The sequence below is a fragment of the Pelecanus crispus genome, chromosome 4 (genome assembly GCF_030463565.1).
Source record: "Pelecanus crispus isolate bPelCri1 chromosome 4, bPelCri1.pri, whole genome shotgun sequence".
Lineage (NCBI taxonomy): Eukaryota > Metazoa > Chordata > Aves > Pelecaniformes > Pelecanidae > Pelecanus > Pelecanus crispus.
Window position 1 is genome coordinate 6,660,212 of NC_134646.1, and position 144,179 is coordinate 6,804,390.

At 38.5% G+C, this 144,179-nt stretch overlaps 2 protein-coding genes across 3 annotated transcripts; both read right to left on the reverse strand.

The window, feature by feature from the left end:
• Nucleotides 1-19,847: 19,847 nt before the first annotated feature.
• On the reverse strand, nucleotides 19,848-108,830 carry PRDM5 (PR/SET domain 5). 2 transcript variants are annotated; one of them, XM_075709500.1, is made up of 16 exons: nucleotides 108,738-108,830; nucleotides 103,547-103,630; nucleotides 92,130-92,252; nucleotides 81,681-81,849; nucleotides 80,867-81,041; nucleotides 79,607-79,699; nucleotides 79,194-79,315; nucleotides 76,705-76,784; nucleotides 70,181-70,265; nucleotides 68,705-68,862; nucleotides 63,427-63,520; nucleotides 57,417-57,577; nucleotides 54,034-54,127; nucleotides 39,790-39,875; nucleotides 25,406-25,510; nucleotides 19,848-20,012 (listed from the first exon to the last, which is right to left on the reverse strand). In XM_075709500.1, exons 1-16 carry the CDS (start codon nucleotides 108,828-108,830, stop codon nucleotides 19,848-19,850), a joined length of 1,887 nt encoding a protein of 628 aa, XP_075565615.1. The 2 variants fall into 2 exon arrangements, with proteins under 2 accessions (XP_075565615.1, XP_075565614.1); XM_075709499.1 differs by having other exon boundaries at nucleotides 81,666-81,849.
• Nucleotides 108,831-139,300: 30,470 nt separating this feature from the next.
• Nucleotides 139,301-142,973, reverse strand: NDNF (neuron derived neurotrophic factor). The gene is made up of 3 exons (XM_009487141.2): nucleotides 142,783-142,973; nucleotides 141,630-141,754; nucleotides 139,301-140,694 (listed from the first exon to the last, which is right to left on the reverse strand). The coding sequence occupies exons 1-3, from the start codon at nucleotides 142,971-142,973 to the stop codon at nucleotides 139,301-139,303; spliced, it is 1,710 nt and encodes a 569-aa protein (XP_009485416.2).
• Nucleotides 142,974-144,179: the final 1,206 nt, after the last annotated feature.

Below are 144,179 nucleotides of genomic sequence, written 5' to 3' on the forward strand. Positions count from 1 at the left end.
CATGCAGGAAATAGTGACAGCTACATTGCATCAAAGTTAAAAATACATTGTAAGGTGTGTCAAAGATACCAGAACTTAGTTTTCTAGGGACCTTGAACACTGTGTAATTACTTATAACAAACTCAGATGCAAAGGAAGTGTTAACTTTTCTCTACAGAACAACATTCCTGCTTTTACCACTTGCATTCACATTTTCCTGGGTCATGTCTTATCCTAGTAATCCACAGCAGTGCATAGCCACAGCAGTGAGAGTTTGAGCAGGGATCAAGATCTGGCAGGTGTCTCTGGAGGAAGGCTGCAAAAACACTGTGAAAAATATTGGTTCAAGTTGTGAAATCAGCAGGGAATACACCACTCATTTTGCACTTTTGTTCTTCTGGTTGGAAGGAAAATAGATGAGTGCATCTTTCCAGATTTCTTGGAGAAAGATCTAAACACAGAGAAAGACAGCCAGGAAAGAAAGGGTTGAGAAGCTGACATGTGTAACAGCAATAATAACCTGAAGGGAAAAGGCAAAGAGGGGAAAAAACTTAGAGGTAAACACATTTTCTATCATACTTAATCTACTCCAGGAATTCTACTAAAATCAGAGAAAATGTTCAGTGGAATTGAGAACACAATGGTAAAATCTTCCAGGGAAACACTCCTGGCATTTGCCAGGACTTTTGCAACAGCTAAAATTCCAGTTCCCTCTACTTCACATCCAAAACCACCTCAACTTAGATGAAGTTATGAGTTCCTCCTGCATCTCATTTACCCTATTCCTAGTCTCCGAGATATTCTCTCGTAAGTTTACATACAAAGCTATAGAAATCTACCTAAGGTTCTATAAACACTGCTTTTCTGTAGCCTTTCTGCTTGTAGTCTACGCTTACCTCAGAGTCCTTCACCATGTACGCACAAAGATGTACTTTTACTAAGAGTAAGCACACCAAATCCAAAATGCCCCATAGAAATTGTGAATTGCTGCCGTCCTCCCTGCAGGCACAACCACATACACACTTGAGGCCTCTTCGGTACCAGACAGCAAAAGCTGTTTCAATAAAATCAGCGATTTTTGGCAGGTAATGCAGTAACAATAGCAGATGGTGCAAATAACCTGAACTGCAAGGAGAAGAAAAGCCATTCTGTTACTGTACATCTTTACTTCTAACTCCAATGGAAAATGTGGGGTCAAAAGGATCTTGTCATTAGGTGGCAGACTGGATTAAACTTCATTACAATGGGCTGGAATAACACTGGCCTTTCACTTAAGACAGCTTTATAAAGCCATTAAAGCTGCTTTAGAGAGTCAAATAGATGAAACATTACATGTGCTTTCATGTGAAGCAAAACTGCACACAAGGCCACCTCAAAACTTGAGTTACACTGGTGGAGGTGTTTCACTGGATAATTTTTTGGCAGAACTGCATATCTGTACATCTGAAATGAGATGGCAAAGCAGTACAGATGAGAGAAAAGAAAACCAAAGCCAGTCAGGAAGTCAAAGCAAGAATCATGTGCATATACCTCGGGGGGTGGGGGAAGCTTTGATGGAAGGAGAGCATTTTATACTGACCACTACCAAGAAATTCTTGGAATTACATTCAAAGACTTTTAAGACTTTTTTTTTTTTTTTTTTAATTTTTCTGTATTCCAAAAATAAGACAGTTTTGTACCTTCCTTGTAAACAAGTAAGATTTCACTGCAGATTTTCTTTATATTGCCATCAGTTTCCTCTCTTACTGGAAATTCCCCGCAAAGACCTATATTTTGACTATTTCTGCTAGAGAAGAATAACATTCTTGCAGTCTGTTGCTAGCACATTCTCACTAGTTATTCTAGCAACAGCACTGCAATATCAGAGCAACAGGAACAATGTGAGGGAAAAATTCAGGCTTTGAAGAGGTAAATTTGTGTTCAGAAAGCAAATATGGCCAAATGGAAGTAAGAAAAAATCTGCTGCTCAGTCACCAGTGCCTACAGCACTTAGAAACTCAGGAGAGAAGCTTAAAGAAAAAGGAAAAAAAACCTCACAAGCTGGGGAAAAAAAAGCAAAAATCAGGAGTTGGAGATTTCACAAAAGGAAGTAAAGCATCATTTAGAGTGAAGAAAAGGCTGGACGATGAGTTGCATGGAAAAATAAAGCATGGTTCATTCAGTTTTGTGCTTAGATGATACGATGCATGCTAGAAGACCTGATGTCTTTAAAATACTCTCTGCCATTCTGAAGCTAAATCCAGAAAAGTCTGTAGTGTGTCCAAAAGAGATCATCTACCTTTCATACACTGTCAGCAAGAGGGAATTACCACTGGCCAACCCCTACAACGCAGCATTGAAGAAACCATTTCTGCAGGCCCTCCCAGACGTGCAATTCTGTACATCGCTGCTTTAACTACAGGTTTATTTGTGGGTACGCCAATACTGTAAGCCCACTATTCAGCAGAATGATTTAAGATTTTCAAGGCTGAAAAAGGCCCCTGTGACTGCTCCTTTCTTGGCATACCCATGCTTCAAAACCCTTCCGACTGGACACAGATGATAGTGCTTACGGATTGATGGCTGTGTCAGCACACAATCATGAAGTATTTTAACTAATGGACATTTATTACTGAAGTCCTTGTTCCACAAAAGGAGATTGGTACATCACCTGGAAAGAACTTGTGGGAGGGGCTGAATCTATAGGATACTTTCACTGATGTTGCCAGCTTGTCAAGTGTCCAGAAATACTGCTGTGCTGTGATTTCAGTAGCTCTGAGGCCTGGCCACAAACCTGGTGACAAGGATGCAAATGGTCAGGTTGGTATAGGCAACCTTTCAAGTGCACGCTCATTTATACCTGTGTGAAATATGCATTATCCTCTGACGTGTTGCAGGGCTCTGGAGAATTAGCCTGGAGGTAGGTGCAGCCCCTCTGGCAACGTAGGAGCTGCCTCTCTTCCCAGGTCACTTCACATGCAGGTGACTACATACACATTTCTCAGCTCCGTGCAGCATTTCCAGTTCTCTCCAGCTCTTCACACCAGTCTTTTGTGGCCACAGAAGAACTGCAGTGCTTAGCTACGAAGATCCAAATTGCCAGTGCCACTGCAAGGGATTTTAGTGCAAGGAAACACCCGATTCATTAGCAGCTTTCCTCTTTTCCCCTCCTTACATCTCTGCCTAGACTTCCATTCTATTCTGGTGCTGAATCACTCCAGAGGTTGGGCAAACCAGATGTAACCAACTTGGTTCACAGAGGTCATAAGTTTCTGCAGCTCTTGTTCCAGTCAATGGAAGACACAAGCGTTTGGATTACCAGCAAACAGGGCAATTAACCGCCTTGTGCCTCAGTTCCCACATCGATAAAATAGGAGCAATTATTCCTTCTTTCTAAAGCACCAGCAGAATCTTACATGAAAACTGCTGAAAACTTCCTCTTTCCTACAGACCACAGTGGTCTGTCATTATGCCAGTTCCTTTACCCTGTGTTACCACCCGACTAGCTGCCCACTGTTTAATGAAACAACCAGAGCGACGAGCTGGAAGTCCTCAACTCTTTCTTCCTACTCGCCCATCTTACCACACAGCTATTTAAGCCACCCCTGTCTGGCTAGCTCCGCCTTTTCTCAGAGCTGGGGACACCTGTTATGCTGCAGCAGAAAAGAGGTAAAGCAGCAAAAAAGGAAACCATCAGAGAGCCTATTCAGGAGTAACAGGGATTTGAATACTATCTTCCCTGGCTTGATAATTATAAGGGAATGGCAGCAGATCTAAATCACAATGGGTTAGGAGGTGGCCCTGCCAGCAAATATGATAGTCCTAGCAGGCCCCGTTCAGCAGCTCTTTTGCTGTAAAAATATTATTGCACTGAAATGAAATATTTTGGCCTCACTCCAGTAATAACGAGGCAGGCTATTGTTGCTCTGGAAGGAACTTTTGCCCAATGTGATGGAAGCAGCCACTGCCTACTGAACAGAAAATTCAGCAGAAATATCTCTTTGTTCTAGTATTCTAGACTGAGCCTTGATTTCTCTCCCTGCTGTCAAAAAAGGAATGCTCTGCAAAGGGGACCTTAGCAGCAGACAGTGGTTTGAATATATGTTGCCTTGGTCTGGCATACTGCCTGTTAAAACAGTTAGACATTTTCTTACAGCCCTGAGACCTTCTGGCTTTACTCCGAGTCAGACAAGTTCACCTAAAACAAAGCACAGAGTGCAAGTTAGATCTAGTCAGAGTGCACACATTTTATTGCTGGAATCTGCTGGGCATCTTAGAAATCTTGATACTACAGCCTAAGAGTATAAGATGAATAAAAATAATGAAAACATTTTTATAATTAGACTGTCAAGCAGAAAACCTAACAGAACACCTTTAGATATTCAAATGCACTTTAGATGCATGCGCATCAGCTCTTTCGTGGCCAATATACTGATAAGAAAACATCAATAGTTTGCAGAAACAGAATGCAGACAAGGCTTAGCCAGATAGTGCTGTAACCGCTGGACTCTCTTACTTCCTGGCTTGTCACTGACACTGTTACCTTATAAACCAACACTGAGCAGCAATTAAGTAGGGCTGTTATTCACCACTAACTTAGCAAAGGAAAAGAAATGAATGAGCTTTCCCAGGTTGCAGTAGTTCCAGATTGTCTCTCAAAGGGCTGCATCAATTACTGTCACTTATTTGTCAGCAGTATGCCATGATTAATTGGCGAGATCCACATTTTTGCGTGCCTTACGTCATGCACGGCTCTGCTCCCCCATCTGTTTTTATTGGTGTTATAGACCAAAACGTTCCACACCATGTACCTTGTCAAAGCTATATTAATGTCTCACAATGGACCCAAGCTAAAACAACTTAAAACCCTACAGATTACCTAAATGTGCTGAAAATAAAGATGTAAAGAGAAGTGACTGAAAGATTTAGTAGAACTGAAAGTTGAGATGCAAAAAAGAGCAACAGACTTCAAGCTTTCTTTAGCAAAATGAGAATGTATGTTGGCAGAATAAGGGAATTTGTTGTCAGTACTAAAATATGTGGAAAAGTTTTTATCACTAATTCAGAATAAGTAGCACTTTACAAAAACCCCCAAGACATTTACAAAGTAAATTGTTAGTTAGCAAGAACAAGTATGTCAAAAACAGCCTTAAGTTTCAGTTCCTCACACCCTTATGTTCCTATTTAGGAGGGTGTTTGAATGCGTCTTGCTTATTTTCTGAAAAACAACTGAGCCCTGTGGACTTTCACAGAAGTCCAACATGCACTTAAATGTTTTCTTGGATTCTTAGTGAACACATACACACATGTATGTGCTAGATAGTTAGTAAAAAAGCCCCATACATATACTAAGAGCAGCACAGCAGTACAGCATATGATAACACATGAACTTATGGTTATAACTATAATAAAGGCTTAATCATCAAAACACCATTCAAAACTTAGGTGGTCATTTTCATGTGTAGAGATGAACGTGCTTTAAAAAAAAAAAAAAAAAAAAAGAGTAAGTAAATGTTATTTCCACTGTAGTCTTTACAGCCATCAGGACTTCTTATAGGTCTTGTGATACCTGTCATCTTTCCGAGACCTTCTACTCAGAACTTGTGCCATTTTGAGAATCCAACTTTTGTCCTTTTAAAATACACTTCTCTCTCTCCTAGCTGGAGAAAAGATAAAATACCTGAAATTTTCATGTTCAGCCTCCAGACTCCATCCATTTTTAGAATCCATCTCCTTAGAGCCACGAAATCCATTTCAGAAGATGCTGTGAAGGACACCAACTGCACTTATATGGGAATTATGCTTGCCCTTCCACACTTCCTGCCTTTCTGATCATCTGAAGCACTCATCAAATATTTACACTACGATCCATCTTCTGGCTTTTTGGTTGCACCGTTTTCCCAGTTGATAATCACAAAAACAGCACAGTGGATAATCAGAAGTCTCTCATAATTACTGGACCAAACGTTAGTAATTCTGCAAGGGTGGCACTTGTCTGTAGTAAAATGGGGAAAGGAAGATGGTAAGTGACCCTAGATTTGCATATTTTTACTCTCAATATATACAACCTCAATTCAAAAGCATTATTTTTCTTCCAAAGGAACTACATTGTAACGCACTTTCTTTGCTTACCCTTTAGATAGCAGAAGTGATTGACAGTCCAGGCCAGACACTAAATCACCTGTATATCCTCCTTCAGTTTCCCCACAGCTCTGCAACATTCTCTCAGAGCTTGAATCAGAGTCCTTTTGAGAGAGCTAGATGTTCAATTACTCTTCTTCCCCTGAAAAGTCTTATTTTCTATTCCTGTGTCAATGGAATAATGCAGGGGAGAAGGAGGGAAAATGAAATGACCTTTTAGGAAACTGAATATTCCACATCATGCATTCCCCCTGACAACATTGTCAGGCGTTTAAAGTTTCCCACTGGGAGAGTCACTGCTCCATTATTAGCTGTGATAAATAAAATCCTCACGATAACAAGTTCCCCCTCAGCCTGCAAGTGCTTTTATAGAAACAGAGCCTTCTGATCAGCTTTGTGTTCCTTCACTGCAGAATTCTGGTGCTAAACAGAGAAGAAATGAAAGCACAGAAAAGACAACCACCAGCCTTACCAGTCAAAACTGAGTTTACAGTTTCAAGAGATGTAAATGGTCTGTAATGTCAAATACAAATAATTTCAAATACAGCTAAAGAAATTTTACTTCCATTTCCATACATGTCACAGCATAACAGCATCTTCTTGGGTCCAGGAGTTGCAGTCTACATGATCTCAGCCAAAGAAATAGCATAAGCTTACTCCAATGCCTCTGTCTGTCTCATTTTCTGTCTGTTGTTTCACTACTCAATGGCAAGCTACTACCTCCACCTTCACCAAAGTGACCTCTAAAGTCTCTGCTGTCATACTGCAGGCATGGAAATGACCACAGGTACTGTAAAAATAAAGAGCAAAGAAAAATCAAGAAAAGCGAGTTTTGACCTGAGAAATTACAGAGATTAGGAACCGGGTCTACATGAGGCAGCAACACTGCAAGATAAAAGCTTAGGTATCAACAAGAAATTGATCATCATACTTTGAATATTTTTGCTACTCTCTCAAAAATGAACAGAAGTAGTATTCTGCAACATCATGCAAATGATGCAAATGTAAGCACAGAGGAATAAGGTTAAGTTGATGGGACATTCAGGCCAAAATGCAGATAGCCATGCTTTTGTGATGGCTATATACCATGCCCGCATAGAGGTTATCACAACATCAGCACTGTCAGTAATATAGGCTCTGACAGTTACTCATTCCATGCCATTGTGCAGAACAGAACAAAGCCTGGCTCTGAGAGATCTGTCCTTTAACTGTGGGTTTACTGGTCCCGGAAGGCCAGTCCCCACTTCTGTGGTGCAGAGGTTGGCCGCGTCTCTCGGGTGCCATCAGCACCTTGGACAGTGTGAGCCTGGGCCTAACAAGTGGCCCACGCCGCTACCCACACGCAAAATGCAGACAAAACAACCCCCGTGGTCACCCACTCACATCCCACAACGGCTTAGGGAAGTCTCTGCTGTGGCTTTTTGCCCAAATTTTCATGGCTTCTACCAGAAATATGTTGAATTTTTCCAGTAGGCCAGTTTGTGTGCGTCCAGAAGAGAACAGGATTCCAACAAAATAGTGCAATTGATGCAAGCTCTTGCCAGGGACAGTTTTCTAGTATCATTGGCTACTGTGCTAGTCAAGCTGCTGGCAGCAGCAGTGGTAGAAAAATGAAGAGGAAAAAAGCAAGATTAGACTGTGCTTTTGTCTTTACCTCCATTCTGTTATAAGGCCTTTTAGACCGCTCCTCCAGAATGCTTTTTGATGTTAGAACACCTCCTTCTAGGAAACTAGCAACCGATTTCAAATTTCTCTCCAAGAATTAACTTTCTACACTTATTTTTTAATTCCCAACTTTGACCTCATGCTATTTATTTCTCTTTCTTGTCCTTTGACTGTTACATTTCACAAGATATAAGCCAAGAGGCTATCTAAATTATTTTGCGTTGACCATTATATTGCCACAATGGTAGTGTCTGATAGGTCATTTTACATTAGCCAAGTTTTTCTGTTCCCAGCTGCACACTATGAACATAAGACACATCTTTCTCTTAGTTCTGTAGCAAAATTCAAAACTGCATTGGCTTAAAAAACAGAAACACAATAAAAATGACAGATAATTTGAATGACTTAGAAAACCACAAAATGCATACGTAATGTTTTGAATATCTGGGCCTGGATTTCCATTTTTATGCATTATTTAATATATTCTACCTTGCAGGCTTACATACACTAATCTTCCTGGACGTATTCAGCACAGGGAGTGATCCCTGGCCTCCAGCTTTGAAGCAATTTACTACTTCTGCACACACAGCAGTATTTTAGATAGAAGTTATAGGAGCATTGGCAAAGTGTTGTGCTGTAGAAGGCTCTGATCTGTTCACCTTATGACCTTAAAAAAAGTTCCCAAAGCTTTGAATAAATCAGTGGTATTTCATATGCCTTATCATTATCTTTCAATTCATCGTTTCATGAGACAGTCAAATTGTGTGACAGTAGGGGGATAAAAAGTGAGAACAACTCGTAGAAGATCTGGCAGCCATGCCAGTTTGACAAATATGGTTTAAAAACAGAACAAAAGGACTTACCAAACCAGAGGGTAGGTAGAACAATTCTTTTAGTCAAACAACATACTCCGAAGAAATGCAGCAGATCCTAGAACATGCACTCCTTTTTTTTTCTAAATAATGCAAATTAGTCCTAAGGTCATTACAAAGACCTGTAGTCTTAAAACCTGGATAATATAAATGTACAGTATTTCACACATTTAAAATCCGCAAGAGGGCAGAAGCATAGGTAAACTGATGAATGTAAAAAAGACACACACATAGACACCAGATAAAAAGAAGCGCAAGACCCCAGTGTTCCAAAATAGATGTGGGTTTGGTGTTTTTTTTTTTTTTTAATAGGAGAATTTAACCATTTACTAGGGGAAAATTAGATTCATAATTGCATTTAGATTCTTGATTGCATTTACTTAAACATATAACCTTGTCATATGGTGAAAATATGAATCCTATTAACCAGGTTCAGACAATTCTTCATTTGTTCTGAAACTGGCCTGCTTTGGTTCCACAGATAATCAAAATGACCACAATTTAGTCATTCATATTTGTTCTCTGATTTCAGCTGGAAAGTCATTAATCGCTGCCAATGATATCATGACTTAAAAACACACAGAGGAAGCCTGCACCCTCAGCTTGGTGGTGATACGATCAGTTTGTACAACAGCTAGCCCAACTCAAATAGAGTTTGGTTTCCCACATACAGTATCTCATGCTGTTCGCTGACAGGACAGGACAAAATTGTCCTAACTGACTTGGAAGCCTAAAACCAACTTCAAAAGACATTCAAATATTCAGGGCTACAGCCATAAATAGACGTACTCCCAGACATTCTTTCACTCGCCAGAATGTACAGTCCCAAATTAGATGCCAAGATCCATCTTGTAAAACACATGGGAGAAACGTGCCTCCTGCAGCCTCTCTACTAACGTTATCATTATCTAGAAGACAAAAAATTTTTTGTCAGTTTTCACTCTTCTCCATTAGAGTAAGGACTCCAACGTAGCTATTTTGGGAATCCAAGCCACGGGGTCAATATAAATTAGATGTGTAAATCACATTATGCAGAAGTCTATTCATACACAGGGATGCTTCTGTCAGTCTGTGGACATGGAAGCCATATCCTGTGTTTCATTAACAGGTTGTTCAATAAACCTCATTAATGAAAGGCCTTCTTACTACTGTCAGTTTTTCCTCACAGATGCAAGGCAGAGACAGACTGTTTTCAGCCTAATATGCAGAGCAGGTTTTCATCCTTTCCAATATAAAGGTGGACCTGATTTGTCTTGTTTGGTCATTATGTAAAACTTAAGTCATATTCATAACATCCCTTTCCTACTGTGTGCACATTTTGATCTGCGTATGTGCATGCATGCATACATATGTAAACTTTTAAACTTAAATATATTGCTTGTGCCTATTGTAAACAGTGAATTCCATAACGATACGCTTGCATATGTACTGACTATAGTAATTTATTTTTCTTACACCAGTATAAATCAACTTCCCAAAGCAAAACTAAGGAAGTATGAGATGAGAACAAGAAAACATTTTCAGTTTTCTCAGACTATATATTGCTAAAATCTACAGCAGCTGTGGATTCACCTAAGGTAATGGTGAAATGGAATATAGATCAAAGGATTTATCTGTGATCTCTTTTGCTTGGTTTCTAGAAAATGTTGTTCTTTATGTCTGGATCTTCTCAAAATATGTCGCGTGGGATACAGAGCGGAAAAAAAAAGAGATGTTAAAAAAGGTCACTTTATCCAGCCAGGATCTGCTTTTAGAAAAAGCAAAGGCAAATGCCACAGCCATTTTGAGGCAAATATGCAGCTCTAAATTCCTTTAGAGTAAGTGCCTTCAGAAGTTGTTTTTACCTTTCTGAAAATATCTTTTGAAGCAAAACATTTAAGTATTTATTCTCTATTGATAGAGAGATGACCTATGGCTAAAATGAACAACATCCTTCTGGACATGACAGTAGCCCACATCCTGAGCAGACCTTGTTGGAATCTGATTTAGGAAACAGCACAATTAATCACAGGAAACTTGCAATTACAGAATTGACTACTGACTGGGCTTTCATATTCACAAGGGAATTTACCAGCAATTATGAAAGAAGTCTGCTAGGAAACACATACATGTTAAGCTTTCTTAGGTTTAGTAAATGTATTCACCTTACTAATAACTTGATACAACGATCAGTATTATGCTCAGGAGTAACAATTTATAATCATGACTAAGGACTCTGCAATCTGACTATTAATTTCCTGTTTCTGGAAAAATCTTGCCTTGTAACATTTAAGAGGGAAACTAGTTGTTTTACTGGCTAAGAGCTGTATTTCTGCTTACTGATGGCATTTTAATATTGATGAATGGGACATGGCTGAATGGGAAAATACTGTCTTCTACTGCTAGTCTTTTATAAAGAAACCATGGGCTAATCCTAAAAGATAAAGATCTACTAATATATATAATAAAGTTCTTATACTAATATGACTCAGAAAATAGAACTCTCTTCACTGTACATAGTGAGCAATCACATGGCCACATTCAAACCTTACTTATCTTACTATTATTGCTAAGCTGATGAAAAGTATCAAAGCAAGGAGAAGAAATCACTGCTTCCAGCCATCCTTGCTGCACTGTAAAGGAGTGGGCAGAAGAATTTACCGCAGCTTTGATTTGCAGGGCAGTACAGCTGGCCTCATTCATAGCTCTAACAGAGGGCTTGCTGATCTTACAGTGTTTTTCTACATAGAAGAGCTAAGCCTAGCCCTGTCATCCCACACAAATATTTTGGACCTAGGTGAGGAGATTAGAAAGGGATAACCTCACCTGCTTAGCTTACCAACAACTATCCTCAAGGCAGAAGACTTTCCATTGCACTCATTTCAGAAAGACTGTTAGGCCAGGTCACTAAAAACAACTGCAGGATTTTCTCTCAGACACACAGAATGAGTTTAGAAAACTAAAGTATAGAAAGAGATTTAACAGAAAGTCTTCTTACATGACTCAAGGCTGCTCAAATCGCAAGAAAGGATATGAAAGCTCAGGGCTTGGCACCCTTTGCCCAGAATAACTGAGTAATTCAACAACCTTTTCTTTCTGTAAAAGGAAAATAGTAGAAAATGTCCTCTGCATAAGCTGTCAGTGTCATCTGACAGGATTTACCTATCATAAACTAAACTCTGTGGTTTAAACCAGAATGAAAGGCAGCAAGCGCCAATAAACAAACACAAAAAACGCAAATCTTGTCTTTTTGCAAAGATTAGTGTAATTTAATAATTCATCCTCCTCTTGCATTTTCTAGATTTAATTTGATTAAATAGCTATTTTCAACCTTATTTTATTATTCAAAGTTTTTAATAATTTAGTTCTATGTGATAGAGCTAAAGGAAGAAAACAAAGCGAAAGTGAGATCTGTATTCACAAATTTTTTCTTCCGTGCCCAAAGGGCTTTTATTATTTCATCTCAGCAGATTCAGTCCCAGTCTATCTACTATGAAACGGAACAAACTGCATACAGATGTAGACAATAATGTAGAGATGAAACCTTCTGAGTTTTATCACAGTATAAATGCCCTATGTTAAAAAAGCCAGCATGTACCAGACAAATGGACTTCCATGTTTTAAAACATTTAGAAAAAAGTTGGCATTTTGTGAAACAACTTCGGTGCCTCTTGGCTTGCAAAGTGGATTTATGATCTATCTTGAATTTGGCAGATAAAGTTAGTGAAACAATATTTTAAACTCTGAGGCATGACACAGAAAATGACCACAATATTAGTACCAAAGAGTTAACCTGGATAATGCTGCAGTGAAGGTCTCTAATCCAGCAGCAACATTACCTGTTGTAGCACTTCCTCCCAGTTTTGTTTGAACAGCTGTTAAACTGGAAATGAACTTGTGGATTTAAAGGCTTACAGTCTTTTCCTTGTAGAAGGATAACAGAAAAAAAAAAAATATACCCCAACCCCCACAAACCCAAAACAACTTTTATTAGTGGTTCTTTTTTGCTGAATGCCCTTCTCAAAGTAAAACAGAAATGAAAACAACGTCTCTTCAATTATTGTTCAGCAAACACGTTGCTTTGCCACGCAACAAATGGAGTGAGAAAATTATGAACCAGTTATTCCCAGTTTACTACTTGCTAGACCTACCTGATGCTAGCTGTTGTACAAACATGCTGAGAGACACTTTCATTACTGTAGGGATTTTATAGCTAAAGGATATGAACACATGATCAATTATATTTGAAGTATAGCTGTTTTAAGTAAACTGTATTGCTCAACAGCTGAAACACCATAGCTAACCATGTATTCGCTTGTGATGCAAGATATGTATGTCTCCTGGGAAATTAATCTTACATAGAACTGACGTGACATATTAATAAAAGGCTACAGCTTCGTCTGATTGTTGTTGTAATTTTTTTTTTTAAACAAAAGAAATATCGAATTAAAACTGGGACATTTTCTTGTTATTTGTAGCCACATTAAATTTGCAGTCCTCAAATACTGGTTTCCCCATCAGGTCCTACTACCCTGTCAGTAATTATCAAGCAATGCTCCTATTATTACTACTACATTCAGGGCAGTAACTAAGCAAAGGCAAGTGCAAGTGGCTATATAAGCAGAAGAGAAGATATTTTGTCTTGAAGAGCTCAGAGGCTAATCAGGAAGACAACAGTGATGAGAAAGAAAGAGGACAACAGAGATATAGCAGTTTGTGCAAGTGGCAGTCAACAAGCAGATCCTGGAATAGAATACCCGCATGCTTCAGAGTTCCTCACACACCTTCTGTCCCGGGCCTCATGTTTGTTCATGTTTGTTAAATTGAAGAATAATGCCTAACTCCAGGTTTTCTTTGGGTTAGCTATTGGAAGGACCTCATGGTCTTACAGACTAACATCAGCAGGTTTCACTTTCTTCCTTCAGAAACATCCCATCTGAGATTTCAGTTGTATACAGTAGAAAGGTGGAAGGCATCTAAATTATTTACTTGAATAGTTTCTATTTGTATGCACAATGCATCTCATGTACGTTTCTGAGATACGCTGCTTAAGTAATTTATCAAAATCCTATTCCTGATGACACACAAAGACTGAGAGCAGTGAGAACTCTTCTCAGGACTCAGTTAACCGACTCCGGTTACAACCGATCATTGCATAGTCAGCACAGAATGACTGCGTTAACGAAAATTCCAAGAAAAGTGGTGAAAGTTCCACTTTAAAATGAACATACTTTTCAATAACACACTTCTTGCCCACTCCTGTCACACACTAAAATCAAAGGGGTTTTGTTTTTGTTTAAGCTACAAAGCACTTGCCAAGGCGGGCATCAAAACACATCACCGCACACATTTCTACCAGCAAGTGAAACACTAAGTAGCTTTGCTTTTGTTCCTCCATCTTACTATCTAGATTCTTCTGAGGTGATCAGGCCCAGGACACGTGCAGTGTTGGAGATCCAAGAATATTTTCTTGCCTACCTCAGCTGGAGTCCATGGAGACAAACGGACCATCAAATCTCTCCTCCACTTGTGACATGGGCGGGTGTTTCCCCCTGGTTTCTTTTGTCACTGGAGGGTGATGACAGTTTATATATCATGCACAGCCTCTGATCACACTCCTGTTGTAACATGAGAGGTAGCTGAGGTTAGCAACTCAAGGAGGCATGCTCCTTGAACATAACAAATAGGGCTCAGTGACAGTGACACAGCATAGCAGCAAATGCTTTGCAAACACTGAGTTTGCCAGTATACTGTCTGCCCTTGTTCACAGGATATTACAGATTCAGTACCGGCTTACAAGGGAACAGGGATGGGAGATAAAATAGACTAAAAAAATAGACAATAACTATTAAATAACATTAAGACTAGCAGTCCCAAGTTGAACAGTTCAATGAATAATTTTCCAGGTCAAAGAAACTGTTTATCAGTGACAGTTTTTCAGCTGTTACTGTGCATCTTTACATTACTCCATCTTCTTGATGTGCCACAGTTATGTACAAGAGACAAAAATAAGCTGTCAGAATTCAAACGTGTTCAAGTATTCTTTGAGCGTGTTCAAGTATAGCTTTACAGCTGTAACTGCTATCGTATTCTGAGCTCACACTGGCCTAAAAAACCAAATAGGCAGATTTCAAATCTCACTGCGAAGGGAATCCCTATACTTTTGTGCAATAAGTGTTTAACTGAACTTAAAACGTTTTAATATAACCTGATCATACACTGACAATAGCACACTGAACTCCTCCACCTCTCAAAGTGATGCTTTTATTATGCTATGTCTTTTAAACTGAAAAATTAAAATAAACTATAGTCAGAGGTCTTTGAAGAATAACGGTATTGGTACATATTGACACAAATGCAAAGCATAAAAGGTTGCAATTTAAAACACAGACCAGAAACATTCTTCTAACATCACCAATTAATTCACAGAACATACAAATTGCTTTGACTATGCTACGTCTGTACATTGAAATATAACAACCAGCATAATACCCAGCACCCGTTAACTTACTCTACTTCCTCCTTTGCCTGATTTCTAATTAGAACTTGCTAGTGTAAACTAAAGGATGCATCAAATCTTTCACAAAAAAACAGAATTATAAATATCGTTTGCACTTGCTAATGTTATCATATTAATGATTTGTATCAGTTTTTGGCCTTACATCTGATCAGAATGGAAAGCAAAAGGAACAACCGCGTTTGCTGCTCTTCCTAACACAGAGATGGAGCTCTCTCCAAGAGGGGTTAACTGTAATGGAAAAATAAAGAGAACAAATTGAATGTTACAATCTACAGAAAATTATAGAATGTGGGGAGTGGGGGGAGAAATCACAGCCTTCTAGAATTTCAGTGACTACGTATTAATTCAGGAATATCTCTAGCTTTTCATGTTATTCTGCATGGTACAACTTACCATGGAAAAGTCAGTATTTTAACTAAGGATGAAGTTTATCAGTTTGTCATAGTAGACAGAAAAATGAAACACACACACACACACACGCACAAATTAACAATTACCTTTAAACCAACAGGTTTCAATTTCTCATTTCTCAAAATCAGCTGAAGGGAGCATTTTCTATTTTTTCCAAAGGTAATACCAAGTGGGAGACTTTCAATGGAAATTTTTACTCAAAGGAGAAAGGTTTGTGGGTTTGGGTTTTTTCATTGTTTTTTCTGTTTGTTTGGGTTTTGTTTGTGTTCTTTTTGTTGGTTTTGGTTTGATTTTTAAAGAAAGCTATGACCAAAGAGACATATATTGCATAATGGTAAGTCTGAATTGCATATAAACTCAATTATACAGTTCACCACCATGAATTCAGTAATCTGAGTCATATTACCTCCAACTGTGAGAAAGTCAAGCACCTTATGGGAAGAACAGGGCAGTTCCTGCCATGGAAACACCTGCAGCTGCTGAGCCAGGTGCTGGCTCTGCTGGAGCTCAGGCAGGTCTGCAGCCACTTTAGCCCAGAAGGAAAGTTCCTGGAGGACACAATCGAAGACTCATCACCTGGAGCTGGGCTTCAACCTCCTGCACCTACTTCTCATGTTTCCCATGAAGGTCTTTCACTTGCACATTGATCCTGTCTATCCCTTGTTCTATTGAAGCCATTAACAAGATAAAAGCTTCAGTTAGTTAACTCCTGCTATGGATTACATACAGCACGATTAATCTTGATAAGTATGTGGTAATTTATCCAACAATAAATTAAAAAGTACATTCTCCTCTTCATGTACTGACTTTCAACAAATAGTTATTTTTCTCAAATGCAGTTATTAATCCTAAACATGTAACACAACTTTGCAAAGATCTCTGGCAAAAACTTTATGCCAAATATCTAAAATATATTAAATTGTGCTTTTTTTTCCCCTCCCAAAAAAGATTTTCATCTTTGTGTTTTAATAGCATTGTCCCTCAAAAACTGCTTAGAAAATTTTCACTTTTGAACTTTTTTGTTTATTTGTTGTTTTTTTTTCTTCTGGTGTTCTCTGTGCCTTAGTTTGCATTGACCAAACAGAAGAAGGAAAAATATAAAGGAAGAAAAATATAGAAAATTGTAATCTCAATTTTTCTATGACTAAATTATTGATTTTATTAATGTCAAAAAGGCAAACCAACAAAAAAAGTAAAGTCACCTTTGCAATGTTGTCCCACCCCAGACATGTCAAAAAAGTCACAAACCTAATTCTCATTGCAGATAATTAAGAACATATAGTTAAAACATCAGACATCTCAGTATATGGTACTGATTGATTTTGCAACCTGAACACTTAAATTATATTAATTTTTGTAATAACTGTAGCAATAAGTTAAAGTTCTCTGGACCTAGAAATACACTAGTCTGATAAACTCTCTAACAAAAGCTCTCCAAATAAGGAGAGGAAGTATTCTTTACTCAACTGTATAATGCTTATTTCTACTATATTTGTCTTACACACGTACAATATATTTCATTTATATGAACAAATGATTTGTATGGAACTGGCAAAGACTCCAAGTTTCACATACCTCTCAGGAAACACAAAGGGCATGAAGACGACTTAGTATGTTTTTACACATAGGTGGCTGTCAAAATAAGTGAAACATTCATAATTACACTTTTCCTTCAAAATCTGCAGGAATCCTAAACAATTTAGAAACAATTAGGATTTACGTATTTCAACAGGCAAACTGAATGCAAACTGAATGCAATAAAATACTCAAGTGTTACTGAGTAATTATAATTCATGAGACATCAACCATGCAGCTTGCCTGCAAAACGAATACTGCAAAAAAACCTACTGAAATTATAGGAAAATAACTTCTATATTTAATTAAAATTAAAAAGAGCATAAAGGTTATTACATAACACCATAGAGGTTACAACATAACGCAAAATTATGTAACACATGCATGTAGTGATATGCTTTTCTGTCACACACCAGTGTAACACCCAAGTCACTTGTTCCACGCTGAACCGATACATAACAGAACAACAGTACGTGAAATTGGGTTCTCCATATGCAGGTCTTCTCCAGGATCCTCTGCATATGAATCTACAGTGTTAACTGCTGTGGCCTATTTTATACAATTACATTATGGTCCAGACCATATGTCTGTTGCTTTATTATGCTTTATTCTTTTTTCAATTCAGATCAGCCTAGGGGACACTCGATTCCAATTTCAAATCTGCAGATAGAGCTGAAGGTTACCCCTTTGCCTGCAGAAACCTTGCAGGAGGCTCATTCAAGCCTAACTAGTCATATGTAACTTGAGCCAAGGACCTTTGAAATAAATGGGAAGATATCACTTTGAAGTTTTCTATAACGCTGAAAACAGTGACAGCTCCTGCATGTCCCTGATCAACTTTGTTAGAATTGCTAAGTGAGCCGGTTTCATTAAAAGAGGGAACCTGTAAACTTGAGTGTACAACTTCCTTGTAAATGGGAAGGAAACCTGTTGTCATGAAGCATTATAGGCTTCCAAAAGGGAAAAAAAGGAGGTTGAAGACAAACAGTCTCATAACAAAACAGGAGGCTTCCTAGAAAAAACTAAGACTCTCCAATATAGACCCTGTAATTATAATTACTCCTATGAGTGGCATGCCTTCTTCAGCTTCTGAGAAAAACAAAAAGTGTCTTCTGCTTGTTTTCTGGAGAAAAGTAATGCCTTTGGAAAGGATTACTACAGGGATTGAGTGCTGGGTCTCAACACTGAACCTGTAACATACAGATGTCCATGCAGAAGAATGGGATCCAACCTATTAGCAGAGAAGGAAGGAAGCATTAATCACTAAATATATCAACATCTTCTATTGCTAGCTATTTCCATCACTAGCAATACTACTATTGCTATTTCTTTTTTGCTCAAGTGGAAAATCTACCATGTGATAAACAGACATGAGCAGAGAGTCCACTGTGAGATAAAGAAGTATGCTGTTCATTTCAGCATAATAGTCCCCGCTGCAGTTCAGAAAGGAGCTGAATTCTTTTCCCATGAAAACTAGAAACAAGATGTCCCAATACAAGTTCATTTTACAGAACAGACAGGTCCAAAATGAATATGAACCGTTTGCTAATGACAAAGCCTTAATATTAACTGCTGATAACTCAGGAATTTCACATGCAATCACACTCAGAAGTTACAGTTTTACTGTCCTTGCAGATAAAAATTTCTCAGTTATCTAGCTGTGGTACAAGAGGGCCTGTGGGAACTCTTTCCAAGAGTTTTACTGCAATAAACAACTCAATCTGATAACATGAAGAATTTGATTGTTACTTAGTTGTAAAGCAGTATTTTTCCCAGCACTCATTAACAGAATTAAGAAAACAAAAGGTAGTTAAGTGGGATGAAGAAATCCAGGGCATCTCATTCAGCAGGAAGAAACACTCTGGGAACCAGCTGTTCACCAGGAAATCAAATACATGTGAACTAGGCAACTGTAGCTGCTCAAGCCACTCTGTTAAGATGTCTTTCCACTTGCCTTGCCAGCCACAATGATGAGTACGAATATAGTACTTAAACTAAATTGCTCAAAGTTTTCACTTCAGTCTTGTTTCATGTAACCAGAAGAAATACATCCTCCTCGATGCTCATACAGAAATACTTAACATGACAGGTTTCCACAGTTTCTGTACCCATACATTTTGGCATCTCAAGAACCAATTCAAGTTAATGAGTTTCATCTAGTAATGAGAAAGCTGTAAATAAAATGAGACAAAAATCATGTTACAACAAAATGCAGAATTAAGATCTGAATAAAACATGCCTGGATGCAATCAGCAGTCAATTAGAATGACAAATTCTGCATGGTTTCAAATTAAAGAATTTTAATGGAGTCTTGAGGCTTAGATACAGAAATACAGTTGCAGACAGCCAAGGGTTCAGTTCCGAATGTCCAGGATTTCCAGGTATCGCTACCAATAGCTAAGTTTCTAAGGCCACAATTGAGAAGGTGAAGTTTGCTTAAAGCTTTTCTTTTCTTTTTTTTTTTTTTTTAAATGAGGCTAAAATTTTCCCAGAGTTCTTTTATCTTCAACTTTTTACTTTCAAGCTATGTTTTACTTCAGGTGAATGTCTGTCTTTGGTTTTGATCCTACTAGTGTATTAAAAAAAAGTGGGAAAAATAACACGTGAACACATTACAGTTGTTTCTCCTGACTATGCTTCCTAGTCAGGTGAGAAGTCTGGAGTTCGTACACATATAAATGGAGCACTTTGGAACATGAGATCCATTCCTCTCACACACGCCGTAATTAGCTGTCAGTTTCACCATGAACATTTTCCATGTGCACTTTGAGGTAGTCATTTCTTGTAAACTTCTTGTGGCAAAGCTGGCATTCTGCCATCGGTCGATTGGGATTGTGAGTCAGCTTGTGTCGGATCAGCATTTTCTTCAGGCTGAAGGACAGATCACAAACCTAAGGCAGTGAAGACAAGACAAAGACAAAAGTCTTAAAACTTCAAGCATGTATAACGCTCCTTATGTTACATCACTGAGGCCACAGCCACACATACCTGCAATACTTAATACATGAGCTGGTCTTTGGAAGAATAACTCCTTCAGAGAGCACCTTAAAGATTATTACTCTGCCTGGTATCTTTCAATGTCGTACATTAACAGTGGCACCGCAGGCATGGGGGGGCAGGAGGAGAAGGGAAAAAAGACCCAATCTTCAAAATAGCAACACACTGTGGTATCCCAGTTACATTGTGGGTTTGTTTTTTTTTTTTTTTAACCTATTATTCTATCTGGGATGCAGCAAAAATTATGGCAAAACATCACAAGTCTCTGTCAATTCGACCTCCAATGAAGTATTTCCTTCCTGACCTCCAGAATGACATCTGCAGGTTCCTAAAAAATCCGTTCAAATTGCTCAGTTACAAGGAGGGTGGAGTGAGAAGAAAAGAGGCTCTGAAGACTGCAAGAAAGGTTAGTAGTTATTATAGAGGAAACCTCATTGTTCCAGTCTTCCTCTGCCTGGCCAAGGAAACAGCAGACATCTGGCAAATGAAGGTGCAATTCTTTTGCTACAGTATCTGGTGTGTTGCTTCCCTTCCTTCACTGTACTCCAAGCAGTCCAGTTCATTCTGCCATTTAAATAAATGGCTAGAGGGATGAGGGACTCTGCCATGCTAAAACCATCACTTTTTATAAAAAAATCCTGTACTGGATTAAAAATGAAAGGTTAAGAACAAGTTCAGCCAAGAGAAGTTAGAATGAAAAGTTAAGAATCTGTAGGCAAGACATCAAGTCAATTGAAATCATGGAGTTCCACTATCACATTCACCTTCCATCCAGGTATATACTCTATGCATGAATTTCCCGGGGAGGGGGGGTGGGGGAAGTGATAAAAAAGCAAGCATGCTCCTGATTTGACAAATGAAATCGGCAAGAATCATATAATTAAATAAGAATGAACATCCATAGGCCTGCAATCTTAGAATTCCAGGTTCATTCCAGACAAAAACACCTTCCATGCAGAGGAAACTCAAGGGAACCCAGAAAAATCCCTCTTTAGGAAAACAAAGTTTTAAATTCATATTGGTATCAAACTAGTAATGAAGATGCTGAATGATTACTGACTCCTTTTGAAACCAAGACAGCCAAATAGACCTGACTATCCAAGTAGATAATCTTGACCTACAGTATATGTATTTTATGCCAATTAAGGCAAAACCATATAATGACCATAAAAAGGGCAACTGCCAGAGGCAAGTTTTGTACCCAAAATAATTTTTCCCCAGACAAGAACACTGTATGTACTGTTGCAATGGAACATTTTTGAATTTATGACATGACGTAATAGCGAGGACTTTTATATAGCAACTGTAACTCTCCAACTTTTTTCCCCTAAATGTATAATTACCTCTTTCAGACCCAAGCAACAGTCACCCTTTTGTTATGCAACAGTGAATGTCATTTACAGCATCCACTGGTCAGGTCTTAATATTGCTTTTGCCAAGTACCATTTTCTATTCCTCTTCCACAGAGCACACAAAGTGAGCTCATAACATTTATCTAATCATAACCATCATGCTTGCTCACAAGTCTCAGCATGTTAAAAGTATCATATATTTGTAACCACAACATGTTTCTTGGAAGCCAGAAAGCCAGTCAAGGATATACACACATACAAGATACGTATGTGTTCTGTGTATCTTACAAACGCCTCTTCATTTTTAAAGTAAACAGCTTATAACACAGTCTTAAAGTACATTTTTTTCCATTTATAATGTTTATATAACAACTAGTATAATGTGTCCTGCTGTTTCTTCAAGGCTCTAGCACGTTCTACTACCTAACTCCTTCAAAAACAACACGAAATGCACAGGATCATTACTTAAAGATATGATACATCTCGTGCTGTGCTTATGCGTAAAAGTTTTTGTGGTTTTTTAAGAGTTTGCTTCATATTTCAATTTTATAAGTAAGACTGACTTTTTATAGATATACAAGCATGCTTGCTGATGTGCACTTGAACTCTAATCAATCTCTTCAAAATGATCAAAGTTCTGATCAAGTAGGGAGGATGGAAAAGACTGACATTTGAAAGTATGTGTAGGGTCAACTAAAGGCAGAGTGGAGGGAAATACTGTACTGGAAAGAAACCAGGACAGGCAGTACCTGACCTTGCTGCCCCGAAATAATAATCTGTTGTCTCTGAGGCAGCTGAAGTTCAATTGGCCTTCCAGTAAAAAACAGGCTGGTCTTCAGAGGACAGAAATCTAATATACTAGGAAAAAAAACAGGTTTTGTATTTCTGTATTTCAGTTATTTCACTTTCTTATGTGATATATACTAGAATTTTCACCTTAAAATGGGAATATTCAATTTCCACTATCAGTGGGATGCGAGAGCTTTGAGTCATTAACAGTAAGTTCTGAAAGTCTTTTGTTGACTGATAAGACACAGAAATAGCTACATAAATAAACTGTAGCACCTTCATCAAACAGGGTACAAGGATTACTTTTACATGTAGCACAATCCTGTACCGTAATGTCTGTTCCATATGCCTGAGAGAGAGTGAGGAAGAGAAGACATGGCTTTATTTCTGATTCTGGAAGAAAATTCTATTTAAAGCAAAAGTGCAGCCTAAAAAAATTGGTATGTAATAGTTTATATTGGGTAGGGACAGGTGCATTGCCAAGTGAAGCCTATTCTTGAGACCATAAAATACACTTTTTTTTTTCAATACCCCGAAGTTTTCTTTCTTCAGTTCTTTGGCACTGAAGGCAATTCCTGTTTGTAAATGGTAATGGTACTAAGAAACAAAGAAAATTCTGACAGCAAATGTTAATATATTATTTAGAAGAAAGAGCTGGATAGTTTCTATGACTGCTTCTAATGCCAGGTAAGAAACAAGACGAAAACTCTCAATCCTCTTAAGGTTTTGTCTTTCAGTGTGGCTTCATGTATGATTCCGTTTATGACTACTGAAAAAATAGTCTGGTTTTCACCTTTAAGGGTTCTTAGTAGGTCTGTGCATTGGACTTATGACTTTTCCAATTACTTTAATGAGTAAGGGCATGCCAATAGTATGCCTTCACCCCTTAAAACACACAAAGGAAATGGGGGGGGATAACAAAAACTATTATGAAGATGGGAAGTCATCACGCAAAGTGTTGGAAAGAGAAACTACTTCCGAGAAGTTGACTAAGTAGGAACATGACACATGTACAGAAAGCAATGAAATGAAATGAAAGAACTAAAAGACAGTTACTGAAATTCCATTGCAGTAACATGACACACTCTCCCCTCCCCAAAATCTCTTTCCACAGTTAAAAATTTTAAGAATTTGTGGAAGTTGTTGCCATAAATTACCACTCAAGTCATTATAAGAAAAATAATGAGAGCGTCTACAGCTATCTTTAGCAGGATAAAAAAATGTCGGTGAGAATATTTGAGTGTAAAAAGCAGTCTTTAGTAATGGGGAGCCAACAATAAATGTCTCCCATAGGTACATTTTTCTGTAACTGTCCACTACTGGTTTTCCTATAACTTCTGCTGAAACATCTGGTAACATGCAATGTGTGAGACAGCTCTGGAGGAATGGTCTGCTCTGGGTGACATTTACTACACCCCCAGCATCTGCAGAAGTGAAGTCTAGATTAAATAAGGAGTCACTATCAAAAACAAAACTTTCAACACTCTCCAAGTGTGCATTAAGCAGCAGACCATGGTAGGCACCTGGGCAACTGAAGAGTTTAATGAATGAATAGTAGAGGCAACCGCTGTTTATGTCCAAACCCTGAAAAGTCAGCAATCTCTGCAATGCACACCTGGCAAAAACTAACACTGAAGAATAATTTTGATGAAACATGGTGGTAATTTAAAGTATAAAAAAAAATCTCCAGTAAATGAAAGTACATAAAAATTCTCAGAGAAGGACTGGGACTAGACACAGATTATAGCTGTTTCTAGAAATACTATGATAAACAGTTCTATCTAATTAATGAGAAAAACTGAAGGAATAGTTGAAGCAGGAAATTGTGTTTTCATATAGCTCCTATTTTCAATTAAAGAAAGAAAAAAGAATAAAATATAACCGCCACCCCAAATTGGTCTAAAGCAGCACACTGTGAATCCAACACCAGTGAATCTTGGATCCACAGTGTGGGAAGAATTGCATTTACACTGCAAGCTAGCCAACAGCTGATAAACAGTATAGCAATCTGAAAGCTGAAAAAGTTATTGACAATGATTTGGAATTAGAGAAATCATCAAGGTACTATCTAGAGCCAGGCTGAGATTATCCCAAAAGAATACCGCAAATCTCCTGACTTGTAGATATCAGCAAAATAGTGTAGCTGATTTTTTTCATTAAATTAATACATTTTATTCTCAATTAAATGTCACCACATTATTTATGAAAGATCAGATCAATTAGCAGACCCTTGTGACTTTCAGGCCAAGTGGTTACTCTAATTTTGCATCTAATTTTAGAAATTTGTGAACCAATTTACAAGTGTTCAGACTGAGACATCTAGGATATAACTGAAAGCTAGTGGTTCCCTTGTGACTAGTTCATTAAGAGCTAGTATCACAAAACAAAACACCTATACTAATGCTATACCCTATTCTGATGCCCTTCTCTAAATCTTCTAGCAACAACTTAAATTCTGGCATTTGATAATTCTGAAAGACATTCTTTTCCAACAGTTTCTGTACCTTCAGCCTCCTCAGCTACCTTCCAAAAGCCGTGAGACACATTGTGTACAGGATGGGTATGCTGAATGAAAGGTATTTGTCAGTGATCTATGAACTGTGATATGATATGCTGCATTTCAGCACTGCAAGCATACACAGCATCCACGATTTCTTCATTGAACAATAAAAAAAACCAGCTATGAGCAGATGTTGAAAACATCAGATCAGATTTCACCAAACAGAAATTGGAAATTCTAAATTCATATTTCTGTCATTCAACAACATCAGAAGCATTCAGGTTCCATGTAATTAATTAAATGCCTTTTCCTGTATAAACTAATCTCCAGCTATTAAACTGTCATACAATTTATACGGGAACCCAATCAGCATGAATTTGTAACTTGCAACATCCAAATTGCATTAATAATGGTGAAAATAACTCTTAAGGGATCCAAAACCATAAAATAAAAGGGTGTGCAATGCTCTTGGCAACTGAAGAGGGTACATAAAGTTCCCTGAATGGTCTTTCATTAGTTAGGCAAGCAAAGACCATACGAAGTGTAACTTTATGCCACAGCCAATAGGTGCATGGCCGTAGTCTCCCTGCAATTAAGTCCTGCTGCTGCACTGAAGTCAAGAAGACAAAAGGATAGATCAACTCACATCACACTGAAACGGCTTCTCTCCGGTGTGGGTTCTCATGTGCTCATCTAGGCCTCGCTTTTGACTGAAAGCCTTGTTACACTCTGAACATTGGTACGGCTTTTCCTGTACGAAATGACAACAGTGAGTGAAAGTGAGTGAAAGTGAGTCAACACAGAGCCCAAGTCATTAAAGGAGTGGAATTCCATGCAGAATGGTGCAAGTTTTATATTCTCTCTAAGGGATTACAGTCAGTGAAAACAACAGAAAACGACTTTCAAATGATTAAGTGAAAGCTGGGAAAGCTGTGGCCTGACAGTTTCCACTTCAACACCCACTTACGAATTCATTATCTGTTCCAGTCTTTCAAACCCAGCCATTTTGGGAGTCTGGTTTTTGTAAGGTGAAAGGTACAGAAACATAAAATTCCAATGCATTTTCCTTTATCCTCTACAAAAGCTTAAAGCATGAAGACAACTAAGATGTCTCTAAAAACCTCAGGTTTGTTAGCACGTTTCCAAGCAGGGGAAGAGGTGAGGGGAGGAAGTGGGGGTACAAGGAAAGCTTGTGGTAGAGAAAAAACTTATTTTGAAAAGTGGTGACAGAAGGTTAATCACATATTCATTGCAGAATCTCAAAAGAAGTGCAGATGGCAACCAAGCCATCTGTATTTTTATTAGAACTATTGGTTAGCAGCTACTATAACACATGATGTTATAAAAGTTGCAAGCTCACTGACATCAAATAAATAATTAGATAACTGTATGGAAAACCACTTATATAAAGATTTTCTTTCAAGCTCTTTCTTAATATAGAAACTTTTATATAAGGTGTAATTCCTCCTTAATTCCACTAAAGTTACAAAAGAACTGTATGGAAAACAACATTTAAATAAGTTTAATTAAATGTAAAACTTAGTATTATGGCACCGCACTTTGCCTTGCTAAAATTTTGATGCTCTGGCAGCACCTTTATTTTGAATCAAACAACTATACTTACTTTACTCTCATCCTGCTTTTTGCTGTGGTGTCTGATTCTGTATTGCTTAAGTTCTAAAGATGGGTATTTTAGGCAACAAAGTAAACATTTTTTACTAAATTAAACTGAAAACAAAGGCTGAAAATCAATAGGCAATAAAAATGCTAAGTCCATGAATTAACAACTAATAGGCAGTAATCTTAACCGTCTTTTGGGAAATAATGTGGGATCCAAAGATAAGTGAGAAGGAACAACTCGGCTTAGGTGTTGAAGCTACAAAGTGAAGAAATTCTCTGGTTATTGAATTCCTACTCTGAGTATGCAGGGGACAATCAGGTCTCCACGTATTGCTGAATCCTGCCAGGTACTCAGCATAAACCGTACAAGTAATACAATCAGTCTTGTTCTGGGTAAGTCCCAAGCTCTCTCTTTAGGGCACCTCTTTGCAGGTACAGAGATCTCAGCGGGGGCAAAGACTGAGTTCTTTGTTTTGCTCTAGTTGTGATGGACTACCCTCCCATAAGGGTTCCTAGAAAAGGCAGTGCCATAGACAGAAACATCTCAACTTTTAGCAGCAGGCATCCCCTAGCTCACCAAAACCAGTTCATAAGCTGTGTACACAGGCGAAAGCATTTCTCCAGAAATTTCAATTTCAGATATGAGCAAATCACAAGATAAATAAAGTACATTTTAGTATGATGCAAGACAAATCTTTCTACTGACACAGGCTGAGTACACAGTGCACAGCTGCATATAATCAAACTGGCCTAAAGGGAAGACACTAATGAGTTTTTCTGTGCAAGATTCTCCTTACACATGTTTATCATCTTTGTGTTTTTTCATCATTATCTTAATTTTGTAATTCCATGATTCTTCAGGATAGAATAAAACACAACAAATTACCTAAAAAAGATCTGAACTGATCTAAGGGGGAAAAAAAAAAAATCATCATCATCTAGACCAAAAACTTCATGTCATGGGGAGTTTTGCTAGACTAAGGACTTAGTGCCTCTCATGGAGCAGGCCTCTAATTTTTAAGGAAATGTACGAATAAGCCATATGAAAAGCAGGTTTCTGCAACACCCCCTTAATTGGTTTTGCATTGTGGTTAACATAAACCACATTTTCTGTGAGTTCTCTGAAAAAAGCTTTTCTCTGTGTAGGTTGGTCCACAGAAAGTGCAAAGTAAAGTGATGTGATGTACACATCTTAAACATCTATGAAAACGTTCATTATTGCAAACTGTACCAGGTGTACTTCCTCGCTTTTTATCGTCTCGTTCTTCAGGTATCTGAAGAGTTAACTCGATTATGATTATCATATTCAGAGTTAACTGGACTTCAGGATGCCATTTGGGAGAAAGAGCCATTAAAAACTCGGGGAAGCTGAAGTCACAAACCTGGGCTGTAATATCTTCCCCAAGATTATGTTTGGCTATTTGTATTACTCTGTACAGCAAAAAAGGGTATATCTAACCATCCCCTTGGCATTTGTATTCAAATTCACATATGTAGCGCATGAAACACATCCAAAGCTGTCTTTGATCTAATTTTAGATTCCTTACATCTGCATGTTCCAGTGACTTCAGCAGCCCCAACTCTGATTCACACCAGCCCCCTCTCCCCTAAGCTAAGCTGCCCTTCATTCACATTTGTGCCTGTTTCAGTAAAATCGATAGTGTTGTCCAGAGCAAAACTTGGCCCTAAGTTTCTCTCCAGAGAAAAAGACTCTTTTGTCGGTTTTGAAGACAGCATCATTCTCACAGAGTAATTTCTTCAAAACAAAGCATTCCGTGCTTTTCCTTTTCTCTCTCCCCGTTCTTCCCCTCATATCAAATTTCAGTTGCACAATACTTGGAGAAGGCAAGATTTGTAACACGGAAAAGATGATGTTGGCTTGGCATAACCACCACTGCTCTAAACATGAACAGGGGAAAAAAAAAGTAGATAAAACCCACAGCAATAAGTCTGGAAGAAAGTTAATGGCACCACAAAAGGACAATAGGGACCAACAATGATATTAGAATAAAGCTGGACAAATTTAAAACATCAAGGAAAGGGTAAAACCTGCTAACTGTCAACAAAACAGGAGGTCACTGGGAAGATCATATAAGTCTGACTTCAGAGGAGTTAGCAACTGCTAGTACTATAAATCTACCCTCTGTTCAAAAAGCATCTGCCAGGCCATGACTACAGTGGCAGCAAAGCCAAATTATTACATGTGTTTTCTTTTATTGATGATATAAATGAGGAAGGGAGCAGGGAGAGTGAGAGACAGGATGTAGCTGATAGTGCAGTGATTTAATATTCCATTTTTAAGTACACCAGGTATAAATAGAAATATGTAGATCAGGATTTATAACCTTCCTGACTCTAAAGAAAGAAAAGCCAAGAAGAGCCCAAATGGGACTTTGTATTCTGGAAGGTGCTTTGCTGTAAGACTGGTGTACTAACTTAGAAGTTCCCATCTCTGATGATTTTCACTTCACTACGTTAAAACTGAGAGGAATTCAACATTTTAACAACTATGACAAATAAAACAGTGCCTGCAATACGCACTTCATCTGTCTGTGGATAGCTGAATCATAAATGACTACCTTGGATTCTATGCAAATTGTGCATTGCATTAGAAAGACAGAACACGACAAATTCTCAAGGCCATTTGACACCACCTTTAACAGATTGATAGAACATGTGTACAGAGTATCCTGCAACCACAGCAGATGGAAATACTTAAATGCAGAATATTTGAACTGCTAACTGCTGCTGTAGTTGACTGTACCTCCCTTAAGAAATATAAATACATTATGTACATTAGCTTAGCACTAGCGCACGTGGTTGTTTCTGTAAACCTGGTAAAATTGATTACACAGGTAAAACATGACTGACTTTGGTAGGAGTATCTCCAAATAACTTCCTAAATCTGAATTTAGAACTATTACATGAGCTCAATAGGAACAGCAAGAAAAAGATAATCTAGACACTAGTATATCCAAATAAATCATAGCTCAAGATTCAAAAAAAATGAGAGTTAAGAACAGTTCTAGTAACTCTTTCCAAGGTGGCAGGAGCAAGTTAAAACTGGGCTGAACCCATACTCAGGTGAACTTATTCTTTACCTTTTTGGTTAATTTACTACAGTGATTGCAGATTTATACTACTCAGAAAGTGAACTTGTTGACTACAGAAATGTTACTCAATAATCCTTTTTAACACTTAGGTTTTAATTGACATACAGAGTATACTTAAAATTCCAGAGCTATCTAGGATCTAATCTCTCTTATGCTCTTTTTTTTATATCCTACTGAATTCAGCAGATTTACTTCTGATTTACTTAGAATTTCACATTTTCTTGTAGATCATGTTCATACATCTTAGCACACATCAGAATTACTAGCATCTCGGGGTAAGACATACTGACCATGTTAAGTTTCACATGACTATCAACTTGCTGGATCTGCAGTTTCTACATGCTGAAAACTGAGCATTCAGAGAAGTTCAGAGAAACAAGGAAAAGGGTATCACATCTTCTATTACTTGTAAACATTTAAACATAATCTTATATTACATGTAAACATTTACATTTGTGACATGAGTGTGAAAAAATTGCCAGACATGAATAATGGCAATGATACAGCACCAAAAAAAACCCACCACACCTCTTTTTTTTTCTGGAGACATACAAAAATGAGATCTGTATAACAGACAAATCTGGAGACAAACAGGATGTATTTTTGAAAAATGAACAGTAAGGCCCAGTACATACATGAAGATTCTTGGTAAAACCTGAATAAGCCTGAAAATGTCTCAACCTAAACTCCTTGGGAAGCGGTAGGTATGGAACTTTTTTTGTTGAGATTTATTCTCACAACAGGAAACACAGAGCTAAAGAAAAATACCAGCTTGTATTTTCAATAGCAAAATATTTTAAAATACGTAGATCATCCTTTAGTTCACCTCATTTTTTTCCTTCTTGTTTTTAATTGCTTTCATTATTCTAAAACAAACAGCTTTCCTTTACTCCCAAAGAGAAAGTCTTATAATGCCTACACATGAGATGTAAATACAGTAAGACTATCTGCTTTCAAACCTTATGTGGAGAATTTGAAAAGAATTGTATTACTCAATAAATATCATTTGCTGCTACATGTATTTGCATTATCACATGAACACAGGGTTAGTAAAAAAATTGTTTTGACAAAATCAGCAAGAATGGAAAAATGTGACCTAGAATGAACAAACATGACCAGCCAGACAACATTAAAACATACTAGTCAGGCTTGCAGCTACCAAGAGGTGACCTCTCAAACAGAATCCTGGAAATCCTATAGCTTTGCCAACTTGAAAATGCAGAAAAGACAGTGGTGTTATCTGCTTACAAGCCAGGAGGACTGTGACAAATACAGACTTCAGGAAGCATTATCTAAAGGGTACCTTAGGCATTGAGGGAATGAGGTTAAGTTTAAGACACCTGTGTATTTCACTCAAACTCTTTGCTTTATGTGTTTTAAACCTTCTCCTCATACCAGCAGCACTTTGTTTCAATTATTACTAAATATTAATGTTGATGTGTCCCTAAAGCCACACTCAGGAGCTCTTCAGCCAGTTGTACATGGCGTGTATCAAAGATGGTGACCAGAACAGGTACCATCCTGCCAAAAAACCCACCTGAATGTGAACTGAAGGTTCAGGGCTACAATGGTCTGAAAAGCAGGATCTCAGGGGCCTGGAAAAGAGTCCAACCAGAGGCAGCCTAACACAGGGGCCATGACGCATACTCATAAGCAACCTGCAACCTACCTTGCAGCCTTGCTAACAGCGAAATTCTACCAAAGGTTAAGCAGAACAGCGATGAACGAGTAATAGAAGTCCTAGAAAATTGGACAGATCTTCCTGCTTGGTCTAGAAACCCCCACCCCAGACAGCGTCAGACCATGCTGAGGGCCAGGCCAAGCAAGTCGTTCTTTACAAGAAAGCCTGTTAGACAGCAGCTGTGGTAATAGACCTTTGAGCCTCAGCAAATTCCAGTGTCAATGCACACGGGTTTCTTCTACATTTAGGAAGAGTGATGGGTAGTTTCACTATCAATGAAGTGGTGACATGCAATGTATTGCTCAATTCTTTTAAAAGACCAGCTTTCATCTTAATCGAAGGGCTGGGAATTGAAGTATAGTGCAGTAAGAAAGACAGTAAAGTGCCTACTGAAACAAGGGTGGCTTACATAGCTGATGTTGAGTTACATTTCAGCCCTAAAAAAAAGACTAAGCTGATCAACGTCAGGAAAAAAACCATCAGTGATACTTTCTGCTAGGTCATCGCCACTAGCAACACATCCCCTGTTGAGAAGAGAGGCTAAGTCACTTAAGATGAGAGATGGTGTGAGTTAATGGGGTCCAGTTTTGTATTTAAGTGTGAAAAATGTGCAAGAACTAACAAGATGCTCTCTTAGTAATTGCAAGTTTTTTGGAAGTTCTAACAAGTGGCTCACCCACAGACAGAAGCCTACTTAAACTACCAGGCTTGCATTAAATTACTAAAGTAATGTTGACACAGGAAGACAAAGGCTGATGAGAATTTACAACTCTACAGAAGTAGTAGGGATTTGAATCTTATAATGAATAAAACTCAATAAATGATCACTTTACAAATACACATTTCCTCAGTTGAGAAGTAAAAACCTTTAAAAAAATATTTCCAATAACCAGAGCACGCACAAAAACGTTCCTGCTGAAACAATTGTGAAAGGATTTTGGCAAATTTAAACAAAAAGGTCTTTTTTACTAGAAATGACTGTTGCTTCTATTAGAAAAGTTCTCCATTAATTCAGTTTTGAGGGTTTTGGGGAAAAAAAAAAAAGAATCTGAAATTCTTGCAATAAAATTTGTAATGAAACTAAAAACATGCATCTTCACTAAAATGCCTGCCAGAAGAAAAAAAGGTATATTTCTTCAAAAGCTCTAGCATATGCAATTAGTTGCCTATACAAATTACAAATACAAAACAATTACTATACCATTAGCCTTCCATTTCCCACAGTAGTTCTGCCTATTTGCTACCTACAATCTGTAAAGTTTTTGCTTCTTTGTTTTGGTTTTTTTTTTTTTTTCCAACCACTGAAGTAATTTCTGCCCCTAAGATTTAGTGAAGGAGGGTTTATTTAATCAGCCATGATGAAAATTCAATAGATGTTGATCAGCTCTTGGAAAAAGAACAGTATCAATATAAAAAAAAAAAAAAAAAACCAACAAACCACATTTTCACTCTATGAAGAAAAGATGATCTTTTTTTTTTTTTTCATGCCAATTCTGGCACGACCCAGAACTACGTAAAAAGAGAGTGTGAAAATATAGGTGCAGTGGGATTCAAATCTTCAATATTCTGTATACAAACACAGATTCCACAGGCAAGGAAACCACAGCACTGGCAAAGTCATCATCCTCAGACAGATGTTTGGGAACTCTCTCATGTCTCACCAATAGGGAAATATAGAGAAAATCTAATATTGAAAAAAATTCAAAATTCAATCAACACCTCATATTCTTTCATTACACACTGTCATGTGCATAGAAGACTGTATTTAGTACCCAATGTCTTTTTTTTTTTTTTTTTTGGCAATAGCATGGTATGCTGTTTCTAGAACGCATGACCTTTTTTAAAACTTTAAGCCCAAATATTTCCTGGGAAATACAGTACAAGTTAAATTATGTCACATTTGTCAATATTGTTCTTGCATTTTTTTAGAATTATTTTATTTTAATATTCTTCTGGGTTAAAAAAAAAAAAAAAATAGATGGGGTTGTGTAAAGTTCCAAATGAGTGCCTTGGAAATACTGTTTAACTCAGGACCTGGATGAGGACAATTTTGTTCTTGTACTGTCCCAGCAGCAAGCTGAAACACTGACTTGAAGAGAAAACCTCCACATGAGACTGCTTAGCTTCCATACTTATCATGACTTATAGCTATTCCCATGAAATTCATAAATAAAACTCAAAATTAACTCAAGGTTGGCTAAGTCTCGCACATACTGTGTCAAGCCTTGAGTCCTTAGCTTCTAAGGATATCTTTACACTGAAGTCACTTAGGTGACTGCAGCCCATGCAGACGTATTTATAAAAGCTTCAGACTAATACTCTTAGCCACCACTAACAAATTAACTGTGAGATTAAGGATTCACGAGTTGACTTCAAAACATATCCAATACTCAGGCCACTAGATCACACCAATTCCTTGCAATTTTGAGGCTATGCTGCTAACCATGTCCAAGCTGCCCAGCTTCAAATGAACAAGAAAGAATAGGAGACAAGGGTCCTTAAACACTATTGTGAGTACTGACAGCTCAAGTGTCCAGAAACTACATAAAGTCAACTGCAATTTATTGACCAGTTCCATGCAACATATATATAAGTGTATGTGTATACATACTATATATATATATAAAAAAAATATACACACCGGCCAAGCATTTCAAGTGTGGACAAGTAAAGTTAGTTGAGTTACAAAAATACGCTTATCACTTAATTTGTTCTATTTCTTACAGACTAATCTCTGAACATTAGGTGTTTTTTAAACATACTTAAAGATTAATGCATTTTTAAATAGTAGGCACTTATGCATGAAACAAAGAAAGGTACCTACTAATACATTGTAATTTTTAAATATTACCTCAGAAACACACAATTTGAGCATTACAGCCAGCAGCCTTCCAACCACCAGAAATCAGATTTTTAAAGTAGTTATAAAAGTTACATGTATCTGTTACACCTTCAAAGTATAAATATGAGATATTCAAACCAAGTGATGAAAAAGAATTTGCAAATGGCTTCTGTTCTTTCTGTTTTCCATCACTGCCATGTATTTAACTGAAAAAAACTGTAATAAAACTACCATTTTCAGAAGTAATGAAAACATCAATTTGACATGACAATTACTCTGGGCACCTATCAATGATCACATTTCCAAACATTAACAATTATATTGCAGTAACATACAATAATTTCTCTACATGTTTAAGCTCAAACTATGTAATATTATGTCAGGCAACGAATAAAGCCTTAGGAAAGAGCTGAAGTTTACTGCACTGTGAAGGTTGGAAGTATGCATCTATTTCCTCAAAGCTGATATAGTCTGTAAATTCATTTCACCCAGAACTTCAGTGAGTTCCTCATTTAGGTTTTCTTAGGCTGTTATATTTCTTCTTCTTAAGGGGAAAGAAAAAAAAAAAAACCCACCCAAAAAAACCCAAACCATAAACCAAACACATCTACTTTCACAGAAACAAATCAGTACTCAGGTGACATTTTAATATTAGGTGGTTGGTATTTTCTTCTCCTCACATTGTCAGTAGGGGTTTTGGCTTACCTTCTCTGTTTACTCCAGAGTTTGAGCTGACACCTGTGGCCACCCAGGCTGTACTCAGTTTAGCAGCTGCCAGACCTTAATCAACTTTCTCCAATGGTTTTTCCAGCAGCCTTCCCTGATGCACAGGATCAGGTTTGGCATTTAATCCGACTGGTAAAATATATCTAGATTTAATGTCTACAATGACATTTTCCTTGTTGAATGTCGTATTATTACTTCTAAGCTACTTCACAATTTTGCTGGCCAAAAGACCAGGCTTTTTTTTTTTTTTTCCCCCCAAGATATTTACAAGAATAGCCCTTCAGGAAGGGTGCTATGATTATGTTTACTTCCACATTGCTAGGCTTAGCTGATACAAAAATACCTTCTGGATTTATACACCATTTATTCTTTGAATAATTATTTTGCATGCAAGAATAAATTTAAAAATAAAATCTATGTGTCAGAAAGGGTAAGAAAAGGAATAGCCAACATCCTTACAATCTTTTGTCTTGAAAAGTCAACACATCAGATGCCTGAAGAGAGAAATTTCAAGTGTGTCATCCTGGTTTTTCTTGTTCTTAGAACTGACAGAAATAAATACTGGCAAACACACTACATTTTTTATTTCCTAATCTTCAGTTTTGCCTTTAAATGACCTAGGATCACAGAACAAGTTATAGTGAATTAGTATCATGCTGACGAGTTTCCAGCTATTTCTGCACAGGTATAATCTTTCTTCACTGGAAAAGTTCTTACATAGTACAGTGAAAATACACCTCCTTTAGTGTTTATATTCAGATCAGGTATGTGCTTTTGAAGCACAATTCCCAAATGTCCCCTGTTACTGTGCTTTGGTGCACACTTCCAAAACGTTTTGGACTGCATGACCTGGATTCCTTTTGGAAAAAAATTAAATCAGAAGGTTTAATGCATTCCAGGAAGTGTTATTGTGCATTCAGTCCACCGGAACAGACTTCTCATAATCTGCAGTAAAATCCTTGAGACATGTACAAGATAAACATCAGGTCCTCAGCACCAACGGCTTCACTTTACATACCTACTCCTGCATTGTACTACTTGTTAACATACACATAGTCTCTGATTTCCAGAATGAAGAATTAGACCACGACTACCCTGAGCGCCAGAGAGGTGCTACAGTGTGACTGTGTGCATTCCCTTCAAAAAAGACTTACACATGAATAGCTCAGGATTTTCAGTTCAGCTTACATTGCTCTTGATTAAAGATCAGAAAGGCTCAAAGCTGGAAATTCAACTATCAGTACTACATACAAATATGTTAGGCTATCAACCTTGTAAAGTAAACCATCTTAATATCCATAACCCTTAATCACCTCTACAAAACAGAGTAAAGAGAGAATCTGACTCATTTGAGCAAAAGTACTGGAGAATTCCCACCTTTTTCTCCTGCAAGTAGCATGTACCTGCTTGAGAATGAAATGGTAGGAAAGAGGAAAAGAGAGAACACCTCAGGCAGTAACGACAGACCTGCCTGGTCTTCAAGTACATGGCAGAAACTGTCACGAGTTCTGCATCTCAGTGCACAGATTTCAGCTTTACTAGCATCCCTGTGTTCAGAGAAACCACAAGGCAGGTGATCTTGATGTTACAAAACTACTACATAACCTACATACCAAACAGCTGTTTTCTCTACTAAAACAGAGGGGAGGGTGGTGTTTGTTTCCGGGATAGTATTTTTCTAGATTTTTCTTTTTTCCTCCCAACACACTACTAAGTTAAAAATCATGCATAAACACCACCAAACACACAAGGATCAATTATTTAAGTTCTTCAATGTCTCTTAATGAGTTCCTGAATGTCAACCACTACATTCCTGACAAGCATCAACCTACTACAAACATTAAATAAATCTTCATATTCTTGTCAAGCACACCGGTGCTCTTGTAAATAATGACCTCTTTTCAATTTACCTCTCAGTATTTTCTCTCTCCCTCTTCCTTCTTATTCCTTCCAAATACCCAAACTTCCTTTACCACTCTGCCCTCTTTCACTTATGTCTGAATCACACCACCTAAAATACGTATTTATTGCCCCATACCTGTACTAATATTTACTCATCTGAACAATATAACCACAGTTTATTAGCCTACAGTACTGCATGGATAATGTTCTGCAGAAGAACAGACTCAGCATAAACACTCCTCTGACTTTAGAATCCGTGAAAGTTCATAAAAAGCCTTGCTTTCTGCTCTATTGTTTTTATTAATACTACTAGTCAACTTATTTTTCCTCCTAGAGACACTAAAATTTTTAGCTCTCCAGTTCTATTTCGATATTGAATAAGGTGTTGAAGTGTGAGGAAGAGGGAAACTTGGGAGAAGCAAGGTTATAGTAACAGACTTCAGTTTTCAAAATGAGCTAGTAACGTTAACGTTATCAATACTGATTCCTCTCACCCCAAAGTAAAAAATATTTATTTGGGGATAAATTAATATATAATGTCATTCATATACAAATGACCTTCACTGTGAAGCTTCAGAATAGGAGTAGGAAATAAATGGCATGACAGCAAAAAGAATCTAAACCCCTGTCCTCGTTTTGGCTGGGATAGAGTTAATTTTCTTCCTAGCAGCTGGCATAGTGCTGTGTTTTGGATTTAGGATGAGAAGAATGCTGATAAAACACTGATGGTTTAGTTGTTGCTGAGTACTGCTTATGCCAGTCAAGGACTTTTCAGCTTCCCATGCTCTGCCAGGTGCACAAGAAACTGGGAGGGGGCACAGCCAGGCCAGCTGACCCAACCTGCCCAAAGGGCTATTCCATACCATATGGCATCATGCTCAGTATATAAGCTGCGGGGACTTGGCCGGGGAGCAGCGATCGCTGCTCGGGGACTGGCTGGGTATCGGTCAGCGGGTGGTGAGCAATTGCATTGTGCATCACTTGCTTTGTATATTATTATTACTATTATATTGTTATTACCACGACTACTATTTTATTTTGTTTCAATTATTAAACTGTTCTTGTCCCAACCCAGGAGTTTTTCTCACTCTCACTCTTCCAATTCTCTTCCCCATCCCACCAGGGCAGGGGGAGTGAGTAAGCAGCTGCGTGGTGCTTAGTTGCTGGCTGGGGTTAAACCATGACAACCCCAAACCAAGGTCTAAAAAAACTCACGCTGTGCCTGCATATTTTAATCCTCTAGTATAACTGTAAAGATTTCCAGTAGTCTGCTTAGCACACTCACACACAAAAAAGAAAAACTGAAGTATGACCTGTTCAGATCTAGATGATCATGACATCTCAGACAAGAAAGTACACTCGGCTAAGGAGCAACTGTAAGTTTTCCATTCAGTGCAATTAAAAATCTCTACTTTGAAATCACTTTTTTTTTTCAGTTGGTAACCTAATATAATCAGAGTGCTTTATTATCTGCACTGTGCAGGGAATCAGGACTGATGTATACAACTATCAAAAAATATACAATTATCCAGAAAAAATGCACAGCTTTCCTCCACTGAAGTACCTGCATTTTCTAAGACTGTAGAATATGCAATCCTGCTGTAAATAACTGCTATCAGTTAATTTACAGCTTTTAAGCAGTGAAGACAATGTTTGTAAAGTTCTCTAACCTCACAAGCATGCATTTTGGAAGAAAACATCACTTGGTGTAACTCACTACAGTCAATGCAGATATATCATTACAGGCTCTAAAGGCCTATTCTTTCCCCCCCCCCCCCTCTTTTTTTTTTTCCTACAAGTCGGGGGGGGGGGGGTGTTGTTTTTACTCAAACTGTATGACAAATCAGGAAAAAATTAAAATTGGCACTATTTCAGAGCTGGTCTTGTTTAGCGCTCCTCCCACTCACAGCCATGTAGAACATATATGGTAATGAAATTTCTCCTGGTGCAAAAACAGTAATATGGGACAGTAACAACAGAAAAAGATTTTATAGCACTTCTGAAACTGATTTAACAGCTGCAAAGAAGGAGAAACAACAAACAAGATGGGACTATCCTGTTCCCAGTGAACCACCAGGAAGCACTGCACAAACCACCAATAACTTCTAAAGTTTGGGTACACGAGCTAAAACTTTATCTAGGACCTCCAGTTAATACCTTCAAGACTTAAGCAGAATGGTAGAAAACTAAACAAACAGTTTTGATCTTATCTTTACTTATTTAGAAAGCTAGTCTGTGCAGAGATTTGCATATGGAGACTACTAACTTAACTATCACCCTCTCTATTTCCTAGAGATAAATTTCTCAGTTTGGCCTCAAGGCTGCCTTGACTTCTGTAAGCAGTAACAGCTCCCAAGGGATTACTAGTAAAAGCTACAGTTTACTTCTAACTTTTTGGGTTTTTATGGTGGATGGGGAGGCCAGAGGCAGGTAGTATACGGAATGCTAGACCAGCTTAACTTCACCTGGAAATCTCACTTTACTAAGGGAATTCACATCTGGCTGTTTGAAGACAGCTCACCAACTCTTTGGTGACTGAGTGGGGCCAAGATCTCGCCTTCGTCCGCCAGTAAATATACATACATGACAAGACCTTTCCCTAAAACAGGAAACCTTTGTGCTAACTCAGACTCAAGGTTCAAAAATAATCTTGGAGACATCTGCAATTTGCCCTTTATTTTGCCTTCAGTTAAATAAAAGTTAAATAAAGTCATTTTGCAGCTTAATATTTGTCATCAGTTAGTAAAGTACAGTCTCCACAAAAGCTCACAGTGACTGGATTTTAGGAGACAGTAAGAATCAAAGCATTGGATATTGAAGTTGCAAGAATAGCGAAGCTTTTACAGTTTACTCAGTAAACAATCATGAACGTTAATTTATACCTATAAATTACCACAGGTTAAAGGAAGAAGTTAGTACTGCTATTATTTCAATATATAATAAATCAAACACAGAAAAAAATAGGTCAGTGAGCCATACTTAGAATTTAACAGTTAATGAGTTAAATCTTTGCATCTTATTTTGATAAATATTAAATATCTTGGTTGGATTAGCCTAATCTCTAAACAAACAGTAATTATTTACTTCTTGCCACATGTGACTCATAGCCAATCCTCAAGTAACCTTAAAAACTAAGCTACACTTACCCTTGTGTGGGTGCGAATATGCATCTTCAATCCATCGTTCTTGCTGAAAGCTTTGTCACAGTAAGGACACTGGTAAGGACGCTCACCTGAAAACAAGAAAAGCATTAGAATCCATAAATATGGCCTCAGTAGATGAAGGCCTTGCAGCACAGTTATTTGTCAAATGAAAGTACTTTTTTTCTGGCCTTTTCTTCACACTCAGTTGAAACAAGAGGAGATCTAAGAATTAGGAAAGTTACAAATAAAGGTCCATCTGAGCAGGATGCAGGGCTAGATCAAAATACTACTCTTTGCTGCTTGATTTTGTTCTAGCAATATATCACATAGAGAGCCTTGGGGAAAAAAAAGATGAAATGAAAAAGGCAAAAAAAAAAAAGAAAACACCTACTACCCTTTCCCAAACCACATTCTATAGTGACACATACATATGGTCACTTTTACAGTTAGGCATTAACTGCTCCCAAATATTTCTTATATTTCACATCTGGTCATTTTTAGAGCCCTCTGGGTGTCAGAATCCCAATGAAATATAAAATCTACTCTTTTTTTAATGCTGTCTCTGAACTAACTGTTAGAAGTTAGTTAATCAAAAGTTTCTGCAACTTTTGTGTTGCAATTTATGACTGAAATGGAAGCAGAAGGATCTTAGCATCTCCTTTGCAGCATCCCATATCTTAAAGGTATTTAGTTTAATGCTCCATTAAACTGGTGTCATTTAGCATCGATTTTCCCAAGCTCACATTAATGTAATGTGGATACTGAGCTATTCAGAATCTGAGTGAAGAGTTTCTAAGCTAGCTCCATAATTTGGAAGAAGTGATAAAGCTTTATAATTCCCCAAGGGCATTTTAATTTTTGCCTCCTCTTTCTGTACACAATGCTTTAAGAGGAGATATCAGCTTGTTTCTAGTACAAAACCACAGTTCAACAATTAAGATACAGTAACTGTTTTTCTATTAACAAGGTGGAATTGTTTCTACACAATCATAATGCCGAAGTTGTAACAAACCTTTACTGAATACAAGTTAAGCAAAGCCTATTCTAAGTCAATGCACAGCTTTCCACTCATGAAAGAATCTTTGCATGTATAGAGAGATTTAACATAGTCCAAATGTCAAACACTTATTAACAGTCATACTCAATCCTGGAAAACAGGTAAGTAAGATTAACCACATCTTACAGTTTAAAAAAAAAAAAAGAAAAAAACAAACAAAGAAAGCAGACATATTTCACTGATATGCCAAAGATCAGAGTATAAGAGAGTGGCAATAAAAGAGATAAGCATTTAAAGTTCCGGGGTCCCTAGTAATAGGGATATTCATCTTGATTTGGAGAAAGGAAGCCTCATCCCTCTTCTCATCTTTTCTCCACATGAGGTGTTCCTCCATGATGGCTCAGAGGGAACATACTGTATGTTTTCTTTCTTGGGAACAAGATGTCAAAGGATCACAAAAAGTATGTAATGGAGACAGCTTACAGAAACGGCTCTCCAGAAGGACTGACTGTGAATACAGTACAGCTGATCAACTGATAGTCACTGTTGTACATAAAATCTCCATAGAGTCACAGGGTGTATAGAGATTTGAGGGCATCTGAGATTAGATGATTTAAGTAAGGGCATTAAAAAAAAAAAACTATTTAGTAGATAGGCTATTCTGTCCTTTTCTGTCTTTTATTACTGTTTAGATAACTGTTAATGACAGCAGCAAAAAACTGTGTAGCAAAGTACTTGTGAAATACAAGTATTTTTCTCTCTTGTACTCTGCCATCTCTCAGAAAGCACAATTGTGTGAACTTGGCTTTTTTTTTTTTTTAGGATGATGACAACAATCACTGTGTTATAGCTGTGTTTTCATTGAGCAGTTTGAAATACGATACTCTCTCTCATGACCCTCAGTGTCTTTAATCCATGCCTCTGAAATTCAAACACTCCAACAGTTGTCAGTACTCAAATATTTAATTAATTCAACCGACATTTTTATGTTTTAGGGCATTTGAATGTGGAATTTAAAGCTTTCAGCAGTTTGTAAGCAGATGAGCGTTGACAGGTAGGAGTGGTACCCCTCCTCCCTCTCTCCCCCCATCCTCGAGTCTCTTTAAAGAGGGAAAGACTTTTGCTTTCAAAGGATGGTTTTGAGTTTGTCTGAAATGGGTTAACAGCGTCCTTCAGAAATTAACCATGGAGACCATGATATTGATGAGTAAGGCCTTAAGAGCTTTCAGCAGATGCCAGTAGAGGGCAACAGTATGACTTCATATCAACGTGTTACACCTGAAAAATACTGGCTTTGAGCAGCTGTTACGTACTGTAACTTTTCAAAAGTCTCCGCTGTTCCAAAAAATCAAGTTTACTATGTAACACAGACTGTGAGCTCTGACTTGACATTGATGCTTGGTGACATCCTATTTTTCTCAATTATATAAACAACTTCTCATGCACTTGTGTCATTAATAATTGTCAGTAAAACAACTTAAAAGATGACCCCAAGTAATTTTACTGTTGCTCTGATTTTTTATGTTATTTTCTTTTGCCTAATCTTTGTAGCCTGTATGCCCAAAATATATAGAGTGCCCTTGCTCTTACATAAGCAACTGTTTCTCCTGTGCATTCACATCTTTTAAATGTGCAACTTATCTTCTACCTCAAAGAGTTTTAGGATTTTACAAAATTAACTGTGGGCCACGTAAAACAAATCTGTGCTTGCAACAACAAAGTTGCTTAGAACAAATTTCTTAGTCTCCCTGTAACCAGTCCAAAGACGAGATTGTGCTGCTGTGTAGGAAATATATGGATATTTGTAATTGTTTTCAATAAAAAAACCCTTGTATTTTAAAATCATTTGATCTGCAAGCAAGAGTAAGATTCCCCTCATTTGATATCAGCCATGTGAAAATACAATGTCTAATTTTAACTAGTTGTTCTAAATCCCAGTGAAATTAAGGATAAAAGAAAGTTAGGATGACTTGCTCTCTGGAAGGGGCCTAACTTTGTTGCCCGAGAACTGAATGAACTGCCCTCAGTCAATACATCTTTTTCTCCATTTACTGTAGCAGGAGCCTAGGCAACTAATTCAGATTAGATGTCTGAACTTATGGACAGCAGGTTTTGGCAAGATTACTACAATCCTACTTATTAACTTCACTATCTCTGATAAAAATTAACTTCTCCCCTTGCTTCAGAACTAGACTAGGCAAACATTATTCATGCTACCAGTCAGTTGCTTGTAAAAATGATCCCAATAACAGATTCATCAACGAGATTACTGGGAAAGCAGGTGTTCCCCAAGAGAAGTCTTACACAGTCTATCCCACTTTAAGTCCTGTAAGATAAACAGGAGCAGTGCATCCTTTCTGTAATACTGTGAGATGCAAATAGCACAAGATGATAACAGAGAAAAAACAGATTTGAAATAATGAATGCTAAATATATTCCTCCCACACATGAAAATTTGCTGAAGTGCAATGTTTCATACAGAACTATTGCAAGTGTCCACGAATGAGAGGGTTTTGTGCTTTGACAAAGTTTAGAATTGTCACTAAGAAAAACCGGAGAGCAAGCGTGATGCGATAAAAGCTCCTGGGAAGGTCACATTATCCATCAGTGCTTTCACACTTGTCTGCAATCAAGTCAAGACCACTGAAAATCAATTATAAGCATTAGAATATTAAACCAAGCTTCAGATCAGCTCACACACAATAAATACTTGGAGATTTCCAGATGTAAAACTTCTCTGGTCAGTAAAGGAATGGATCTGCTAGGAGGAGATTAAAAGTAAGAATGACTAAGATGAGCAAATGAAATGGTGTTGCAAGTCATGTATCTCTATCTACTTCTCTTGTCCTCACAAAAAGGAGTTACTAAGCCTCAAAATGAAAGCAAGCTATTTCCCCTATGACAAACTACAACTTCTTGGATTTGCTGCTAGAAGCATGCTTATGAGATATGGTGTCAATGTGTGATAACACCATACTAAGAGGGGGTGCACCTTAGGTAAAGTGTTGATGCCGATTAACAATTATGCCATTTGCACTCCGCATTTTTATATAAATACATTTTTACATACAAAGATATATAAAATATAGAAATGTCTTTATGTTCAGAGGCAATGATAAATCCTTACCAGGGGTATCATACTGAAGTAAATCAGTGCACCTTTTTTTGCTATAATGCCTTTTCGTTGCAGTCAATAGTAGAGTAAGTGTTCAAAGGTATTATTTCACAAAGTGAGGGTCGTTGGTTGAGGTTTTTTCAAAATTTGTTTTATATAAAAGAATATGGATAATGTGAGGGAAAAGTCTTTTAACTTCCAAATACACTACCAAGCCTTAACCCTAACACTTTGCATTTGGAAAATATCTGAAAAAAGGCCTGACCTTCTATGTTATTGTTCGCAACTCTGCCATTAAACGACAACGGAGACTATGATCTGCACTTTTCACTAAAACATTTCACCAGGCTTTCTACTTTAGTACAGTATCAAAATCCAGTAGGCATATTAAATACATCTTAATTTGACAGCTTGTCCAGTCAACATGCCCAGAAGTAACGTTGTGAATGCAACAATAACTAAGAACAATTGCTATCATTAAAATATCAAAACATTCAAGTAAGACAGACATAATAAATGCTATGTTTACCCTCGAGTTACAGCTGACTGTCATGTCCCTGCTGTTCAAGAACAAACTGCTCAACACATTAATGGCACTTCTGTACAAATAACCCCAAATAAATAATCCTTGGATAAATTGCAGTGGATTTAATATAATTCAAAGTCTAGACATTCTACTTCCAGATTTTGTATGAATAAAAACAAAGCTTTTAACATAATAACAAAAAAATTTAACCCTAATACAAGGATTACAAAAACCAATTCCATGATTGAAAACCATATGGGATTTTGATCTGAAAACATGTCATGATAGAATTGGTATCTTTTTATCTCAAGCGTGTACATCTCTAGCTTGAGATCACAATACCTACTGGACCTTAATGTAGCATAAAAAGTTAAACACCAGATTCTTCCATTCCAGTTCAACTGAGGATGGACAGTTTCCTATGAGACATTTGCAATCAAAGGTGCCGTAAGGCAGTATTTACAGTGAGTTTAGTACCCAGATTTCCCAAACTCAGGTACCCCTGGGAGCAAAACAGTTAAGAAACAAAAGCAAAAACACATTAATTCTTCAAGATTTCAGTGGCTATGGCTAGACTTTTAATAAAGACTTTGAGACACAATAATTCAAATTAGTCATATGTGTTGCTATTTTCACACCATATTTGACATTCCCTGTAGTCAATTTAGCCACAAAAAAGCTAATTACAAAATCAGGCTGAAACCTGATACAAACACCAATGTTAGCGATTACTGTGAAACAATGACCTCAAGTAAGATAAAACAAATATGTACTTTACAGGTGACAAATATATTCCCATCAAATGAGACAAATGAAACATGCAACAAAGAAATAGTCCTAATCTGAAGAGACTGTAACAAAAGTGTCTGAAGAGACCAACACAACAAAAAAGAGAAACAGAGGCACAGAGAAGATGGTCAACAGCATACAAAACTATGCATTTGATGAACTATTACACTCAGTTTTGGAAGCAGCCTCATAGAGATCTTTCAAACCATATATGGGCATTACTTCTATTTAATTCTGTTAAATTTAGTCATATTTACCATCCCTATTCCCATGAGGCTTGCTTGGTCATTTGTATGCAATTCTCAGGTGTGTACATCAGCCTTCATGTACGAACTCCCTGGCTTTCTGTCTTAACGGGAACTGAACTGCTGTATTAAGGAATGAAGAATTTGAATTATACAGTAAAATTATCAAGGGGGCTTTTTATACTTTTTAACATGTCTGTGCTTGGTCAGTTGAGGTATTCAGCACCACTGGTCTAGATCAACACTCACTAACGTAAGGAAAAGTCATGACAGATTGCACTGAACATCAGATCACGTGCAGTGTATGTATCTTAAAAAAGAATTGTTTTCTTCAGTTTTCTCTTGAAAATTCACAACTAATTAGGGCAATGTGGTCCCTCAGAATTTTCCATAGACCATTTACCATCTTCTAAATATAGCTCCTTTTCAGATGTTGAACTATGTATTATAAGGATTAGAAGATTATTTCTTAAAAATATGTATCTCTCTCTGAGTGTATTATTTAAAAATGTCAATTTTCAGAACAGTTATGGTAAAGTATAATTTAAAGGCCTAACTTAAGATTGGGGTAGGGGAGAGGGGAAGAAGGGAGACTCCACCATCGCCCAACTGTGGTGGAAAGACGGCAGTTCACCTGGGGAGGAATTTGGAGGCAAGGGGGCCATCTGGATCACACATGCAACACTCCATACCAGGTGATCAAGAGGGCAGCCCAGAATGGGAATTGCAAGAGGGCTTTTTTAGTCAGAGATAATCTGGGGTGATGACAGCATTCAACAGCAAGTAAGGATGGGCAAAAGGTTAACAGATATAACAAAATTATAATCTGTGACATATGCTTTAGAACATTATCTGTTCACATAGAGCACTTGACAGCTTTACACATTTATCCTCAGCTGCTGTTGCTCTGTATATGGTGTTCCCATCAAATTAAAAAAGGAGTTTGTGTCCTTAACTGTACGGAATCCAGTTAATGTATTATTCAAATATGTACGTACAGATAAAGAAACCTAAGATACACAGAACTGAATTTCTCCCACGTGAAAGGAACTTCAGTAGGAATTAAAACTAAGTTAAATAGGAACTCAAGGAACCAAGTGATTTCAACAGGAGTTGAATTAGAACACGCCAGAAAACCAATTACTGAATGAAGATTAAATATTCACACTTCAAGAAAACTTTCAGTAAGTTTCCCCACTCTGGTGTTGTGCAGCATGTCAAACAGCCCTTGAGAAAACAAATACTTACTTCTTCAGAATAATACATTTCCTCTTGTGTAGAGGTGGCAGTTTTCTAGATACCAAGTAGCATTTTCAAAAGCACGTAATACTCTAGGTCTCTTAAGCATTTTTATAATTTTGACCAGTGATTCTAGGAAGGGAAAATAACAGGATAGTAATCACAAAGCTTGGCCAATGGCAGCAGCTAGCTGCTCTCTTTACAACACCTGGACTCGTCTTAATCTGGACTGGACAATAAAACCAGCCATCTGGCCCACACAAAATTCTAGCCTGCCTGATTTTCAACCATTAAACACTCAAAATTTAGCACTTCAGAAGGTACAGAAGTACCCACAGAGGAGTAGCTTTCTCATACCAAGAACCAAACAACTTAATGATTTGACAGATAAAATACTTGTGGACATCAGCTGAGACAAGACCCAGAAACACCAAATATACATGTAATTCTACACTCATAGTCAGTCAGACAAAGAAAGGGATAGCTCTTTGACTGCTCTGAGAAGAGTCCTGTTGCCTGAGAGAAATGGAAAAACAGTACTCAGGTATGGGTCAATTATAGACATTTCTAACACATTCTTCATTTTAACCAATGTTCAAACTTGTCAGACTCTGAAGACAAGAGATTAAATATTTCTGCTTCTTTTTTTTTCTTCACCAATGATTAACAATACTAAGCCTGTGTAATTGTGAATGCTTTCTAAACAAGCTCCAATACTTGTGTATTTTCCAGGCACAGGGGAGAACTAGAATTGCTTTTATGTAAGCCAACCAAATGCATTTCCCATTCACTAAAAATGGTCACATATTTAAGAAGAAGAAAAACCTCAAATGCTATTCTTTTCAAAATAAGGGAAAACCAGATTGCTTTAACCATTTTTTTCCTATTAATACTCTTTCTTTTAAGTACTTAGCCATGTCTTATTCTTTGAGGCTCGGAAGCAGTATTTTCACAACTGAGAAGGTTTGTTTTCTGCAAAGTTTTGGGTTTATTCAGAGAATTCAGACTACCTGTAGTTAAGACCAACAGTCAAAATGTTTGTCTTATCTAGTCAATAACAATTATCATGATGTAATTGAGGTTTTGGCTATTTGTAACTAAATTAATTATAAAGACTTGTAAAGGACCCTACAAAATAAGGTGGCTATCTGAATCTGTAAAGTATGAAAGAACTACCATCATTACTTACTTACAGACTCTCATCAGTTCTACAGTGGTATTAAGATTTTAATCACAAAAAAAACCCCAACACACACACACTTAAAGAATAAAACTGTTTCATTCTTTGCATCTATCAGTGGAATTAAGCAATTTGGTTTCCCTATGAATGGAACATTAACATCTATGACTTCAGTGAACCCAACAGTCAACCAAATCTTTTAAAGTATATGCAATAATCAATCAGTAATTCATTTGATCTAAAGATGTCACTATCATTCAAATAATCTATCCCTTATAAGAACATTTCTTCATTCATGGAAGCAGACAACAAGAAGCTGACAGCTGCATGAAACTTTACAGGTACTTTTAAAGATTTAACTGTTGTCTGGAGATAAGTAGGACAATGATGTATAAACTGAAAGGTTTAGAAATGCAGAATCCTTACCTTTGAGGCCTTCTGCAAGCTCCTTTTTAAATTCGGTAGATAAAAGAGAGATCATTTATAAGTTATTGAATAGAAACAACCTATCTGTAGACATTTGCAAGCTGTTCACTGACTAGATACAGATACATTTTTTTCACATACTTCATTGTGATATGAGAGGAAGTTCCTTCAAGAGTCCCTTTTATCTTTTTTTCAATGTAAGAAAATATAAATTACTCACAAGGTAATTTGCCAGAAGATTTGCTAGAATGAGAATCCTGGCTGTACATTATTTCTTAACGTACAAGAACAAAGAGTTGCCTGATTAGCTATTAAAACTTTGGAGACATATTTTACACAGCAATAAACAAGAGTTATACTGTACTTCAACTCATTACTTCCTTCAACTATTGTGAAGTCTTTTCTGTTCATAGGTGATTGAACTACTGTTAATAGCCAAAGATTTTTATTATAACTACACAACTAGTATTTTGTTTGGTTACTCAGGAATTTTTACATGAAAGTGCAAAATTTGAACCTAGATTTTTATACAGTTGGACCTAAAATATGATTTTAAATATGCTCAAACGCCTAGTTAATCCAATTGCAGAAATGTGGCTACAATGGCAAAGCTAGGACCATAACATCAGGCTCTCGATGCAGAGGATGAGAGACATCTCAAGAAGGCAATCAGCACCTAAAGTTATTGGGACAAGTATGACGAAATGTTTTCACGAGCTTATAAACCAGTCTTTAATTATGGAAATGGAAATTGAAAAGGTAAGCTTGACTGTGTTGACACAAAGGATATGGAAGTCCACGGTCTGAATGCTTTTTGCTGTTTTAATGCAATCTCTTGGTATTAATTTGTATTCACGTTTATGGAAGCAAATTTACAAAGAACCTTCTGAACTCATGCTTACAAAATAAAGCCGCTTTTTCCACATACCAGAGAATATAACATGTAAGAATGCCACATTAAGTCATGGCTTTTAAATGGTATAGAATAGAAACATTAATCTTTTCAGAAAACATTTAGGACAGATGTGAAGATAGATATCGTACTGGCTTTTTATCAGGACTTTGACTAAATGTGATGGAAAAAGCAAAATAAGGTTACATTTTAACCTATATTTGCATGTGTAAGCACTTTCTGGAAGACGTGTATGCTCATCCATTGTCCCTCGCCAGTCCCTATGTAACGGAGTAGGTAAAGGGCAGCACAGAAAGGACAGAATTACAGTTAAAACACTCAATTCTCTTAACTCAAATAAACCAACCTCCAAATATAAACTACCTCACAACAGCTTTCATTGTTCCACAACTTGATGTGTGACATAAGGGATTAGGATACAAGTAATTAGGAAAGCAACAGTATAAATACCAGACAGGTAAAATGCACATGTGTATACATATTACACAGGCACACACAAATACATACACACACAAATGAGACAGCAATTAACTTATTTAAATACCTACATACAAGGCAACTGTGAAGCTGCACAAGCTGCAGCCAGTAACCATTAACACTGGAAGTTGCTTGAAACTTTAGGGAAGTAATTAACCTCCCGGCCCCTGGTTTTCAAGCCCAAGGAGCAGACCATAGAATTTCTTTTACAATTTATGAACAAGCCAAGGAATTTATATCACAGTCAGAGGATTCTTTTGCTGAATTAACCCCAGCTCCCTCTGACCCTAAGAAGTCATAAACCAACAGGATACAGCAGAGGGAGAATGTGCTATAGTGTTTCAGCTGACCTACAGAGCGCTGTCTCTGTCATGCCAAGGCTGGAAACCCAGATGATAAATTACAGAGCAATATGCTAGGTTCAGATGCAAATATCAGCTCCTTCCCTCTATACATGCACATGCAGACATGTTCACTCACCCCAAACCAGCCCAGTTTCTGCAAAAGGCCAAGTACTGTTAGGGCTCATTTACAGAGTCTTACTCTAAGACAAAAGAGGGAAGAAAATTGCTTATTGAGGAAGCACGCATACATCTGAGTAAAAATATTTAAGAACACATGCTGCGTATTAAATAAAAGCCAAAAATCCATTGAGCTTCTCTTTTTTTATATGGATTATTAAGCATATCAAAAATACAATTCCAAAGCAGAACCAGAAGGGTACCCAAGAACCTTGACTTTTTACAAAGAACAGCTTTATAAATAAAAAAAAGGATAAAAATTGATACACAGCTCACTCTAACTTTTAAAAAGAACTCTGCCTGGCTTTATTTTGTAAATACAGAACAAAGCCTCTTATACAAAGTAGCTAATAAAACAAAGTCTAGCTGACCACATACACAGAAAATGGGATAACACAAACGTCTGCACCAGGACCTCAAACCTAATCAGCTGTAATCACTAAGACATGAAGGTCTTTGCAATATTTACACTTACGGTGTACTGCTTAGTTGCACAAAAAGCTTAGCCCCAGCTGAAGGCTTATTCACAAAGATGAATCATCTCTTGAAAATGGACAGTGGCTGGTTGTTTCACTGCTAGCTCAAAATGAATAGTGATACTTTGAAGTCTGACTGAAGAAAAAGGAGGGCACAGTTTTGAATTGATTAATTCAAAACCACAGAATTCACAGATACAAGGAGCACAAAGTATTCAACGCTGCAATGTTTAGAAACCCAACATCCATCACCAAATAAGTTTGTGGCTCCACTGTTTGATGAACAGAAAATTTCTTATTGCTCAGAAAATCCCTGAAAAGTTGTTAAGGATTTTCACAATGCAGTGAACTTTATTACGAAAAGCCATCAAATGAGTACTCAACATTTTTGCACTGTTTGCAGATCACATGGATTCCCGGCACCAGCTATCCTAATTTCTTTGGAAATGATGCATGCTATTCCTCAGAAAGCTATGCTTCCTCACACCCGCTGAACATCGGACAACAATTTCCTATTGTGATTAGTTTGCATGTATTATGAACATGAAGAACTTGGCTGAAGTCTTCAGGTGCAGCACAAGTCAAAACCACCGCTCCAGAAGTACAACATAAATCTAACTACGGCATCTTCTCACTAAACCTCACATAAGGCATTTTGCCATATAAGTTATAGGTTTTTTTCTTTTTTTTTTTAAACCACAAGTCACAACTTAGTGGCAACTTCCCCCTCCCTGCCCCCTTTTTTTTCCCCACATTTCATCAGGATAATCAAGAAACGGTCAGGAATCATAACAGAATGGCATCAAAAACAACCATGAAAATGTATTTCATTTGATTCTCACAGTGAATCACAAAAATCTCCACCAAAAATGCGATTGACATCACAATAGCAGCTAGACTGGAAGAAGAAAGGATCAGTGTTTATTTATCACAGGTCATTATAAATTAATTTAGCAAGGCATTTTTCCTGAATTAGTAACTCTCTTTAAAATGAGTGCTTCTAGCTTTTTAGGTAAAGAAAGAGGCCTTGAAAGTTTCCCTCCTTCTGCAGTGTTATTCTTTCCTAAATTGTCTTCACACTGTGTATTCCCGTAATTCCAAGGTGTACCATCTCCTGGCAAGAGGAGATATGGTCTCTTCCACCATATTTAATTTACAAATGTCCTGGAAACCTTCAGTGCCTTTCTACTTCAAGTAAGTTCAAAATGTCATCGTTTACTGTTTCTCATATAATAGCGGCTACAAATTTTGCAAGGCTCTATAGTCAAGGTTACAGGTCTCTGGTGTGTGGTTTCACGAAACTCACCTTAGCCTAACTCCTAAATTTAGGAAAGCCTGCTTGAGAGCGCTGAAACATTAAATGTAACTGGTAGCAGCACATGTGTGAAAAGCATTTTCATTCAGACAGCTATAAAGCATTTTCCCAAGAGCTATCTGCACTATCAACTTGAAAAACTAGGGCCTTTCTACTCTGTGCAAAACTGATGTGTAACATCCGTAGTACACAAAAAACATATCTAAAGTTTAAGGAAAGGGCCTGTGAAATAGAAAAAAAAAAACAAAGCACCATACTGTAAAGGCAATAAAGCAGACTTGCCTGCAAAAAAACATTGGAATGCAAATCCAGAGATTTTAATGAAGAATTAGAGTAACATTTTGATATTCCTTTAAGCTTTGGGGGGTCAGGGGGGCGAAATCTGTATAAGTCCTAATTTTCACAGAAGTCTAATATGCCAAAATATCAGAAAGTTAAAGGGTAATGTAGTTCCTCATGGGATGGCAAGGTGAACGTAAGGAACTATCCATAATTAAAACAGCAAAATAACTTCATGAAAAAAGTTAACACAGATTAGAAATCAGGGCAGTCATATTCCTAGAAGCTGGACTGATGTGCTGAGTGACTAACACCACTACTGAATTGCTTCGTTTTACTCCTGTCTACCTGATTCTTTAAAGTACAGCCTAGGTGGGGAAGTGGTTGGTCCTTCCAAAAGGCACAGTCCCCATGGGTTCTCTAAATCCTCATACCACATGCTCCATGAGTGTGGGGTTTTTTTTTTCTTCCTCTTCTCTGCATCTTCAGGAAGTCAAAAAGAGAAATCCCCCTTATGGGACAGAATACTGAAGAGAAAGACAGAACAGGTGAGATTGTGCAGGAAGGCCTCTCAAAGGAGTTGTGGGAGAAAGAACAAGAATAAAGAGGAGGAATGGACAGAACTGCTGCATTGTGATTCTGGGTCTTGCCAGCTTTGACCTTCAGTGTCTTTTGTGTCTATGATTATACAGTATACGTGAACCACCTGAGCAGAATTCATATACACAGGCTTATATGTGTATGTTTTTCTACAGCTGCTATGAGGGATAAATGTTCCAAACATGGAATTTAGTAAAGAATAAGAGCTAAAGATAAAAGTCAGTTTCAGCCTTTCATCCTGACTGCAGGACCAGGATAAAAATTTTCTAGTGTCTCTAGCAGTCAAATTCAAAAATCACAATATATCAAAAACCAGTAAAACCTGTAATCTTAACAGGTAGTCTTGATAGACTGAAGTGATTAAGACTTTTCCAAACATAGTAGAAAGCCAAACAACTAAACACACCAATTCTGTCATCTCCCTGCAAACCAAATTTGCTTACGTGAAGTGAATGGAATGTTGTAGGAAGGCTATTTGTTAACTGATGCTTTGACGGCCAAAGGCAAATCTATACCACTATATGTTGGAAACAAATTAGCACAAAGAAATCCCTTTCAGTTGCCTGCCACTTATTTGAATGAAAGTGTAAGATCACAAAATGAAACTTATCAACATGACTAATTTACTTTCAGTGTGTTTACAAAAGCACATATATACCATGATAGGGAAACAGTAAGGCAATCCGGGTGGCAATATAAAATAAGTTACATAACTCAGACCCAGGACTCTTAGGAGATCAGCAGAATGAGTCAGATGTTGCAACAGAAAATGAGTTAAAGCACGCTCAAGGTAGAACATTCTAATTTGGGTAACACGCAGGTTGTGATAAGGTCAGAAGTTACATTAATATGAAAACAGAGTTTCAAAACACTTTAGCAGCCACAGAGATGAATGAACTCATAGACATATAACTATTCATATGTATACACACACACACACACTCATACGTAATTACAGTTGAGAATAGAATCTGGTTTTACACATTAAGCAGGTAAAATGTCTGAAAAAGATGCTGTGCTAGGCCTACCTGTAAATTTGCATTTCCATTTGTAGATAATTGTTTGCAGACCAATTGTGGACATACTTACAGATACCTTGTTATATATTTAGAAAGTCTTCTCTGTTCATTACAATAAACAACACCGTACCTGTGTGGCTTCGAATATGAACTCTCAGCGTTCCATTGCTTGCAAACTTCTGTCCACAATACGGGCAAATCTTCTCTTTTTCTCCTGTGTGAGTCTACATGGGGTGGGGAAAGACAAGAATGAAAGCTTCAGCATAGCTTTAAAAGAAGTGAAATATGGAATATCTTAACTGTATTGACATTGACCACTATTGTCTCCATTATATATTTTACACCATCACATCAGGCAGAGATTCTAAGGAATTAGCTATAGGTGTTCTTTCAAATTTCTTCTAAAATTTCTAAACAAATCTCATCATTAATGGCAAAATAAACTGGCTTTCCAGCTCCTAAGTTTACTACTTCCTAAATAGTTACTATTAAAAATGCCCAATTCACCTTTGTGTATTTTCATGATTGCAAGAATAAGACACCTATTTTTCAGTCTGGTATCTGTGATAGTGGTTTCTAAACCAGCAAACAATAATTTTTTATTAATCTTCATAAATGGGTCTATTTTTAAAAGCTTATCATTTCACAGAATTTTATTACATTATGAAATGTAGTGAAAATAGTTTACCTAATCTAGTGTAACCTTTTCTGTTGCAAACTTGAACTGGAGCTTTAAAAGGTCTCTGTGGAGATTTGTGCATATGATTTCTGACTGCCTCATATGAATGGAACTCAGCCATCAGTTCATCTGATATACGACAGACAGCAATCCTTCAAAGTGCAAGTTCTCGGTGATTTCAGTCAACACAAATTACGTACTGGATCCTATCTAGTTTGTAATAAATGTTAGAATCAGACTGCATTTAGAGAAATGATCACAAGAGGCATATTGCAATTGTCACTAACATTAAATCATACACTGAGCTTGTCTTTTGAAATCAAGCTTTTAAGGCTAGAGCGCCTTGCCGATAGGAGAAGAATTATTTCAAAATGGAAAAAAATAATCACACACTCCCATCCAAGCTGTGCGGTCAACAGCAAAACCACCTTGAAGTAAGTTACATACATGGGTTCTCAATTTTCCACACTGTACTTTCAACGCCCAATTCTGAACTGAAGATTTATCAGCCTATTGAATAACTTTTCCTTACAACTGTGACTGCTTTTTTTAGTGGAGAATTTTGGATTACTTAATTATAAGCATTAACTGAATTTAAACGGGATAGGAAAGATAACACCTTAAATTATATGTACAGTTGACAATTTGGGTTTCAAGCTTTGCACATGACTCTCTTCAGATAGGGAAATTAATTCTTATTTTCATGAAAGACATTGAAGAGACATAAAATTCTTCATTACATCATAAAAACCTTATCGCACATAGTACATACTATGCTGCAGCTGAAGGAAGAGTAAATGAGATATCATTTCAATACTGGACAGAATTACTTAGTCTTCATTCCCTGACATTAAGGATATGAACGTTAAATCCCTCTTGATTAGGATAGAGTTCTTTAGAAATCACTTGTATCTCTAATAGCAACATTGGGAGACACCAGACAGACAGCTATTAATTCACTCCAAACAACAACAACAACAAAAAGAAGGAAAAGAAAAAAAAAGATTTCTAAGAGCAATACAACTACAAGGCTCACAAACATACAGCTAGTCCTAGTCTGACAGCAACACAAAGCAATAGCAATTGCAATTAAGAAGGAATGTCAAAAAAAGAATAGGGATAAATGATAATCAGTAGCTGCTTTCCATTAAAATATAAATACATATATGTATATGGCTATTTTTAATATGAAATAGTAAGTCATACTGAAATTTTTAGAAAGGAGTCTGAGGAACAGAGGTTTCAAAATTTATGCAGAGCTCGTCAATGATTCCAGGTAATGTTTTTGATTTTGGGATCTTATGATCCATCTTGGCAAGATCCTTCACAAAAAGTTAATCTCAAATCAATGCATTGGTATTATAGGCTAGGTCTGTTACTCAAGTCATTAAAACAAGTAGAAAAGGATGAAAAGGATTATGTGTCTGAAAAGCAGTCTGTTTTTTCCAAACTGATTGTTTGTCTAATGAAAGATAATATGCCTTCCTAGAGTCTTGCTCCCCAACAACGTAATCAGAAACAAATTGCAAGTTTATTTTGCATGCCCTTCATTTTTGAGTTCCTTAGCCCAATATACTTGGGCTTGAAAAACAAATGTGGTTTATACTCCTTATTCTAAAAGTAGTAAGAGAAGAGAGAAAGAGTATCCTATAACAAAAGTTCTCTATTACAGCAAAACTCAACTGATTTCACAGGCTGAACAACTGATGAACCAGGTTATTTGAACCTTAATCATCTTATAGTACACGTACTCAAATCTACAAACAAGGCAACCCCATGTCATTCTAGTTCTTCTGAAGTACAGGTGAAAGTCTTCCACTAAGGGCATCTGGGAGACACACATCTTGGTTATTCAGTTATGTCACTCAATCAAAAGAAACTTTGTTTTCCAGCAACTATAATTACTAAGTAACTTAATGCATATTAAATATGAGACAAGCAGCATTTAAAACAGACTGAAGACGGACAGCAAATGCATTAACACACATAAAATGAAGATCAAGACCTATAAAAGACCACAAAAGAAACCAAAGAGACTTTGTTCCTAGTTGGTTCCATTACTTTTTGCAATCTGTAAAACACACATTAAGGAGGTAGTGCTGTCCATTACATTAGAGAATTTAATAGTCTGCTATCTGCCAGTAACTTGATTTAGGCTCCAAAGATGTGTGCTAGTTCCTACACGTGTAAGACACAGTAGGAGTTGGAGAGACATTGAAAGACTCCCTTACATTTTCTCTTCAATTTTAAATACAGATTTGTGTTGTAATGCACGGTACTCACCATACTCATGTGCTGAAGATACTGTACCAAGTAAGTCAGTTGCACTCAGTTTTGTTACTACAATTTTACATGCATATATAAAGTGCATACTACATGGAAAATAATACATGCATGATGTTTTTCAACAAACTCTCACATGAGCTGATTTTCCTCAGCTGATTTGTTCTTAATTCAATTATTTTCTTCACATTTCTTCCCTGTAACGTAAATCTTACCTCAGGCCAAACTAGTGAGCAAGCTTTCTTCTAAAGTGTACCCCAATTCCATTGCAGAGATCAGTGGAAAGGAGTATGGTAAGAGCAGTGCAGCAAGTCCCATCCTGCTACACACCTGATGCTGGAGTACCTACACTGGATTTATATGTATGCACCCACTGCACATTCTGCATGCCACCAATAACCCCACTATTGCAATAAGCATTTCAGAATGTTATGCGCTGTCACAACTTTCTATTGAAAAGCCAGAAATGCAGAACCATCTGGGGATTTTATGTTTAGTCACAACCTTAAGGGCACAGAAGGAATGAATACAATAGAACTGATTCTACTCACTTTTTTATGACTCTTCAGGACTGAAGGTGTCACAAAAGCTTTGTCACAGAGATCACACTTGTATTTCTTATGTCCATCGTGCACAACTTGAATATGAACATTTAATGTGTCCTTTCTTTTGAAAGTAGCATCACAGTGATCACACTTGAAGGTCCTCTCACCTTATGAAGAGAAAAACAGAGTTTAAAGATACCAGATTTTTGTGGAAATCACTAATGCTTATTGTTTCAGAAAAAATGAATAAAAGCAACAAAGGCAAATGAAAAGCTGGGTCCTGAGAACAGAAAGAAAAGAAATATCACTTCACGTAAAAACATCATTGGGAAATCAAGAAAGTAGAAAGTAGCCATCACAACAACGTAGCCAGAAATGTGAGATTAAACTCTATAGCCAAAGGTGAAACAGCAACCAGTGGAAATGGCTTCCAGTGAAATGGAGCGCAGGTTTTATCAGCACCTCCAGTAACAGACTCTTTTTATAGTAATAAGTGAAAAGATGAACTAGGCTTCATCTTTTGAAACTTAAATGGTAAGAGACATCTTCCTGAATTTAAAACAATTCTCAAAACAAGAAATACTTGCTTTGAGTAACCTATCTCATTCACATCAACAGAGGCAAACTCATATGACAAAGATGAAGTAACTTGTAAGTGTTACAGCAGCATTACTATTCAAACTGTGGTGATGTGGTTGAAGGTTATGGCAGAGGCCAGGTTAATATTGCTCATAGTGTTAATATTCAATGAATTACCTAAGAGAGGGGAAAAGACATTGTATTCTGAAAATCTGCACATATCTTTTGAGAAAAAAAAAAAAAAGACGCGATTCTTCAGAGAAATCATTACAATGAACCTACTCTTTATCACTACTGTGAACGCAGAAGAGAATATTCTCTTCTATTTGTTAACTTCTTGATTAAAATTACAAGTTAAACATCTGCAACATGGCATTCATTCAGAAATCCACAGTCTAAACTGTAAATCAGGTGCCCATATCCCAGAAAACTTTCCAAGCAGTTACATCACCAAGAAAGATCACCATAATCTAAGGACTATCCTGCACTTCTTATTTTTCAGGACAGAGGTCTGATCTGCAGCCTCCTGATCCATATGATTAAGATACAGACTTGTATAGGCACACGCTACTTTTTCCAGTAGCAATGATGCACATGGAGAGGCACACTTATTTCCTTGCTATAGCTCATTAAAGGATAAAATCATCTCAGCCTTGGTCCCAGTGCGAAGGCCAATATGAATGGAAATTGATTTCAGTACGCTGCATATTAAAGCCCATTTGGTGCTACATGTTGAAGCACCAAAAAAATTTTTATTACCTATTATACATGTAATACATATAAGTGAAGCTTATCAATACAATGGTGCCTCAAGTACCCACAGACATTCCAAAGCCTACATAACCTGTTTCTCTCCCCCATAAATCAACCATAACTGCCCCCCACCCCCAACCTCTCCTCCTCTGTGGTTTGGAAACAAAAGTGGTTTTGTCTTAGAGGACACAGGAAGAATATGGTATTAGAGTGTACGTTGTCTTATCCTAAAATACTTTCAGTGTAGCTATTCAGAAGAATTTTCAAGGTCAACAGGGATGCAATTTAATATGCTGTTATGTGGAGGTTTAACACTGATACTGATTCTAACTGTTCAGTGAATCACTGCAGTCCTCGTCTTGGGAACATGAGGCTACCCTGCTAAGAAAGTGAAGTCATTACTATTTTTACTGAAGTAACATGCAATTTTCTACTGCTTCAACAAAGGAAAAATATTCAAGTAATTTCCTTTAAAAGTTACTTCTTATAAGAACTTCTAGGATTCATAGATTTTTTTTTTTTTGGTAGTCATTTGTTTCCTTCCATCTTTTAATAACTTAGCTCCAAGTCTGAAAATAAATTGAAAAAAATGAAGCCATACCAGGCATAATTTGAGCAAATCACCATGTCTTCTGAAGGAAGACATATTTGTATGACTTCCATAAATTTATGAGATACCATTATGGTTTAAGACACGATTTGACGTTTGTTTAGTTTCAGAAGGATTATCCTTTTTATCCTGAAGTTTTGTTTGCAATCATTCCTATAATTTTCAGTACTGCACTTCTATTATGATTGGAGAAGATAAATGACTTTCGAACAACAACAACAAAAAATGAGGTAGTAAAAGATCAACCAGTTTTCAAATAAAAAACCTCCAAAGTCAGGGAATTTCAGAACTAACCTACTGTTCAACCATATCTCCTCTGTGTGTACACATTATCATAGTCTTCAACTATATACAGTTGCAATGCCAAGGTATATATAGCCAGGTCCTGGCTTTGATTTAGCAAAATTTTTCATGCAAAGTAATGGGAAGCCTAGAATTGGGTATTTTTTCAAATGTTATTCTGGATGTAGGCAAATAATCAATCAGTGTTTCTCCTCAGCTTCCTTATTTAGCAGAAACCCTGTATCTCATTACAGAAAGGCCACCAGAACACTCTTTCCACTCACAGTTGGCTCACTGAACAGTCTTTATGTCTTGTCTTTTTTTTTTAAGCTATAGAGAAAGATACACGAAAACTTAATAAAAATACCATTAATACACAACTACAGAAGGAGTTTTGGAAGGTTCCTCAACAGCATAAAGCAAAAGTCTAAATCACTTGCAACAAGATGTGAGTACTAACTCCCTGAGCAGCTCTGGAAATCCTCTTGTAGAAGACTGCAAGGGGGAAAAAAAAAAAAAAAAACCAAACCAACAAACCATAGCTACGTAACCTATTTCATGATATCTCATTGTTGTGATAAAGAACAAACAGATTTCATATGGTAAATGTAAGAACATGTCTGTTGCTTAAGAACTATCACTGCCAAAAAATAAACTCTTTCCACAGCCTTTGGCAGATAAGAGTAATATTAAAGTTACCAAATAAATTTCTAATATTAATGTATATGAAATTGTCCTGGTTTTGGCTGGGATAGAGTTGGTTTTTTTTTTTTTTCCTTCTAGAAGGAGAGAAATAATTTCCATTATTTATTTTCAGTCAACAGGTTTGCACTGTGCTAGATCAAGAGGTTTGTTACAAAATAAAATAGCAAAAGACATACAGAGATTCTCTTCAGGCCCAGGCACTCTAGAAAATGGAAGTAAACGAGAAAGTATATCGACTTCAGCTCTTGAAACCACTGAAGGAGGGAAACTTTTTCAGAGTACTTGACACGAAACTACGATCTCAATATCTGTAAATGCCTCCAAAGATGGAAACAGAGCACTGACATCATATATCCTATGGTGCTTTCCCCCAGAAATACACAACATAATGTAAGTGTCTTTCCTGGGAATGGCTTTATCTACTCCACTGATGCACTGTCCTTATGACAAAACTAGATAATGAAAATCAGGGCTACCTGTGCTTTACTTGAAATGAGCAGTCTTCAGTGCCCACTTCTGCTGACCCCTGTAGGAGCAGCTAATTAGTGTTTCTTTTACTAACAAACATTCTACATGTAGCTTTTTACTCTGGAAAGCAAATCTATAAAAAGGGTGATGTCCTTCTCAACACATGCAATCCTGTTGATGCATGTCTCCACAATCCTAGACAACTGAATGATCCATGCAAAAATGCTCAGGGTTACTCATTCTTCTTAGGCAGGTCTCTTACGGCCTCATGAGCTAGCATTAGCCAAGTATGAGCTACCATACATTTATGTATCCTACAGCCTTCCTAAAGACTACAGCTGAGAATAAAGGGTTAGCCTCAGCATTGCCAATGACATAATGAGAACACAGTTATTAAAAGTATTACCAGCAGCATGCCTAAGAGAAAAAGCTTGTCTCGCTCTCAGAAGACAAGTTACATTTACACAGCAAGAACCTGGCGGGGGGGGCGGGGGGGGGGGGAAGTTTGGATTTTTTTTTTTTTTTTTTAATTATATGTTAGGCAGACATATTTGATCTTGAATTTTTAAAGTTATATCCATGCTGCTTTTTCCAGTTTCAAGACAAGAACACCTGAAAAGTGAGTTTCTGAAATACAATTTTTTTCCCAGTAAATTACGTTTGTAAAATAAAATCTAAATCATTCTACATCATTCTGAAGAGTGCCTGCTTCTAAATCAACAAGGGGATACTGAATTTTACAAAAATATATGATGTAGGCAGAACTTCAATTTTCCCTAGAAGCTTCAAGCTTCACAAACAGTTTTTTCTTTCCTACAGCACAGAACAGTAAAGCCAGCTAAATACACGTAGAGGTTCTGGTTTGTTTCTCTCCTTTCTTTATAGAACAGGTATATTTCAGTGTTATGAGAGGGACTATCATCCAGCTGTAGCAGGACAATGCTTATAATTCCGAGTTATTTCAAATATGAGAAACCCATTATCATGACAGCACAACTTGTCAGTCTCAGAGTTAGGTCGTGAGGGGAAGAGCTCTACATTTCTTCACTGGGAACACAAGCTCTTCTCAGACAACAGTAGAGCCCCTTGTTTTAATCACAGCCTTGAACTGAAAACTGTTTATTCTTCAGTTCATCCTAGTAACGACTTTCACTTTTCACTTTGCTATTGGTCTGTCAACACTTCTTTTATAGGACTACAGACAAGAGAGATGCAGTATGACCATAAAAGCTTTGCTTATATGCTGCTGTATTAAGGCCTCCTTGTTAAGTTGGTCAGTGGTTGGGTTTTTTTCTCCAAAGAAAGAAAAAAAAAAAAAAGGTTTAAAAATCTTCCCTGTGATTAATAAAAATACCAAATATTATTGGTTGAAGGCTTTGACTCATTTGGAGACAGTTTTAGCTAACATGGCAGAAGTTACCATCTTCAGACACCTACTCTGTCCCTCAGCAAGACATATCTCCTTTTGCACCAAGGAAGACTGACTAGACAATGTCTGGGACACTGCAGTTCAGTCCGATATATTTAATATTTGCTTAAATAGTGGTGGTTCAGGCATAGCTAAACCTGCCACAAATCATAAGCCTAACTCAATAACCTCAAATACCCTGAGCTCCCATCCTCTTCAAAAAACCAAAAAAGTCGAAGTACGTGTTTTTAGACAGACCTTTATCAAGGCCTACAATTCCGCGTACTGTGAATTACTGGGTTTGGATACCCTGCAAATGCTTGGTTCATTAGAATACACAGGTTTTTAACTTTTTTCCCCCATTATGTTTAACATTTAACATTGGAAAAAGATTTTACAAAATTCAACGCTTTGTGAAATTGCAGAAGCTTTGAAAGATAATTGTAGAAGAACTAACTAAACATACCAGTCTAATAATTCATCTAACAGAAACATTGTTATACTGGTATAAAAAAAGAAAGGTTTGTGGTTCTTTGAATTATACCAGCATAAATATTCCTCAAATCAAAGCACTGACTTCTAAGCTACAAGGATTTCAGACCATGAATATTTTCTAAAATCTAAATTGCTGGCATTCACTTGGTTGAATGGTAGTCTAGGGCTCTGTAAATATTAGACTGAGAAAATTCCACCAAAAATAAATCTTTACACAGTCACTTAAAAAACAGTACAGAATGCCAAAAACAAGTTACTCATGAAGGAAAATGGCCACAGCATTCCTCTGGGCTGCTAGTTCTATGCCAGAGGCAGGAAACATTAGCCTGGACTGGCACAGCAGAGGGAACCTCAGTTTCAAGCTCTAAACCAGATTACCTACAAAAGCTGAGTAAGCCACCAAGTTATCTCTGCTTCCATTTCTCCTTTCTTAAAATGGAAGTAACGCTATCACACAATGCAGAAAGAAATCTCTTGTCATTAGACCTCAAATCATTGCTAGATTTTCTGCAGCATATTTGGATTTGCATTTAAGTGCATTTAAAGACAAGGTTCGAATTTGGCTCTGAATTTTCTAACTCCCTGGGGTTAGAGTTGAATCTTAATACTAATTTAACATAGCAAGCTGCTATTGGAGCAAGGTGCCATATGTCTGTTTTTCTCAGTCAAATGTGAGAACTGAGGAAGTTCTTTTTCCTCTCTGACTTCGCACTTACTGTTATGGATTAACAGATGTCTTTGCAGAGAGAATGGGGTTCGGAACAAAGCTTTGCATTCCTCACACTGGAACGGTCTCTCTTCAGAATGGGTCTGCAGATGAAAGACAACATGTCAGAGGAAAGGCTCAGGGAAATCAATTAGCTGTCATTACAGTAATCATAGCTAATTTTCTAGACTGGATTCAGGAGGGGATATCATAGCAATTTGAAGCATCAGGGGATGAAGAATTAAAACAATCATTCTGCCATTAACCAGAACCCTGAAAGTCAGCATAGCAGCTACTTAATAAATGAACCTTCCCAGTCCTCAGAAGCATTACATGAGGTGTGCATGTAAACAGAAACAAAAATATAGAATAACCAGGCAAAAAAAACTTACAAGCTCAGTTGCATTGCTTCATCAGTACTAACACTGGCCTTAAGTACTTACTAGTATGAATAAATGCTTTAAAATTGAACACATGTACACCACACCCTTTTCTCAGTTAAGTCTGAAGGTAAAACTGATCTGATTATCTCAAGATAGTACCTACAATTTGGCAAAGAAAATTTCTCAAATCATGAGACTAGTCTTACATGTCCTTGTTTCAGCTTCTTGTATTAAAAGAAAAAAAAAACCCAAAACCAAAAAGCCATAGAAGCATCAGTACCAAGATTTTTGTTTGCTGTAGAAAAACTCATTGCAGCTGAGAAACAGCCTCAAAGTTATAAATAAAGTAAAAGGCTAAGCTTGGATGAATCTCTCAAACTGCAGAGTTGCTGAAACAGGTTTCTTTTCTGGAGCTTAGGAAACATCCGGCTTCTTTCTATTTCTGTAAATTTCCAAGCACTTTCCCTGTTTTCTGGTGTTAAGTGTTGTCTCACTGTAGATAGTAAATTAATCGGTGCAGTTTATTATCTACCCAATTTCCTACTATTTTTGCAAAGGAAAGCAAGTTTTTAAAGCATCAGTGTCTAAACATTGTATTAGTTCACAAGGATCTTAAGTAGAAGCTGCAGTGCCAAGGGGAAAAGGGGGACAGACAGACAGTATTTTATAATACGCACGAAATTAGGTAAATCAGTTAATTTTGCAGACTATGGGTAAATATTAGCATAGTACATATTTATATAATCTATTTCTGCTATTCATAATACCATACAACATGTATAGCTATCCCTTAAACTACGGAGAAAAAAAGTGACTGTGGGGAGTCAGCATAATTATTTAAATGTAGACTGAAGGCCTTGAACCTAGGTTGATTTTAACACAAATGTCCTCTTACATACACAACAGTACCAAAACATTAGAGTACCTGCAATGGTATACAGCATCTTTAGATTCAAAGTCAATTCCTTGACCTCAGCCTATGTCACTTAAAGCAAAAAGGCAACTGAAGCACCATCAAATGTGTGGAATATATCACACATTACATAAAATCTGCTGAATGTCCAGCTTCTACAGGTTTACATCACAGTTTGCATTAGTTGACACCCTGCTTGGAAGTCTCAGCAGTGAGGCCAAGGATTGACAGGACATGAAGAGACTGAACTACCTTCTCACCTCAACAGGTGGTTCCTCCAGAACAGGGTTGAGACATATTGACGAGACACTGTGGGGAAGCTCGCAGTGCTGCTGTCTGTGCTGTACCTGTTCTGTGGATAAATAGAAGGGTTCAGTCTCTAGGGCTGTCAATCTGGCACCTTTCACGAGCGCAAAATTCATGTTGTTTATTTAAAAAAATGCCCTGCTTTAGAACACTCACCACTTGAGTGATAGTTCTGAAGAGCACAGTGACTTGTACAGAATTCCTTCTTAGCATCTCCTTGACAGTTCTCCTAGTCTTTTGACTAACATACAGGTATTCATCTGCACATTTTAACTTCACTACAAAGAAAAACACCTAACTAGGCATGCCCACATGCAAGGGTACACAGATCATCTGCCTCTTTTGTGAATGGTCGAGAAACAAGCTAGGTCTATTATAATAAGCCATGCAAAACTTAATGAGGAGAGGTATCCCCCCAAACAAGCATATTAGTTCTAATACCATCCTTTTTTGTCCATTCAGTCAGAGCAGGGGACAGCCGTACGATCAAAGCAACTGAGGATGGGCTCTTACAGAATATTTCGTGGCAGCCTTTCCTACCATAGTATTCGGGGAGGCTTAAATCCAGCCCAAGGCTACTTATTCCCAATACAGAAACTGAGGGAATACAGTCGTTTCAATTCATTATGCTCCCCAGGACCAAATAACCCTGGATTAACCATAAACCCTTTAAAATCCTGTGTCTGCTGACCTATTTCTGCTCACTGTCATACCCTCATATTTTATTTTCTGAACTCATCCTCTATGCATAGCAACAAAGGAGTAGATGGAACAAAAATTCACTTTCTCCTATATGAAAGTAATCTGCATTATACGGCAGAGAAGACGCACCTTCATCCAATCTCACCTGGATGAAAGGGGACTACTTTGATCCGTAGCACAATCCAATACTACATTTGCCTCTTAGTTTCAGACACTATTCTCTTCCCTTGTCACAAAAATGGAACCGTATTCTTCATATGACCACTTAGTCATATAGTCTGAGCTTTTTCAAAAGACATCAGAGCTAGTTCTGCATCACATAACACTTCCCAGCGCTGACAACTCCAAGCAAGTGACAAAGCAAGCTTGCACATGCACCTACACAGAGCACAGAGCAGTGTAGTACTTGTATGCAGAAGCAGCACATAAGAGAGGGACCACAGGAAGCCTAACAGTTCCTGCCTCTCAGATCTGTAGCTATAAGGGCTTAGTGAGTGCTAAGCTAGGGTTCACATCACAAGGCTCCACTGAACAGAACAGATAGACTCTTAGCAACTCCACTGTATCTCCCAGTGAAATCTTGTGAAATGTGAGGAACTAATCTCCTTCTGCACCTTTGAAATGACCCAACATTGACCCACATCTGAAAGATGTTTAAAAGCACATGTTGTGGGAGACATTTTTATTCTGATACTTCCAATGCAAAATCAGATTAAATAACCCCCACAAACACAGAAACACCAGCACAAGAAGTTTCCATATAAAACACAAAACAAGAATTCAAAGGCACAAAATATATATGTATCCTGCTTCTTATTATGAATAGAAAGTATGTAGCTCTGCTGCAAAACCCAAAGAGTTTTTTCAAGCATGTTGCTATCAAACTTGAAAGCATGTTTTCTGTTAAATGCTGATTTAAGTGGTTTTAACTACTCTACCCATCATTCCTACTGCAGATTTCTAAGCTCACTGCTACTAGCACAGCAACTGCACCCTGGAACTCAAAAAAGCACTGTGAAATTATTCAGAGTCCAACTTTTCTTCCTCCAAAAGAAAATGAAACCTAGGAGGACATCTTAATGGAATACACATCTAAAGAATCATTAAAAACCCAAGCTGAAAAAATACACAGAAGTATGATACACAGTAAATGTTTAAATTTCCACTGTTACTGGATCAACATTCCCATGAACAAGCAAAAGAACTGTCATCCTCTTCCCCTAGTAGTAGTGCAGCCCTCCCAAAATCATGGCACTTAAAACTATTTTGGCATCCCAAACTACCACATCCTTGACTTACACTCTACAATTGGTTTTGTGTATACACATCTGTACTCCCCTCCATTATCTACTACCTCTCCTTGTTTACATTGTTTACTCAATGGAGAGAGGCATGTCTAAAAAAGCAATTCAAGACATCAGTCTCCTGCCTGTCATGCTCATCTCTTCATTTAGCAAGTGAAATTAGAGACCTAAATGTGGATGGGTGCATATTCACAGCCGTTTGGATAAACTTTATGTAAACACAGGAATAAGTTTCTTTCATTATAGGACAGGGTTGATTTACAGCCAGTACTATGTGCAAACAGGTTCGGGAAATAAGTATTCCAACATGCTTTAAGGAATTCTGTCAAAATCAGGTACTCGCTAAATCTGTCTAAATTTTAATATTATTCCCATTAAGCGGAGCCTCTAATCCTTGCTTATGCTAGTGGTGCTGCTGCTTTAAACACAGAATTGGGTCAAAGTGTTTACTCATTCGTACTTAACCCTGAAGTCCATTTTCAGCCCAAACTCCCTTCCAGTCATCAACTGCAAATTAACATAAGGAAACATGTAAAAAGTATTCATTTAAGATATAGAAGTATCTTTCCAGACGGTACTTCATACATTTTCCTTAGAATATATCCAGTTTGTGACATTCTGCCCATTCTTCTTAATAAAGTCCAAAACATAAGATACAATCCCAGCATATATGGGAGCTAATCTTGTCCTTCAGCAGGCTTCTGCATGCTTTCTGGTTTAGACAGTCATCACCATTTCATCCTATGAGAGGCATTATTATTACTCTTACATGATTTATGGCTGAAAGTGCAAGAGATGGTGCAAAGATCCTGTGCCAAATTCCCAGATGGCATATAACATGAGCCAAACTGTGAAAAACTTGTAAGTATGGGTATATCATTTCATCAAAAGGGGGAAAGAAAGGGGTAGTATTTTAAAAATGTAAAGAAAAAGAAAAGAAAAGAAAAGAAAAAAGAGCAAAGGGTTCCAAATACCGGGCACAAAACCAGGCAGGTAATTTTTTTTTCTTTCTTTCTTTTTTACAGTCTTGTAATTCTGAAACAGCAGTCATGGATATAGCCTTGCCATTAAAAATATAACCCCAGGTTAAAAATAATGACAGGCATTACAGAAATTAGGCCAAGCAGATTTGAGCTTAAATCAACAGAAGCAGAGCATCCCTTCGCGAGCCTGTTTTTCAGGTAACGTTTCTTCTGATGTTGTTTTAATGTGTGAACACTACCCAGTGCAAATCCAGTATAGTTTGAAAGCATCTGCTGCTAAGTCCAACAATGACTGCAACAGGACTACACTCAGCTTTATTCAAATATGGGATTTAAAAAAAAAAAAAAAAAAAATTGAAGACATTTCACAACAGTTACATTTTTAATTTGATAACCTAATATTAAAAAAAAACCAACAAAAAACCCCCAGAAAAGTCAAAATGGGGATTTATTTGATGCTTTTAACCAAGCAACTGTGATTTCCTTCTGCTTATTTCACTTTCTTTTTTTTATACTAGAATCCATTTAGTATTTTGAGATTTTGGATATAACAAAGAACACTAAAGAATACATTCTCCAATACTTTAATCCCATGTTTATAAGCATGCCAGAGCTTAATGATGAACCACTTAAAAGAAAAAAAATCTGCAAATCTGAGGCTGGCAGACCTGTAAACAACAACAGCAGAGTGCTTTACCTTCTTGTGATTCTTGTAAACATTTCTGTGGGCAAATCCCTTTCCACAAAGCTTGCATTTATAAGGTTTATCTTCACTGTGTATTATTTTGTGTGCAGTCACTTGATCAAGTCGTTTGAAGGACTTATTGCAAACCTCGCAGGTGTAGGGGCGTTTTTCTGCAGAAAATGAGTGGGGGACATTTAATCTCCTGTTTATACAGGGGGAGAAGATGAAAGGCAGAGACAGTCATCTCCTCAGAGAGATTTTTGCAATTAAGTCAACCCAATTAAGATTAAACCAATTAGAAAGACATCTAATGCCCTTTATGTTAGACAGTTATGTCACTTCACAAAAGATGAGCCATGGTGTATCTCGAGAAATTGGCACATTCTTTGCAATAATCATTGCTAAAACTAAATTCTGATTAATTAGCTTAAATCAAAAGAGAATGACTTCAAAGAGGAAAACTCTGTTTCCAGATTACAAATGTGAAAGAGGGCATGACAGTTTAAATGTTTTAAAACTTAATTAACAATATACATATTAGCTTCCAGAACCAAAAGTTCCTATGCAAAAAGCCTTTATGCTTCAACTGGTGACTGCAACTTAACTATATTAATGCTCATCCAAAAGTATCAAAAGAAAGCTAGGAGCCTCTGAGATACAGATTATGTTACAAGAAATAAGCTTTTGGTGCGGACTGATACCAAGAAAATAGTTCCATTTCAACAGCCTGTGCAGCTGTAAAAACCTGCATTTTTTAAATGCTAATGTATTTGACAGAACAATGTTTGTGTTTCTGTTGTGTCGGTTGATGTTTCTAATCACTGGTGAAAAACATAAAAACGCTAGATTGCAGTGATCAGAAATCCTGGCAGAGCCAATCTGTGCCATACTGCCAAACCTACGGACAGGCCACTCCCTGCTCACAGTGACCTGTTCTGGCAGAGGACAGGCACAATGAAATATTTCTGTGTGGTCTACGAAACAGTGTGGCATATGAGCTGCCTTCCTCTGACTAGAAACTATGAGCACATAAGTCCACCTTTTTTTTTTTTTTAATATATATATATATATGTATGTATGAATGAATGTTTCCCTTTTTATCACAAATCTCTGTCTGACAGCATACCCCAGCTCCCATCCCCTTCTCTTCAACATGAAATTTCAACTACCAGTTCTTCACCTCCTCTATAAGCCAAGTAGCAATATTTTCCCCCATCCCAGCTAACTGACATCATCTACCCCAGCTAGCATGAAAAAATAGCTTGACAAAGCAGCAATAGGAAGAAGACTACAGCATTACACTTGGATTTCTGAAAGGCTTAGAAAGGATAGCTTAGATGGTTTCCTTGGAACCTGAGATTTGCTTGAACAGCTCAGGACAACACAGAATTCATCAAGCCTTCTATAAGAAACTAATTCAGGTAAAATTCAATATACGTTAAATACATATACACATATACATAGGTTTGTGTTATTTTTGTACGTTACCTGAATGAGTTATCATATGGCGCTTTAGCTGGTTAGCCGAAATAAATTTCTTGTCACATTCCTGACACTCAAAGATCTCATGGACCTGCAAAATGAGTGTTTAATGATAATTAAATATGTGTCTCAAACAAGATCACACATCTTACATATACAGAAATTCTCTAACAGACTGTAACTATTTCTTAGCCAGTAGCTATACTAATACTCATGAATATTCTGTGATTTCCCCCTTGCTAGTCCCTTGGTGAACAACACTATCTCTCACAAAATAAATATTCATAATTGAAAACAAAAAATTATCACTAAAACTATACTTAGAAACACAGGTTATGCAAATTTGCAATATCAGATCCATTTAAAATATCATTATTATGAGAGCATTAAAAAAAAAACCCAGACGCAGAATACCTTTTCAGAACATTTCCTTCTGGTCAATAAGACATAAGTAAAAATAACACAGTAACTTCATAACTGCTGTAAGAATTTTAAAAAACAACAAGTACTATCAAACTCTTTCAGGACTGTTTCTCTTAAAAGCTTTTAGAGGCAAGACAGTGGAGGGGCAGCAGTGTCTCAAACTGTAAATGCAGCAAGCATTAGCAGGATTTTCAACATCACAGCACACAATGTCATCAAGGACTAAATGTTAGAAAAATAGAAGAGGCAGTTGAGAGCTGCAACTTCAGATACTCGATTAAAAAAAAAAATATCCTGTGTTATTTATTGTTCCTCAAAATCACAACACATACATAGTTCTCCACCTGTCAAGATTACCATTCACCTTCCACTCTGTATTACATTTGCCATCGGCAGCCTCCCCTCAACCTAGTTACAGTGCAACTGAACATACATACATTTCAGCTTTTTGGAACTGCAGTCTTAGACAGCAAAACTTCTGGAGAGAGATCACATTTCATAAAGATTTTTTTGAGAACTCTATAGACTTTCTGTAAGAGAATCTAGCAGCTAAAAATAACAAATATCAAAGGTTCAGCACAATACTCTAATGAAAAACATTTGCAGACAGCACAGTAAAGAAGCTCAACTAAGACTTCCACTTAAAACAAACAAAAAAAACAAAAGGAGATTCTCCATAAGTATTCTGCCTCACCATGTTTTTATGCTGCTACTCACAAAATAACTTCAGAGCAAATTAAACATTTTAATAAACTAAAAAGTGGTTATGCCACTTCCTAAAATCTCTGCAAACATGCACACTTTGGACAGTGATGCTTAAGAAAATGCTCAGACAGAATCAAGTGGTAAGCTCAAATGAAGATCATTCACTCTAAATATTCTGTTTACCCAGCTGCATTTGACATTAACATCTCTTATATGCACACACAATCTACTACTCTACCCCTTCCCAAAAGATCTAAATTTTTTACTTAGATTGTTGACTGAAGTTCACATAATTCTGCAACCAAGTGCTATCAGAATCCCCTGACACAATTATTTGAAATAACTTGTAAGGTATTCTTAAACATAATATTTAATACATCAGAACCCAGACTGTGCTTTAACACTATACAAATGCCTGATTTCAACTTATGAGCATTGTTTAATAAACAGTCTCATTGAATACATTTGCGTCAAAACAGAGACTTCCGTGCATGTGCATTAAAAAGCTACAGCCATCAAATATTTATTCTATAACTGATACTCTTTAATCAATTCTTTAGACAAGAATCAGACACAGACTTGTGTGCACATGCATTAAATAGCTGTAGCTATCAAGCATATATTCTATAGCTGGCACTCTTTAATCAGTTCTTTAGAAAAGCGCACAATTAAATGGTAAAACAACAGTAATAAAATACAGCAAATATTTTTATGAATAATGATATTCAAATGGATTTTCATTTTAAGAAAGCTTGTCAAATAATATGCTTTATGAATATAAAGGCTGTAATACCACAGACAAGCGCTTGTGCAACGATTTATTCATATAACAAAATGAGTCTCATTAGGGGGCTGTAATAGCTATCAACATAAACCTCTGTTACATTGAAGTCAGAACATACAATTGTTTCATAGGCATTTGAAGAGCTACACCTTCAGATAACAACTTGCTAAGGGCTATACAAAACAGCAAGCATCTGAACAAGATTAATATATGCTCAGATAAATATACTCCTTCATTCACAGGACTGACGATCTTGAAATTTTCATGAGCCCTACTGAAAAGCAAAAAGTCATTCGAAAGAGTTTTGGGGGTGAAACTAAGCTAAAACTTTGAAGATAGAAGTAATCCATGATCAGCTTTTCCAAAAACTAATTTGAATGTCAATCTACCGCTCCAAGAACTGGATGAGACTGTCTGTTGTAAGGCAGTGCTTTGAGAGAGCAAGGATATGAGAATATTGCATCCAATTGAAATGATTAAAAGTTATTGACAACTTTAAAGCGGCGTTCAGAATTTGGTTTCCTCTACTTTTCTATGTCTTTCATAGTGAGTGTGAAAAATAAAGATTGCACAGTAGAACAAAACACTGCCCAATGTTGAACAAAAAGAACAGGGGGAAAAAACCAACACAGAGATGCTTGAACTGGCAAGTGAAAAAAGGCAGGGGGGGTGGAAATCACAGATGATGTTTAAGAGTGACTCTCCTCACCATAATTTTGCAGGAAGTCCAGCTCTACAACAAAGTTAAGAAAGAATCAAGGATTTTTCATAAACAATAAAACACTCTCTATCTCTTAGAACAAACGATGAGTAGGATCCTTCCTGGTCCTGTCATTTTCTCTCCAGCAGACTGTGCTACAGCATGCCTCTTAATGGAATCTTACAGATTCAAGTAAGATATCTGCTAAGCAATCCAGAAGAGCAACAGCACAAACTAGTCTTACCAGTGAAGCACAATCCTGCATTTCAAACAGGCATTTGTTTTATGACCTTTTCCAAAGTCAAAAAAGCTTTACTGCCTTACACTCAGAGGTGTCCTTAATCTTCTTTCTTAACAGGAGAATTACCTACTTTACCAGTGAAAACACCTGCCTACAAAAAGTCAGAAACTCACCCCACAGCTGCACAGCCAGAAAGAGACATACATACCCCCCAGTCTACCTACAAGTACTGAAAGAGTAGCCCTGTCAATTCTGACTGCATCATCCTGGGAAAAGAAACCAGCAATGCTGCAATTTGTTTGAATTTTTCTTCCCTTTCCATTTACAGAACAGTGGAGCCTCAGTGGAAAGGCCTGGCAGCCTGTGCTATTCACATGTATATACCCACTTTTAAGTTCCTGTGAGCAATTCAAATCCAAAACATGAGATACCTATATTCAAAGGTACAAAAGGATCCCTTTGGCAAGAATCTGCATCAATAAAGACAACACTCCCCTCACTTGCTTCCTCACTTATCGTCACTGAATGACGGAATTTTGCATTTTACTTAAACTTCAGAACTTAGTATCAGAATATAATTCAGATGGTGTTTCATTTGCTCTGGCAGTAGACGTCACAAACCTGCAGAAAGGAGATTTTACAACAAACTTTTGCATTCTATTACCCAGTCTTCTGTAAGCTCCTGTACAGCATTTCCTGAGTTGTGTTTGCTGGAATTTTTTTTTTTTATATACTACCATATCACTTAACAGCCCAAATCATGTACTACTATAAATATCAGACAGAAGGATGTCACTTTACAATTGGAGGATAAGACAAAGAGAACAGGTGGATATAGACAAAATAGAAAACAAAAAGGTACCACAAAAAGGTACCACAAAAAGCAATAATATCAGTGGATCAACATTACAACTGTTGTTAAAGTTTTGTAGGCATCATGCAGGAGGAGGGTTGTATTATGGTAAGTAGTTCTGGAAATCAAATATGAAGTAAAAAATGTAGATGAGAGTATTCTGGGCAGAATTGAAATCACTAAGGAAGACAAGATCAGAATCCAAAATTATTTCCACACTCTGAATGAAGCTCCAAAACACTCAATATTTAGGAAGGAGAAATCAAATGCACAAATGCTACATGATGACCAACAGTTTACATAGCACCATTGCAGGAAACATTAATGAATTCCAAACAAAATATGAATAATGAGATTGATGCTGCTGTTAGAAAGCACTGTCATTCTGAGATGTATTAATAGCATATTCTCTGTGTTAATCAACTCAGGACAATCATTCCACTATACTTGGCACTACCAAGGGCTCAACTAAGCATCACTGCTCTTCTTGTTGGAGCAGCTGACTTCAGGAAGGATATAGGTGAAAAAGAGAGAATCCACAGGAAGAAAAAGCTTACTAAAAGAAAAAGTAGTTTGGAAAAACAGATGCATGGAGAAAGGTTGAGGTAACTGTGTTTCTACAGCCTAGGAATTGCAAATGGAGTTCATAACTTTGCAATATGGTAATTGTTACAAAGACGACAGTGGTGAATTTTTCTTGGTGTTCTCTCAGATAAGACAAAGAAAAACTAATTTGCAGTCAAGAAAAAGATCTAAGTAGGACATCAGAAGAAACAAACTCTGGACTAATGAACACATTCAAAAAAGCTGATGGCACTAAAGCTGAAAGTCAGAATACAAAGAGGTATCTACGGAGGTGGTAGAATTTTCTTTAGTGGAACTTTTCAGGAGATGAGACAGTGCATCCCTAGGATGATTTAGGTACGTGCTTACTCCCCTCTGCAAAATAGAATGGGCTAGAAAAATCTCCTGAGGTCTCTTCCAGCCCTACATTTCCTTGAATTTACTGAGATAAACTTAAAAAAAAAAAAAGCCGTGTCACCAAAAATTAGCATGATCCAAGCAACAGTCTGGAAAACAAGAGGGTAAGACTAAGGGACGGAAGATGACGACAGCAAAGTTTAATTGTGCATGGCTAAGAAAGGGCTTATCCTTAGACATTTAAGGCACAAGCAATCCACAAGACACACAAAGCTAAAAATGGGTTTAAATCAAAGATGACATGAAAGCTACAGATCTGAACGACTGTGTCTTCAGAGAGTAAACAGAGCTCTTAATCTCCCCTATAGCTACCCTCTTTACATTCTTTCTCTGTGTTTGTCAGATTTCTCTCTTTCTGTTGTTTGGACTTATTTTCTGTTATCTCCTATACTTTACCTTTCTGTTCTCTACTTTTATTTCCTTACATTGACAGGAAATGGATTAAAAAAAAAATCTCTTTTCTTCCCTGTTTCACCTATTATTTTCTTACTGGTTTTATTGCCTGTCTAAATATTTTTGGCAATGTTGGTGATGGATCCCGCCCCACTTTCTACAAAAGCAAAGTAATTAAAACAAACAGCATGAGCCCTCCTACATGCCGTCTCCTTCACTATCTGCTGCAAGTGTGTGAATCTGAAATACCTATTTTCTGGATGTCTTAAAAGAGGAGCCAATCAATTATAAGAGGAAATAAAGAAGTTTTATGCACAAAATCTTCATGGTGATTCTTAAGATGAGTAAGTGCTCAACTGATCTAACATCAGTGCTACTTGAAAAGCTTGTTAGTGTGTGTCATAGTGTCTGCACAGAATTACAATTACTGAAACAAAACAAATATTTTAACACTAACCACGATATTTTGCATTTTCTGGGCCACCATAAGGTGCACTGATGTGCAAAAACTGTCATTACATATGGCAGGGCATACCACAATTTGGTATGAGGAGGAACAAAGTATAGCCCTGTTAGACAAGAAATGCAGGGCATAGTAACACAAGGAGAAAAACAAACTGAAAAGGAGGGGCCCCACCATTTCCTTTGCAACAACATATTTTAATTGATATCATCTATATCCTCAATGGATTCAGGTTATAACCAGGGTTTTATTAAAGACTTACAGTTAATCTGATAAACAGTACAATGTAGCTTTTTGTAAAAACAGAATCTCCTGGGTTTTAGTGATTTATCAAATTAATCTTGCAGGGACTTCCTTTGGGTATAATGGATTCAGAATCTCATATTCATAGTCCATCTGTAGTTCTATATGAACCCCCTTATTTCCAATAGATGTTTTTAAAAACTGTTAACCCCTCCTGCTCTGGTTATGAAAGATTATGTGCATAAACAAAAAGACATTAAAAATTTGGTTTTGAGGAAGAAATTTTTTTACTACTGCATAACTAAATTACAAATAACACCCTTACTGGTATGTCTCAAAGTAGTAAGAAAGACTGATTGTATTTTGTACAAAAACCTGAAGGTTCGTGAACCTATTTTATGGTCTGTATCCTATCATTACATAACATACTCTCACATTTCGCTTAGTGTTTAAGAATGCTGAAGAACAGCAGGCAACTTTGACTTAATGTTGGAATGCATAAATGATACAAACACAAACATATTTATATTTGGTAAAAGATGCATTAAAACTTTAGGAAGATTTTTGGTTTAACCAATTGTGATTACAAAAATAAAGACCCACAATAAAATATATTGGTTTTGTAACCATGAAAGAGATTACCCAAAGGTTTGCATTACAGCAGCTTTCAAGTGACCTAAGCACCACGGTTTCACATCTTAGCGAAGTCAAAGCCTGCTGTGGGTTAGCCTTCATCTTACTGACCTTTCGATGCTCTTGGAGATTTGTTGCTGAGGAACATTTCTTATTGCACACTGAACACATCAGCTTCTTCCTAGAATTTCCTGAAACAGAAACAAAATACCACCAACATCTTAAAAAGGAAGTGCTAAGAAAGAACCTAAATATTTCCACTGAGTCTGTGACTTTTCACAGGTCATTTGACTGACATAAGATTTTTACATTTGTACCCCATCTTCAAAGTGCTCCATATCAGGAGTTCTCTGTGGGTGTCCAACAAACCAGTTACTGATGGAATGTAAATCAAGAAAACGAGAACAATAAAGAAAAAAACCCTTCAAATAGATGTTATCACACATCACCAATCCAATATGAAGGGCACAATTCACAACTAAGAACAACTCATTTTATAACTGAACAGTTGATTTCTTCCAGAAGTCAATACAGGAGTTAGTGCAGTAATGACAAAAAACATCCCAAACTGAAGTCAAAACCACCATTTCCCATTTTTCTTTATTCAGAAAGCATTACGCTTTCTGATATAACATATATAATAAATATAATTTATATAAATATATAAAATACATATAAAAATATAAATTATATATAAATATATAAAATTATATATTATTAATGGTCTTTAACTGAACGAGACATGGAAATTGTATTAGCACCAGATCACAAATTCAAATCTTGTCTAAAATGTAAATTACAAAACATGCTACCGGTCAGCTACCAGATGTATTTTCTTTCCCTTTTCACAGCTGCTTTAAGAACTGACAGAGCATTTAATTGGGTGCATCTATTATTTACCTTTTGAAATTCATTTCAGTAACCCACAAAGCTATTTTATTACAAGACAAAGCCACCGCAAACCTAACTCTTTGTTTATAATTACACACCCATGCAAGATATTTCCTAGCTTATGTAAAAAATGTTCCTATTACATTGAGCACAAAAAAGAACGGACACAGAACGAAAGAGGAGGTGAGTACTGCTTAGTCAAGCACAGAGGAAGTATGGATCATAAAGGAACTCATTAAATGGCTTCCAGCTCAATTTTTCAGACTCTTTATCCTATATCTTTCCTGCTCTTGCTGTCCTAAAGAATTCATATTACATTGTTTCTTCTTACTACAATGTACCCTGTCAATCGATTTAATACTTAAATTTGTAGTATAAAAAAGTACTTAATCTCACATATGCATTTGCTGTTATAAAACTTACGGTAACTATTTATATATGCTGATATACACATAAATACAGGAATATACTTAGTACGTCAACTTACAAGAACATTAATGAGACCTTTTCAGAGGAAAGTAAGGTGATAGTAAATATCTGTTCATAGCTTTGCATAACAGGCAACACATGTAACAATCCTTCCTACTTTCCCTTGTCTCCAGGTAACATAAGGCAGAAAGAAATTCTAGAAGTGTCCCCCAACAGTAGTGGCTTATTTTCCTTCCTGCACTGACACCAGTTGTAATTTCTATGACTCCCAAGTGGTAAAATAAAAGCTCTGCTCATTGTGCTGGCAGAGCAAAAATATCCTCCAGGCTTCTGCTCTCAGTCATGTCTGGAATGGTCATTCAAGAGAACTGTGGAATACACATTCCACTACATAACTGACCAAAAGCTAAGCCTAAACATAACAACGGTCATGGATGAAAAGAATTCTTACTGATACTGAAAAAAGGAGATAAACTTTTATAAGAATGGTTATGGAAGGGTTTCTGTATGCTGTAAGGGCTTAGCAGAAGAAAGAGATTTCATGTAATGAAAATCTTACAAAGCATCTCAGTGCTGTCATCATCAACTAAAGACTGTTTTCTTTGCACTCTGGTATTCTGCTGTCCCCACACATACCAATCTTCCATTGACTTTGAGAGGGGGCATGCAGAGAGAGCAGAATGCCAGAACTGAGATCTGCATTGTGGACCTCAGAGCAGTATTTTGCCCTTTCATGAAAACAGAGTAAAGTTTGATTGAAAACTATTGATTCACAGTGCAGAGATATAAAAACAGTAGAGCCTAACGGGACTAGCGGATTGTCTGGTCTGGCTTCCTGCACAACAAGGCTATAGAATTTTATGCAATACTCTCATCAAGCCTAATTGTTTGTGAAGCATGTCTTCCAGAAAGACATCCCATTGTGTCCTGAAAATACCAAAAGATCAAGAACTCACCACTTCCTGTAGCAGTTTGTGACAGTGGTTGATTTTCCTCACTACTGAAATGCTTTGCTTTATCTATTTGCCTGGTTTAAACTTCCCCAGATTCCTATCACATTTTCTGCAGTAGACTAATGATTCATCTGGTACACAGTAATTTCTCCCTGGGGCAGGAGGAATAGTTACTCTTGCAATTAGTTACTTCTTAATTTTCTTTGTGATACAAATGAATCCATTAAAAAAGAAATCAAAAGACAATGCTTACTCTGATTTGCAAATTTAAGGCTAGGAACATGTTAGAGGGTTTTTTTTCCAAAGAAACATTAAGCTCTTTCTTACCACTGTGAACGTTTTCCTTATGTTTTTTCAGGGCATCCTTACTCTTGAACCTCTTGCCGCAGCTATCTGCCTTGCATATGAATCTGGCATCCCCTCTGCATGCCTCCTTGTGCTGTTCATAACTATATGGAACAACCAGTAAAAAAAAAAAAACCAACCCCAAAACAAAACACAAAAATCAACACATAAAGCAGTATCTACAGAAAACAGACACATAGCAAGTACTCTGAGCTTAATGCATGCTGCATTGCAGAGTTCCAAGGCCACCTCATGCATTACTTACAGGAAATAGAAATGAAAGCATTTGACTTCTTTCACCGTTAGGATTCACATAAACTAGCAAGCCTGAAAGTTAACATGCAAAGGAAGGCCAGCAATGGTATGACAGCAGTCCAGTAACTCAGACACAAAACCTCGATTCTGAGCTGAAGGAAGTATTGCAAACAGAGCACTGAAAACTTCTTGAAGAGTCTCCTGGGCTGATATTCTCTGCGCACTGAAGTACACTAAAGAAAAAAAAAAAAAGGGGGGGGGGAGCATTCTACAAGTTACACAGGCTTGCAGTAGCTAAAAACATATATTCAGCTCTACAAATCTAAGTAGGTGAGTAATCTATTTCATATGTGAAGTATCCTGGAATTTAGTGGGACTAATCAAATGCATAGACAGGAAGAGTCAGGATCATACTGCTGTATCCTCATACAGATTAATCTTACTTTGCATGATGTAAAAATTTAATTAACTAGCTATACAGCACAAATCCAACTTCTACTATAGACTAGAAGGAACAAGTCTAAGTTCAAGAGAAAATATTTAATTGCCTCCACCAAATATCTCTTTGCTATATAATTTTATTTATTTCCAGGAAAGAACACAGAGCTCACATAGAGCTGCCAGTTCTAGGAATGTTCACATTATTCAGATGTAAGACAGACCAATTTATTACAAGAGCAGCCTTAAATGCGTTCTATGCAATATGAGTCTGTTTCTTTCCAATACAAGAGAGTTAGATTAAATGTACTATCTATAATCACTTAAGCATCTAATGTACTATCTGTAATTACATGGATAATAAAAAAATATATCTAATTGCAAACAAAAAATATATAAACAAAAGACAAAACCAGTTATGTTTTTGTACAAAAGTATAATTGTAAACTTTAGTGACAAAACTGCATGTTTACATTATCAAGGACAGTAAAAATGTGCTCTTAAGTCTCACATCTTTCATGTTTCTATTTGTTTTTTTTCCATCACCCAAATATTTAATTAAGCAAATGTGAAGCTTTCCTTTTTTTTTGTCCTTCTAGATCACCATTTACTTTCTTCTAAATCTTACTTTAATTCTGTAACGACATCCACAGCTTAAAAATTCCATCTCCTAACCAACTAAATAGTCCACTGATGGAGACCAAGGGTCTTGCACCAAACAGCAGCTCTGATCTGGTCTAGAGTGTATGATTTTAAAACATAAAAAATTAGCGACGTTTTTGTGATTCAAACTGAAGTCTCCAACAAATACAAGAAACTAACATATTAAAAGACTAATGTAAAAGGTAAGGGTACAAATACATAAACATAAAAGCTTAAATTGTGATTAAGCCAAGAGAAATAAATGATTGAATGAAATTCATTTAAATGATCCCTGAAAAAAGACTCCTGTTTCTACTCACTGTCTTTGTAGAGCTTGTTTAACAGGGAATTTCTTTCCACAGTTTCGGCACTTAAATTCCTTTTCCTCACTGGGTTTTTGGTGCAAAGTCTGAAGATGTTCAGCTAGAATCTCCTGGCTGGCAAAACTGGATTCACAGTTTGGGCATGCATGGTCCTCTTTACAGGTGAGGGGATCTGCATGATTGGAGGCAAAAGCAGTAAAGGAATAGTTTTCAGGGATTGTTTTGGTTACATTAAGAGAGACTCTCTGCCAGAAACAGATTATGCAAAATGGCATCACAAAATTCACAAAAGACATTGTCTCTCAATGGATTATAGACAGCCTATCTTGAGTGGATTACCATCAGCATTATTGAAAATGGATACAAAGTATTAAGTTGGGTGTGACTTAGGCTGTTAGCCTAAATTAGTCATCCAGGTTGTCTCTACTTTGATAAAGATGCTGAGAATTCACCAGACAGCTCAGGTCACCTACCTTTTCTTAGACATCTTACCTTAGGATTGGCTGAACAGCTTTATGAAATGGTTTATTTGTCTCCCATCTAAGTAAGAGGGAAACTAACCCTCTTAGAGGAAAAGCTTAGCTTTCATAAGACTTCATGTCAGGTGAAATGAACTCCATCTTTAGTTCAAAAAATCATGGTAACTTCTCATGAAATCTAGGCTCACTCTTCACTCAGTAATGCCAGGACTGGCTGCTTCTTATTAGGTAAAGAAAAGAACCTCAACTCTTTTCTCTTTTTTCTTTGTTATTACTTCTAAGCTCTCAAGTTATCCTAATTTTTACATATTGCTCACCTGCAATTTTTTCACTGGCTGGTTGCACTTCTTTATTGTTGCCACTGTCTTCATCTTCCTGGATAACAGGTACTTCTTCTTCCTCCTCCTCCTCTTCTTCCATGTCACTGTCCAAGTACCCAATCAGAAGTTCTGTGTCTGTTTCAATATCTTCCACAGCCAGATAGAAAATATTTTCCCCTTCCTGTTGCAAACAGTAAGTAGAAGCAATGCATAATTATGTCAGAAAAAGTAAAATCTACAGACAAGTATGGGACCCTGAACTAATATTAGTCCTCAACTGTGGAAGGGCTGGCTCAATTCCTCAGGGAGCACAATGCTAGAACAGCCTTTCTGAGACTTCTTTCCTAGTGAGGCTGCATGGATAAAGTGCCCTTGTATCCTGATATTCTGGAAATATGCCCCTGCCTCACCTGTGAGGCTTTTCCAATTTCACTGCAGCCCAGATTCTACGTGAGAGTACAAAGTACATGCTAATAAGGCCTAAAACCTTGTCCACAATGAATAAACAAGCTTCCAAATAGATACATAAGGTAACAACTTCAGTCTTTGACAATGTTTATCTAAAGTTACCAAGGTTGGTGGCGGGGGGGGGGGTGGGGGGGGGGGGTGGGCGGGGTATGGTAAAACCAGCTGCCTCTGAAACTCATGTACAGAGCTGCTTTTTTTTGCCATATGTGAACCAACTGCTTTAGGTACAACCTGAAGTGCCAAAGGAGATTCATTTTTACGCAATGAAGACTTCCATGTTCTACCATAAATCTTAAACTTTATCTGATTAACATCCAGAAAAGTTAATTGAAGCTTCTTTACACTACATCTAGCCATATATTTTGTTACAAGCTTCATAGCACAAAGGCAAGATAATGATTTTTAATTTTCATAATATACTAAGATTAATTTAAACCGTCAACAGGGATGTAGTATTCCTTGAGCTTTAGAAGGTCTGTTATATATTACACAAGATATTGTCTCACACCAGAGTGAAACTTATTTAATTCAATAGACTTGACACAGCTGCTGCTTTCAAGGACGCACCACTTTTCTGTCCTTATCTCAACAGCAGCATTTGAAAACAAAACAAATTATGCTTTTGTTTTTCTTCAAGATATATTCTGCAGTCCAGATATCTATCAGCATGCCACCCTAATTTTTGCATACATTTAGAAATTGCTGGTTTTCATATGCCTCTGTCAAGTTGCAGAGACCTTTATTTTACTACAGTCTAACCTCAAAACAAATCATGTACTGATACTCTTGACATGAGGAAAAGTAAAAGGTCTTTCTACACTCAGTCTCCACTTAGACAGGATAAAATCACTGGGGTAAACCTCCAACATATCACTGTTTAGGACAACCTTATTCTAAAAGCAAGACAACATTATAAATGGAAGCACATACCTATTACTGGCTTGCCACAAAAAAAAAAAAAAAAAAAAAAACCAAAAACGCAAAAAGAAAGCCACGTATCCCAGGCAAAAATAAAGTTCCAAACTTACTCAAGAACCAAATAGCACACCTTTGAGTTAGATCATACGTGACACATGTTACACCACACAGTAAATCTGGGAGAACAGCAACTAGAACTAATTATTCAGGTTAACCTAGACCAAGCGCATGCATCCCAACAACCAAGTTCTTATCAACACTGCTGCATCCTTACCATCTCTGCACTTCCCTCACGTGCACCTGGGGCTTATTTTATAGCTCTTTGTCTAAAAACATCCTGGTTCTCTCCCATTTGTGTACTTTTGGTTAGTAAAAAGATTAATGGAAGAAGTGTTAAGAACTCTCAATGCTTGAGTGATCTTGGTTACATCTGCATTGAAAAGAAATTATCTTCGGTGCCAACCCAAACTAAAACACAGCTCAAACTCATTCCTCCTCCAAGGCTAATTTGTTTGGCTTTTCCAGCCAAACAAATGCTCATAGTCAGGTATGCAGAGCGCTAATTAATCCAGATATACCCACGCTGTAGTAGCTCCTCAGGCAGCATTTTCAGTGACACAATGGAAGTTCTCCAGAACCACAAAGAAATTTAAGTTCTCTCCCTCCACCAGCAGCACCTGCATGAAGCACATTATTTATCTACATGCATGCAGACATAGACACTATGAATGTAGTCAGAAATCTTACAAATAATTTTAATAATCCTTCCATTTACTAAAAACATATCTGCAGTTGTTCCACCTGCCCATCTGCTTAGGCCACGCTGGTTGTTTTGTTGACAATGTTCATCTGCAGCGGGCCACAACGGTCCTTGGGAGAAAACTCCCAAGTGCTGGTCATGGTGGCATCATAACCTTCCTTCACGCTATTCCTTGTTTATTATTCCACTTTGCTTCTCACCCCCTGCCTCGACTGTCATCTTTTAGGTTGTGGGACACACTGACCTGCCCAGCAAATACAGTTTTCTTGTTCCAAGAGCTCTTGCTGTCCCATTTTTGCTCCACTACAGGTACCTCTCCCATTTAGATTCTTGGCTTTTCCATCCAGTTACACACCTTCACGTGTGCTTTGTAAGAGGGGAGGCTGCCAGGGAACACGGGCCAAGAAGCACTGACAGCCCATCATACATTCATCAAAAAGCATAAGACAGATGTCTGTCATCGCTCCTGAAAGCCGAAACACAGGAGGAGGAAGAAGCAGAGAGTCTTGTGTTACCTGAGGGAGTGTAGGGCTTTTCCATCTTCCAGAGCTTGATCAGCTGGCTCCAACCCAGCCTTCCTAATCCTTAAGCAAGTTTCTCCCTGTGCCCACATCCACTCCTCTTAAAGCGCTACCTGGCTTCCCTCTGCACCCAATTTCCTGGCAGCAAGCCAGCTCTTCGGGCTACCTGTTCTGCCAGTTCTCCTTTGCTACCTCTCCCAACAAGCACACTCCCTTTCCTGATCTTTGCCTGCAGCTCCAGAGGGTGTCATGTTTGCCAGAGTAAAACCAATCTTGGCAATGTCTGTGAGGGCAGAAACCCCAGTCCAGGGAATGCGTGGAGGTGATTTCTTGGGGGCTGTGGCAGGAGAAGACAAAGCCACAAGCTCAGGCACGGGAAAGGTCAAAAAGCGCATGCTTTCTTTTGGAAAGACACAATCAGAATAACGATGCCTTCCCAAGAGGGAGAGCAGATCAGGTACCCCTTGGGGAGAGCGGGCAAAGCAAGGCAGCCTTCCAGAGGTGCTGCTGGGGACCAACAGACCCTTGCCCCTCTCAAGCAAGGAAGGGGAAGCGGATGACACAAAGAGACTGGGGCAAGCCTTTCTTGTATTCACACCAGTTCATATGTCGGAAAATGCCTGACTGTTTAAGGCACTGTATCGCTGTCCCACTCAGCACGTTTGTGGCTCTCATCAGCAAGGAAGCAAGCAGATGGAGCCCAGAGAGACTTCTCTTAAAAAAACAAACAAACAAAAAACCAACCCCACCCAAAAAACCCCACACCACAAAATCCCCACCTGTAACTCACATGTGTAATGGAGACATTCAGCCCAGGGACCAAGATTGTATCTAACCCGAAGTACCACACCTGAACCACACAGAAGCCTCAGCTCTATCTACTGATCTATTCCTATTGTGCTGTATTGCATGTTAAGGTAGACAACCTTTGCATTAACAAAGACAACCTTTGAGATATGAACATGAGATTTAAACAGAGCACGAGGTTTAACTAGTACAGCAAGTCCTACATTTCCCCTGCATTCTTACGCCATGCTGCAGTTTTTAGTGAGAGCTCCCAGGGAAGGTTAGAGTACTTTTCCAGCTGAATATTCTGTACTATGACAGACTTTCTTCTTCTTTATTCTTTGCTTACAGTTATTGGCTTGCATTAAATTAGAAGCCATTGCTTTTAGTTTCCCATCCGCAGAAGAATGTGTTTTACTGCAGTAATGATACTACATACCCAAATCTTGCAGTTAAACTCCTCAGGAATTTGAATGATGTGTACAATAGCAATACAAATGAGAGCTGGAAGATTTCCGCCCCTCCCCGCCAAAAGGGGTTCTTCCCACCTTTCACTGTACATTTCAGTCCGGCATACATTTGCCAATCTTTCAGCTTAAAAATAAAATATTCTTGTTTCTCTGTGGGGAGAACAAAAAACTAAAGTGCCATATTCCAGATTTTTACCTCATAACACAGTATCTCAGCAAGAAAAAGCACTTAGTGGTAGCAAAACTTGGGAAGAGAGGCCCTTAGAAATCCATGGAGAGATAAGAATGGTAGATCTTTTAGAACCTTAATATCACCACTCTGTGCACCAGCTTAGTATTAAGAAAGCCTAAAATCAGAAATTAGTTACATTTAAATAAAAAAAAAAAAGATTCTGTAACCTCAGTGCTGAAAAGGGTCTAAAAGAGTCTAAATTCACACTCACACTTGCTTGGTATTGCTCATGTTCCTATTGCAAAAATCAAAAATGTAGTAGGTACAGTTCAAGGAATCTCATGGAAAAAAACAATTATTTCACTCTTCAGAAAATTCTCATTTTGAATTCTTCAATAACAGAACACCTACACAGCACTAGTATGTATTCAACAACAGATAAATGCGTAAGACTCTGGAATTAAAAAAAATCCCCTTTTTCCTACAAAAAATTCAAGAATTGAGCAGATTTCTAGTTCTCCCCTCTGAGCATGCAGGACCTTGACAACTATGTTCGTGTTACTTCTTACATTGCGTAACAAATTCATCTTTCCTTTGTGGCACTCAAGCCACCAGTAAGTTTCAGGTAGTCCTGAAAACTGTCCTGTAATATGTGAATTTATATTGCTTTCCTTGTGTCTTCTCCTCTCACTCTTGCTTTTTAGATCGTCCAGTTTTACTACACTTATAGCAGTGTCTCTCACATACTAATTTTCCTCTGAAGACATTTACTGTTACTGCACAGGGCTTTTTTACCTCAAGATCAACCAGGACATCATTGAATTATTCCACACTCACAAACACACATTTGTGAAATACGACTTTAAGCCACCCTACCACCTCACAGTAAATATCCTCCTTCACATTAGTTTTTGCTATTCATTATTCCAACTCCCTGTTTTCTAAGCCACAGAAGACCATCTCAGTGTCTGCTTGCTAATGAAAAAATATTTGAATTTAAAGCTCTAGCTGGCTGCAATTCTGTTTAAAAAACAGTTCCGATGTTAACAACAGGATCTGTTTTGCACAATAATCTCCAGCAGAGAGTGTTTAATAAATTATAGCAGACAAACAGATAAACTTATCCATTCTGGATAAAGGAATATTGAAAATATAATACTCTACCAGTCTAAAAACTGAAAAAACAAAACTGCAGTATTTTTGATAGGAACCATTTCCTTTTGATTATGGTAATTACAACGCATTTTTGCTACATATCAGAAGTCATATTTGTAAGCAAATAGCTAGGAATAGCCCAGGGCAAAAGAGATTACAATTCACACTGTTTCTGTTGATGTGAAAGTTGTAAATATAAAGCTACTTTAAATACAGTAGAGGATTAACTCATTCAATTACTACTAGAAATAAGTTAGAGAAGCCTCCAGCAATTCAGCTGTGCAAAATGCTCAGAAAAGCAATCGGTACCCTCCAACCTTTCCATCCTTCTCGGGCAGCCACACAGCGATATTACTCATGACACAGCTGTTAAAAATACTTCCTGTGCCTTCCCAAAGATGACCCGAACACCAGAGCTGCCCACCCTGGGAGCAGAGGCAGAACTCAGGGCCCCGACCGCTCCCCACAACACCACCAAGAGCTCCCACCAGAGCCAGGGTTTTACAAAATACATAGCATTATAGGAAAAAGAAAAACAAACAAACAAACAAACAACATCCACACAAACAAAACAAACCCCCCCCAAAACACCCCTGCCCCAAAATAAAAACCCCAAAAAATAAGCCAAACAAAAAAACCCCCACCCACCCAACTTACTTTAAAAAAAAATTCCATGCCCTCTAAGTTGCTTTTTCACCACAGGAAGCATTTTGCACAGAGTCTGAACATGATCATTGGGTACAATTAAGCTATGATGAACTAATCATATTTTGCAGTCAACCCAGGATGTGGTTTACTTTATTTGTATACAGGGCCACAGGCATTCACTTCATCTTCTTTTAAACTGAATACTGAGCACTAGGCAGCAAACAGTAAACTGATTATCAATCGCTTTATTTCAGGTATGAGATTATAACGTTTATCACTACTAGAGGGATGCCACCAGGATTAGAAATGTTCTCAGAGTAGACCAAAATGCTCCTGTTGGAGTATTTGGAGACTGGAAAGAAAAACTAGTGCAAAAGATAATTAGCGGAAATTAGCATTAGTGAGTATAAACAAGGAAATAATTATTTTCTGTTCACATTTTTGTTAGTTCATACAAAGTGTCCTAGAAAATTGTAGAAGGGCAACTGTGAAGCAGACAAACAATGTTAAGTTCTGAAGTGTTCGTAGAACAGACTGAGGACAAGCAAGAGAAGCCCCTGTTCTATCACTGTGGCTTACTTTATTTTCACATTTTATAGGCTAGTATCATTAATCTTGGTCAAATATTCTCAATGAATCAATTTTGGCTTGTGAGAATCATTGCTAAAGATTCACTTTAAAGAGTAAGCAGTAGAACTGAAAGAAAAAAATCGAATACTTGCTTAAGAATCCAGCCAACCCCATAAAAATCTTCATAAAATACAAATGTCCGGAAAAATTTACATTTCACAAGGGTAATTATAATGTGCTGGTTAGAATACAAAGCCTCTAACTATCTCTAAATACTCTGTTTTCTTCTCTTAGTTTAGCTAATTAGCCCTTTCTATAACTATGCAGACATATTCTACTTTATTGTATAATACGTAATCGTTCAGCTGATTTAAGATTAGGATTTTTTTCTGTTTGATGTCATAAACTGTATTACAATTTCTTCTATTTTTTTAATTATTTTAAGTACTTGTTCTGCAATGCAACATTTTTTTTTTTCCTCCACAGCCACGTTAACTTAAGTAATGATAATGAAGCTAAAACAACTTTACTGATGTAATTCATAACTTCTTCCTCTTTGTAAAAGATCATTTTATCATCTTGGTGGCAATCAGGCAACTCTCAATTCAAATTAAAGGGTCTCATTAATGGAAACATTCCACCAGTGTTTTGCCCACTGATTTCATAAAACAAAGTGCTACTGCACTGCACCAAGTGGCCTTAAATCTGCTTATAATTAAAGGCAAAGATTGTGGAATTAAAATACTGAAGGATTTGTGGGCTGTGGTTTTGTTTTGGTTTGGTTTTTTTTCCCCTAAAGGAACAGCAGAGCTTTGGGATTTGCATTGCCATCTACTAAAGTGAGATCAAACCCCGCAAAGAGATACGTGTCTATTCAGCTTTTTTCAACACAAGTAGTACCTATTCACGTTATATGCAATTAATTACTTACACGTATCTCACAGCTTCAAGGTCACTCACATAGAACGCACAAACTACTTTGGCAGCTGATTATTGATGGTACTAAAAAAACCTATGAGAGAATTTAGTAAATTGTTTTCATAAATTTGCCTGCCCTATACTTTTCATCATTTTGTATGTGCTGATCACGTTTATTCTATTTTTGCCTATAATTTTTCCAAACGTTTTTCTGTGGAAGCTTTTATAGGACTAACATTCTTGCCACTCTTTTTTCTATTCAAACCATCCTTTAACTCCAGTATAATCATTTAAAAAGGCATGCAAAAAGTGCTAAGCACACTCTAAGCAAGGTATAACATTATGCAATACAGCATAACTGTTTCTTTCCATTTCTTTATTTAAACAATCGTTTTCGTTATCAAAAACCCCACTGGTACAGTGGATAGTCCATTAAAACTTCTATTGAGAAGTTCAGGTCATTTTACTGAGTGTTTTATTTAAAATATAATAATGAACATTAATAGTTCACACTGCTCCCTCTTGTGAACCTTACTTTGCATTTGCTAACACGGAGTGTAATTTGCTATCACACTGCCTATGCACTGATGACATGCTAATCACTAACTAATGCCTAGGACTCCTCAGGTATGAGGACCTGTCCTATTTGGAACTATAAGCAGGACAACGAATCTTCTGATAGATCTTGGTATAACTGAGACACAAAGACAGAAGGAAAACATACAGAAATAATTGCACAGGCGGTGGTCGTACTAAATTAACCGCTGACTTGTCATAGACATCAGGAAAAGCATAATAAAGCAGTCAGTCAGTGCTGACAAGAGTTTTTGCTGAATGGATGAATGGTGAACGCTCTTTCTTAGCCATTAGTCAAAATTCAATTGGAGCCTGGATGTTAGGAGCTAAAGAGCCCTGAACCAGAGATGACAACCTAGAGTACAGACCCAGAGGAAAAGCAGGTGATGAAGCTGTCCACAGTGACCTGAAACAGGAACAGCAACAAGGTCCAAGGAAACAATATCAGCAGCAAAATTGCAGCCATGTTCAGCCAGCAGTTAAGTGATGGAATATCACAGACTGACATTCAGTAAAAGTAGAGCTTTGGAAAGTAGGAGGCGCAAATCAAGTGAAGGCTGGCAGATAACCAGTTAGGTTTCCCAACACATTACACTGCTAATAGTAGCATTCAGATACTGTGATAACAGAAGAAAAGCCAGGCAGAAGAGGCGTGATAGGAGATACAACAGCAGAATGGAAATCACAGAAAATCTCACAACTGGGACAGGAAGAGGGAAGCTGATACCAGGTCTGCTGCTGCCAGTCCCCCTGCAATCTCACTGCCCAGTGCTTGCTTAAGAACCAAATAAGCAAACAGTCCCTCTGGCGAGTAGGAGATTTAAGGAGTTGGACAGGTCATCAACACAGAAATTGAAATTACTAGTGTTGAGTGCCCCTGAGTACAAATAGAGGAGAAGGGGCAGGGGAGAGAACAGCAGTAATGCATCTTTCACAGAACTACATGCTAGGGCTTTCCTAGTATTCTTTTTCTACTTAGTCATTTTAAAATTTTTTTTTTTTCCTTTTTTATTTCATCAGAAACAAACTTTGTTTTCCTGGCAAAGAAAATAATTTCTTTTTTCATTTGGCCTCAAAGGGATCTGGAGGCAAATCCTAGGAAAAAAAAGTAATCTCATGATGGAAAAGCAGAATAGTAATTTGTAGAAACGCTGATAAATAATTCTCCTTTTCCTAATTTTTTGCAAATTTGGATCACATCAGCAAATAGCTTGGGTTAGCTTGAAACATCATTTTGGAAAGTATGCATTTTGAGAAAAAAAAATTTAGCACAGCTATGTAATTCTTACTTATGTGGGATTGGAAATTATTTTACTGTAAAACTGAGCTGTTGAAAAAGAAATATGCAGACAGTTGATTTCTTTTATAATCTCCAACAGGACAATAGCTGTAACTAGAAAAGTATCACTGTCTTTGTTACATTCTGCAAAGTCACAGAATGCTTCCAAAAATGAGAGATTAAACAGACTAAGACACTTCAGCTTGAGAAAACAGCTCTCAAATAAGAGGGAAAGGATATAATAGGGTTCTATAAAATCAAGGATGGCATAGAAAAATGAATACAAAGTAACTATTCACTGTTACACAAGAACTAGGGAATCAAGTGAAATTAAGAAGTTTCTAGAAGAAAAACAGAAGCATGTTTCAACATAATGTGTAATTAAAACAGTAAAACTCATTACCACAGAATGCTGCAAATAACAAATACAAAAATGTAAAAATAAGCTGGAAAAATTCAGATCCATGGCCAAGAGTAGAAAAAGAAAATTATCTTTTTTTATTAATTTATCCTCAAGCACTGCCTGATCATCCTATCAGGTAATTAGATCCTTCAATTCTCTTGCTTTCTGCTAGAATATTTTAAGTACCATGCTTGCTTTCAAACCTGTCGCACTTTTATATTAAATTTTAAACTATAAAGCAAATGCATGATTCTGCTTTCCGCACACCTAAGCCCATACCCAAGTTCAGCATGAAAGACAACAAGGTTTCTAAATCATTAGTCCTGATTCAACCAGGTATATAGTTAGCTAGTTATCTTTTTAATTTCCACAATGGCAAGAAAACAACTACATTCAGGCAAAAGCTTAACTTGACTGAATAAGGCTGTAGTGAGAAAAATTAAACTGTTGCTACAGTAGCGAGTTAACTACTCTGGAAACTTTTTTTTTTTTAAAATGTAAACTGTTCACTTTAAGCCAGGAGAAATAGTTCGTGTAAGTGATTCAGTGCAATTGCATCACAGTCGATTAATATAAACCTCTCACAGAATATTAGATTCTAACTAAGGACCTCTTTGGTCTTTCATCCTATCAATCTTTTTTATGGTACAATATTTAAGCACTAGAGTTCACTTCTAAAGAGAAAGTAAGGAAAAGAAAAGCAGTTCTCTACTTTTCTCAGATCTTGCAATTTTACTGCAAGAGATAAAGACCAAAGAGGAGATCAAATTAGTAAATCAGTAACAGGAAGCAAATGGTAGGAATCCACCAAATCTACCTGGATGGCTGCCAGGTTCTTCTGTTCCTGTGATGGAGCCTCATGGACAAATCGCAGCCAGTTAGAATGGCGTGGATTGCTTGCATCCAGGATATAAAGGACCTCACCTTTACTCCCACGGACCTGAAACATTAAAAAAAAAAAAATCAAGCAAAATTAAAATTGTTTACCAAACACACACAAGCATGTAAAACACTAAGGCATGCTTGTGCTCAGCAAGTAAATCTTGCATTCAACGGGTACTCACAGCTGTGGTTCACACTCAACTTTTTCTATAAGCATATTTATTCACCTCAGAATAGGGAGGCAACTTAAATCCAGCAACTGGTGTCAGCTTCCTTTATTGAGCTCCCCTCTCTTTTCTTAGCCTTTCTTTTAGTAAACAGGTATTATGACTGACTCCTGGGTCTCCCTAATCTGACAGTATGGTCACTGGTGCTCATATTCTTTCCTCTCGCTTTGTTCTTTCAAGTCCTCTTTCTCTTCATGATCTTGCCAGAAACTGATACCCAGCCCTATTATCCCTTTTCCACTTTTCCTGAGTTCTCCTCCTTCACGTGTTCTGATGCCAGCATTTTACTCCTACAGTCTACCTAATTCTTCTTATAGCTTCCTGTCTTTTGTCATTCAGTCTGTCTCTCATCATTTGCTCCAAATTAAGGTTGTAAGCTCTCCTGTCTCCAATTTCTTTTCCTTTCCTCACAACTCACTATTATTGTCCTACCTTCCTTCTCCAACACACTGTCCAAGAGTGGACCATTTTCTTCTGTAACCTATACATGTCCTCTAAGTCGCTCTTCAACTCACACTATAGCATTTCTCTTCTGCTGACACTACAGACAAGGCCAACAGTAACTTTTTTCTGGACAAAAGGGACATTCTCTAATCTTGTGCTATTCCAACCACCATTTAGTTCCAACACCACTGAGTTCAGGCTCTTGTTCCTGACTTTCTGTATCCCTGCAATCACCCATGTCCGTTCAGTGATCCTTCCCTTGATAGTTCTTCACCCTTCACTTTCTTGTTTCATGCTTGATATTCTTCTAGACTCACTTGTCCTTTGCTCATTACGTTCAAGCAGATCTCATTCACCCTCTACGGCCAATTCCTAAATCCAAATCCATCTATTTCCGCCTACTTTCATATTTCCAGAAGCATCTCAACCTTAACAGGCAACCATTACAAACAGAATTGTCCACATCTGAATTCAACTTTTCCACTATCTTTGCCGCTTCCCTCTTCTGTAATCTAACCAGTTGCTCAACCAACTTCCAACCTGAATTATCCGTTCTGCCTCCATTCACATCCCACTACTCCATCACTAAATCCTCTTTTCGCTTCTTGATCACCAAATGTAACTTTTCTTCTTCATACAAATTCCAAATCCAGTAGATATGCTTTCATTTCTGTCAACTCTTACTGCCCCACACCAATCCTAAATATCCCAGAAACTTATAAAACACTTATTGAAAACCATATTCCTTATTTCCCTTTCAAGTCTTCTATGGGTTTGGTTTTTGGGTTTGGGTTTTTTTTTTTTTTTCCTTTAGCAAGGGCAAAATCCACCTTGCCCTTGGATGGAGATCTATCTTGAGATCCAGCATCAATATAACTGCATTTATTCATTCCATATATCCTATTTTACAGTTCACTTGAACATCTTTTATATATGCCTCTCTAAAGGAAATTTAAATATGTAGCCTCAATGAACAGCAGTCTTAAACTATGCTTGGCTGAAATCTTACCAGAATAGGAGATTATTTCAGTTAACAAATTAGCAGAGTATGTATGTGAATGCTGTAAATTATTCAATAGATGAAACAAATATGTTCAGGTTTTGTCCACTAAGTGAAGGGGCCACTTTAAAAAAAAATTGCGCACACAAGATACATCATCTCCGTATTAGGAGCTTTTGTCTGTCATTACAGATCCATAGAATTTCTATGACTGTAACAAAATTCCAGCTTACATTGAAAAAATGAAAATAATAGAAATAGAAACTTAATATTAACCAAGTCATTCTTCCCCCTCGAAACACAAAGACATACTGCCGAAAAAATACAGCTGCCACTGCCATATAAAAAATGGTTTGTTTTGTTTTAAATAATAGATCACTTGAATCTCCACTGATACAGAAGACAGAGCACCATGCAAAAAGGTCATACAGCCACACTATTATTCCATGTGATTTATTTATATAATTAACGTATTTTCTCTTTCATCTGTCAACAAGAAGTATCCCGAGCAGGTATTTCCTAAGAGCTAGGGATTTCAGCTATGTAAGACCAAAATTAGATTGTCTTCATGGCTTTGTATTTAAATTGCTCACATTCTTGCTATATTTATTTCTAATAGATGCAATATCATATTTCTTCAGTATGACTGCTTAAATTGCCTAAACATTTAGGATATCATTAGAAAGAAAAGACTGTATTCCATTACAATAATAGCTGGTGACAGCATGTTGTTCTCAGATTAAAACAAAAAACCTACTGTAGTTCTGCAAACAAATAAAAGTCTTCAAGATTTATTACTGTTCTAGTCTTCAAGATTTATTACTGTTCTTCCAAAGGAAGACATCGTATCTTAAGAAGGACACATCATGAAAAAGTGCCGGTATTTCAAACTTTAAAAGTTATTTTACTTTCAAACACACAGATTAACCACAGTGAAAAGTGTAAAACCTACACATTTAAATGCACCTGGAAACAATATTACTTAACACTAAGCACCACAATGGGTTTCCCAGAGAGGTTGTGTAGTCTCCATCCTCAAAGATATAGATACTCAAGAGCTGTCCTGGGCAGCTGGCATTAGGTGGCCCTACCTGAGCAGGGGGCTTGGACCAGATGATCTCCAGAGGCCCCTTCCAACCTCAGCCATTCTGTCATTCTGTGACTCTCACTTTGGGAAGGCATGCCTGCTCATTATTGGAACCATTGTTTTCATTGGGAACATGGGCAGAACGAGTGCAACCAAACCATAAAAGCAAGCTCCAAATTTACACAAAAATACATGCTAACGGTGTATTCACCTCCTGAAAAGCCACCTGCCAAGCAGAAGCATTGCATTGATTATACTGTAATAATCATCCAGTTCTAATAAGGTAATCCACAGAGCAGAACCTCACTTTCAGTGAAAATGGTTAACATTGCAGATTAGCATCTTTGAGTAATTCAAGTCAAGCTAATGGCTTTGTGATTTGGCTACCAAAGTAGGCGTTATAGAAGCCCACCATGGGCGGCTTCCATCAGATCTTGACTCGAGTTGGAAAGAGAAGCAATCAAAATCCTATTACAAAAACCATACGTTACACTATCTACCTTTTCATCCGTTCTTCCTCTTCATTTGCTTGATCCTTAAATTACATAAGAATAATTTATATTCACTTCAATGATACACGATCATCTCAGTTGTGCTTTCTCAGTCTCTGCCAATCCATAAAGAGATATCAAACACAAAGCAAAGACTTAGCACATAAGGAAACTATCGATAAAAGAATACGATAAATCCCTTAAAGAGGTGCTGTATTTTCTATTGCTCTTTTCACCTCGTAAAGAAATAATGCTGCATCAACTACACAGATGTGAGGAAGAAAAGTCAAGAAAAACAGTCAAAACACTGTACTTAACACAGACTAGACTGGTGACATTTACCACTCCTTTTCTCGTTGGTTGCATGGATAGGTGAGTTTCCTGAATGAATAACTGATCTTTGAGCACCACAGCAGTGAATCCCAAACTTAATCGATATTTAAAACAAACAGAAAGACCAGCTCTTGCCTTGCAAACATATTTTGCAAACTCAAAGCCAGTACAAGCTAGGTGGTAGTTAAATGAAATAAACAGCTAGACTCTAAATTTTCAGTTTAAAATAAGTGCAGCTAAATATCATCCATACTGAATCATTAATGAATTGAAATGAAGTTTGGAATATGTCCCAAAGCATGCTCCCTCCAATAACAGTCCGCTGAAGTCCTCAGTCATCCTTCCGCTTTGTGGCATGATCACCAAACAAGAAAATCGGTTTCATTTGAAGATATATCAACAAATACAAGCTAAAATGCTTACACCTGGGTCTGCCTGTAAATCTGTTCTGATATCCAAGGAGACAGGATCAGAGTTAGCTGTCACTAAGACAGATGTTGCACCATAGGCCCACACAATTGTGCTAGCCACAGCAACAAGGAATTTTCCCTCCTGCACTCCTCCATCAGTGACACCGGAATGCATGAACAATGTACTGTCTAGCTTCAGTATCTCCCCTCAACCCTGGCAGCTGCACCAGCTATAACAGCAAGGGAAGAAAATGGGATGATGGTGTCAAGCTGCTTATGTGCTCCTCAAGAAACTTAAAGATACTGCAATTTACCTCTCTACACCACAGAACTAGGATTCAGCATGTACATTTCTGGAGCATGACAAAAAAACCCTCCCCATATTGAATAAGGTTTCTTGGCTTTCTTATCCCCGAGAGCCTTCTTTTACAAATATTCCCACACACATGCTTACCACTTACTCCACATGAGACCTGGAGAACTAAACAGGATTCATTCTGCAACAAAGCTTCCAGTCCACTCCCAGGGGACTCCTTTCCAATCACCCAACCACTCCAAGAATCTTCAGGACAACCTACCCACCACAACTATTGCTGGCAGGAAATGGTTGAAAAACCAAGGATGGCTTTCAGGGAGAGGAAATGAAAAGTACTTTTGTGTATCACAAACTAAAGTAGAAAATTCTTTCAGGAAGATTTTCTTAATATATCTGCAAGCAAATTACTGCATTTCCCCCACACATCTGAACTGTTATAATCTTCTATAGTTATAATGTACTTAAAATAGAGGCAAAAGATTTTTACAGGACTGAGGTTCCCTGATAATTTTATGAAGTAGTATCAATTTCACAATGCTAGCAAACATATTTGTATTTAAAAACTGTGACATTCAGTCACCTGTCTACATGAATAATTCCATGTTTGAATATTATTTTCCCAGTTTCTGTACAGTTGGTATTACCCGAACTAAGCAAAATCATCCAGTTAGTTTGTGTGTTCCTTAAAATCCTCAAGCTACAGTGGTTAATCCAGAATGGATTTAAAAAATATTTTAACAGGACCTGAACTCCAGTACAAAAGTATTTGTAATTGATTTTTCTAAGGCCACCAAACTAAAAATGCTCTTAAGTCATGAGACCACTGCTAAATGATAAATGATTCAGTCATCTTCTAGATCACCAGAGACCTAGAAGGATTGTATGATATATGTATGGTTAACACGGAGAATCAGTGAAAGAGCTAGAAATAGACCTCAAAAGCCTAGCCACCAGTAGATGATGTCACACTATAATGTTTTGTTTTGTTTGAAAACAGGAAACAGGACCTTATCCCTATTTTCTCTAAATAAAGGAGTAAATCCACAAAATTTGAGGCTGCCTGCTGTAGTTCAAATAGACCATCTTGGTTTAGGACCCATTTATTGCTGAGGCCCTTTTGACCACTGAGACCAAGATGTTCCTGTCGTTTCTGTAACCAATGGAGATAACTTGGAGTTTCTATTACCAGTGAGTGATGTGACTGGACATGCAGTCACCTGTGATTTCCCAGGCTAAATAATTAAGTAGCAGTTTGTTTCATATTTAAGTATAGGCAGACTTTGGCATGACCCTGGAACAAGGCTCATTCAAATTCATGCCTGATAACCCATGGCAAGGTATCTTTCCATTTTACTGCAACACCCTCAGTATTTGGTCACTCACTACAATCAAACACCTAAAATGCATACACATTTCCAAAGCATGCACCAGATACAAGAGGTACCTGAAATCAAGATGTCTAAGAATTATCTTAGTGAGAACCAGCACAAAAGGTGTCACTGAACTAATTTAGTCAAATGGCTTCACAGTAAGATGAAATGCCTGACATTCACTGTTACGACACAGGGGGTTTTACCTCAAGATCAACCAGGACATCACTGAATTATGTCACACTAACAAACACCATGTCACTAAATGTGCCCCTAGTCATTGTATAAGCTACCATATGAAACCCTTCACAGGCCTAAATGTCTATGCTGCTTGTAATGCCCATCAACAACATGCACTACCCCACCTGCTAGCCTTTTATGCTGCAATGAAATTATCTCCAGATTTTCAAAATACATCCAAAGTTGTCATGTATGCTACTTCAAAATGCTCATGAGTGGAATTGCAAATGCTCGACCACACACACCTGGCAAGAAAAAAAGAAAAAAAAAAAACTTCACTGAAAATAAGCAGATGGTTATCTTTGCTGAAGGCAGTAAACACACTGCCTGCTTTCTGGAAACCATTTTCTAAACATTTATAAATCTAAAAATCTATGTTCATTCAAACAATCATGTAAAGAAAAGTACTGTTTTCTGCAATGCATTTTTTTTTGATTAGCTGAAAACATGATTTTTATTGTTAATGGTATAAAACATCTAGATACAATACTTCTGCATCCTCAGTTTCAGACCTCCCTCACAGAGCTCACTGTAGAGTAGAAACTCACATTTTAACATTGCTGTAGAAAGTATTGAAATAACATTTGCAAAGGAAACCTGAGGCAGCAAGTGTTGATTTGCTTACTCACTAGGAAGTATGGGGACATAGACAGCACGTTACATTTTTCTTCAGCCAAAATATTGAACAACAGCTTTTCATGTTAATGAAGCTTCTGCTGCTGCATGACATTATCTGACCTTGTCAGAGACAGAATGGTTCAGAAAGCTCATTCCTAGACTTCTGCTAACAATTTTGTGGAGCTTTCAGAAGAAGGGTTGAACTTCATGTTCACTGAAAGGATACCCAAATCTCCTTAAGCAAATCGTGTGTGATCTTCTATAACAAGTTCAGATTAGAATACTAGCACCTCAACCTAACAACATGTCTTTTCTAACATTTTAAATAAATCACGTAACTAACGATGTGAGGCTAGCATTCTCAGTCACTTCCAGGAGCAGATTCTTACCACCACCAGAACCAGAAGATCATTAAGATGCCCGTTCCAAAAGTTAGTAAAATCAAAACAAAGTCATACACTTAACATGAATAAAGATGACCAAATCAAGCTTTAAGAGAGTTGATTAATGAAATTTAGTTAAATAAACAAACTGGTAAGAATATTAATAACTACTCTGGACACCTATCTATCCCAGTGGGGATTAATTTAACAAAATTGAAAATCTAGGATGCAAACTTGCAGCTCAGATAAGGCATCAGTGTCTGACTGTTACATGTGGCAGAAGTTATTTTAAATGCAACTCGTGTAAAAATGCATCTAGATGTATTTGTCTAAGAAATGAGAAAAACAAACACATTTCTGAAAACAAAGATTCACACAAAAACGTTAGAAGCAAATAATTTTAAATGTAAATACTATCTGAGGAGTAATGACTGGGAAGGCAGTCTTCATACAGGAAAAAAATAGACTACACTGCTAAGAACTAGATTTCTAGTATTACATTCATCTTGAGAGCAAACACAGAATTCTTCAAATTAAGATTTATTTCATCACGAAACTCAGGACATAATCTGACTTAATGCCTTGTATGTAAAAGCCTTCCTATGCCAGAACCACATTTGACAGGCAAGATATCAAAGGAAAAAAAAAAAGCCACCCAAGCCCAAAACACACACCACCATTAGCTTAAAGTGCTTGACTTCTCCTACCTCAATCCTAAACATTAAAGCTCCATTCTGAAGCTGGCTGTAGCCAACAGCAGATTTTCTATTGCTTTCACTAGTTTTCAGGCAGGCTTATTTAACTGAAAATAATTGTCACTGCAGAAGTGATGAGAGTTAAGTAGTAGAAATATAAGTTCATTTCATTTTCTCATATAAATAAACATGAGCATTAGCTTCCACTGAAAGACTGATTTCCAGCGTGTTTCTGTTCTTCTCTGTTTTAATATAACAATGAAGAAAACATAATCTTGGCAGATAAACAGAAACCAAACCTGAAATATGTAACATTCAGCATTACACAGCGTATTATGCGCCATCCAATCCTGACCAACATTTCTTCATGGTATGTCAGAGTATCTGAAGGAGGACTAAGTCTTTCCAGTTAGTTAAAACTACTGTTTTAACATTTGCCAAAGTCATCACCAAAAGTATATGCTTGCCACAATCCAATCGTCGTGAAATGAATGCCACTTTCTTGGTTAGGGACAATAAAGAAAATAAACTAAACTGATATCTTCCCTTTGCAAAGGGCCATCCAAGTCTCCAGAGGCAAAAACTTCTGTGAACTTAAATACCTGAAGATTATTCTGTTCTTGCCTTAAAGCACTTGCTCTTCCAGCAAATACACGTAATTTAAAATTGCTATGCCAAGTATACTAATACAAGACCAACGAAGCGGTATTTAATCAAGGTGTTAGTGGCATGCTAAGAAGGACAAAACTCTGAATTCATCACCAGCAACTAGCTGCACGCTTAACTAGCACAACATGCAATTCAGTCAGAGATAATGACATGGGGTTTGGGGGATAATGGGGAAGTGTTTTTTTGACAGAAAGAAAGAAAAAGCACAAAGCCATTTGGACATTTTCTTGGCTTTTTATTATTACTCCTAACTATATGGTTACAACAGGTTTGGGTTTTTCCCTTTCACATCACTTGTAAATAAAACATTTCAGCATGTAGCTCTTTACAAAGATAAGAGCAAGATCAAGGATGCTTCCCCCACCTGCTCCCAATCCTCTGGAATCTGTTGAGCAAGCAAGTGTAAACCTTTGATTTCTTCAAAACTATGCAAGTTACAGGCAGACTAATAGCATTCTGCTATATTTAGTTTAAACACAAACTCTAGCATCCTTCGAACTTTATTTAACAAAATCACTGGACCCAATACAGTCTTTTGGGTTCCATGTTTTCCCAAAGACTAAAAGGAAACATAATGTGTACAATTCTGTCTCGATGTGACATCTTAAAGATGCCAACTCACAATGCTGGTCTCAGAGAAAAAGGAATAGCTTGATCAAAACAGACCACCATCACAGACCATGACTCTACACAACTAGAAATGCATGTGGTAAACTTCCGCACAGAAAACTATTCCACAAAATTGAAGCTCAGATCCCAGGCATCACATACCAAGAAAAGAAATGTTCCACTCATGGTCATTTTTATTTGACTTATAAAAAGCCTCTATACTACTTAGCCTTCTTTCTAAAGGTCTCCTCTCTGAAAACACTTTTTTTTTTTTGCCTGCCACCAGACTGTGAGGTCAGGCTTTAGTGTGCCTTCATCCAAAGCCTTCAAATTAATTACATTTAATATCTTTGGTACAGCTGACTACGCACAAACTTGGCTAGTTACTGTAACTGCCTCCCACAGTCTCTGGTATAACCATCTACTTGGTCTGTTCAACTTCTTACTTTCTGCATTCCTGGTCTCTATTTTCCACTTAAGACCACTCTCAGCATGATTTAAAGTGTATTATAAAGCTCACGTTCAGATCAGCTTCAGTAAACTTGAACAACTTGGGTTCAAACATTCAGGAAGTCATAAAATTTGGTATGTGGGAATCTTTTCAGGCTCTCAAAACAAAGTTACAGTAAGATACTATGCAACGGTTTTAGAACAGCTCATAAAAAACTCATTTTCTGATTTGCTGTCGATGGGGTCATATTAGTGTCATCAGTAAATACATGTATTTGCCTTTTATTTTCTGTCCTACAGAAACAGATAAATCTCATTTAATCATCAGCAATGAGGCATCTGGAAAATCATATGGCTTTCCAATGAACTTAAAGACCTTCTCGTTGCTATAATCCACCCACCATCCCTTCTGAAAACCTTGTTCTAGCTCAGGTATTTTATTGATTTAAAATAACCTGCAGAAACATCATGAAAATGCAAGTAAGCCAGGGCACATTAACATGTAGTGTATTCTGCAAACATTTGTAATAAAAGCACACTGTACTGTTTTGTTTTCAGCTGAGAACAAAGAAGATGAAACCAGTTGCTCTGAGTACGTAACCAAAGGAGAGAGGGGCACAAACTGTCCACACCTCCTCTCTCGGAAAGGACATTTTGGGCACACCCCTAGATTAAAAAAGAACGAAAAAAAAAAAAAAGAAGAAAAGGGGAAGGGGGAAAACAAAGGCACAGGGATTCACAGACTTGAGTTAAGACTCATCTAGGAATATTTTGCCACTCACTGTATTTATATTGAGTTTGGGTTTAATGAAATGGGCTTTTAGCATTGTCGCACTCATTGTTCCAGTGCGCAGAATCTATTTATAGCTCTGCTAAGACTGTATCAATACTATGCTCTCTTTATAAGCCGCTCAGCGATGTTAATGCTAGAGGTTTGGGGTTTTTTAAACAAATATTTATTTTGTAATAAATGCACAGATAGTGCTTTAAGCCAGATGTCAAACATAAGCTTTCTTCTGTACAGTGCCACACAACATAAAAATAACAGTCATCCTTCCACCTCTAACCACAGAAAGGTGAAAAAGTACGAAATTAGTCCCCTTCTCAGTGCAAAACAGGACTAAATATGCATTCAATAGAAACTGCTTGGCTGGGGGCGGGGGAAGAAAAAAGGAAAGGAATTCTGCTCAGATAACTACAGCAGAAAAGAAAGATTACAAAGATGGAACAGAAGCACTGAAAAGCAGGTGTTTATAACAAGTTGGAAATGTTGTTTTTGCAAGTATTTTTCAGTTAGTGTAATCTCCTCAACTGGTAAACTCAAGTTTTTGCTACAGGCAAACACAGCTATGGCAGGAACTAGGATGGATTAAGGACCTAATTACAAGATCTAGTGTATAAACTAACTGCTGCTGCCTAATACATACAAAAAAGTTTAGAAGAGCCCTGAAACTCATTATGCGTTCATCTGCCCACAGCACCAGGTTTTTATTTTGCTGAAGATCTCACAACTACACATTGCATTACCAAGTTGCTAAAAGTTAAAAACTTCACTGATCATGCAAGTGCAAAACCCTAGCCCAAGTGTCACAGCAGGAAATGTTTTATATTACGGAAGCTATGAGCTGATACCTGTTGATCAGCATAAATCAGTATCTCAGTAATTTACAATCATCTTCTCATATTCAAATTACTTTAATCTTTTTTTTTATTTTCACATTTTTCAATAATTTTTCACAATGTTGTTACATTTTTGTGTTTTGCTTGACTTGGTATTTTTCACACTTCATTGATTAGAAACTACCATTTGCTATTTCTTTATCGTTTTAAATAAATTAATTCCCCCTCCACCCAAAAAGCATATTTTAAAAGCATCAATAAGTACAAAATCTCACTACAGTATCTTTAAGCGGGGGGGGGGGGGGGGGGGGGGGGGATTTGTTAACAGTAAACACTTAATTCTAACAACATATTTTGGTAGGTGTGATGATGTCCCTCTAGATTACTCACTTCCCACATGAGCCTGCAGTCTGTGTTCTCATCCAGTTCCTGCGGCGTTCGCTTCTCCCCTGCAAAGGGGCCAAATTTTTCACCCTAAGGAATAAATAATAAAAGAAAAAGAATCAGTGGGGGGGGGGGGGGGGAGGCAAGTAAATTACAATACTCTAGCACAGGTATCACTTTCAGCTTCAAATGGAAAAGGACAGTTTTCCTTTGTCATCCTACTATAGGCCAAGAAGGTGCACATCCTTGAGGGTTGAACTTCAAGCTCATTCCCATTCTTTTCATAGCTTGGAGAATCTCTTAAAACCACATCTTTCCTCTACATGCTTATTTCCCCTTTGGGAAACACCATTTTTCTTTATTTTAAATAAGGCAGAAATTTACAAGTCGATTTTCTTGCATATCTGATAAAGTTTTCAGGAAGCACCTTGCAACAGACATTCAACTCCAACATAAAGTATTTGGCAAGCACAAAGTTTACATTAGATTTATTCGCAAGATTATTTGCAGCACTACTTTTTGAAGTGCCACAAATCAAAACATTGAATAACTAAGGTTTTGATCAGACAGAGAGATTTGTTTAAAAATGTAGGGAGTATGCACGCCTATGAATTAATTCAAGACTTCATAAACAAAATGAAAATGTTATACCACCTGCTAGTCATAACACATCCTGTGAAAGCATCCACTGATATGTTCTTCTAAAAGTTTTGGATATCGGTGGTTTTTTCCTTCATAGACATCATACTCGCAATGGGGTAAATTATTTAAATGGGGCTTTCTTCTCACACAGGCGTAACTTCCCCCCCGCTTTCTCCTTATTTGCAGTGACAAGCCCTACAAACTGGAATGCAGACTGCTATGTTCCTTTAGGCAGTATTCAGATCAAAAAGTTCTATATACTTTCAAGCGTTAGAGATTATAACCATATAATTAAAAGCAACGTTGGTGTTTCTTTAAAAATAACGGTATTTTGGCTAATAAAAGTATGGATCTTGTCCACATGTCCCTTCCCCCAGGCACATTCCATGATCCCAAAACAGCCCCCTACATGTTCTCTGTCTTGCTTAGTTTTAACAGACTGTCTACAGGTAGACTGCAGAGGAAGAAGTGGAACGGAAAACTTCCAGGATCATTCCTCTTAGAAATAACCAACCAAATAAAAAAAGTCCCAGTATTTAAAATTAAACCTGAAGAGGTAATAAACAAAGGAAAAGAAAATTAGCATTGCAGAACAAGGCAACAGAACTGAGGAGCAATATTTTAAAATGTGCACAACTAAGATTCCCTTAGAAATAACAGCAAAGCAGAAAGTAAAAAGACAAGAACAGCAGAAAACAACTGGAGCCCCGAGCAGTAATCAAGACACAAATACAGGCAGAGATACAAAAAACTGGCACTATGGGGCTTCATCTCCTTCACTTCTCACTGATCTCCATACCACCCTTCATCATTTTGCTAATCAAATGAGGTCAGGGTTCCTCTCCTGACAGCTTTACAAATCCTGGAATTTAATACTCAAACTAAAATTTCCTCCACCTTTTTTTTACCTTCATCAGCAATGAAGGTGAAAATAGGTCAATACAGTTATATGTGTGCAGTCATCAACATTCTCAGCTTATGCTGAGTGCCACCCCAGCAAACATACTAGGGCCATGCAGGTATTACATGGGAGGCAGTTTGCTTAGATTGCATTGTTTGCTTAGATTAAGGAGGAAGAAGAGCCAAGATGGTGGCAGAGGAAATCTGCTCTGGAAATGTATGGTCCTGTCTAGCTCAGTAAAAATAAGGTAGGCCCTTTCTGGAGCAGAAACCTCCTGCCAGGCTGAACTGGCTTTCCCCATTCAGTTAGAAAGCAATGAGCAGTTTTGGTGCAACAAGGAAAGCAGCTCACTACAGTTGCTGAGCTCTAAGAGAGGGCATAATTATATCTGCAGAATCTCTCATTACTCAGAGCAATTATCAAGATGAAAAGAAGCTTATTGGACTATAATCTAGATTAGTTCTATAAAAAGAAAAAGAAAAAACAACTCCATAAATTTAAAATAGAAATTATTTGAAGGCATAATGAGTAAGGAACCTGAGAAAGTTAGTTTCCCATACTCACTTCAGTGACAGAATAACACTTTTGAAGAGGGCATAAAGACATTAATTTCTTCCTTAACTACTTTAGAGGCTTCCACAACCTCAGTAATACTTTCATTCTTGCAATCCAAGGGATCCCTAGACACCTTATAAAGCACCTACAGGGTTAATTTTACCCATCACTGAGGCACACATCACCTCTGGGATGAAGCACAGCAACAGCTTAATACTGCATACCGACTCAAAACAAGAAACACCATACATCATTCCTACCTCAGCTACTCCAAACCAATAAACCTCTACTGCAATATGCTTAAGACCTTCTAGAAGCTCAAAACAATAGCAAAAGCAAAAGGCAACATGTCTACCTCTAAATGTAAAGTAAATGTAATGTGAACAGTAGGTGATTCAGACTCCTAATCACTTTTTATAGCTTCTCAAATGTGGAGAGAAAGCAGAAATTAGAGACAGCACAACCTAATGTCTTGGAACACAAAGGTCCATGGGGATAAGTGTAATTATTCATTTAGCCTTTCAGAGCATTTTCTTCACACACACATATATATATATATAATTATTAGTCCTAGTTGATAAACAGTCCTACGTCAATATATATTGATCAAAAACATACTAAGACTTTAACTTCCTCTCTGATCAACAAAAGTGAGGCATACAACACAGTCTAAAGTCAACCACAGAAATGATTCAAGATATGAAAGGCACAACATTCAAATGTTAAAAAAGCTATTTTCAACAGTTGCTTTCAAGAAAGCAGAAGTAACTAATCTTCTTCCAGTCACAGTAAAACATTGAGAAATGTAGTGACTCTCCAATGATTATACCAAGGGCCTTATGATACCGGTGCTGTAACTAAAGGCCAGCTGTTGAAAAAAAGAAATTGCAAGAGAATCTCAGCTTTTCTTAAGGTAACAAAACAAAAAGGTTCCACCTTTTATGATTACAGACAAAAGCTTGAAAGCACAGCCTTAGGGCGCAAAAGCAGATGGCAGACAACAGCAGTTCAAAATGTATTATTACCAAAACTTTGCTAATGGCAGAATTTTCAGAGGCCTACTTCATGATTACTTAGCACTTGGAGAGTTGGCACTGCAATTTCTGATTATAAGATCATCTGAAATGTGTTTTACTTTCAGTTAAGACAACTGCAGTTGTGTGACAGCAATAGAGAGAAAATGGTACAGTATTTGCTACTCAAGAACATTAAGATCTCACTTCACAATTAAGTGTCATGTTTAACACCTCCTCCCAATCCCAAAGCTCCAAGGTATTAATTTAACAGCTATTAGCTCCTCTGTATCATAGCCATGAAGTGCAGTACTGCTGCCTCATTACTGGACAGGAGAACATGTTGAGAGCACTTCAGATGCTATTTTTCTTTCCATGGAAAAGAGTAACACAGAGTCTGGCTATATCCAACGTATCACCTGTGCTATTTTCACATCCACCCTTCTCCAAACAGCTGTGGTGACACACAGTGCTTAGGTCTCCAACCATTTGGAGAAATACCTGTTTCAATCAACTCAAGAGCTGGTTCCTCAGGCTATCAAAGAGCAAAGTCTGCCTGTCAGACGCGTATTTCTGATCAGGGCTTTGCATACCACAAATGCCTGTGCTACGAGCGCAGAAGATTCTCTGCCAAACAAAGGACAAGCCTGTAACACACATGTCACCAGACACTCCTAATACAAATAGATCTTACTACAACTGCCTCTGCCTTTACCTTCTGCATTCCACATGCGACACAAGCCACACTTGCAACGTTTCAGTTTTGCTAGGATGTCCCGTATGATGCACTCACTGGCAGAGCTGTGCAGGCAGAGCTCTGACAGCATATATTTTGCCTGTCTAAAGAGAGTTCAAAAGCAATGTGGAGTAATTCAGGCAAGAAAATACCCTATTTTTCCTAGCAATGCAGCTCTAACAGTTCAATTGACAACAGTGTAAAGGAATGGGGCTCAGACCCTGAACTCTGAGCTGACATTCAGAATTGATATTGACAGGCAGATGATGACTTCCATGAGCTTCACTCTAGAGCTCGCTCTACTCAGGGTCCAGGGACTAATATATGCTAGTAGTATACAATCTTCCTTCCTGCGTGAACTCCTTAAGTTTTCAAATGAAAGTTCAGAACCTCAGTGGAAAACAATTTAAGCCAAGTGATATAAAATTGTTACCTTTCCACCCCCCATTAACACTCAGGGGCACCTTAAAAATGAGAGACCCCTACCCTGTGGTGCCTACACCTTATTGATGAAACCACTGAAAAATGAGGCAGCCCTCCCAACCCACTCAGAGCCAAAACCAGGACAAAGGTGGAAAGCAAAACATACAAAATAGGTAGAAGTGTATACTAATGCAGGGCTCATAACTTTAGGTATGCCTTTCTCTGCTCAAACAAAGCACCGGGATAGCTATAATTAGGATTTCGGATAATCAAGAGACTTTCAATTCCATTACGAGGTGTCAAGGGACATGACCCGGTTGGGGTGTGAGAGACCTGCACTTCAGCTGAATCACATCTTTCACAGGCCCGGCTTCACCATCCCGAAACGACGAATTAAATCATCCACCTCAGCGAGCTCTGCGAGTTGGGAGGCGACCGGAGCCTGCGACCGGCGGGCCGGCACCTCCACCTCGCAGCCGCACCGCGCTCTGAAGCCAGGCGATAATGAGGGAGGCAGCCCTGTCCGGAGGAGCTCTGCCCCCACAGCAGTGCCAGAAACACAAACAAAGTTAGAAGAAACGGGGAAAACAAAAACCCACAGAGAAAACCCTCCGCAGGGCGGCCCGGCCCGGCAGGCCCCCGCGCCCCTTCCCCACCCCGAGCGGCGGCGGCCCGGGGCCCGAGGCCGCCTTTCATCGGCGGGGGGGCGGGCGGGCGGTGCCGCCCCTGAGGAGAGGGAGCCCGGGCGGACGGAAGCGGAGGCAGCCCGGCAAAGCGGGGCTGAGGTGAAGTTCTGAGGGCGGCAGCCGGGGCCGGCGGCGGCGAGGGGCGGAGGGGCCGCCCCGCTCTCCTGTGAGACGTGGCAGCCGCTCCCCGCCGGGCCGGGCCGGGCCGGGCCGTCACCCCGCTCGCCCGGCCATCACCCACCTTTTTGACTCTGCGGGCCGTGTAGAGCCCCATCCCGTCCTGCACTTTTGACGACTTCAGGGCAAACCTATCCGGCACGTACATGCCCAGCATTTTGCACCGACTCGGGCCGCCGCCTGCTACCGGGGAGGAGGATTACCGGGGGCTCCCATCCCACCGGGAGCGAGGGAGCGAGACCGGGGGAGGGGGCAGGAAGAGGGGCTGGTTGCGGGGCTTTCCCGGCTCCTGAGGAAGAGGGGAGGAGCCAGGCCGCCGGCGAGGCCCCCACCGCGGCCGGGCAGCGGGGCCGCGGCGGGACGGGGCGGAGCGGGGCGGCGGGCGCGAGGCGGGGCCCGGCTGCGCGCGCTCGGGGGCTTCGCGCCGTCGAGGGGCGGGCGGCCGCTGCGTGCGCCGCTGTTAAATCGCGTCGTGGCGATGTCGTGACGGGAAATACGAGGCCTTTGGGCTTCCAACGCTGCCGAGGCCTGGTCCCAACGAGGCGCTCCAGCCTCGGACACGGCGCTGGCGGTCTCCTGCCGTGCCGCCGCGGGCTAACGAAGAGGCACGGGAGCGGGCCCCTCGCCCGTAGGCTAGCAGTCGTTGCCCGAGCACACGGCTCTGCCTCGCGCCCTGGCAGCCTTCCGGCGGCCGGCCTGCCTCAGCGGCTGGCTTCTCGCGCAGGGCTCGCGGCGCCGTAAGCTCAAGGCGGGCGGGCGGGCGGGGAGGGGGCAGCAGGCAGGGCTGGGGCAGCAGGCAGGGCCGGGGCTCGGGTTTGGGCGGGAGAGTCGGCTGTGAAGCGTGGCAGAGGCAGATGGGCTTCACCCTGGCACAGAGTAGGGGGTTTTCATTTAAGAACTGGGTCCTCTCACAGAAATCCGGAGTAGCTTTTTTCATTTTAAGAACTGGGTCCTCTCACAGAATTTAAGAACTGTGACCTCTCACACAAATCCAGAGTAGCTTTTTTCATTTTAAGAACTGTGACCTCTCACACAAATCCAGAGTAGCTTTTTTCATTTAAGAACTGGGTCCTCTCACAGAAATCCGGAGTAGCTTTTTTCGTTTTAAGAACTGGGTCCTCTCCCGGAGTAGGTTTTTTCATTTAAGAACTGGGACTTCTCACAGAAATCCAGAGTAGTTTTTTTCATTTAAGAACCGGGTCCTCTCACAGAAATCCGGAGTAGCTTTTTTCATTTTAAGAACTGTGACCTCTCACAGAAATCCGGAGTAGCTTTTTTCATTTAAGAACTGGGTCCTCTCACACAAATCCAGAGTAGCTTTTTTCATTTTAAGAACTGTGACCTCTCACACAAATCCGGAGTAGCTTTTTTCATTTAAGAACTGGGTCCTCTCACACAAATCCAGAGTAGCTTTTTTCATTTAGGAACTGGGTCCTCTCACAGGAATCCAGAGTGGGTTTTTCCATTTCAAGAACTGGGTCCTCTCACAGAAATCCAGAGTGGGTTTTTCCATTTCCAGTACTGGGTCCTCTCACAGAAATCCAGAGTGGGTTTTTCCATTTCCAGTACTGGGTCCTCTCACAGAAATGCAGAGTGGGTTTTTTCATTTTAAGAACTGCGACCTCTCACATACATGCTGAAATACATATCTATTGGTACTTACAGATAGGACTGCTTAAGAGAACAGGGGTATTCTCACCAGAAACAATACCCAAACCCACTTCAATGCTACATAACGCTTTCCATGAGCACTGTTTTCTCAAACGTCACTCTGATTTATCCTCATTATTTTTGTGTTGCAGGAATGGGTGAATCCAGATTTAGATTCACTTTTGAAACCACATAATCCTTCACTTTTTAGGATTGTTTTCAAGGGAACTCTGATGGAATGCCAGAAATTCAGCAACCCTAAAGGAACCCAAACATTACACTGTTTTTGTCTCACAAGTAACATCCTATATATTCTTACAGTGTACCCAGCAGGGGCATTGAATTCTGACTAATGCCACACACAATCTGGTTTGAACAGAGAAAAAGAAGCAGGTTGCTAACATCACACCAGTATGCTCTTTCATAAAACCACAATATCCAGCACTGATTTTTTTCTAGAAAGCTGATTAATTTCAGTTGAGATTTTAGCCCACATCACACATACTGTTCCTCTCTAAACTGAAGTAGTCTTATAGTTGGAAAAGGGATTTGATTACATCTGATTATGCAGCTAAAAGCAAGTACAAAGGCATGTGAGGCAAGCAGCAGGAAAGGGAAAAAATGCAAAAATGCTGTATTTAGACTTTTAAAAATTGTGCTGCTAATATTAATAATTAGACCACTGGAGTGTAACAACCTCTTTCTCTTAGTATTCTTGCAGAGACATTAACAGATGTATAAATAGTAGAAGTATTAAAAGCTTCTAGCTCCCACCGAGGTATTAGAAAAATTGTGTATTGGTGTCAGTTGGAAGGAATGAAAAAATGTCTGGAATTTTAGTTACACCATGACAGTGAATGGATCATCATAAAAGTGTGTGTATCATTTTGGATCAGTTGGATTTCTGCCAGTCCATAGGCAGACATCTAGGAAAAAATAAAAAGCCAGGGCTAGCTGAACATGAGACTCCCATTGACTACTTTCTAGTGCCCTTACATATTGCGCATAATGACACCATTTTGTGTTTAGTATCTACAGAATCATATGGCAGATACCATAAAGCTTTAAAAAAACATCTTAAAGGTAATGTATATTCTTGCCAACACACACATATATATACAAATATATATATATAGAGCATTGCTTGATATTCAGTATATGAGCAACTGCTCCAGTAAATTAGATGAGCCCCTCAGTTTGATAAGAAAAAGAAAAGGAAGAGAGAATCCAACACCATGGTTGGAAGAATGACTTTGGCAATGAAAACAATCAGACACACAGGTTTTACACCTAGATTGATAGCCTGGACACTGACTGTTAATTTAGTAACAAATGAATGAAAATGGAGTATCTAGATCTACATAAGTAAGAATTCTAACACCTCAAAAACAAATATATTGAACAGAGAGGAGTTAAGTTGCCTGGGCCAAGTGCTTCAGTTTTAAGAGTTAAGAGCAAAATTTAACTATTCTTTTAATTAAGATCCAGTTCCAAAGCTTCCATGTGCATAAATACTTAATATTTTTGTAGACTACAATACTTTCTTGAATGGAAGCCAATCTGTCTTAATATATATCAGATTAAAGTGTTAGCATCATTTTCCCTGTCTCTGACCTTTTCCAAGGGCTATGAATATCTTAAAATCATTTTCCCTTTTATGATGGCCTTAGTATTTTTGTCTTCAAAAAAAAACCAACCTTGGGGGTGCTTCATTTTGAACCTTAAAGATTACATTTAACTTCACGTAAAAGAAATAGTACAGCATAATTTACAGTGCATTGACATGTTTTGTTTTTAAGGTCTTTAAGTATGCAAGAGTAATTATTTTCATTTATAAGCTTCATCCATTATTATTCCAACATGAAATGCAGTTACCTGTACCTCATTCAGTTTAAGCAAAATAGGAAAGATGCTATAGCATTGGACAAAACAGATGCCAGTCTCTCCTTTTGTAGTGTGATAGGTGTTGTGACATTAATTGGATATTCACAACTGCATGGCCACATGTACCAGCATTTTTTTTTTTAATTAAGTTAATCAGCCATTAACCATAAGGTCTTATAAATGGGCTTCATGCACTGTTGGTATTTGTCCTTTCTGGTTCATGCAAGGGCTGCTGGGGGAAATAAAGTCAGCCATGTTGAGCATGAAGCTGACAACTGCTACTTGAGCAGACTTACGTATGTTACATCTCTGTTCTATTTTGTCCTAGCTGCAGTTGCAAGGAGGGTGAGGTCTGAAAGGTCCAAATGAAATCAAATCAGACAGAACCAAGATGAATCATCACATCGTGCTGAATGTCTGTTGGTCGCTAGTCAACAGCAAGAGTGGAGCCCCGTAAGTTTCAATGTAACTCTGTTTTGTATTTGGTACGTAGATAGCATAGGTGCATACAGCCTCCTGTAGCCCTCTGTTTGTCATGAACAAAATTGATTGCAGAACGCACCTGTGCCAGCATCTCCTTCAGCTGAGGATGCAGCAAACACCAGTGAAAGGAATTTTCTTGCTGACATCACTAAGTCTTCTCTAAAGCAACCAACTGAACCAGTGAATACACACTTCCATTACAATCACTACAGATACACCAGGGTTTGCTGGCATAGCTGGCAGCAGCTTGGGAGGGTGAAGAAGTCAACCGCGTGACACAACTACACTGACAGAACTTCAGTGCTGGCCAAGTCTCAGATTCGTGAACCATGAGCCCCTAGTACCCAGGCACAAAGAAGGGCTTGCAGGGCTCCCTCCACACACACAAGCAGCTACCAGATAGCACAGAACAGGTGAATAGCTTTCTACTTTCTTAGTAGAGGCTCTGTTGAACAAAGTACAGAAAAAACTTTTGTCAGCCCATTTCCAACCCATTTTCCCCAGAGACTGAGAAGTATGCCTTGGTGTGCACCTTCCAAAAGTACTCTTATCAACAGGTTTTTAGTCTCTGTATCATGATCCACATTGACCCATCGATTTCTTTTCAGAAGGTCACTGCCAAACAAAAGGTATCTCTGCACTAAATATTTCAGCAGGTAGTATCTATCCCATACAGTTAAATCACCACCCTTCCCCATGCTTACTGGCTTGCTTTCTTCCACCTTCCCTGTGCCCAAGCAACAGAAACACCTGCCCAGGTAACTTTCTTTGCTCTGTTTTCAAGTATTGTTTTCTCAGCACTTGCACTAAAACAGGTGCAATGGAAGGGAGGGTGACAATCAATCCAGGAATGTTTGTGCTCACAGAAACAATGAACTTCATTACCAAAATGCTGTCTAGGTGGCTTAACTGAACTGATGGGTGGCACTCATGCTCTGAAACAATGTCTGAGAAACGGTTGTGTGCACAACTCGGACAAAAGATCACAGGCAGAAACCACAGTCACTCAGAGAAAACACAAATTACTTGTCAGAGTCCTTAGCCCAGATTAATAACAACACTCATTATTCAACAGAGTTGATGTACCACAGCCAGGCTAAACAGCAGTAGATGTTCCAAAAGTAGGAGGAAGGTAGCTTTGATAGGTACACAAGATAAAGTTATTAGTTCCTATAATTAAGAATAGACATACAATAGTGTCCTGCAAGATTTCAAATATCCATTTTCTCTTTAACCAGAGTCCTGGAAAATGGACTGTAAAGAAGATCTAGAGTGGAGCAGGTTCTGAACATGAAAACACACATAGGTTTTACCTTGTGTTGCAAACTGGAATTAATCCAGAGTATTAAAAAAAACCCACTGTTGAAATGACAGTACAAAGTTACATGGAAAGAGTGAAAAATATTACTGTTTCATTGTGAAATCTTACAACCCAGATATGGGAAATCTGAGTGAGTCCTTTCCTCTTCCTGAGGGAACATTGAATTTGTAAGGAAATGTGAAAGTGGACAAGGTTCATGTTTTTAGTTCTAGTGCATACAATGCACTTGATTCTAATTGTAAAAGCACACTGGAATGTACATGAGCATACTCACTGTTTGAGATAATTAAAATGTATTTTATATAACACAAGTAGGAGTTTTAAAGGTAGAATAAAGGACTCCTCAAACTTGGCACCAGTCGCTGAACAAGCCTCAAACATAGAGGTTGTTTTCTTTTTTCAGGGGGTGGGGGTGTTCGGTTTGGGTTTTTGATTCCCCCTTTAAGCTAAAAGTTGCTTGTACCATGCCAGCGTAGGGCTTTTGGAAAAGTCTTAGAGGTAAGTTTCATTATTCTTTCCCAGTTGCTACTATAATTTGCAGGGTTTCTGTTTTATCTGCTTCATTACAGTTTTAATTATTATTTGATTTACACAATTCTAATGTTTTGTTTCCTAGTGTTATTAAGGTAACCTCATCACTTTTGTTTTGCATTCTTAACCCACTGCGCATACTTCAGTTGCTGTTTACAAAATAGCAAGCAATATGCAAAGAAATCCATGGGGACAGCTGGGTTCCATTTTTATTGGCCTAATTCTTTTAAGAAAAATGCTTTGATAGTTTTAGCATTCATTTCAACTGAACCAGTCAGATGAATTGTTGGGGGACCAAAAAAAAAAATCTGAGGAATATACCTCAAGTAAAATAATTTATTCTGAAGTAATGCATTAAATAAAAAAACTACATTTTGGTGGTAACCTTAACCAAATAACACATTAGATAAATAATAATGAAGCACAAGTAACAAAGCAAATTATGAGGCATAACCTACAATCTGAACTGTCATAAACTTAACACAGAGAAATGCTAATTCTTGTAAGTTAGATATTCTTAATTCCATCTTTCTATATCTTACTTCTTAAATAAAGGTATCTTTAATATTTATACAGTAGGTCCTATACATGTTATCTTGCAAACTACTTCAAACTGACTTAACAGAGGATGCTCTTCTTGCTTCCCTGTAGTTCTGCTTTTTACTTCCTTAATTGCTTGGTCATACATTGAGTTAGTTATGCTTAGGTTAATATGGAGCTATAAAGCTTTCTATGGCCTATCCTAGGGCATATCCACAGCCGGCACAATGCCAAGCAGTTGAAAAATCTCACCCCTTCTCAAAGAGCAAACGTTGAGCTATAACTCATTTGCAATCTAGCACAGAGAAACTGAACATGTTGACCCACTGTTCCTGTGTTGCTCCGTAGCTGCTTGTTTAAAACTACATGGAACACTAAGGAGAAACACAAGGGCACCCAGCAGCCTTCAGATTTGAAGCCTAATGGTGTCAGGAACTATTTACATAACTTCATTGGAAAAAGAAAGAGGTATTTTCAGATGAAAGCTCTTATGTAGTCATGGAAGCTGCTGTGCCCCAAATGAAATTCCATGGCAGGAATCCACGTGTGGTGACAAACAAAATAATTACAAGAGTTGCTTGTCTGAAGTTACAATACTTGTTGCAACATCATACCAGAGGCATGGTATGATACTCCCTCCACCCGAGGAACAGTTAATTAAGGGTCATACTTAAGTTAATGTCACATTCTTAGAAACAAAAAGATTTAAGACAAAAATGGTCTTCAAGATTCCAGAAGTAAACATGCCAACCACTGAAGTATCCAGCAGCTTAGAAGGAAAATGTGTTCTCCAGAAGAAAGGATTGCTTTTCATAGCTAATCCCTTGTTTAGATGGGGTAGTATCATCTCTAAAGGTTTTCAGGGACTTCACATTTCTTTCCTTCCTCCTCCTGCCCCTCAGGCAGCTGGACTGAAATCAGAGAGGCAAATTATTTTTTATCCTTTTAAGCGTTCCTTGCATCCTTAAGTATTAGATTATTAGCTTTTGCAGCACTCATAGCAATGCCAGAATTTCATTCTGGCAGCTGACAGATCTGAGAAAGGGTGTTGTTCACTATAATGTCTCCCCCTTCACTGTTTGTACATTCACTGGTCCACAAAACATTTCCGCACTGCAGATTAATCAAGTTTGCAGCTACTGTTTTGAAAACTTCCTTCCTGGGTCTACATATCTCCTGTCCAACCCCATCCACTTCCTCTTAACCTGGTAAGATCAGGAGCAGCACTTCAAAAAACAATCTTTGGCTTACCTGGATTGTACCCCATTTGCAGGACACTTACAATATCGTCAGACTATTTCCTCTTTGTTCATGTATATCTGCAAATTTCCAATATTGTCAGACTATTTCCTCTTTGTTCGTGTATATCTGCAAATTTCCAGTGTGCAAATAACATTTAGCTTTGACCAGGTATGCAAAGGTATCAGTCAGATATTTCCCTGGAATTTGCCAAGCCCATTTCTCTGACTAGGTACAAGGTCATTAACTTTGTATGGGATCATTGTTCTTTTTTCATTCTAAATGCATTCCCAGACCACCTACACTGCAGTATCTAGACCAGGATGGAAAAAGGGCTTTGCACTTTCTCGTTTTGCTTTGAAGTTTTCAGGAAGCAAAGGTTTCAGCTTGTCTAATGACAGAATCTGAGGGAAAGATGGGAAGAGGAATAGCATAGAGACCTCTCAGGGTTTTTTGTTCTTTTCTCAGTTGTTCAGCCTAAAAAAAATTTTTTTTTTTTTTTTTGAGTACTCCATTTCCCAAAGAAACCGACTAATATATATGGGAAAAACCCTCCCCTTCTTTAAAGCCAATAGCAGCAACTACAGTATAGCATGCTGACAAGCTGCATATGAAACCATATTGCTTTAGTACACACAACATGCCAGCACATGCAGACACAATGACTCTTCTTTTGTTTCTGAAAACGAATCCAAGAAGCATAATACTCTCAAATAAAGAGTTAGAAACAGAAGCAGCAAATTAACAGGCAGAGCTTAGTAAGAGCTGTGTATGCCTTTAAAGTCTGCCCTGCTGTGGGGACAGTGGCACCCTTGCTACTAGTAATCACCAGGCACAGTGACTCTAAGTACCTGAAACAAATTGTGTTGACATGGAGTCAACTTAAACCATGTGTTATACTACCAACTAAAAACTTGATCCCTTAGATCTAAGGGAATCTACTTTCCTAAATAATTAAATGTGCCTTTTGTAAATATGACAAGAAGCCCCATCTATTCAGCATCTCAGGGTTTTTTTCCAGTTCTAACAGTGTTTGTTTTGTCTGTATTTTCTGGTGATCTGAAAAACTTAAGTTATTCTTTCCCTAATGCACTTTGATTTGCTGAGGAAAATTCCTTTCAGAGCTATTTTTAAGGACTGCTTTCTTTTTTTGTGGCTTGTTTTTTCTACACTGATTCTTTCAGAGCTTTTTGAATTCAGTAAACATTCCATCTTAAAAAATTATTTCCCCGCCAAATCTCTCTTCTAATCAATGCACAGCTGGCTTTTTGTTTTTTCTGTAAACCAATACAAACTTCTTGTGTTGTGATACTCAAGGTCATGCAAAGCAGTAAATGGTAAGATTAGGTTTTAACTTAAGTCTCTTTCTTTGCTTACATGTACAAAGTAGTTACTGCAAAGTTTCTTTCTCAGATATTTGAAGTCCTGGAAGTTAGCTCCAGGATTTCAGAATTAAGAATTTTCTCCTTCCCCTTTGAAAATATTAAAATACATACATGTGTCTGCATTGCCATGCCCAAGCTGATTGCATATTAAGTGTTCACTCCTATTATTTCAGAGGTTTTAAAAAAAACTTAAGGTAAAATTTTAAGGGAATATACTAGATTAAGTTAGTAATTCAGGTTTCACAGTGATGTATTAAGTAATGACCACTTAATTAATCCACATCATACGGACCTAAAAGAAGCACAATATAATTTGACTGTAGTAGAATTTTGCTGCTATCTCACATGACAACTTCACATAAGCAATATAGGAAATAAGTCTAAAGAGCAAGTAGAAAATGGTTAAAAATACTGAGTAGCAGTAACTCACTTAAAATAGCAGGCTCTGCCCTGAGCCCTGTAGTATTTACATTTTTATCTTGGCAAATTGAAGGTGTGATCTGATAAAACAGGTTGCAGTTCAATAGTAAAAAGATCTTATAGCTACACAACATAAGCCAAAGAGAGAGAATACAATTGCATAGGTAACAACTCTTCAGAAAAAGTACTGGAAGCAGTAGTGGATCTTAAGCTGGACTTGAGTCAAAGTTATTATGCTGGTATGAAACTGTAATATATGCTCTTATTTGTACACCCCAGCATGAAAGACTGCAAGATAAAATCATCTTCAGTATTGGTTCAGCCTCAGCTAGAGAACTGGGTTCATTTTGAGGCATCACATTTCAAGAAAAAAGTGGAAGAGCAGACAAAGTTGTGGCATGGTTTTGTTAAGAAAAATCACGTCAAGTCTATCTAGTTTCTTTCTATAGCAGTTGCAGGCTTTATAGACAAAGGAGAAGTAAAGTCCAGATGATAACCCCTGTCCTGGTTTTGGCTGGGATAGAGTTAACTTTCTTCCTAGCAGCAGGCATAGTGCTGTGTTTTGGATTTAGGATGAGAAGAATGCTGATAAAACACTGATGGTTTAGTTGTTGCTGAGTACTGCTTATGCCAGTCAAGGACTTTTCAGCTTCCCATGCTCTGCCAGGTGCACAAGAAGCTGGGAGGGGGCACAGCCAGAATAGTTGATCCAACCTGCCCAAAGGGCTATTCCATACCATATGGCATCATGCTCAGTATAGAAACTGGGGGGACTTGGCCAGGGGGCAGCGATCACTGCCCGGGGACTGTCTGGGTATCATCGGCAGGTGGTGAGCAGCTGCATTGTGCATCACTTGCTTTGTTTATTATTACTGTTATTATTATATTGTTATTATCATTACTATTTTACTTTAATTATTAAACTGTTCTTGTCCCAACCCAGGAGTGTTTCTCACTCTCACTCTTCCGATTCTCTCCCCCATCCCACCAGGGCAGGGAGGGTGAGCGAGCGGCTGTGTGGTGCTTAGTTGCTGGCTGGGGTTAAACCACACCACCAGACACTGATCAGAAGTCTAGTAGATGTGAGTAGAAAGATTGAAGATATTCAAGTGTTTAGTCCAGAGAACAGAAAACTTCTGGATATGTAGTAATAGTCTTCAAATACATTAAAACTGCTTTAAAGAAAACTAGAAAAAACTTCTCTTTTAGTGACCACTATGGACATGAGAGGAACAAATAAACAAATTGAAGCAAGACAGAATTTGGACATTGAAAATACTTTCTAAATGAGTAAAGTACTTACACAGACTGCCTAGCAACATCACTGGGCATTCATCAACAAGGGTCTTAGAGTGGGCTAGGCAAGCATATGAAGTAACACAGGCACAGCCGATGCTTGACATAGCCCTACACCAGATGATTTCCTGAGCTCTTTTCTAGTCCTGTCTCCCATGATTGTATGGGTTTAAAGCGAGATGCACAAAAAGTGATGGCAGACTGATACATAAAGTATCAGTACATAGAGAAAAAATTTGAGGTGGCTTTCCAATATCCAGCAAGGACCTCAGGCCCCAGCTTTCTACCTTTTCTGATTTGATGTTGCTTTTTCTAACCCCTGTTGTTGGTGTCAGTCAGTCAGCTTTAACTGGAAAAAACCCACAAAACTCTCCAGCCTTCATAGCTCTGGTGGTTTGCTCAGGTTCAAAGGGCTAGTCAACAGGCTGATGTAAGAAAAGCCTGTTGAGGATTCTTACATTCATAGAAGCTGTGCCTAGCCAAGAAAGTCTCCATGCCTCAAATACTTGGAGACTAGACAAGTACCCAGGGGCAACACCATGTATACCTGACCCAGTCATATAATTTCTCCTGGACACCTGCTATGGGACACTGCTGAGGAGCGGCTTCTGGTATACTCACATGTTATGCTCTGATATAAAAGAACCCAGAAAAAACATGAACTTAGGGAATCTTGGAAATTCAGAAATTAGATCACAAGACTCCAAAATACTTACTTTAAAACATTTAGTATAAGCTATCTGCATTATTTTCTTCAGTGACAGGAACTGACTGAATCACTTTACACAGTAGCAAATGAACTCCTGGGCTACATGCTTACACATTCTAAAAGTGTCTTCCTCAGCCCAGTGATATCCTATTTCAGCTTGAGAGTGACTTCCTCAGCTGATCTCACCCACCCTGTTTTTCCTGTCAGCCCCTCCAGGATCAGCTCAGCCTCTTTTTTTCCTTCATTAATGCAAAGTGACTTTCCAGATCCAGCTTCTCCCTGGTGAGCTAGTTTCTTCAATCCTAACCATTCACATACATGCTCCGTTGCATAAAGGTCATACCTTCTCAGGCCCCATTTCCCATTAGGCCTTGCATTGAGTTGATCATATGCTCCTTCTGGGAGCAATAAGTTTTAAACTTACCTACTTCCTCTACTTGCAACCTAATCTTGAGAGTGATCTTCACGTAACACAAGCTTGGTCACCAAGCTGATTCCTACTCTGTGCCACTATTTTTATTTGTTGAAAAAACATAGAAATTAGGCTCCCTTTCAGTACCTGCTCTGTGCCTATCATTTAACTCATCGTATTTGGCAGTCCAACCACACAATAAATTCTTTATAAAACCTTGAAAGAGCTTTAATGCTGTGAAGTATTTTTCCACCATTCCTGAACAGGACATGGAAGCTGGAACACCATGTTGGTTTTTCCTGTAGCAGGAAGACAGGTGACTACTGTACTATGAACTTACATTGTTGATATTATTATAGCAGACAGATGACAACTCTCACTACTGAACTCTACCTTTCATGTCTGCCACATGGTGTTGGATATTCTTATTTTCACTTCTCCGTGAATCTTTAGCACTCCACTACATAGGGTGTCATAAAGCTGCCACACAGAATGTTTTAAAATCCTTGGAGAATGGCTACATACACACAGAAGATAACTTGCAGAACAGCCAGCTATGGAAAATTCGTTTTGGTGCCCTAAGCACATTTTCAAAATCTGTCCTGTCCTTTGCTCAGAGACTTGTCTCAGGTCATCTTTCACATTATTATGCTCTTTGGCCTCACTCTTCCTCCCATTCTCAGAAAAACAGCACTTGAGCTACCCTCTTTTCAACAGCATGAATGTCCACTACCTTCTACCTTTCAGTGTTCTGTTTAGCTGTGTCTGAACCACCAGTGGAGGGCTTAAACCCCCTGATAATCCACACTACATACTTGTTAGTTTCTTCCTGAACCATGAGCTGGAGCAATTTAATTCCCCTGGTCAGGAAACCTGGTCACAGAAGAGACCAGCTTGCTCCAAGGCCTACAGGAAATGGAGACACAAATAGATCTACATCACTTAGTTGGGGAGCTAAACCTAATTCCTGGGTCCACCTAAGAGGCAATACTTACATAGCTTTAATCATCTTAGACCAGATCCCATGTTCAAGTATTAGCTTCTTGAACTGCAGCCTGCATACCTACTATTTTCCCTTCTGACCCCTTGCCAGCCTCTTCACTCACAACTTGTCTTCATTCCTGCTTCATTGTGGCATTTCTAGTATTCCTTTCTGCTGGAAAAACACCCTCAAGTTTTAGCCACCAAATACTTTCCCCCACCCCCCCTTCAAAGAATTTAAACTCTCTTTCCATGAATCCTCCTCAATGCACCACTGGTCTCACCATCAGCACCACTTCAGTCTCTCTTGTAGACTTTGAATACAAAGAGGCGTAAAACATTTACATGTTTCAAGGACTGGCACATGCCTCCTCTGGTATTTACAGATCCTGATTTCCCCCCCCCCCTCCCCCCCCTTTTATGAAGTGTTGAATTCACAGCTATCAGTGGTATTTGACCTGAGATATTAGACAAAAACCCAGGTGACCAAACCATTAAGGGTGGAGGCACTACATTTGAAATGCAAGGAGAATTCTCATTGACTTCAGGGGTCTAGTATCTGGGAGTATTTAGAAGGCTGTTGGATTTTTTTCCTGGGTTTTAGTTATTTTTAAAACAGCTGAAATCAGTGCACCATGTAACTTGATGTGTATCTCATAAGAGGCAATACAACATTCAGCCCCATAAATGGCATGTTTGTTTTGGGTTTTGAGTCCTATTCACAGTACAATGTTGCAAAAAGGACTGTGTCCCGTGACTACTTCTCTTCTGTGAAGCAGAATTACTTTTGTGTTGAGCTCTGCTTTGACGCTAAGCTGAAACACGTTCCTATATCTTTCCTTAGTTATTCTGTAATTTTTTTATTTATTTTAAATTATGTTAGATTTCTGGTAATTCTGTGCCATCTATACATTGCAAGGTTATAATAAGAGGTTTGGGAAAGTTGCATCAACATGGCAAAGAATCTATCTTCTAGTCAATTTTAAGACTACAGATTTCTTTTTTTTTTTTCTTGACAAACAGAAACAATGTGGGGTTTGTTTAAAATCCAAATATAAAAATTAAATATTGTTCCAAGTCTTTTTGGAAGTGTCATGTGAACTTTTCAAAGAACAATTCCTTAGCACACACACCAATGAGAGCTACTAACTTAAGAATGGGCAAGAACCATCCTAAGCACACCTTAGTGCTTTCCTTGGTTTTCAGTCTCCTACCTGCCAGTCCTCCACTAAAGTCACTTTCTCAGTTGACAACATATTCCCCCAGGAAATACTTACTTCTCAGTGTTGTAACAAATTCCTCTGGAAGAATGGGAAATTCTCACTGCTTTAACACAAGCCTAGAGGACAGAGACGAATTCTTCTGTGGATCTTTGCTTCACTCCATCCAAATACATGTTGTATTCTAAAAAAGAAGCCAGAAGCCAGTCCTGCATATCAAAATTTAAAACAAATCTGAGAGTTTTCCACCTACAGGCCTCAGCAGAACCAGCTTCACCAACACCATGGTCATAAGCTGCTTTATATGGCTTAAAGACCTGCCTAATCAGGGGTACCATAGGCATCTATGTTTAGAACAAACTGAGCCTAACAAAAACCAACCACACCAACCAAAAAACCAAACCACCAACATTTGTCAGGCATTAGGTTTTCATTAAACCATGCAGGACAAATACTTGAAAACAGTTTTTCTGTTGAATGCTTCCATTGGAAAGCTCTAATCCTCATTATACTCCATCTGACACCGTGGGTACTCAGCAACTCTGTCCCAAACATTCAGAATTCAAAGTCAAGTCAGCTGAAAATGTAGGATCAGAGACAGAGCTGCAAATTACCTGTTGGTATGTGCTGTATATGCTTGTGGGGTTTGTTTTGTTTTTAAAGCGACACATCCAGCCATATAGCCTATAGTTTTGCAGAACTTTGAATAAACAGAGTCATCTTAAAATGAGATTGTGTATTCGTGATATTTAAAAAACAAATGTCATAACATTCTGAAGAACTGATTTCAATAACAATTGTTCTGATTTATGACCACCCAGCACCAATTTCTGTAAAATTAAGTTGTGCCCTCCCATAGCCTCTATTAATCTTTGTAAATAACACTTATTTTTAGATTGCAGCTATCTAAAATTTCACTATCCATCAGACAAATAGAAATATTTTTTTATGCCATAACGTGCAAATTTCTGGCTACTGCACATCTTGGGGCACTGTATTTCTTGTTAACATTATTTAACTGAGGCGCCATGAGGTAGATGCAAGATTGTGAAATGCACTGTTTTGGAAATTGTATGCCAGATGCCAGAGACTGCCTAATTCCACTCCCCCACCCCCTGGATACAGTCACAATATCAAATAAGATGACTACAAACATAGTGCTTCTGTTGTTATTAGAAAGAAAAGTTACACATGATAGTCTTTCACAATACTTAGTAGGGTAATTTATTTAAGTGTAGGAGTCTTACTTCCAAGTCTGTATTATACAAGATGTCAGACTAGACTCTAAAAAATGTAAGAAGCAGCAATCATCAAGTATACAACTCCAGCTCAAATTATTTTTCAGATTTTGTTGCCAAGGTCTATAAGGACCAACTGTAAAATGACATAGGTACATTAGAAAAACAAAGAAACAATAAAAGAAAAATGAAGAAAACCAATAGCTATTTCAAAGATTAAGTTGTGTTATTAACGATATTTTGTGCAGCTTAATGTCACTTAGTGAAATTACTTGGTTTTGAAATCAGTAGAAGGATTAGAGACAAGAATATAATTTTTCTTTTTATTCCCTTCACTATTTTTATGTTTGCAAAATTGAGACAGAAATAAGAAATATGTTCTTCCTTACAAGCAATGTAGAATGATTCAAACAACTTCAGTCTTTCAGACAAAGCCTTCTATTTAAACTTTACAGGTCTACTTAGCTTCACAAAGCAGAGCTTTCTGGAGACTCTGAAATAATTGGGGGAAAGGATCTCACGTGGCACCCTCTCAGGAAGTACTTTCACCATTCCACCAAGAACAGAAGCTGATACAAAAGCTTGATACAAACCTGTTAAACCTACACCTTGGGGCAGAAGTTGATTTTGAGAGCAGATGAGAGTCAGCAAGGAGTTCTGTGACTATCTGACATTACTAGAGAAGAGGGACCAATGGAAAAAATGTATGTGTATATAGGTACAGATTAATGATTAATAAGAGAACAAGTGTACTTTGAAAAGCATGCTTTTCGAAGAAAAGTAATAGTTATAGAAAGACATTTGAAAGATGTCTGCCACTATGTTGCTTCCTTTCTGAAGTATTCATCCTTGGTTAACAAAGCCAACAAATCTTACTGCTCAGTCTAAAGTCTAAAGCTGTAGCTGGTTCTGTTTTACCATGTGTGAAGCCTGCCTATATAAATACTTTCCCTTAACTCAAGTGTGTACTCCTCTCTGACATTTCAGAGAAAACAATGGCACCCCTCTGGTTCAGGCTGCAGAGTTTGGGTTCGATATTGTTTGTGGGACGCTGTTCTATTTATCACACAATAGGGTTTCTGTTTCTCCATTGGTTCTATTGTGTTAAATCACACTGCTTTTTTTTTAAGTTACATTTTAAGTTATAGCCTGTCAGGCGCCCTAAGGCATCTAGACACTGGGTGCCCCATAAATTTAAAGTTATTACTGCTCAGTATTGCCGTAAATGAGTTAGTCATCTTTTCTCATAAAGCAGCAAGGGAATGGACTGAAAACACAATGCAGCTGCATCTTATTTAAAAGTGTGTCTTTCAAGAGGTACAAGACATTAACACGCCCTTTCTGAAGCTATATGAAAGTCTGCCCAAACTATAATAATTCATCACAGAAAGGCTGAACGAAGCCCTGTCTACGCTCGAGAAGTAGCCATAGTTAGGCCTTGTTGTACAACATGGCTGCGGCCAACCCACATGCTGAACACACTTCACTGTTCTGTTACTGTGGATGAAAAGCATTAACCTGTGCAGAGTCACAGGATACAACACAACTAATGTGGTTTTGCCTGATCTGTGCCTAAGCGAGGTTATTCTTACAGCATGAAGGGAGCCTAAGAGGGAAGTGGGAGAGAAGGAAGCACAGTGGATGCAGAGCATTCAATATGCAGCTGCTGCTACAGTCCTGCCTGTCTAACCAGTGGATTCTTGAACCCACCTGACTGCTCCTCATGTAGGCACAGGCACACATCTATACACACAGAGCCCCCAGCAAAGAACAACAGAAGCAGAGCCTCCATTTCCCTTCTCATGCTTTCTTAGAAAGAAAGCATCTTTCTTCTATTTGGAGTTGCTGAATTCTATCATTTGTGCAATAGTTCTTGACACTGCAATACTTCCATTTAGTCTACAAACTGCAATAAGAGTTACTGGATTATATTCATTATATATTATATTTCATTATAAATAATCCAGCCACCAAGCCAGGAAACATGAAATTGCTACTCTACCCTTAACTGGTTTAGTGACAGACTTGGTAATGTTAGGTTAATGGTTGGACTGGATGATCTTAAAGGTCTTTTCCAACCTAAATGGTTCTATGATTCTATATACTGTACATTTTAATTCTGATAAAACACCATCAAATAAGAATGGCAGTAGTTTCATCTCACATGTTTTGCATCTTTACAGACTTCCAAGCAGTAGGCATAACCATTATTTCTAATGAAATTCTAAAGGTCAGAGAACATTTATAACTAACACTGAACTATGATAAAAGACATAGGAAAAAAACCTAGAACAATCCAAAAGGTTGGGAGCAAAACATTAAATAGACATAGGTGAAACATTCATCCATTGCAGGGATTTTAACTCTTAATAGTCTACATTTAGTTGAACACAATTGATCTCTAATGCTCTTGAGCTGGCTTTTGAAAATTTGTTATGAATAGATATTGTTATGACAGATTAAAGTCACATAACAACCCCCTGATTTAAGAACCAGGTGGTTATTTGACCTGATAGATACCATCGATGAAAGCTGTTAGCAAGAAGTCAGAATTAAAAAGGTTTCAACAAATTAAAAAATAAATCTGAAATACTTTATTCATAAGAAATCTACTGCTTTGAGAAGTCTAGGAAAGAACAGCTACTGATTTTGGTATCATCCTACATGATATTTCATTACCCCTCTCCAGCTTACAGTATCTGCCTAATGGGACAAAGCAACCAAAAATCCCATCATCATATAAGTAAAGACATTTATCCATTTCAAATGTAATATGACATTGATGAGCGCTACAGCAGCCCAACTTCACTATGAACTAGAGCTGGCTTGGACTAAATTCAAAAGAGAAGTCATTTTTAGTAGACTCTAAGCATACCTTTTATGACAGATCATTTACTAACAATTTTGTTCCCCCTTCCCCCCCTCACTTCCCTCCCATAAAAACAACGACGAGCATGAAGAAAACATCAAATGAGGAAAAATTCACATTCAAATAGAGAGGATAGTCGGGAACATGGATTCCCTGCAGGTTTGAGTAACCTGCAAGCTTTCACTTGTTCACTCTGCCATTAAAGAGCATATGCCCACAGGCCTTGTCCAAGGGATAGACATTTGGACTGCATTAAGCTTCCAGGGGGTATGTGTACAAAACTCCAGTATAAAACCATTATTAAAAAGGCTTCATGTTTGCTATTTCTGTGGTTTTTCAGAGAGGTCATTGTTTAAGATGTTTTCATTTAATGAAAATGTGCCTCTAGTTGTTGTTCGATTGTTTCTTTCATGTACGTTCCTCCTCCTCAATATCATTGTTTGTCTTTGTATTGTGAAGTATCTTGTTGTTCCTCTAGTTGTCATGGAACTGGTTAGATGTTATAGATTTGTATAACTTTTCATTACACTAGAGGTTAATTTACAGATGGGTATGTTTCTGCCATAACAACTTCTCTGAACTCATTAGGAAGTTTCAGACTGCAGTAGGATGAAAGCAACCATATTCGTTGCGCAGAGTAGTGTGGGAGCTGCATTACTTTAGCAGACAGACTTCTCGGGAAGTCCTCATCAGATCGCTACCTGTCAGATCTTTCCTCTTAATCTGATCTGAGCACCTATGCTGAGCAGACACCTACACATGCATTCACACAGGAGGTCTACTACAACAGTACCAAATGTGAGCAAAATTATTCATCCCATGCAGAAAATACACCAAATACTGAACCTCCACTCTTCATTATGAACATGTCTGCTGAACTAGCAGAAATAAGCAGCCTAGACAAGAAGAAACAGCCATTAAGGACTCAAAAGCACAAATTCCAGCTGAGGTACAAGGCAGTCAAAGATCTCCCAGTTAACCTTTGCACAAACTGGAGGTGTGGATAACTGCATGTTTTCCTCCATTATATGAGAACTCATAAAAACCTGCCTTTTGTATTTTGAGATGGAAAAAAATATTAGAAAAATCATACAAAGAAGCACACAACTTTTAAAGGATAGCTAGAAAACATTAACAGATGAGTTAACAGTAGCTAAATATTTATGCTGTACATTTCCCATTTATCACAACATACCCTTCTTTTTCCAGAAAAATGTCTCTGTTAGGGGTAGGACAGACAGTGTCCAATTTAATTGTTTCTCTTGGTATATTATCTTCCTTTAAAGAGAGCGGTGGAGCCAAGTGGGCCCCTCTGCAGGAGAAAGGATGCAGTATCTTCATCTGAAAGTTACTGGGTATGCTTAAGTGGGGGGGAGATGCAAATGGCAAGGAGACACGAGCATGCAGTTCAGGCTCGGGAGATAGCCAAGAGCAGCAGGAGAAGCTAGAAACCAGCCCCAGTGACAATGGAAAAAACCACTAGGGACCAGAGTGAACTAGCAGTCTGCTTCAACCCCGAAAGCCACAGAGCTGACTGAAACCAAGACTGGAAGCAAGGACAAAGTGAGCAGCAGGAGATTTGTTTATAAACCCTTCCCCATGTCTAGTCTGTCTTTTTTCTCTCTTGTCTCTGTTGTAAGAAGTTTGTCTGATGTAGGCTTTGTTCAAAGAAAACCTGAGGTTTGAGTTTAAAAGCTCTTTGAGGGAAGAGGTCTGGACAGACCTACCTCAAAGCTCTGGTCAGAGATTTTTTTTATTTTATTTTTTTTAAAAGAAACAGAGATTTTGGTGTTTCATTTAATTATGATGACAAATACTTAGCTACTATGTGCAGCATATAAGTAGTGGCTTTGTCAAGCCGTACCTCTTAGAGAAGGGTGAGTAACAGCATCACAAGCTATGCAAAAGGACACAATTTGAGCTCAGAAACAGCAGTGACCTCAGAAGCAATTCCTTCACACTTGGATATAGAGACAGCATAAGGCTCTGGTAAAAACTATTTCGTAACTTCCCAGTCTTTCTTCGCTTCTCCCATACTTCATCTGAACTAGGAACTGCTGATCAAAACCTCTGGGCAGACCCTCCTGCAAAGCATGCTATGAATGCTAGACTGAGTTATTATACAGCCAGCTGTAATGCCACTTAAGCAAGGCCAGAGGAAAGTGATCAAACATCCCCAAAACATGATGAGAAAAGGGGTTTTGATTGTCAATACCAACAGGGAACCTACAACTAAACAGGATCCAGGAACAGTTGTAACTTGCTTTAACCTACTGCTGAAACCAAAGCAGCAGGCACTGTGTGTTCTCTGTGTCCTTTAGGTCTGCTCCACCTTCTCTGGAGAAAGCATGAGACAAATTACCCAGCACTCAGCAAGTCACCTATTACAGAGAAAACAGAACCACTGTATTGTCTATATGCTGTCACGCATCATTCGCCTGCAAATGGTGTTGCACCAGCCATTGTCACTGTGCTGTCCTCCCTGGCAGCCAGCTGCACAGTTTGAGCAAGAGAGGGTGAAAGAACATAAGGAAGCCATTAAAGGTTAGGAGCAGTTGCCCAACATGACTCAAAAAGGGATCTGAGGAAACTTAATGGAATCACTCATGAGCAACCGTCCGTCCGGTCAACATCTGCAGGTGGCCTGCAGCTGTGCCTGCTCTCAAGACAGACTAAAGCAGTTCTCTAGAACAGCACAATACATGCATTAGCTTAGTGTACCTGTCCATTAGTTTTAAACGTGTCAAACACGGAGGAAAAAAACCCCAAACCCAAACTTTTGGTCTGTGAAAGAATGGCTATGAAGAGACAGTACTTAGGGAAAACTAAAACCAAGAGGAGGAACAACACCTCGCTATTGAACAACAAATGGAGAGAGTTGTCTCCAGCTTCTAATGATAACACTATGCAAAACAACTTGAAGTAAATGTATTTGTGTTTATTTCACATTCAGCTCCCCACTTGTGCGATGGGAAATTAAGGAGAATAAACACAGTAATAATAACGGGGCCAGATTGCAGCTGGCACACGCATGGGTGTGTGGGAGGAAAAATACCAAGAGTGCCCACAGCCTATGTGCAAGCCCTGCCTACATTCAACAGGGTCTTCATCCTTCTGTCCTCAAAGAATTAATTAATTCCCCAGGACACAGAGGATGAGCAAGTCCTGATTCCACCAAGGAGCAAAATAAGAACCATGCTTAACTGCCTGAAAGGAAACACCCTCCCACCAACATCATCCCTCCCTGATGATAAGTTATCTGGCTTTCAGATGTAACATCCTTTTTAATAGGCATACTATTTTGTGTCTATAAACAGCGAGTATTCAAGTAATAACATTTCCACCTGTTCTTTTTCAGTTTTCCTGACAGTAGATAGGATCAGTAAGGAAAGTCTTCAGAGGAGGAGAGGATATCTTTTTGAAGTGAATGATAAACATTTATCTAACAGTTCATCAAAAGGTACCTCAACTCTGTGGTTTTCAGCAGGCAGAAATCAAATTGTAAATCAGTGGACTTTCCAAAATACACAATGGCTGAAAGATCAGAATGCCAGCTATATGTTCATTATTCACTCATGCCTATTATGAGATAGATAAGTCCCTTTTGTGTTAAACAGATACCTACCATGAAACAGCAAGTTGTTCTGGAAAGTAATAACTAGCTGCATTCAAAAACCTATCAGTGTTATCAGGTCACTTAAACTTGCATTTATAAACATCTCTCTTTCAAATAAATGGCTTAAAGAAGGGGGGAGTATGTCCCACATACCCTGGTATCAGCAGTGGTTGTCCAGGCAAGCTGAGGATTATGATTATTATAACCAGTTATGTGGACTTTAGAGAAGCGATAAAAGCATTCTTCCAAAGTAGGCTTTGGAATCATTGAACAGATGAAATGAAGTAAGAGCTTGCATCTCCCACAAGATTAATACCACAAGTTTATAAACGAGTCTAGACACTTATTTAGAAGACTAAACCATCTCTGAATTTTATCTGTTGCTATTGTAGCCTTTCACAGATTCACTGAAACTCTAAACAAACTCTAAAATCTGTAGAGTACCTAAAGGCAACAAATGAAAAGCTCATCTCAATAGCATGGAGCTACCAGGGAAAAGGTTTAATATGGAAATTATGTGAAAAGCCCAGCTTCTCCTCTACATATGGGTTTAAATTACACAGCCAGGAACAGCTGCTGCAGCTCAACAGGAGAATGCAACATTTGTAAAACAGCAGCTTGAAAAGGCAGGGGGGTGGGGAAGTCAAGTAGAAATGAGTGTGCTGTAAACGTTAACACTTAAAGAAATTTTCTTCCCCCCCCCCCCCCCCCTTAAAAATCTTTCACTTCACAAAACATTTAAATCTCAGTTTTTGTTCTATATCCCTCTGTTTCACCTGAAGTAGTGTGCAATCCCAGGTGTGGAACTGCACAGGTAACAAAATAGGTATGAATTAGGAATTAAGTTAAACCACTGAGCACCAGACATCAGATCATTTACTAATCCAGACTCTCTGCTCTTTTTCCCCCATCCAAAAACCCCATACTTTTACTTTAAGAATAAGCAGAATAATTTCTTGTGTCTCATTCTAGAAGCAAAGCAAGCTAAAGCAGTGTTTCCCATTTGTGATTTAATGAAGCAGTAGTCCTACGCCCATCTTACAACCAGATTTCACATGGTCAGTCAGACCCTTCACTACCAGACTTGCTAGACTTAGAAAAAGAATTTTGACACAATTAAAATGAGAATTCAGGTCCTTTAGGAAGGTATGCATTATAAGATTAATAGTTAATAATCCTGTCAACATTTATTTAAGCTGAGCCATTGGAGCAGAAATTTACAGTTACTTCAGCTGCCTGTTGCTACAAATGCACATTTCTCTTAATAAAGTGAAACAACAAAGCACATGCCTGCTTACTTCTAGCAGATGTTATACTAACTTATTAGTAATAACTGAGAGGTTTCACTTGCAACATGACACAAACAGTGTGTAACCTCTCCTGTCAAATTCTGTATCTGCTGTCAGTTACTTGGCATCCAGAGTACCTAGGGCAGGTTTTTCAAAAAAAGAAAAAAAGTTCAGTGATGGCTGGACCCTCCTATCTTCAAAATTAGTAGGAGTAAGTTTGAGAACTAATGCCTTCTGGAAAAGCCTTGTGTAAACTAGTCCACATGTACCAAATGTGATTTGCTGTAGTGGGACGATGCATTAGCATCTGCTGAATCTAGGATGTGACCTTTTTAGACTGCCTACACTGAAACCATTTACAGAAGTACAAGACTGATGTAGTCAAGAAAGCAATCCATTGACTTCAAAAAGCTGAAGATTTTACTTCAGCTGTCTAGAGCATGAGATTGTTTTCCAGTAATACTTAGAGGCTGTAACAACATCAGAGGAAGTGCTCACACCTTTGCCTGATACAGCAAAAGCTAAGACAAATTTTACTTTTTTAAGAAAGTTTACTTCACATTTTTTTATTTCAAGCACTAAGTACATAGCTAGCATTGTAATTAAACAACCAAGCAATACAAATACATGTATGCAGATCATACAGATATGTTTAGTTCCTATTCAGATCAAAACAAATTAAGCTTCTGAATACCTGTAGCCTTAAACAGCCTAGAGCCCACCCTTACTGCCACATAAGAAAAGTCAGAACTACCACCTGAACCCAGCGTTAAAATACAGACATAGCAGGGGTGGACAAAACAGGTAACAAGAATCAGCATGTGTATCAACACAGCATTAATTTCCCCCAAACCCAGCAATTAATTATTTCCTCTATACCAGCCTTTTAGTAGCTTTGCCATTGTATTGTCAACACACATTTATGATATGATGTACTTATTCATTGTTTACTCAGAGAGCAAAGGAAGACTTCCAGAATTCTTTGTTTGTTTTCTAAACTAAGAAGTCATTGTAGTTTGTATTAACCCTCTTATGCACAAAGTTAGCTGGCTCAGGAGACCTAATACAGGTAAGAAGTACATACACTTTTCAGACAGAAGGAAGGAAAAATAGGGAAATATTTTCTTTAATAGGGCCACATTTATAAATCATTCATAAACAACTAGCTGAAATTCCAGTAGCCCTCCAGATCTGAAAATTCTCTTTTTACTTAGAAACAAAAAGGCAAAGACAGACTGACTCACCTACCTCTAACAACTCACTCTTATCTTCCCTCCTCCTGAGGCAGGACAGGCATCTTTTATAGTTCATGTTAAAAGGCTTGTTAAAGGAAGCAGGGTCACCTGGCCCCAGTGGTGGGGCTGGTAATGAAGCCCAGCTGCATCCTCCCGGGCTCTGCGGGGCTGAGGGGGAGCCACACGCTCCGGAGAGCAGGCTGACATTTCCCTGTGGAACTGGCTTGCACTTTGTGTAGCCGCTCAAATCAGGAAAAGCAGATGGAAGAAGCCATCTTCTTCGGTGTGGTTTTATTTTGTACCCCTATCGCCATAAAAAGTCTATGTAAGAGGGAAGGGCGGCAGAGAAAGGGGTTTTTACAGGGTTTTCCTCAGGTTTCTATGGCCTCAGTAGGTGGCTTTGCTGATATGCCACAGCCCTGTGGTTTTTAACATGATGATCGTTACTTGCCTTCCAGAAGAGGAAGTGAAATTGCTCCCAGTTTGTTTTTTGGGTAAAACTGTGTATCTTCTTCTGCTGCACCTTCTCAGCAGATGTGTTTGAATGAAAACCAGTGGCAAGAAGTAACAGGCACAAAAATAAAAAGTGTGTAATAGGCAAGAAAAAAACATTCACATTCCTCTAGCCTCCTTCTAACATTGCTGGAATGCCAGGAGACTTTTTGAGTAATAGCAAACATTATGAAATGGAGGAGGACATAAAAGAAAATGTTAATACCTCAGGAGTACTCTGGTCCTTCCTAACTTTCTGCACTAGGGCAAGAACTTCATGTATACTTTGGCATCCAGAATCTTATAAAATATTTTCTTTGCATATGCCAACACTTTATCTGTTCATTTTAGCTTGGACCTGCAGGATTGCTTGCAAAATGGAATTGGAAAAGGGAAATAAGAGTGGAAATACACAGTTAAATTCTCCACTTTATTCCACCATAAGCAATTAGTTTGTGGTTAAGAAGAATATAGATTACTATTGGTGGAAGAAGCAGCCAACCAACCTCCTTTTCCCAAATAGTAAAATACATTCTTGGCCACAGAAACAATTTAAATTAGTCCACACACATTATTTATCAAATGCTGTCAGTTCACAGGGTCCTTGTACTCTCTAGAGGGCCTCATAGTTTAAAGCCCAAATCCTAAAATGAGATCTGCTTAGGGGAACCCCTGCCCCTGTGCCAACTTCCAGCCCCAGCAGGTCCCTGTGTGGACACAGAGCATCACGTTACAAGACAGGGACCCAACTGACATTAATTGTACCAGGTAGCTACTAATTAAGTTGGTACGGGGGGAAATGGCCAGGCAGACTGCTTTGAGAATAGTCCCCTGGACTAAAAGCCAGTATGCAGTGCTTTCAGCAAAGTAACCCTTCCCAGCATCGTTTCTTCATTTGCTAATTTCATTCATTATGCCAAGGGTGAGTTTGACCTCACTGGGAAATGGGCTTGCACTTCTGAAGCAGAAAAAAACACTGCGAGGAGACACCGCACTTTTCAATCCTGAATTATGTTCCTGGTGCTGGCCAAGCGAGAAGATAAAATACGCATTCATGCCGAAACTGTGGGTTTGAATTCTTTTATCTGAGACATAAAAAGAAGGTCTCCCTGGAGTAACTCTTTGACCTGAAGTACCTGTTGAAAGTGGCCTTAAAACCTGAGAAGGCTCACTGGCCAGGTTAGCAGAACTACATGACTACTGGCATTTGGAACTAAAGACTGAGCTCACGAGTACAAGGTTTGTTGCTGTTTTTATTAGTAGCAGGATATTTTTTACAAGACAAGATAAAAGTGAGCACCACTTGTAGAAAATGGAAGAGACGGCTTCTCTAACTAAGCCAAACAGGGGTGGGTGAATACAGACTTTTCCTACGGCTCTGTCAAAGACCAACAGCTTACTACTATATGAGTAACATTTGATGACTGCCAGTCTTTAACCTATGGTAAAAGCTTTTCATAGTGTGCACCAGCCTTCATCCTCATGTCCTCTACTCAGTACAAGCCAAGTGTAAATGATATGCTTTACTGAAATGCATCTTTACTTCTAAATAACTCCAAAGTCACAGTAATTTGAATTAATAGATCTAATACTGAGAACCCAAATTACTGGCTGTGCTGTGCAGATCTGGGACAATCTCTGTGTGGTGAGTCAGACCAAAGACGTGTGTATTGCCACAAAACTTGAGGGCTGATCTCTGCTATCACAAAGGTTTAGGAGTAGGTTTCCAAGCAGAGAGAGGGAGAAAAAGAAGCGTTCAAGGTTCCTGGTACACAGTTGCTCATCTTTGTTTATGTACTGAATTAGAGAACATGCATTTTCACACTCCATTTAAGTGAATGTATTCAAACATGATAACTTCAAAGCTAAATATTCAAAAGACTGTGAGCAACCACAACTATTGCATTTTTTTGCCAAGTGCTAAGGTAAAAACATGTTTGCTGTTCCAAATAAGGATTTTCTTTCTCCCTGGTATGTTATCAGTCTTAAAATTGCTACTTAGAACCCAAACAAATACAGCTTTGAGACCCAGACATTGTTTTTACAAGTGGAGTTCTTGAAATGAAGTTGTATGTCTGTGTGTGTAACTGATTGATTTATTCTGCAGTTTTGCTACCATCATAACCTTAACTTGCGTTCTGTAACTCATGGACCATTTTGTCCTTTGGGCTCTTTGAAGCTGACATTGTAAGGCTGCTGCCAGATTTGTCAGTAAGTAAATCAGTAAAATTAGATAAGCTCCACTTTGATTGATGAAGGTGTTGAAGATTATCTTGCGGTGGTATGCAATGGCTCAATGACTGTTTACTCATTTGGAAACAAACAACAACAACAAATCTGTAGAGGATTTCTTCTCTGTTACACAGTCCTGCAATAGATATGCCTTAATGAGGTGTTGCCACCAGGGTGGGCCACCATATACTGCCTTCCTATAGCCATGCATGTTCCTCAACTGCATATTCCAGCATGGCATTTTTTTCCCAAAGAGACACGTACTAACAATATGAATTCTGAACTCCATTTAACCTTCTATTTCCAAGCTTATGTTTCTATTTTAATTACCTCTCCAGCCTTGTGCTTAAAAAACCTTTTATATATATATTATATATTTGTATATGTATTTCATATACCAGCTTTTTTTGACTTTTTATGCCAGGTATCCATCTGTTACATTCTTTAAGAAGTTTTTCATATATGTTTTGATGTGAAACTAGGGATACAGATGTGACAGTGGATTAATAACAGGATCCAGATTGTGACTGAGTCAGACCCAATGTAGGGCAGCAGTTCAAAGTTACTCTTGTTCTGTGGCCCATGTGAAATGAGTCTGTAGATTTGTTTAATTTCTCGGTAGACAGAAAGCTGTAAATTGGTGATGAGGTAAGCCAGAGGATGGAGACACATGTAGTCTGAACTGCATTCACAGCCAGGCTGACTGGCAGCGATGGGGCATGAGGAAAGCTCTTCGGTCACCCATGCTATGACTCCTTACATGGGCTCTCTGCTTCACAAACACTCAGTCTGGAGCTTTCCCAGCAGATGATGCCTATTTTACTTTAATACCCACTTCAGTCACCTCCCACTTAAGGGTGACGTATTTGCACTGTATAAAGACTGGTGCCCTTATTTTTACTCTATCCTTCAAAATAAAGAACTGCCTCGCTCAGATCCACTAGACTCCATTAAGACATGAATAATACTGGGATGATTAGTAGATGCGATACTAGTATGGTCTCAGTTTCATCCAGAAGAATAAATAGAGCTAGTTGTTTGGGAAAAGAAGAATTCCAGTGGGAATAAAGACAAATATTGTGACATTTTTCTTTGAAAATGTAGCGTTCAAAAATAGAAGATGCACGCATCTTGGGGAATTTTTTCATTTTGTGACATACTGCAAACATAAGTGGTTAGCAGGCAGAAAAGCCAAGTGAGCTGGATGAGCATCCAGTGAAATCTGGCTAAGGGGAACAAATAGAGCTGGAATGGTGATGAAACATATGTTTTCAAGTAAACATTGTAGTAGGCCAGTGGAAGGTATACCGTTCCCCACAAAAAAATGGCAGCATTGAACAGAGAAATACTTAAATAATGCAGGTGTTGCCTTTAACTGAAGGGTTCAGTAGCCTTTAGGACAGTGAAATGTAGGGAAAATATCTCCCTGGCAACTGGTGAGCTAAGACTGGTACCACAGTCCCATTCTTGAAGGATTCCCAGCTGTAGTTATCTACTCCTCACCTACACCCTGGCACAGTAGTCTAGCAGGCATGTGTTACTGAAGCCATTCGCTTTAAGAAATCAGAGAGATGTTTTCAAATGAGGAGAGGAGATCGCCTCTGGAGAAATCTAAATTTCAATTCTTCTGTTTATTATATAATTACATTAAACACAGCAGGCGTCTACTGATCAGTCTTCATATGGTATCTGCCTCTTTCTTAGAGAATCATCACAGCAAACTTGGCATGTGGAACGGCGTGGGAGCTTGCGCAGCCACAAAACCCAGCTGCCGCCCACCAGTCTGCAAACCAAAACGTGCTGGGGGCAGCCGAAAGGAAAACCTGAAGCACTCAGCACTACGGGGCCAAGGAAGACCGGAGCTCACGTCTGCAGGGCTGGAGAGTTCTTGTCTCCCCTGTAAGCAGCCTCAGAGGAATCTGCTTTCAGCCTTTATGTGGATTTTGGTCCCTTTCCATCATTTTCAGAGCCCCGAGGGGGCTGGCAAGTGCTTAAGTCACAGCAGTGAGACATTTTGTGGACAGGCACCTAAGGAAGAGACAGAGACTGTCTTTGAATAAGCCCTGCCGTCCACTGCCTGAGTGCTGCGGACTGATACATATGATGGGACCAAGAAAAAAGGTCTCAGTTGCCGGTCCTGAGGCCCTGACCCATACTACAGTATTGGGGCTGAGGCAGTATGTATCCTGCTCTTAGCCGCTTGAAATGGGGCTGGGCTGGTTGCTTCTCAGAAGTGTTTTCCATTAAGCAACTCTATACAAGTTTTTGAGTCAGTGAAGGTGACGTGGAAAAACAAGTAAGAAAACTTAGAAAAGATGAGATCCAGACATTTAATATTTTAAAGAAATCTACACAATGGAAATAACTGCAATTTAAAGGAAAGTACGCTTTTTTTTCTTAGCACTACCATTCTTGTCAATGGAAAAAAATAATCCTCTCAGCTTATTATTACTGCGGTCAAACCCAGCAGCATCCAGAAAGCAAATGTTTTCAATGATAATCTAACAAAAATAACAACTGGTTCTCTGGTGTGTTATTTGTTTGAATTGTATGGTCTCTGTAACTCAGACTGCGAGCTCCTTGCAAAGCGCTGGCGGCACTCGCAACCACGATGAAACAGGATCCATTCCCTTGCCAGGACAAGTGAAGCTCCGCTGTGCTGTCCTGCTCCTTTGGTGCTTGTATCACTGTAGACCCAGACTATGCCACAAATACCACTCCTTCAATGGCCTGCGCTCCCTTGCAGATTTTAACTGAGTCAGTACCATCAGTAATTCTACTGGACTTCAGTCCCCTTGCCCAAAAAGATAAAGAACAACAAGAGAGAGGCACGTCCTACCTGAATTCAGTTCAAGTTTCAGCATGCCTCTTCTGTCCCCAAGTCTGTTTGCCCCCGTAGAATGTCAAGAAAAAAGAAACGATATATAATCTAATATTTTTAATTTTATGTACAGGAATATAACGTTATGGCAACTTTGTACATGAAATACATACAGTATTTAAACATGAAAATCAGCTAGGTAAGAATTTACATTAGCAATGAAACTGCTTCATGTGCAGCCCAGTTAATACTTAGTTTAGATCTGTATTTTATTGGGGAGATACTTTAATAGTTTACAATCATAGAAACATAAACATTTAAAACAAGACTCTAAAATAATTTACAGAAACCCTACCATCTACACTGAGAGAAAGGGTGTATGTCTGTGAGTTTTGTGTGTGAATAACAAGGTGGACGAATGATGTATCTCAGCCTTTTAAGTATAAAATAATTTAGAAGCAGTTCATGCAATATGGAAGCAAAGGAGTGCCCGTTCCTTTGAGGTTTTCTGCTACCTTGGACATCTACTGAGCATCACAGGTGGGTCACCGGACACATGAGAATACCGTTGCCAGATGCTACCAGAGAGCACCAGCCTCAGTTCCTCCAATTACTTATGTAAACATAAATATACAAGTTGATATCTTTTCTACACAGTACAAATACAGGTCACAACTTCTCAGCTGTGCAAGTAGTCAATCCGTATACTTGGAAGTAGGATAACGTTCAGAGTGGAGTTCCATATAATTCTATGTACAGGGGCACTAACAGAACTTCCTCGTTTTCACCAATTTGCTCTGATATTTCACGGAGTGCCCGCCGTGCCCTATCACGTAAACGTCCAGCAGGTAGGACTTGCCAGGCTGCAGGCCTCTGATTGTCTCTGTGGTCACTGCTTTCTGGATATTCTGGCTGTGGAAATATTTACAGAGAACCTTTTCCGATTTCTTCCTTGTATCTGGACCCAAGCACTGGTTCTGCTCTCTTTTCTTCTGCTCTTCATTGTAATTGTCATCCACTTCCCTTTTGTAGATGCAGAATTTGTTTCTCTCCTGCGTGCCCAGCCACGCCACTGTGACCGAAGAACACGTGCGGAGTTTGTCAAAAGCTTTGATTCGCGTATCTTCAGGAAGAGAAGGAAACGACTGCTTGTTAGGCCTTGTTGTAGCCAGGATCTTCAGCATAGAGGCACCTTTTTTGCTTCCTTTCAGCCTAATGAGATATTTAGCTTTTGCTTTTCCCCGAAGCTGGAACTGCCGCACACCCTCCACGTTTTGAGACAAGAGAAGTTTTCCATCTCTTCTAACTTGGATCTGAACAGCATCCAGGCATGAATGAACGGAGAAGGTGACTTTTTGGTGAGATGAAACGGGAGCAAACCGTAGAAATTTGGCTCCCTTTCTCTTGATGAATACATCTGTAACTTTGCCATCCTTCAGTTCAACTGTTTTCTGTTTAGCCTCCTCCTTCGTTCTAGCAAAGGTGCCAACGTACGCAGTGCTCATGTTAGTGTTGGTATTTACTGCAAACATGTCGAAGTAGTACTGCGTATCGGGCTTCAGGTCAGACACTGTGAAGATGTTCTTGTTCCCGATACAAACTTTATGCAGGTCAACTCTTGGCTTTGAGGATGTTTGGCGCCCAAATTTTGATGATGCTTTCAGGAAACCACGTTCTTTGCCAGAGTTGTTGTCTGAGGGGAAGCCAAAATGGGCAAAGTCAAATGGACTGAAATCCAGACCTGGTTTTGGAGCCATCATGAAGGCATCATCAGAACTGAGCTTGGCTTCAACGGCACAGAGGCTTTTGAAATTGTGTTCTTTATTGATGACTATGCAATACTGAATCGGCTGTTTCAGTAAGGAGGCGGTGGGACTTGGTTTCCACGCCAGCGTCACTGTTGTACGTCCCAGAGAAGTGACATCGATTCTGGGATCATAAGGTAATTCAGGATAAGGTTGGTCCGACTCTGGAGTAGTGGTTGCATACACTTTAAAATGTGTATCTTTCTCCGTCGACAGCAGATCTAGTTGGTACAAACCAGACGGTGAACTGGAGGACACAAAGTACTCAACATCATTGCCTTTGTAAGAGAACAGCTCTGTGCCTTCCTCATTAGTGATCTGCTGTTTCTGTTGCTCAAGAGGTTCTGGTTCACCTAGATTACAAGCAGAGAAAAACATTTGTAGAGACAATCTGCGAATATGAGAAAATAAAACTCTAACAGACACTTTACATACAATACAAAAGTGAGATGAAAAAGGAAGGTTTTATCTTCTGAGGAAGATGTAATCAATACTTCTGTCAAATTAGAGAGGGAAATTGCTTTGGCACTCAGGTTAAAACCAAATGCAATCCAAATGCAATCAAAATTGCACCTGACCAGTGTTCACGGAGTCTCATGAATGGTAGCTAATACCTTCCACTAGATGACTTCAAGCACCCAACCTGGAGATGCCATACAGTTCCCCAGGGGGAACTGACTCCGCTGCCTGTTTCTGGACTTGGGCCCTTAGCTTTGGCCCTCTGAGTCACACTAAAATTTTGTGCTTAAATGCAGTGGGGGCCAAAGGTGCGTATACCATACAATGTGGCGTGTACGACATTTTAGCACTCATGTGGGAGGTTCTGGAAGCCAAAGACCTTTTCTCTCTTGAGTAGCAGCTATATGGCTATTTCCAAATAAGCTCCGTGTCTACAGAGGAGTCCCCTCTAAGGGGCGAGCTCAGCCCTGCTGCAGTGCCAGCCCTGTCTCTCCAGTTCTTATCTTGTGTACACAGCTCACAGCAAAGCCCCCACGAAACTGAGTTACTCTGGGCAAACAGTTTGTTGTGGCAGCATCCAGTGCACTTTCTAACTATAACCTCAGCTTTTACTTTTACTTTTTTACAGCCCTTTTCCTTGTCATGTTGCTACCTGCTGCCAGTTTCCCGCACAACAGCAGGACTGGGGCTGAAGATCCAAACAGCAGGAGATCGTAAAGATGGGCCTGCTGCGAGACTTAGCATCACACTGAGACTGGGTTGAGGGGCTTCAGCCCCAGGAGAAAAGCAGGTCTCTGAGGTGCAGGGGAAGTCGCTGATGTTTTGTTACCTGAACCTTCTCCACTGGCTTCCTCTGGGAGCTCTTGCACACTCAGTTTCCACTCCAGAGGGGCATCACATGGTGTCACTGTCACTGCTAAGGGAGTGTTGTCCTCTTCAACCACGAAGAAATACCTAGGGGAAGGTTAACAGACCTATACGTCAATAAATCCTGATGGCAGCCAACCGGCAGGGACTGACCTGACATGATCAAGGTTGATCTTGGTGGGGCGACAGAGAGAAAAGCGTTACTTGCAGGCAAGCGTGTACAGAGGGAATATGGAAAGGCCAGTGTGCGAGAGCTAAGGAGGTGAGGGGTGTCCCCCCACTAACACAGTGGTGCAGAGTTCACACTTTGCTTGTCAAGACATGGCAGACGGCTTTCTGGCCTCCTGCCCTCCCCTCCATCAGCTTCACTTTTTACCCCTACACTAACTATATACAGTATAAATGGTCACAAAAGTATAAATGAGGGAAATGCAATCTTTCCTGGAATCTAGGGAAATGCTCTTCAAAGCAGGACACACATTTTATGCTATGACCAGGCAAGGGCCCTAGCAGCACATACAGATACGTACACATTCAGCTGTTCTCCCACATCCCCCCAAGCACTAGGTGTCATTTATTTTAAAATGTTTCTCACTGATGAAGGCTGAAGGAGGTGTATGCTATGAGGAGGAAGGTGGCAATGCTGATCTTCCCTGAGCTCTTTGGAGCCTCAGGTTCTTCCCTGTCTAACCTCAGTGTTTTCTGACCCATAGGGCCAAGGCTGGGAAGTAGGGAATTCAGACCAGACTGGCTTACGCTGCTTTTTTAAAGCACAATATGAAATAATGAAGAGAGACAAGTGTGGTGGGGTAAGCCTGTAGTTTCTAATTTCCTTCCTGCTCCCTTTCCCTCCAGACATGGTGAGTGGCCCCAATTCAGGGAACTTCTGTGGTCTGTGGGAGCTCTGGGCTTATCCCAGAAATCAAATAAATTGGATAGACCCTCAGCCGGGGAGGCCCGATTGGGATGGAAACTCACATAGTTATCACTTCACCAGACAGAACACTGGCATTTATATTTTTCTAGTTTGGATCCAATTTTTATTTCAAAACACCCAGCAAATAAAGCTGGTATCTTCAAAGTACAACATCCTCACTTGAGCTGGACAGAAATACCTTTTAGGCGTGTCTCGGAAGAGGTAGCTGCTAATTTCGGCTCCATCTGGGATGACCGATGAATCATGAAAAAATGCTTTGTCCCGGATCTGCATTTGGAAGAGCTCCTCATCTCTGGTAGGTAACTTCTGGGGCCTGGAGCTGAGCGGCAGCAGCAGCAGCAGCAGCAGCGGGCAGCGCAGCAGGAGCATCCTACAGCAACGACAGGGAGTCCCACCTGAGGAGGGCTGCACCACAGGCAGCAGGAGCTGCCGCCAGCTTGTCCCGCGCTGGTGGGCGAGACCGTGGCAAAGCACCCATTTATTCGTGACCCGCGGTCACCCACTCGGCTAGCTGCAAACTCACGTGGCTCTTGTGGGCTGATTTACCGCTGAAACGCGGGGATACCTATAACAACGTCTCTCGCGCTTTATGTTTTGCAGGCACCTTCGCTGTACTGCCGTACAAGCACTGGGAATACATATTGTAAGGACTAAGCTTGCATCGTCATAGCACTTGGATAAAGTATGTAGATAGAATCACGGAATGCTTTAGGTTGGAAGGGACCTTTAGAGGCCATCCAGCCCAACCCCTGCAGCGAGCAGGGACAGCTTTAACCAGATCAGGTTGCTCAGAGCCCCGTCCAACCTGGCCTGGGATGTTGCCAGGGATGGGGCCTCCACTGCCTCTCTGGGCAACCTGTGCCAGTGCTTCGTCACCCTCATTGTAAAAAATTTCTTCCTTATATCCAGTCTAAATCTATTCTTCTTTAGTTTAAATCCATTATTCCTTGTCCTGTCTCAACAGGCCTTGCTAAAAAAGATTGTCCCCATCCTTCCTGTAGGCCCCCTTTAAGTACTGAAAGGCCGCACTAAGGTCTCCCCGCAGCCTTCTCTTCTCCAGGCTGAACAACCCCAGCTCCCTCAGCCTGGCCTTGTAGGAGAGGGGCTCCAGCCCTCGGATCTTTTCTGTGGCCTCCTCTGGACCCGCTCCAACAGGTCCATATATAAGATTTTTCCATCTTGAACTGTAATTGAAAGCAAGCCCGCGCACTGGTTGCAAATTGGTGTCTCTCCCTCTCATTAACAAAGAGCAAAAGCCTTCCATATGCTTTGGTAGAGCTACAGTTTGATGTTTTGCCACAGCAGAAATAGAGCTTGCTGGACATGGGAGCTGGAGTAAGCACCGAGCAGATGGAGGGTACATCGACTTCACTGTCCTCAGGAGATTCCGGCTGGGCTTCTAAAAATCCTTTGACAAGTAAATATCTCCAGTGAAATTGTTCTTTATAAAAATAGTGAATTAGGAAAACATGTGATATAAACCCACACATATTCAAAGCACATTGGTATTAGCATGCAATTCAGCAGGGCTTAATCCTCAAGCCTGATGGGAATTGCAAAACACAAAAGCAGAGA

What these genes read in the sequence shown, in the direction of transcription:
- PRDM5 (XM_075709499.1), bottom strand. Translation starts at nt 108,830, where the DNA reads ATGCTGGGCATGTACGTGCCGGATAGGTTTGCCCTGAAGTCGTCAAAA. An exon ending in CGGCCCGCAGAGTCAAAAAG is followed by an intron (nt 103,631 to 108,737) that starts GTGGGTGATGGC and finishes TTTATTCCTTAG; the next exon opens with GGTGAAAAATTTGGCCCCTT. An exon ending in AGAAGCCGTTTCAGTGTGAT is followed by an intron (nt 20,013 to 25,405) that starts GTGAGTTGATCT and finishes TCACTGCCTTAG; the next exon opens with GTTTGTGATCTGTCCTTCAG.
- NDNF (XM_009487141.2), bottom strand. Translation starts at nt 142,973, where the DNA reads ATGCTCCTGCTGCGCTGCCCGCTGCTGCTGCTGCTGCTGCTGCCGCTC. An exon ending in TTCCGAGACACGCCTAAAAG is followed by an intron (nt 141,755 to 142,782) that starts GTATTTCTGTCC and finishes ACCTTCCCCTAG; the next exon opens with GTATTTCTTCGTGGTTGAAG. An exon ending in AGCCAGTGGAGAAGGTTCAG is followed by an intron (nt 140,695 to 141,629) that starts GTAACAAAACAT and finishes CTTGTAATCTAG; the next exon opens with GTGAACCAGAACCTCTTGAG.